This window comes from Salmo salar, chromosome 09, assembly GCF_965601325.2.
Source record: "Salmo salar chromosome 09, fSalSal1, whole genome shotgun sequence".
Taxonomy (NCBI): domain Eukaryota; kingdom Metazoa; phylum Chordata; class Actinopteri; order Salmoniformes; family Salmonidae; genus Salmo; species Salmo salar.
This window is the reverse complement of record NC_138299.1, coordinates 132534855-132679033: the sequence shown is the minus strand read 5'-3', so window position 1 is coordinate 132679033 and position 144179 is coordinate 132534855. Positions and strand designations below refer to the sequence as shown.

The window sequence follows — 144179 nt, the reverse complement described above, 5'->3', positions numbered from 1 at the left end:
TCCAGAGAGCAGCTGACAACCCAGCAAACTAGGAACATTCCCAGAACATTAGCTAAGATTCCCATTAAGTTCTATACTGAACAAAAGTATAAATGCAACATGCAACAATTTTAAACATTTAACTGAGTTACAGTTCATAGAAGGAAATCAGTCAATTGAAATAAATTCATTAGGCCCTAATCTATGGATCTCACATGACTGGGAATACAGATATGCATATGCATCATTCCTGCAGTCAACATGCCAATTGCACGCTCCCTCAAAACTTGAGACATCTGTGGCATTGTGTTGTGACAAAACTGCACATTTTAGAGTGGCCTTTTATTGTCCCCAGCACAAGGTGTACCTTTGTAATGATCATGCTGTTTAATCAGCTTCTTGATATGCCACACCTGTCAGATGGATGGATTATCTTGGCAACGGAGAAATGCTCACTAACCGGGATGTCACTTTTTTGGAGAGAAATAAGCTTTTTGTGTGTATAGAAAAATTCAGGAATCTATTATTTCAGCTCATGAAACATGGGACCAACATTCACTAAAATGTTGTGCTCAACATCTGTGACAACAACAGAACATTCCCCAAAAGTTCTCATTAGGTTTACAGGTAATGTAATCACACAATGTACCAGTAATATTTCTCAGCAAACAAAAATTGGTACTGTGAAAGTTCCCAGAACATTTTCTAGGTTGTGGCAAAAACTGTCCATTCGTGGTTGTTGATTACAAAATGTTTGTATAATATATTCGCCTGATGTTGCAAGAACGTTCCTATAAGACATTTAATCTGTTCTGTAAAGGTTCCCAGAATGTTTCATTAGTGAGAACAATATGGTGACATATAACAAAAGATATGTTCCCAAAGCACAAAAATTGTCCAGGTGTGCGGATGCAAAAAACCAAATCTGTTCTTTAAAGCTTCCCAGAATGTTTCATTAGGTTGTGGTAATATTGTGGGGACTTGACAAAAGATATGTTCCCAAAACACAAAACATTTCCAGTGGTGCTGACATTCAGATAATGTTTGTATCCTGTTGCACAAAACATTAATTTGATGTTGCAAAAATGTTGACAAAACAGCCTTTCGGAGTTCTTTAAAGGTTCCCAGAACATGTAATTAAGTTGTGGGAACAGTGTGGGTACATTACAAGAGATACAGTTGTGATGACATTTATACAATGTTTAAAATAGGTTGCACAGGATATTCTCTTAATATTGTAAGAATGAAATAAGTAAGTTTGTATGATGTTCATAGCATATTTGTTTTAGGTTTAACATGATATTGCATTGATGTTCATGCAATATGCATTGTCTTGGAGTACCTCAGAACATTAAGAATATTTAGAAAATTGTATATTTGGGTTTTACCCCATTCTCAGCATGCAAATTAAAGCAGATTGAAATACACCCCCATTATGTATCTCTCCAGATTTAATAGCAATTCTCATTTGAGGACTATATTGTAGATGATACAGAGCCACGTGGCATTTTAATTTAATTCATAGGACATTTGAACAGCATTTAATCATACAAACACAACCATATTTTTATCACTTCATATTTTGACAACTCTCTTTTTTTTGTAAAAAAAATGTTTACCCGCTTTTTTGATCTTGTCTCATTGCCGCAACTCCCCAATGGGTCCTCCGAAACATGACCCGCCAAACCACGCTTCTTAACACCCGCCCGCTTAACCCGAAAGCCAGCCTGCAGGCGCCCGGCCCGCCACAAGAAGTCGCTAGAGCGCGATGAGCCAAGTAATGCCCCACCCCTGGCCAAACCCTCACGACGCTGGACCAATTGTGCGCCATCCTATGGGACTCCGAATCACGGCCGGTTGTGATATAGCCTGGGATCAAACCCAGGTCTATAGTGACGCCTCTGGCACTGTGATGCAATGCCTTAGAAGGCCTGGAACTCTCTTCCTTATTGGTCTATTAACTAAATTACCGCCTGGTGATGTCACCATGCAGGCCAAAACTCCATCCAACCAAAACAGGCTGAAATTTCAGGCGGTCTTTCAAACAGCTCTTACCCTAAAAGGGCATTATTGTCATCAACAGTATTATTCCAAATTCACAGTACAGAAATATACACGGAGTATACCAAACATTAGGAACACTTTCCTACTATTCAAGCGTTCCTCAGGGATGCTGGCCCATGTTGACTCTAATCCTTCCCACAGTTGTGTCAAGTTGGCTTGATGTCCTTTGGGTGGTGAACCATTCTTGATACACACGGAAACTGTTGAGCGTGAAAAACTCAGCAGCAATGCAGTTTTTGACACAAACCGGTGTGCCTGGCATCTACTACCATGCCCTGTTCAAAGGCACTTCAATCTTTTGTCTTGCCCATTCATCCTCTGAATGGCACACATATGCAATCCATGTCTCAAGGCTTAAAAATCCTTCTTTAACTGATCTCCTCCCCTTCATCTACACTGGTTGAAGTGGATTTAACAAGTGACATCAATAAGGGATCATAGCTTTCACTTGGATTCACCTGGTCACTCTGTCATGGAAAGAGCAGGTATTCATAATGTTTTGTATACTCAGTGACTATAAATCACAGGAAAATCATTGAATGTGTTAATGTTTTTGCAAACCAAAACAAAAACATTTCCAAGAAAGAGTCAACTAATTCCCCTCTCTCAGCTCAGCACCCGTGGGCTACAGTTCGTCTGCAAGACTGTCTGCATTCCAAATGGCACCCTAATTCCTTATAGTGCACTACTTTTGACCAGGGCCCTGTGGTCAAAAGTAGTGCACTATATAGGGAACAAGGTACAATTTTGGAGGAAGCCAGACAGTTGCCCACTGGAGCCACTTTAGCTGCACTAAGCCCAGACCAGGCCAAGTGGTCCAGGCCTCACAAAGCATCTCCGGAGGCAGGGGGAGATCTGGGGATTAGCTCCAGAAAAGCATCTGCAAATCTCCAGCTAAAACTTTTGTCCTCTTTAAAGTCTCTACCTGAACCCTGTGGGCTGACTCCTTAGAGCTTCAGCTTCATCCCGAAGCGCCGCTCCAGATCAAGTGTTTAGTTTGACAAATACGACTTATCAGGGATCGCCAGGCCTGCCGGTGATTGGCAGGTTAGCTAAAGGAGAAGCAAGCCTCCTCAAGGTGATTACGTGCCTAAAGAAAAACCCTGCGAGAAGCACACGGCAACCTTGTTTGTCATTTTGCATGCTTAAATCGGACAAAGCCCGTAACGCCAATTAAGACAAATAAAAATAAAATGTAAGCAGATGGGATAAGCGACTCAGCTGCCACATCCACTTGTGAGTGTTACCAGGTAGCTCAAGTCACATGGGCAACCTAGGTTTGCTACTCATGGAATTACTGCTGCTCTTATTCAAGTTCAGCAGAATCAACAAATATACATTTCCAAGAAGGAATAACTAACATGGTGCCAAATAACAAGAAACAAAAACACTTACAAGAAAGGCATTTCACTGCACGTGACATTAAAACTTCAAACTCCCTGTGGTGTCACAATTGGGTTGCAGGTGTTTCCAGGACAGGTGTGACAGGACCAGGTGGCTTTTCCAGGTATCCTATCCTCTCAGCCCCTGTGCCCTGACAAACAGTCATGTACCCTGCCAAACGGCCACACACTAAGTGCTCTAAACCCAGGTAAACCCAGGTAAGTCCAGGTCAGAAAGCAAACGTAGGGATCTAAAGGCCTCAGCTTAGGCTCCAAAGACTTTTAGCAGGTGGTTTGCAGCTCATCCCCTCTGGATTTAGGCCAGAAGGACCTGAATTGACGTGACATTGTGGTGGCCCCTCAATCAAAGTAGCTGTCTGCTTAACACTGCCCAGCTAGGAAGCCTCAGGTCAGGCCAGGATACACTGGAGGGGTGGGTGTGTCGCAGTCCATGTATGGGTTGAAACACAGTCTTTGTCGTTGTGATGAGAATTCTCATCAGAATCTAATAACATTTTATGTGAGGGAATGCTGATTTATCCAGTGCATTGAGGAACCGTTTATTGACTGAAAAAAGTTATATAGCTGTAGAATCTGATTAGCAGCCTAGTTACAAGTGTATCCTCTGGGGAGAAAAACATGTGGCGTGATCCATAGATATGCTCAAGATGAAGATCAAGATGAGTGTGTTAATCCGGGGGTGGATCACCACCTTAACGTGGCATGGCTGAATGATGAGCCACAGATGAAGCAGAGATAGAGAGTCAGTCAGTCATACCATAGAGAGGAGTGGTGCAGAGGAGGGGCCAAAGGGAACACATACAAACTCACATAGACCCAAGCTCTGATTGGTGCAAAACAGAGGCCAAAGAGAACGCATACAAACTCATCCAGGCCAAAGATCTAAGTGGTAGACTAGAAGCCAAAGGGAAGACCAGAGTCCGAAGAGAATACATACAAAGTCACACAGGCCCAAGCTCTGAGTGGTACAGAGATGAACAAGTCTCTTATCTGTGTGACGTTCTGAAGGAATGACCGCTATGCCAATGAGGTCAAGTAGGGCATGTGAATGCTGGCAGACATATTGCTGGCAAGACAAGGCACCGTTCCCAGTGGTTTTCGCTTCAGGCTGACATGTCGACATGTCTGCATAAGGTGCTTTAAAAGCTCAATGTGGGAGATAGCAGTCACTGACTGGCTGTACATGTGTGTGTGTCTTTGTGTATCTGAGTCTTTGTTGTACCGGTCTGTGTGTGGTCAGTGCATGTGTGTCTTGTAGATGTGTGTCTGTTTGTGTAGACTTCTGTGTTTGTGTCTTTCCTTTTGTGTGTGGTGTGCGCATGTATTGTGAGTGTGTGTGTGTTGGTTCTCAGCCCACAGCCACTATGTGACGGGCCCTTCCAACAGCCTCACTGACCCTCACTTTAGTGTCCCAGTCACCTGCCCTTTATCATGTCAAGTGTTTGTTTAGAGTCTGTCGATTAGCCCTGGACAAATCAGACGATTACCATCGTCAGGCAGGCAGGCCCAGGAAGGGAAGGGTGCGTCAGGGTAACACAGCTCATCATCTCAATCTCACTCCTTCCCCAACCAACTGCCCCCCTCCCATCTACTTCCTCCTTACAGACGATTCACTCCTCACCACAACTCTCCCGCCACACCTCCTCCGCTCCGGTCACAGCCCCCTATCTCTGATGTGAGAGGACGACACCTCCCTTTCCACTGCCTTTTTCCTGTCGACCCCACTCCTCCCCAAACGAGTACAATTACAGCTAATGGGCAGAAAAGCATCTCTGTCCTCTCTCTGGCTTTGGAAAACATCCGCCCGCTGCAATAACATCGCTTCCGCCCAGCTTACACGAGAGACAACAACCTAAGCAACAACTTTACCATGTCTACCACACTAACAGACCCTTATCTGAATTCAGGGCCATAAAAGTTCTGAGGAGGAAAGGTAGTGTGTAACTGTGAAAATAGACGGATCTATTCAAAGGCTTTGGTTCTAAGAGTGTGCAGTGTGAGTTTGTGTTATGTGTGGAGTCTGTGTCTTAGTCTTTTGAGTGGATGTGATTTGGAGGTGAGTATCCTCTTGTGTGTGTGTGTGTGTGTGTGTGTGTGTGTGTGTGTGTGTGTGTGTGTGTGTGTGTGTGTGTGTGTGGGAGAGAGAGAGAGAGAGAGCGTGTATTGAGCAAGGCTCTAATCTCTGATGGTTGAGATAGTGCCATCAGCATGGAGCCAGGGACTGTGTATCAGAGGCACTCATCTCACACAAACACACACAGTCCAGACAATGGCTGCAAATCTACTGATGGCACAAACAACCTGCTTATATAATTATGGAATCAGGAAATTAACAAGACAGCGTTTCTGTTCCACTGAATGGGAGGAGGGGTGTTGGGCTGGATGTGTGTGTGGCGGAGGAGGGGTCAGACGGGGCATGCAGTGCGGGTGACCAGAGATGCCAGCCTCCAGGCTTCTGTACGATCACATTGATAGCTGTCTGCCTGGGCGAGGTGATGATTCAGGGGATAACCAGTCACGGCAGACAGGACACACACGCACATTCACAGCAAACTGCTTTCGTTTAAAAAATGCACTTCCAGAACAATATAATAAGAAACTTCCAATGGCTTTTTCTCTCTCTCTAAATGGTGACCGCAGCAGTGTGTGTTCCAGCTGAACCTCTTTTTGCATATCATGATACATGTACTGTATTCAAAATCAGATATCATTGTAAAATAGTTGTTTGTAATAGCAGTTCAGACCTTTCACCTCTTTCAACCCTAGGCTGGTCACCCTGTGGTGTCCTGGGATGCAGACATAGAGCCGCGGCCAGATCTCAACAGATCGGAAGTAGATAAAGATTGGTGACATTGTGTGCGAGTGATAAAGTGATAATCACACACTGCGACTATACAACAACAACACAATAAGGAAGTGTCCTTCATTTGTGTACCTATAGACTTAAACAGAGCAAACCTTTGGATTCTGCTCTGCTTTAGCAGGTGTACAGTATAAACTAGATGGGAAATCACCTCTCTAACCTCTTAATGACAGTTCCAAGGGTGGATACAAAAGTACAGTAGCACATCATCTGAATTGTACATATGTCTGTGTACTGATACAGTATTGTATTATTTGATCTCTTTCCACTGTACTTAATCTGATGCAACACCCAGAAACACGCCTTCAGTCGTATCTAGCCATCCATCATGGGCAAGCCGAATTTGCCAGGACAGATCCTGGTACCACTTTTCAGGCCGCTAGCCAATGGAGGAGATTATAGCCTAAATTTAAAATGGATTAAATTGAGATTTTGTGCCACTGGCTTATACACATTACCCCATAATGTCAAAGTGGAATTATGTTATTAGACATTTTTTACAAATTAATTAAAAATGAAAAGATGAAATGTCTTGAGTCAATAAGTATTCAACCCCTTTCTTATGGCAACCCTGAATAAATTCAGGAGTAAAAATGTGCTTAACAAGTCACATAATAAGTTGCAATAATAGTGTTTAACATGATTTTTGAATTACCTCATCTCTGTACCCCACACATACAATTATCTGAAAGGTCCCTCAGTTGAGCAGTGCATTTAAAACACAGATGATTCAACCACAAAGACCAGGGCGGTTTTCCAATGCCTCACAAAGAAAAATAACAAAAGCAGACATTGAAAATCCCATGGTGACTTTAAAAGTTACAGAGTTTAATGGCTGTGATATGAGAAAACTGAGGATGGATCAACAACATTTTAGTTACTACACATTCTAACCTAAATGACAGCGAACAAAAGGAAGCCTGTTCAGAACATGCATCCTGTTTGCAATAAGGCACTGAAGTAAAACTGCAAAACAAAGTGTTATGTATGGAGCAAATCCAACACTACACATTACTGAGTACCACTCTTCATATTTTGAAGTGTGCTGGTAGCTGCATCATGTTATGGGTATGTTTGTCATCAGTAAGGACTTGGGAGTTCTTTTTTTATACAAATAAATGGAATAGAGCTTAGCACGGGCAAAAGCGTAGAGGCAAACCTGGTTCAGTCTGCTTTCCAACAGGCACTGGGATACAAATTCACCTTTCAGCAGGACAATAACCTAAAACACAAGGACAAATATACACCGGAGATGCTTACCAAGATGACATTGAATGTTCCTGAGTGGCCTAGTTACCGTTTTGACTTAAATCGGCTTGAAAAACTTGAAAATGGCTGTCTAGTAACCAACTTGACTTGAAGCTTGAAGAATTTTAAAAAATAATAAAATGTAAATATTGTATAATCTAGGTGTGCAAAGCTTTTACAGACGTACCCAGAAAGACTCACAGCTGTAATCGCTGCCAAAGGTGATTCTAACATGTATTGACTTAGGATTGTGAATACTTATGTAATCAACATACAGTACCAGTCAAAAGTTTGGACACACCTACTCATTCAAGGGTTTTTCTTTATTTTTACTATTATCTACATTGTAGAAAAATAGTGAAGACATCAACACTATGAAATAACACATATGGAATCATGTACTAACCAAAAAAAGTGTCAAAATATATTTTAGATTTTTCAAAGTAGCCACCCTCTGCCTTGATGACAGCTTTGCACACTCTTGGCATTCTCTCAACCAGCTTCAGCTGGAATGCTTTTCCAACAGTCTTGAAGGAGTTTCCATATATGCTGAGCACTTGTTGGCTGCTTTTCCTTCGCTTTGTGGTCCAACTCATCCCAAACCATCTCAACTGGGTTGAGGTCGGGTGATTGTGGAGGCCAGGTCATCTGATGCAGCACTCCATCACTCTCATTCTTGGTCAAATAGCCCTTACAAAGCCTGGAGGTGTGTTAGGTCATTGTCCTGTTGAAAAACAAATGATAGTCCCACTAAGCACAAACCAGATGGGATGGCGTATCGCTGCAGAATGCTGTGGTAGCCATGCTGGTTAAGTGTGCCTTGAATTCTAAATAAATCACAGTGTCACCAGCAAAGCACCATCACACCACCTCCTCCATGCTTCACGGTGGAAACCACACATGCGGAGATCATCCGTTCATCTACTCTGCGTCTCACAAAGACACGGCGGTTGGAACCAAAAATCAAACATTTGGACTCATCAGACCAAAGGACAGATTTCCACCGGTCTAATGGTGGAAATTACTTGTGTTTCTTGGCCCAAGCAAGTCTCTTCTTCTTATTGGTGTCCTTTAGTAGTGGTTTCTTTGCAGCAATTCGATCATGAAGGCCTAATTCACGCAGTCTCCTCTGAATAGTTGATGTTGAGATGTGTATGTTACTTGAACTCTGTGAAGCACTGGCCCAACGCCTAGTGGTTAGAGAATTGGGCCAGTAACCGAAAGGTTGCTAGATCGAATCCCCGAGCTGACAAGGAAAAATCTGTTGTTCTGCCCCTGAACACGGAAGTTAACCCACTGTTCCTAGGCCGTCATTGTAAATAAGAATTTGTTCTTAACTGACTTGCCTAGTTAAATAAAGGTTAAATCACAAAAATAAAAATCAGTGACAAGAGTAACCCTCGTTTTTATATGGCAGATAGTTTATTTTTTTAAAGCATTTATTTGGGCTGCAATTTTGGAGGCTGGTAACTAATGAACATAACCTCTGCAGCAGAGGTAACTCTGGGTCTTCCTTTCCTGTGGCGGTCCTCATGAGAGTCAGTTTCATCATAGCGCTTGATGGTTTTTGCGACTGCACTTTAAGAAACTTTCAAAGTTCTTGAAATTTTCCAGATTGACTGACCTTCATGTCTTAAAGTAATGATGGACTGTCGTTTCTCTTTGCTTATTTGAGCTGTTCTTGCCATAATATGAACTTGGTCTTAAACCAAATAGAGATATCTTCTGTATACCATCCCTACCTTGTCCCAACAGAATTGATTGGCTCAAACGCATTAAGAAGGAAAGAATTCCACTATTTAACAAGGCCCACCTGTTTATTGAAATGCATTCCAGGTGACTACCTCATCAAGCTGGTTGACAGAATGCCAAGAGTGTGCAACGCTGTCATCAAGGCAAAGGGTGGCTACTTTGAAGAATCTAAAATATATTTTGATTTGTTCACAATGTAGAAAATAGTATAAATAAAGAAAAACTCTGGAATGAGTAGGTGTGTCCAAACTTTTGACTGGTACTGTATATTTTTCATACATTTTTTCTATGACATTAGAGTATTTTGTGTAGATTGTTTTTAATCGCACCTTGTAACACCACAAAATGTGGAAAAAGGGGTGTGAATACTTTCTGAAGGCAATGTAACTAAAATATTGCATGTTTATTCTGATTGTGCCCTTTTATTAAGTCTTCTTAAGTCAATTGCAAACATGATTATGTTAACAAAATGCCATATAACTGATTGGACAACGAATCCTAATGGTATTGGCCTTTCTATCAATGTCAGCTTACTGTCCAATAGATCAGATAGAGTGGATCAGAGACTAAGAAGGCAACTGGTGTAACTAACAGGTGTACAGGTGGTGCACTTTGAGGTGAAACCAAAAACATTGTGTCGTCTCATATCAGATAGTTCTGTAGCTGAGAACAAAGGATAGTGTCTTCATCCCAAATGGCACCATATTCCCTACATAGTGCACTACTTTTGACTAGGGCCGTGGCAAGGAACTTCTTTAGGAAAACAGCGCTAATGTTGAAAACAAACATAATTATGTTGTCATCAGAGTCACATTTACAAATTTTCTAAGCTATAGCACACAATGTTTTACATACAGCAGGCTTTATTATGTATCAAAGAGCTTCGTGTTTACATTTTTGCGATGGAAAAAATATTGCGATACTGGTATCGTCCCGGCCCAACTTTTGACCGGAGCACAATGGGGTGAAAAGAATGTACTATATAAGGGAGAGGGTGCCATTTGGAACACAGACAGTGGTTTTGTTTCTGAGGACGTCCACTGACACCTGCAATCGATCCATGTAGAGAAACAACATCAACTTCCATATGCTTGTACTCAACAAATGCTGAAGTTGATTATGAAAACATAAGAATCGTTAAGTATTTTTCACAGAGGATCTCCTCAGTCTAAACTTGTTTAGTAGCTTTGTATTGACTAGAGACAAATACACCTGAGGGGAAACTAAACTACTTACACGATTCCGTTACACCACAGTAATTCTGTATGAAGAGTCGATCCTCACGCCAACATCAATATAACAAGTTGGCAAAGTGTTTCATGGAATCAGACCCATGTTACTGAAGTGAAAAACAAATATAGATTGATAAATAGTGGTAGGGTGGACAGAATTCATTAGGACTGTCAATTTGTCATAATCACTGAATATAAAAGCCTGCCGATTATAAATGGGTTTCCATAAAGCCTAAAGCAACCGACCTCACCTTTCCAATGCTTATTTTTCCATTTGTTATATAAGGCCAAGTGGCTGTTAAAAGAGGAACCTGGAATAGAGTTAGTTAAGAGCTGAGACAGCTGTCGAGCAGGCTGGCAGAGCAAATACTACACACACACACACACACACACACACACACACACACACACACACACACACACACACACACACAGACACACACACACACAAACACACACACACACACACACACACACAGACACACACACACCACTCACACACTTACTTAAGGAATGTTCGTCGAAGCTCTCCATGACACTTCACCCACAGTGACTGGTGTTTGTAGAGGCTTTAAGGCCTCTGTGCTACACTCCCTTGTTTGCTCTGCAGGTTCTTCCCATCATCTGCCTCTGTTTGTCTCCAGTGTTTGTGTGAGAGTGTATGAACACTGGGTGAGAGAGTGCATAATCCTTTGTTCAAGTGACAGTGTGTGTATCTTGGAGGAATCCCTGTGCCTTCCCTGCATGCTTCAGGGGTTGACACCCAGCATGCCACCGATAGTTGGGCGTTTACGAATTTCTTATTCTGAATTTGATTGTGAAAGTTCAGGGTCCTAGGTAAGTAGGATAGCACATGGAGGGGGGAGGGTGGTGGGCAGTCAATCTAAGAACCATCACTGACCTGTGAGGCAGTGGGGAACAAAACTGCAAAGGTAAGTACTGTACTACCGTGGGAGAGAGTGAGACCAAACAAAACACACACACACACCAGGCGGAAAGAGCCTTTGCCTACAGAATATGACCCAGCCCTAGCATGACTCAGGATCATTAGCGATTCCTTTTGTCACCTAAACAAACAGGGCAGAGGGCCAGATGATGGAAATCAAAGCCCAACAAACACCACTTAGAGGGGGACGAGAGAGAGGAGCGCTACCCATGTCACCACGCAGCACTTTTCTAAATAAACTCTAAAGGCTGCTTGTAACCCCGATGGCACCCTGAGCAAACCAGACTAGTCTGGCTTCAATCCCTCAATACATGTTTATCCTGACAGGCTAAAGTCGGCACCATAATGGTAAATGTTGCCAGGCTGCCTCTCATAGATCCTTCCATGCTTTGGACAGTGTGAGGGTATCTATCTTTTTTTGTTGCAATATCTATCATAGAAGACATTGAGAGGCGGATGTTGTCTTCTCACTGACCTGTGTTGATGCTACTTTATCCCCAGGGGAAATACTGTTGTTTCAGGGCCTCTGTTAAGGCACGAACACACCAGTAGCGTTTGCTGGCTGCTACTTCTGAACAGAGCGCCGACAGTAATTCGCAAACTAATTCTACCTGTAGAATTGTGCAAAAATGTCAGCAGTCAGATGTTCACCAGCGTCGAACGAACAGCAGACGAACGGCAAATGAATGGGAGATCAACATTCATTGCGGTGTGTGTGGTCCCTTACGACTCCCAACAGCCCTTCCTCTCTGGCCGTGTCTACTTACAGCACCCCCAGATCCCTGGCCAGCTTAACAGGCTGTTTCAACACTCTGTTCAACCACTTCAGGGAGACAAAATCCCCATTCAGATTGGAGGGTGTAGAGTGAACGAGGTGGTAAAACATAACATTTAATAAAGAGAAGAACAGCAGAACCCAGTCCTCTGGTTTGCCTTGTTGAGCCCCTGTACAGAGCTTAGAGTAGCTCCTCAATTTAGACAGCTTTGCATAGGGTACTAGAGACCACATCAGCTTCTGAAACAGATGTCTCCTTACTGTTGTGAAGAGAGGAGGGCATATTAAAGTTAAAACCCAGGCAAACAATTAAGTCGACAGCCATTGTTGACTGTAAGATGCAGTCGATTAATTGTGGCTGAATTGGAGACAGGCGGGCATAAGAAGACGAGGCCAAGAAGAATGTGAGGCAGGAGCGCCCCATACTGTCTGGTGCATAGTGGAGGTGGGCAATTAGACTTCTGCTCAGTAATCAGGGTCTTGTAAAGGGTCCACACACACACACACACACACACACACACACACACACACACACTAATTGGAGAGATAATTGTTAAGGTCACAACAGGGGTGCATGGGGTCTGGCGCCCTAAAACTAGGTCACGGCTGAATGCCAAGATAAAATACAGGGATTATGCAATCTACATGCATGCTAATGAAGGAAGCAGTCTCTACCACTCTGGGTGGGGGTGGGTCATCTAATGAGGAGTGTAGGTGATATGTAAATCTCTTGGCCAAAAAGGACTGATAATAACGAAAGGGCATTCCAGTTGACCAGTGAGTGTGTGTGTGTACACGGTATGTAAAGAAGATGGTGAATTGATGTAGAACTGAGTACACAGGAGGGGGTTAACACTGTGTTATATCTCCCTGTTTGTGCATGTGTATGTCTGTGTGTGTCTGTGTATGTTTGTGTGTGTCTGTGTATGTTTGCAAACGCTTGTTCCATTCACACACATCTGGGCAGAGAGACTCCTCCTAAACCTGCCTTTGTGTTTCTGTCAATAATTATGTTTGCAAACTCATTATCCCCAGGCTTTAGCTTCTGTGAGCTCTCCTCTCCTCTCTCCCCTTCTCCCCCTCCTCCTCTTCTACCCCTCCTCCTCTTCTACCCCTCCCCTCTGCCACGGCCCAGCTCCTGATGTATAGCTCCTCTGGAGCTCATGGATCAACTCCACAGCAGTTACCAACATGTTTTATTTTCTTGTGGCCACCCTTCGTCTCTTCCTTCGTCTTTCCAGTTTTATAGTGCTAAGGCAAACATTGACACTGAGGAGGCAGGGAGGGAGGGTGTGTAAGAGGCCCCAAGTCTGAGCTGACAATCTGGGGTATCCCCCTGACTTGCTCCCCTGTCCTTCTCCTCTTCCAAGATTTGGGAACACTAATTCCTGTCTGTCGACAACATGGTCCACTATTTGGATGCGGGACCATCAAGGCACAGTCTTGGATATTTCCTGTTGTACAATGGTCACTTAAGCCTAGATGCAAAAACACTTTTGATTGTGGATTAACTTCCACCTAAATATAGTTAGAGATTCCATGAGCGCCATCCATGTCAAGTTCAGTTTGTTTTCAGCAGGGTCCGCTTGCCTTGCGCAAAACCAATTCTGACACTTCCTGCATCAAAAAGGCATAACAGCTTAATCTAATATGTGTGCTGAGGTCACATTTAGTGGAGAGAGAAACTACTAACGCAAAGAGAACGGAGGTCTTATTCTCACACATTTGCGTCAAAAGCCAGGCAGGCAGAGAAACAGACGTGAAAGTGAGTGTTGAGAAGAAAAAGGGAGGGTGTTAAACAATAGTGAGGAGGAAGGGATTCTTTCCTCACGTTTTCCCTCTTCTATTCCCTCCTTCTCTACTGGCTCAGACTGTGACCTGATGTTCTCATCCTCTACTCCAGGAGGTGAGATGCTGGGGCAGCCAAGCCGGCCATGACAGACCAGAGGGAAGAGAGTGATGGCGAGACCTAATGGAGGAAAGACCATGACAGCATGGACCCTGACACAGGTCATGAGAGAGGGAGACAGCTGGGAGTGGGGGCTGAGAAATAGCCACTGAAATGTGGCAGTGACAATGAAATACTGTGTGGCTAATATACACTACCATTCAAAAGTTTGGGGTCCCTTAGAAATGTCCTTGTTTTTTAAAGAAAAGCACATTTTTGTTCCATTAAAATAACATCAAATTGATCAGAAATACAGTGTAGACATTGTTAATATTGTAAATGACTATTGTAGCTGGAAATGGCTTATCAGCAACCATCACTCCTGTGTTCCATTGCCACATTGTGTTAGCTAATCCAAGTTTATCATTTTAAAAGGCTAATTGATCAATAGAAAACCCTTTTGCAATTATGTTAGCCTAGGTGAAAACTGTTGTACTGATTAAAGAAACATTGAGACTGGTGTTTTGTGAGTACTATTTAATGAAGCTGCCAGTTGAGGACTTGTGAGGCGTCTGTTTCTCAAACTACATACTCTAATGTACTTGTCCTCTTGCTCAGTTGTGCACCGGGGCCTCCCACTCCTCTTTCTATTCTGGTTAGAGCCAGTTTGCACTGTTCTGTGAAGGGAGTAGTACACAGCGTTGTACGAGAACTTCAGTTTCTTGGCAATTTCTCGCATGGAATAGCCATTTCTCAGAACAAGCATAGACTGACGAGTTTCAGAAGAATGGTCTTTGTTTCGGGCCTTTTTGAGCCTGTAATCAAACCCACAAATGCTGATGCTCCAGATACTCAACTAGTCTAAAGAAGGTCAGTTTTAATGCTTCTTTAATCAGCACAAACGTTTTCAGCTGTGCTAACATAATTGCAAAAGGGTTTTCTAATAATCTATTAGCCTTTTAAAATTATAAACTTGGATTAGCTAACACAACGTGCCATTGGAACACAGGAGTGATGGTTGCTGATAATGGGCCTCTGTACGCCAATGTAGATATTCCATTAAAAATCTGCCGTTTTCAGCTACAATAGTCATTTACAACATTAACAATGTCTACACTGTATTTCTGATCAATTTGATGTTATTTTAATGGACAAAATGTTTTGTTTTTCTTTCAAAAACAAGGACATTTCTAAGTAACCCCAAACTTTTGAACGGTAGTGTATATTATTACACATAAGAATACATTTTTGTGGTAATCAAACAATTTTGGTACAAGATTGTTCCTAAACAAAACTGTATACAATCCATACAATACTGGCTATTAAATAATGTGTCCTTAAAAACCGTTACTACTAAATCCTGCTGGACCTTAAGTTGTGTCTTGTATTTTGAAACTTGTCTATTTGTTTCTGGCTTAAGGTGAAATTCCAGAATTTTACAGTATTGAGATCTTTAACACATTGGGTAGAGAAGGAAGTGGGAGGGTTACAACACATTGTAATCCAGATTTTGCAATGACAAGCAGCAAGTGCCATTAACATGGAGCAGACTGCCCTCTGCTGGCCAAAAGGAAACATCAAATTAAATTGTATTTGTCACATGCGCAGAATACAACAGTGAAATGCTTAAATACAAGCCCTTAACAAACAATACTGCAGTTTAAAGAAAATACAAAAAAAGTAAGAGATAAGAATAACTATAATTAAGGAGCAGGGGTGCAAATATTCTGGGTAGCCATTTGATTAGCTGTTCAGGAGTCTTATGGCTTGGGGGTAGAAGCTGTTTAGAAGCCTCTTGGACCTAGACTTGGCGCTCTGGTACCGCTTGCTGTGCGGTAGCAGAGAGAACAGTCTATGACTAGGGTGGCTGGAGTCTTTGACAATTTTTAGGGCCTTCCTCTGACACCGCCTGGTATGGAGGTCTTGGACGGCAGGAAGCTGGGCCATACGCACTACCCTCTGTAGTGCCTTGCGGTCGGAGGCCGAGCAGTTGCCATACCAGGCAGTGATGCAACCTGCCAGGATGCTCTCGATGGTGCAGCTGTAAAACCATTTGAGGATCTGAGGACCCATGCCAAATCTTTTCAGTCTCCTGAGGGGGAATAGGTTTTGTCGTGTCCTCTTCACGACTGTCTTGGTGTGCTTGGACCATGTTAGTTTGTTGGTGATGTGGACGCCAAGGAACTTGACGCTCTCAACCTGCTCCACTACAGCCCCGTCAATGAGAATGGGGGAGTGCTCGGTCCTCCTTTTCCTGTAGTCCACAATCATCTCCTTTGTCTTGATCACGTTGAGGGAGAGGTTGTTGTTGTTGCACCACATGGTCAGGTCTCTGACCTCCTCCCTATAGGCCGTCTCATGGTTATTGGTGATCAGGCCTACCACTATTGTGTCATCTGCAAACTTAATGATGGTGTTGGAGTCGTGCCTGGCCGTGCAGTCATTATTGAACAGGGAGTACAGGAGGGGACTGAGCACGCACCCCTGAGGGGCCCCTGTGTTGAGGATCAGTGTGGTGGATGTGTTGTTACCTACCCTTACCACCTGGGGGTGGCCCGTCAGGAAGTCCAGGATCCAGTTGCAGAGGGAGGTGTTTAGTCCCAGGGTCCTTAGCTTAGCGATGAGCTTTGAGGCCACTATGGTGTTAAATGCTGAGCAGTAGTCAATGAATAGCATTCTCACATAGGTGTTCCTTTTTTCCAGGTGTGAAAGGGCAGTGTGGAGTGCATTAGAGATTGCATCATCTGTGGATCTGTTGTTGCGGTATGCAAATGAAGTGGGTCTAAGGTTTCTGGGATAATGGTGTTGATGTGAGCCATGACCAGCCGTTCAAAGCATTTCATGGCTACAGACATGAGTGCTACGGGTCATGTAGCATTCTTTAAACATATTATTATTATTACATTTTTATTTAACCTTTATTTAACTAGGCAAGACAGTTAAGAACAAATTCTTATTTTCAATGACAGCCTACCAAAAGGCCTCCTGCGGAGACGGGGGCTGGGATTAAAAATAAAAAATACAAATATAGGGCAAAACACACATCACGACAAAAGAGACACCACAACACTACATAAATAAAACATTTAAAAAATAAAATGTAAAGAGAGACCTAAGAAAACAACAGCATGGCAGAAACACATGACAACTCAGTATGGTAGCAACACAACATGACAACAACATGGTAGCAACACAAAACACGGTACAAACATTATTGGGTACATACAACAGCACAAAGGGCAAGAAGGTAGAGGCAACATTACATCACACAAAGCAGCCTTGATTGAGTCTTTGAATGAAGAGATGGAGATAAAACTGTCCAGTTTGAGTGTTTTTTGTAGCTCGTTCCTTTTGCTAGCTGCAGCAAACTGAAAAGAGGAGCGACCCAGGGATGTGTGCGCTTTGGGGACCTTTAACAGAATGTGACTGGCATAACGAGTGTTGTATGTGTAGGATGAAGGCTGCAGTAGGTATCTCAGATAGGGGGGAGTGAGGCCTAAGAGGGTTTTATAAATAAGCATCAACCAGGGTCTTGCGACAGGTATACAGAGATGACAAGTTTACAGAGCAGTATAGAGTCTAGAGATACCTGCCGATCTATAAATTACGTATCATCTTAATCAGGGTTAGTTTGGCAACTGGGTTGAAAGAGGAGCGATTACGATAGAGGAAACCAAGTCTAGATTTAACCTTAGCCTGCAGCTTTGATATGTGCTGAAAGAAGGACAGTGTGCCGTCTAGCCATACTCCCAAGTACTTGTATGAGGTGACTACCTCAAGCTCTAAACCCTCAGAGGTAGTAATAACACCTGTGGGGGGAGGGGCATTCTTCTTACCAAACCACATGACCTTTGTTTTGGAGGTGTTCAGAACAAGGTTAAGGGCAGAGAAAGCTTGTTGGATACTTAGAAAGCTTTGTTGTAGAGCATTTAACACAAAATCCAGGGAGGGGCCAGCTGAGTATTAGACTGTATCATCTGCATATAAATGGATGAGAGAGCTTCCTACTGCCTGACCTTAAACTTAAAAGGAACACAGCTGCAGTAGTGATTTTAGCATGTAAATCTTGGTGTTGCAAACTCCCCCCCCAATTTTTTTTAGATGCATGCCAGCAAAGCCACAACACAACACTACACTACAGTAGTTACACTATGATGGTGACAAACGGTGCCCATACTGTTAGGGCCTACATAAAGCTATACTAACAGCAGAGCTTTCTTTTCAGCACCATGGAGTGAATCCTTACCACCGCTACACCTGGTTATCAGGGAAGCCTTGTCTGGCAGCGAAACAGTTCATTCAGCCTCATTTACTACCTTTTAAAAAACATACCTGATATGGTTGACTTGCTTAAACAAATGTGGTTTCTGCTGACAATTGAGATGTACAAACTATGGCATAAGGGGATGACGAGCAGATAAAAGGCAATCCATGATTTTGATTAAGACATTAATGAGCGAACTAGGACGGACGTAGTCAATAGAACTATTTGTTCAGCACTTTTGAAATGTACAGCGACAGAATTCAAAATATGGGCCGTTCTTACAGTATTCTCCCTGTACACCAAGTCAAAACTGTAGGATAAATAACGTGGGCATATAAGCAGACAATGAAAGCTCAGTGGAGTGGGCGTGTGGTCCAAGTCTGGGTTTAAGGGTCTCTTTTACAAGCTTAAAGGGATAAACATTCAGCACCATGGGCCAGAAAAGGTTGAATACAATGGCCATGCTGTTAATCCAGCATGACTTTTGCCGCGTTCAAAACAATTGGAAACTCGGAACTGGGAAATCTCAGACTTCAGTGAGTTCAAGACAACTAGGGACTCTGAAAAAAATGAGCTCCGACTGTGAAAATAAGTTTTGAACGGTCTTCCAGCTCGGAATTCCAAGTCAGGAACTCGGGTGTCTTTCTAGAGCTCCAACCTGAAGATCACTGACATCATGATTCTACTTTGTTTTTTTATGAGTTCCCAGAAGTCTTGAAAGCACCATAAATCCAGAGAATGCCAGACTTTGATGACAAAATTTGCCCACAAGGACCACCGCGACACCTTCCTGTTCAAGTGAGCACAATACAAAGTGAGTCCAAAAATGTATTGTATGCTGCTGCATAAATTATGCAATATGCCAGGGAGATATGTATACTGTAGCTAAGAAAGTAATACTAAGTGTATGTTGTGTGGTAAGCTGTTAGTAGCCCATGTGCCTCACACTAATAATTTGGTCCATTTCCCACTCATAACATAACATACTGTTCTGACTTGGTGATGCAGATGTAGCCTATAGCTTGTTTTAGAGAAATGTAATCATTGAATATTGTAACTACCAACTAATCTGCCCCACCTTCCCTGAAAGTCGCCACTGCACAGCTGAAACTGGGAGTCAATGCTGCTCTTTGGAAAGGGACTGGGTCTTCTCTGAATTAAAAACTGCAATGCACTCTTCCTTTATTGAAAGGTATTAAAATGTCTTAATTTAGTATTTTCAGGATACACTTTCAAAACAATTTGTTTTGGGCGTGGGGCACATTAGCGTGTGATAATGGTGTTTTTACCATCAGATAAACACATCAGATATATCCATCACATTAAACAGGGACCCACTGACACACCCATTCAACCCAATACCACATGGAAGGATGGAGCAGAGTAGTGATGGGGGAAGAAAATAGATACAGTTACATATAAAGATATTATTGTTGACGATATATCATATCGTTTTGAACATTTCGTGTATTATTTTTGCCCTAGTTTTCCTTCATATCTTGTTCTACATCTTATTTTTAAATAGGGAGCACATTTGTTATATTTTATTTCCATGACTGTTCAAAACATGGCTCTCTCTTTGTCCCTTTGCAGCAGACATGGTGAGCAATATGTTTGGAACATCGAATCACAATAAAATCACAGTATCAAATCGCAATACATATAAAACCATGAGAATCGCAATACATATAAAACCATGAGAATTGCAATACATATCTTATCGGCACCAAAGTATCGTGATAATATCGTATCGTGAGGTCCCTGCCCTAGAGGAGAGTGGTGTCAGTTTTCACACACACAATAAGAATACTACCTGCGGCCCTTTCAAACACGCTCCCTACAAAAGGCAGACACACACACTTCCTGAAGCTGCCTCTTTCATGGTGCTGGCCACAACAAAATCAAACACAGCCGTTTCTCTAATTCTCAGACTGGGATTGGAACAATCACCCAGCCGCCCGAGCCCAATCTCACCACAAAGGGTTCTGGGAAGGCAAATTCGGAGCGAGACATTGAATGTCGGGGGACACAATGCATCAGCGGTTCGCCTTCATGTGACACCTGTTAACGAGCTCCCAGAAACCTTTGTGTTTGTTCCCCCGGTGCGGGACAAGACAAGGAGTGGAGAGATAGGAGGGGAGGACAAAGGCAAAGCACTTTGCTGCTTTTGTTGAGGAGCGGGTTGCCCTGTTTGCTTTAGAGGTGTTCTCCCGGTTGCCCCAGCGGCTATGCATTGTGAGAATTCGGCTGTGTATTGTGAGGACATATTGGTATATTGGTTGTGTATTTTGGGGACGCCCATGGCCATTGTCTGCTGACACGGAAGGCTTAGTGAGGGGTACACACCACACCGATAGATGCGTGTGGGAGTCTGATTGGACTGATGCCATCGGGCGCGGCTCTCTTTAAGAATGACACCTGCAATGTCATCCCCCACACCTCCCACCAAAATACACATACACACCAGGGACAAATACATACACACCTAACACCAAGGACAAAGACATACACACCTAACTAAGACCCCAAGCTCTTTCAAAATCTCTGACATGGCAAATGGGAGCATTACCCTCTTTCCACCAGGTAAATAACGTACCTTTCATCCCCTCTGCTGTCATTGATCGAGATGAATAAAGACAATGTTCACTTTCATCTGTAACATAACACCCCCATTAGATTAGGGCAAGCTAAATGATTCAGTCTTATTGTACTAGGACAGGGGTGGGAAATAATTTTGACTTGAGGGCCACATCGGGATGTCAAAATTAAGCGGTGGGACGCACAGATTCAAAAACAGGTACGTTTTAGACCCTTTACTCAGTACTTTGTTGAAGCACCTTTGGAAGTGATTACAGCCTCAAGTCGTCTTGAGTATGACGCTACAAGCTTGGCACACCTGTATTTGGGGAGTTTCTCCCATTCTTCTCTGCAGATCCTCTCAAGTTCTGTCAGGTTGGATGGGGAGCATTGCTGCACAGCTATTTTCAGGTTTCTCCAGAGATGTTTGATCGGGTTCATGTCCGGGCTCTGGCTGGGCCACTCAAGGACATTCAGAGACTTGTCCCGAAGCTGTGTGATTAGGGTCATTGTCCTGTTGGAAGGTGAACCATCGCTCCAGTTTGAGGTCCTGAGCGCTCTGGAGCAGGTTTTCATCAAGGATCTCTCTGTACTCTGCTCCATTCATTTTTCCTTCAGTCCTGACTAGTCTCCCAGTCCTTGCCGCTGAAAAACATCCCCACAGCATGATGCTGCCACCACCGTGCTTCACTGTTGGAATGGTGCCAGGTTTCTTACAGACGTGACACTTGGCATTCAGGTCAAAGAGTTCAATCTTGGTTTCATCAGACCAGATAATCATGTTTCTCATGGTCTGAGAGTCCTTTAGGTGACTTTTGGCAAACTCCAAGTGGGCTGTCATGTGCCTTTTACTGAGGAGTGGCTTTCATCTGGTCATTCTACCATGAAGGCCTGATTGGTGGAGTGCTGCAGAGATAGTTGTCCTTCTGGAAGGTTCTTCCATCTCCACAGAGGAACTCTGGAGCTTTGTCAGAGTGATCATTAGGTTCTTGGTCACCTCCCTGACCAAGGCTTTTTCCCCCGATTGCTCAGTTTTGCCAGGTGGCCAGCTCCAGGAAGAGTCTTGGTGGTTCCGAACTTCGTCCATTTAAGAATGATGGCGGCCACTGTGTTCTTGGGGACCTTCAATTCTGCAGAATCTTTTTGGAACTCTTTCCCAGGTCTGTGCCTCTACACAATCCTGTCTCTTCATGGCTTGGTTTTAGATCTGACATACAATGTCAACTGTGGGACCTTACATAGACAGGTGTGTGCCTTCCCAAATCATGTCCAATCAATTGAATTTACCACAGGTGGAGTCCAATCAAGTTTTAGAAACATCTCAAGGTTGAGCAATGGAAACACGATGCACCTGAGCTCAATTTCGAGTCTCATTGCAAAGGGTCTGAATACTTCCGTAAGTAAGGTATTTCTGTTTTTTATTTTTATTACATTGCAAACATTTCTAAAAACCTGTTTTTGCTTTTGTTATTATAGGGTATTGTGTGTAGATTGATGAGGAAAACAATTATTTAATCAATTTTAGAATAAGTCTGTAACGTAACAAAATTTGTATAAAGTCAAGGGGTCTGAATACTTTCCGAATGCACTGTAGGTCCATTATAATTTCAACATACATTCTATGTCGTTTTAGACGTTCAAGAGTGGCCTGGAGAGTTGTTTATTACCCCAAGTAATAATTCTCCCTCCTACCCCCCAAAATGTTTTATTACATTTTTATACTCAAACCTCCCACGGATTTGAATTCAGCCTGCAGGCCGTATTTTGGCCATTCCTGTACCAGGACTAACTGCTAAATTCACACCCAACCAGTCAACGTCATTACAGGGTTGTCATATGAACTAATCCAATTCTATCTGTGTCGACTGTAAATGGTCAAATATAGGCGCTCCGTGGGCGAGAGAGATATGTGGGCCCAGAGTGTGTGTGAGACCCAGTACACGCTGACAGACAGAGACAGTGACAGACAGACTGACAAGGTCCGGGTAAAGTAGCTCTCATCAGTTCTTTCAGGCTAACACCTGTCTTTCCATACCTCCACTGAGTTCAGGTTTCTCAACAGCTACCAACTGCAGGCCCAGGCCACGTCTCACATGTAGGCCTGTTTACTTGTTCCCTCTACCCACACACACACAGACTGAAATGTGTGTGTCTACCATCAGCTTTAGATAAAAGACAAATAACTATCATCAATCATACTCCTGCTTGGTAGCCCTCTTTGAAGTTGGGCTCAGTGTGAAGAAGCCATTCCTGTAGGATGCATCCCAAATTGCACCCTTTTTCCTAGATGGTGCACTACTTTTGCCCAGGACTAATAGGGTTCTGATCAAAATTAGTGCACTAAGTAGGGAATATAGTGCTATTTGGGACTCATACATGATGAAAAGGGAAAGCTGTTGACTGTAGAGAGCAGAGCAATGCAAAGGGAAGAAAGTAAAGGGGGAATCAACTTGTTCAAACAGTCATGGGTGAAGAACTGCCATTCCCATGACCAAGGTGTGTCTACCTGCCAGGGTGCTATTTGACTGTATGTGTGTAGCTGTTTGATTCTCTGAGCTTCCAGTCTTAAATACAGCATACAGCGGTAACACTTTACAATAAGGTTCCATTTGTAAAGGGTTTATAATGACGTTATTAACGGTTATTGAATCATTTGTAAATGCATATAAACCATAAAAAAATGGGTTCAAACATTTGTCAAAATGGTGCGATAGCCAGTCAGTGCTTGCCAAATAGTGTGCCACTATTTACCTCCAGCTATCAACCATTTATAAATGCACTTAGAAATGTGCATAATATTGAACCGTTATGTATCATCATGCAACCTTATTTTCAATGGTTTCACAGTTAAACATTAGATATTGACTCACTTTTGTGTGTGATGCGTCATTGCGCAGTCCCCGGAACAGAAAATTGTTGGTTTTCAGACCAATGGTCAACTCCAATAATGTGTCTCGCCCCACGTTTGAAACCCTGATGATGCATTGGTACACTAATGTACTCCAGGAATGAAGGCCTCATCTGAAGCTCTCGAGCCATATTATTGGTGTGGTTCGCTGGTTTCTGAGAAATTCCCCAGACTTTGTGAGATCTGCCCATCTGTGAAAAACGCTTGAAATAAAGACGACCAGGAACGTGACCAGAATTTGTGTTGACACTGACATCATGGGACAGTGCGTCCTGAAGAATCAGAATGGACGTGTCTATGAGAAGTGTGCAAAAGTGAGTGCGTGGAAGAAATGTTCACAATAAAATACATTTTTACAGAGGAGGGTAAATACTCTATGCAATTTGTTTCACTTTTGGACACAGAAGTTCTGCAGAATTATTTAACACACTGCTCAGCTAGCTAAGTAGCTAGCAAATGTTTGCTAGCATCTTTGTCCAACCTAGCTAGCTAGGAAACGTTAGCTAGCTAGCATTAGGTAAAACCTAAAATGTATTTTTGAAAATAGAAATTCTGCTACATGATTTAAAGTTATGATTTACACAATTTCATGTGTATTGGTATTTTAGGTATTTTATTAGGATCCGGGGGGGAGCTGTTGCAAGAGCAGCAGCTACTCTTCCTGGGGTCCACACGAAACATGAAACATGACATAATACAGAACATTAATAGACAAGAACAGGTCAAGGACAGACATATGTTTTTTTTGTGTATTTTTTTTTAAAGACACACGTAGCCTACATAATAATACATACACAAACTATCTAGGTGAAATAGGGGAGAGGCGTTGTGCCATGAGGTGTTGCTTTATCTGTTTTTTTGAAACCAGGTTTGCTGTTTATTTGAGCAATTTGAGATGGAACAGAGTTCCATGCAATAATGGCTCTATATAATACTGTACGCTTTCTTGAATTTGTTCTGGATTTGGGGACTGTGAAACGATCCCTGGTGGCATGTCTGGTGGGGTAAGTGTGTATGTCAGAGCTGTGTGTAAGTTGACTATGCAAACAATTTGGGATTTTCAACACATTAATGATTCTTATAAAAATAAGTGATGCAGTCAGTCTCTCCTCAACTCTTAGCCAAGAGAAACTGGCATACATAGTATTAATATCAGCCCTCTTATTACAATGAAGAGCAAGATGTGCCGCTCTGTTCTGGGCCAGCTGCAGCTTTACTAGGTCTTTCCCTGCAGCACTCGACCACACGACTGGACACTGATCAAGATAAGACAAAACTAGAGCCTGCAGGACTTGCTTTTTGTAGTGTGGTGTCAAAAAAGTAGAGCATCTCTTTATTATGGCCAGACCTCTCCTCATCTTTACAATCATTGAATCTATATGTTTTGACCATGACAGTTTACAATCTAAGTTAACACCAGGTAATTTTGTCTCCTCAACTTGTTCAACAGCCACACCATTCATTACCAGATTCAGCTGAGGTCTAGAACTTAGGGAATGATTTGTACCAAATATAATGCTCTTAGTTTTAGAGATGTTCAGGACCAGTTTATTACTGGCCACCCATTCCAAAACAGATTGCAACTCTTTGTTAAGGGTTTGAGTGAATTCATTAGCTGTGGTTGCTGATGTGTATATGGTTGAATCATCAGCATACATGGACACACATGCTTTGTTTAATGCCAGTGGCAGGTCATTGGTACAAATAGAAAAGAGTAGAGGGCCTAGAGAGCCCTGCAATACACCACACTGTACATGTTTGACAATAGAGAAGCTTCCATTAAAGAAAACCCTTTGAGTTCCATTTGATAGATAGCGCTGAATCCACAATATGGCAGATGTTGAAAAGCCATAACACATAGTTATTGTCAATAATATCAAAGGCTGCACTGAAATCTAACAGTACAGCTCCCACAATATTATTACTTTCAATTTATTTCAACCAATCATCATTCATTTGTGTCAGTGCAGTACATGTTCAGTTCCCTTCTCTATAAGCATGCTGAAAGTCTGTTGTTAATTTGTTTACAGAGAAATAGCATTGTATTTGGTCGAACACAATTTTTTCCAAAAGTTTGGTAAGAGCTGGCTGCAAGCTTATAGTTCTGCTGTTAGAACCAGTAAAGTGGAATTACTTTGGCTTCCCTCAAGGCCTGAAGACAAATACTTTCCTCTGAGTTCAGATGACCATCCTCAGTAACTTTCCATCTAAGTAGTCGATGGCAGAATCACTACATACTTTATTCTGGTATTGCCCCTATGTAGCTTGTTTCTGGTAATAGGTTCAGGAATGGTTAAAAAAAATCACAACATTCACTTACAAATAGCCTTACAAATAGCAGTGTTGGGTGATTTGGAAAGCCATAGTCAGTCAAATAATCTAATAATACTCATAGGAAAGGTTATCATCTTTAGCTCACACTCTATGGCTACTATACGATTAGAAAGCTTCAAAATGTATGTAAAACATCACAGCACAATTGAAAAATATATGGCACATGGAAACCAAATGAGGGTGGTCTATGGTGATAGGTGGGATGGGCTGAGAGTGGCTGAGGGGTGGGATTAAAGAGTTTATGTTTGGTAATGTATTATTGTTATGTGACTGCTTTATATAAAAATACCATGCATATAAAATGTGTATTACATTACAACGGAACGATTTGATTAGTGTAATGTTAGCTAGCTAGGTACATAGTTGTCTTTGCATCAAGGATAAAGGTGTAGCTAAAGGTGTAGGTGTAGCTTTGAGAAACTAACTTTGAGAAACTAACAAGGTTAGCTAGCCAGCTGTATTCGTTCGTTCGCGCCGTTTTCCAAACGGCGTCAACACCACAGCCACTGCTAGCTAGCCAACTTTACCAACTAGCAGTACTGTAGAAACTAAATACATTACAACGGAACGATTTGATTAGTGTAATGTTAGCTAGCTACATAGTTGTCTCTGTATCAAAGATAAAAGATAAAGGTAAACGCAGCCACCGCTAGCTAGCCAACTCTACAGCTAGCAGTACTGTATAATTTTTAGTCAATAAGATTTTTGCAACGTAAGCTTAACTTTATGAACTTTCGAGTTGTGTAGTCCACTTGTGTAGCTAGCAGGACTGACTTTGTGTTAGCTAGCCAACGTTTAACTACTTCTGTGTTATGAAAGGAACTAGACACGGACACAAACGATCCATTGGTAGTTTGTTGTAACCAAGTATTGGTGCTAACATTGTGTATTGGTGCTAACCGTGTGTTATTGGATGCTAGCATGCTAGTTAGCTACGGCATCATAGGACACGGTGCACTGGGTGGGTTTCACGGAAGAATACTGTACCAAGTTATCTAGCTGAATAAACTAAGTTTGAGCCTATTCCTGGAAACATTGAACCACTGTAGTTTACATCAATTATAATTTCTAAAGTGGAAGTTGGAAAAGTTATATTTGAGTGTTTCAGTGAATGGTTAGTGAGGGAGGCCCTGCTCTCTCGCTTCCCCAGTTGTTTAGTTAATTTTCATTCCAATCTCCTTTGCATTAGCGTAGCCTCTCCTGTAGCCTGTCAACTATGTGTCTGTCTATCCCTGTTCTCTCCTCTCTGCACAGGCCACACAAACGCTTCACACCGCATGGACGCTGCCACTCTAACCTGGTGGTCCCAGCGCGCACGACCCACGTGGAGTTCCAGGTCTCCGGCAGCCTCTGGAACTGCCGGTCTGTGGCCAACAAGGCAGAGTTCATCTCAGCCTATGCTACCCTCCAGTCCCTCGACTTCTTGGCGCTGACGGAAACATGGATTACCACAGAAAACACTGCTACTCCTACTGCTCTCTCCTCGTCTGACCACGTGTTCTCGCATACCCCGAGAGCATCTGGTCAGCGGGGTGGTGGCACTGGAATCCTCATCTCTCCCAAGTGGACATTCTCTCTTTCTCCCCTGACCCATCTGTCTATCTTCTCCTTTGAATTCCATGCTGTCACAGTCACTAGCCCATTCAAGCTTAACATCCTTATCATTTATCGCCCTCCAGGTTCCCTTGGAGAGTTCATCAACGAGCTTGACAAGTTCCTTTCCTGAGGATGGCTCACCCCTCACAATTCTGGGTGACTTTAACCTCCCTACGTCTACCTTTGACTCATTTCTCTCTGCCTCCTTCTTTCCACTCCTCTCCTCTTTTGACCTCACCCTCTCACCGTCCCCCCTACTCACAAGGCAGGCAATACGCTTGACCTCATCTTTACTAGATGCTGTTCTTCTACTAATCTCACTGCAACTCCCCTCCAAGTCTCCGACCACTACCTTGTATCCTTTTCCCTCTCGCTCTCCTCCAACACTACTCACTCTGCCCCTACTCAGATGGTATTGCGCCGTCGCAACCTTCGCTCTCTCTCTCCTGCTACTCTCTCCTCTTCCATCCTATCATCTCTTCCCTCAGCTCAACCCTTCTCCAACCAATTTCCTGATTCTGCCTCCTCAACCCTCCTCTCCTCCCTTTCTGCATCCTTTGACTCTCTATGCCCCCTATCCTCCCGGCCGGCTCGGTCCTCCCCTCCTGCTCCGTAGCTTGATGACTCATTGCGAGCTCACAGAACAGGGCTCCGGGCAGCCGAGCGGAAATGGAGGAAAACTAGCCTCCCTGCGGACCTGGCATCTTTTCATTCCCTCCTCTCCACATTTTCTTCCTCTGTTTCTGCTGCTAAAGCCACTTTCTACCACTCTAAATTCCAAGCATCTGCCTCTAACCCTAGGAAGCTCTTTTCCACCTTCTCCTCCCTCCTGAATCCTCCTCCCCCCCCCCTCCTCCCTCTCTGCGGATGACTTTGTCAACCATTTTGAACGCAGTCCTCGTTTGTTAAGTCAAACGACACCACTGGTCCTGCTCACATTGCCCTACCCTATGCTTTGACCTCTTTCTCCCCTCTCTCTCCAGATGAAATCTTGCGACTTGTGACGGCCGGCCGCCCAACAACCTGCCCGCTTGACCCTATCCCCTCCTCTCTTCTCCAGACCATTTCCGGAGACCTTCTCCCTTACCTCACCTCGCTCATCAACTCATCCTTGACCGCTGGCTACGTCCCTTCCGTCTTCAAGAGAGCGAGAGTTGCACCCCTTCTCAAAAAAACTACACTCGATCCCTCCGATGTCAAGAACTACAGACCAGTATCCCTTCTTTTTTTTCTCTCCAAAACTCTTGAGCGTGCCGTCCTTGGCCAGCTCTCTTGCTATCTCTCTCAGAATGACCTTCTTGATCCAAATCAGTCAGGTTTCAAGACTGGTCATTCAACTGAGACTGCTCTTCTCTGTGTCACAGAGGCTCTCTGCACTGCTAAAGCTAACTCTCTCTCCTCTGCTCTCATCCTTCTAGACCTATCTGCCACCTTTGATACTGTGAACCATCAGATCCTCCTCTCCACCCTCTCCGAGTTGGGCATCTCCGGCGCGGCTCACTCTTGGATTGCGTCCTACCTGACAGGTCGCTCCTACCAGGTGGCGTGGCGAGAATCTGTCTCTGCACCACGTGCTCTCACCACTGGTGCCCCCCGGGGCTCAGTTCTAGGCCCTCGACTATTCTCGCTATACACCAAGTCACTTGGCTCTATCATATCCTCACATGGTCTCTCCTATCATTGCTACACAGACGACACACAATTAATCTTCTCCTTTCCCCCTTCTGATAACCAGGTGGCAAATCGCATCTCTGCATGTCTGGCAGACATATCAGTGTGGATGACGGATCACCACCTCAAGCTGAACCTCTGCAAGACGGAGCTGCTCTTCCTCCCGGGGAAGGACTGCCCGTTCCATGATCTCGCCATCACGGTTGACAACTCCACTGTGTCCTCCTCCCAGAGTGCTAACAGCCTTGGCGTGACCCTGGACAATACCCTGTCGTTCTCCGCTAACATCAAGGCGGTGACCCAATCCTGTAGGTACATGCTCTACAACATTCGCAGAGTACGACCCTGCCTCACACAGGAAGCGGCGCAGGTCCTAATCCAGGCACTTGTCATCTCCCGTCTGGATTACTGCAACTCGCTGTTGGCGGGGCTCCCTGCCTGTGCCATTAAACCCCTACAACTCATCCAGAACGCCGCAGCCCGTCTGGTGTTCAACCTTCCCAAGTTCTCTCACGTCACCCCGCTCCTCCGCACACTCCACTGGCTTCCAGTTGAAGCTCGCATCTGCTACAAGACCATGGTGCTTGCCTACGGAGCTGTGAGGGGAACGGCACCTCCGTACCTTCAGTCCCTACACCCAAAGAAGGGTACTGCGTTCATCCAACTCTGGCCTGTTCGCCTCCCTACCTCTGCGGAAGCACAGTTCCCGCTCAGCCCAGTCAAAACTGTTCGCTGCTCTGGCACCCCAATGGTGGAACAAGCTCCCTCACAACGCCAGGACAGCGGAGTCAATCACCACCTTCCGGAGACACCTGAAACCCCACCTCTTTAAGGAATACCTGGGATAGGATTAAGTAATCCTTCTAACCCTCCCCCCTACCCCCCCCCCAAAAAAGATATAGATGTACTATTGTAAAGTGGTTGTTCCACTGGATATCATATGGTGAATGCACCAATTTGTAAGTCGCTCTGGATAAGAGCGTCTGCTAAATGACGTAAATGTAAATGTATGCAAAACGTGTATGTAAAACTCACAAAATATGTGTCCTCCGAAGAGGGGGGTGGTGGATAAAAAAAAAAAAAAAAAAAATCAATGACAGTTTTGCCATTAATGATCAATAACAATCATTTTTCCTGTGGTCCATCTTCAATTTCTCAGAGATCGTTTCCCTCACTTTGTCCTCAGACTGCAATTCGGTCCACAACCATGTTGTTCCGCCTTGATTGTCCCTTGAGTCTGATTTATCCATCATTGTTATCATGGATTCACACACATAATTGATGTCCTCTCTCAATGACATACAGATTGCTGTCATCTTGCCGTTTTCCTGTTTCAACTCATCGAGCTGACCCTCGGAGAACTGCAAACTGTTCTTCAGGTCCTGGACCTGCCTTGTCAGATCGTCCATTCGTTGAATCCACCAGTATTTGGACAAAACACTTGAAGCTATTTTCTTGTTGTTGTAACAACTGCTTGTAAAACTATTTTTGTTCATTTAAAAGATCCTTCAAGTGTGATAGAGAGACACCACTGTCTTCAACGGTACTCCCACCGGCTTTGGTCTTTGTTATGGTAGCTAGCAACGTAGGTTACGCTGTTACTCCTCGCAGTTCCAGACAGGGCAGGTCACAGGAAAGATTGAAAACAACAAACAGCAGGGATCTAGACAGCCACAAACCTGGGACAATCTGCTGTCTCAGCAACAATGGCTAATCGCGTCGAGGGCTGCATTCAAGCCCTCCAGAAAACTACGCTAGCGTGATAGACAGTTAGGCTGCTGCTACGCCAAATAGCTCCTCAGACGCGTCCTTGATCGGCAGGATCACTAGACAGAGACTAGAAGTCCAAGAAAATGATTCCAACTGCGTCGTGGGATCCAACCTAAATAGTCAGCTAGTTACTAGAACTTTCCAATACACTTTCAAAACAACAAACTTTTCAAAATAACAAAACCTAGCTCTCCTTCGTTTTACAGGAAGTGACGTGTGTTTTAAACAGTGTACAACATTTAAAGACCTGCATCACTATACAGAGAGCTTTGCCGTTTCTAAATGAACTTATTTGGGTGATTTTGGAGCCCTTGTCCATGTTAGTTCGGGGCTCCCATACTACACAACAAGGATGCAAAGTGATTTGCTATTTGGGGTAAGTTTCTCAAAAACATGTGAAATCACAAAAAAGGTGTCTGGACCCCAACATCAAAAATAGAGATTTGGTTGTAAAAAACAACATAAAAAAATCCTGTTGGGTACTTCACATGCTGACTCCATTCATTAACGTCCCTCTTGAAGCTTGACCGTGGTTTGACACAACGCGCTTCACCACTTCTAATATTTACATTAGCCTGGACCACCCAACAGAACAGAATCTGTGTATGTTTAAATTAAGCTTGAATTAAGCCAATTGTCATTGGGTTCAATAGAAGAGAAGGGAGCGGGGTTAGCAATGCTCTTGACACTTGCACCGGTCAACTTTTACACGTCAGCTTTAGCCCATTCCTTCTACAAACAGTGAGACATCATCACCCATCATTCTGAATGAAGGGAAGAGGTGAGTGAGAAGTTACATGTCTGTTCTGTTGAACCAATCAGCACATGATTTATTTATGTCTCCTGGCTAGCATGGGTCATCAGAAAACCCCAAGAGTATTAAATTGAATCTGACAAAAAGGTATCAATTTATTTCTGTGGATGGCAAATCTAAGGTAAGTTTTGGTGCTCCTCAAGGCTCTTTTCTTGGACCACTACTGCTTTTTGAGCATATGGAACATTTCTGGGATCTTTTATTTCACCTCATGAAACATGGGAGCAAAATGTTGCATGACAATTGAGAAACAAGCAAAGAGAGTATAAAAAGCCTCCCGAGTGGTGCAGTGGTCTAAGGCACTGCATCGCAGTGCTAGCTGTGCCACTAGAGATTCTGGGTTCGAGCCCAGGGTCTGTCGCAGCCGGCCACGACCGGGAGGCCCATGGGGCGGCGCACAATTGGCCCAGCGTCGTCCGGGTTAGGCCGGCAGGGATATCCTTGTCTCATCGCGCACTAGCGACTCCTGTGGCGGGCCGGGCGCAGTGTACGCTGAGACGGTCGCCAGGTGTAAGGTGTTTCCTCCGACACATTGGTGCGGCTGGCTTCCGGGTTGGATGGGCATTGTGTCAAGAAGCAGTGTGGCTTGGTTGGGTTGTGTTTCGGAGGACGCATGGCTCTCGACCTTTGCCTCTCCCGAGTCCGTACAGGAGTTGCAGCGATGAGACAAGACGGTAACTACTACCAATTGGGGAGAAAAAAGGGGGCGAAAAAAAAGAGAGTATAAAAAACCCCACCTATTCTATAGCAGGTGAAGAACTGACAAATAAATCAAACTAGAAAAATACAAGAAAGAATGCACAATCAATCAAATGTATTTTATAAAGCCCTTTTGTACATCAGCAGTTATCACTGTGTATAGCCGTATATAAGACAACTGCTGGGACTGCCCCAGCAGAGCTCCTGATTGACATGTGTACTATGGTGCATTGAGTTGGTTGGAACCTCTCCAGTGCGCTGATAAAGGATGATTCATTTAAGATTGACTTTGAGTGCCCTGGGTGGTAATTTCCACGACATGGTGGTGAATTTCCACAGCAACCCGAACAAGCAAGCAATGCAGATGTAGAAACACAGTGGCTAGGAAAAACTCCCTAGAAAGAAAGGAACCAAGGAAGAAACTTAGAGATGAACCATTCAGGCCAGACTGTTCTTCAAGACATTCAAACGTTCATAGATTACTTTGGAGGTTCAACAGTTCAACAGCTCAGGAGTAAATGTCAGTGGGCTTTTCATAGCCAGGAAGGGATTTACCATGGGTGTCAGCCCACAATACTGCATGCACACAAAAAAAGACGATGGTCCAAGGGCAGTGAGTTGTCAGCAAATCACGCCAACTCCACCATTCTCCCAGACAGACAGGTACATAGAAGTAGTACACTATATGGGGAATAGGGCGCCATTTGGGACGCAACGATACTCTAATGGTTCTGATTTACAGACAGGCTCAGGTCTAAGATCCTCTGAAGCAGAGACGTAAATTCACTTGTGATCAGTGCTGGGACTCCTGCCATCTTCACCACCAAGCCAGACCTTTTGGCACCTGGTAATTTACCACCTTACAGGGAGCAGGGAAGGATGTGTGTGTGTTTGCCATCAAAATGCCTTCACTGCTCTCCCTCCTAAAACACAGGAGTCAGAGCCCAGGCTTATAGGGGGACTAGCAGAGAGCTTTCTGGGTACTTATATTTCAATGCATCCTAGCAACAGTGGTAACATACTCTACCCCTGGATGAAATCGAAGTACATAGGGTCTTACGCCCAAAAACCAAACCTCAAATCGAACCCAAAACCCTTTGTTTTCTAATGAAAAGCAAATGTTTTGGAGAGATGGGTTTAGAAAGACTGGTTTACGAGAACCCATCCTTTTGGATAATGGGAAATATCCAGCTAAGAAGAAATAATGAAGAAGAGGAGAGGCATTTTGGCGCTTTGGTCTAGCATGGCCCAAGAAGAATATAGGCCTAGCTGTCTCATTACGAATGAGTTCGAGTTCTAATCTAGAATGAGTTCTGGAATGAGTTCTATCAATTCAAGCAGTCAAGTTAATACCCATTAAGTTAATGCAGCCTTTCTCCCAAGGGAGTCATAGGTGTTGTTCAACTGATCGATTACACAAATAAACTGTTTATTAACAGCTAATAACAATTACATAATTTATGTAATCTAGATTCTAGAAAATGCCAGAGATTAAATGTTGAGGTTCATGGTATGAATTCCTCATTAAAGAGCAGATTCATAAAGCATAATAAACTGAATGTAAACTTAAAGCACACTTTGGTGGTGAAATACCTTTTACAAAGACAAATATGATTATTCATGTTCTAAATTGTTCAGTGGGGACTTTCTCCAACATATCATTAACATTATAGCAAAAAAAGTCACATTTCATAACTTAATACATCTGATAATAAGCACTGTTCTCATAGCGGTGCAGGTTTCCCCTAACAATTTTTTAGGATTTTACATTTTGTGGCTGTTGTCTTCAAATTTCTTTACGAGGGACTTAAAAATAAAAATTTGCATGACACGAGGTGAATGTAAAAGGCTTTGAAAATAAAAAGCTTGGTATACGCTCAGTGCTCCATTGACATTTCACAAAGATACACTTGTATTTTTGAAAAATCTTAGAAAAATAACAGATATTTCGAATTAATATGAACATTGTATAGTAAAATATGAAAATACATGTCATGTCTCAAAATCGATATCCATCTTACCTCTATTGTTTTATGTCCTGCGGTTTTGAGAAGATGACAATTTCAACAGAAAAGTTAGCCAGTAGCCTTAATTCTTGCACAGAATCCAGCCAAGCTGATGCGATGCAATTTTACAGCTTTTTACCGCTTTCTTTCTCTGGCCTCCATTGATTTAGTCACCCTAATTCTGGTCATCCTATAAGGGTAAAAACTCCAATAACTTTTGAACAGATTATGATAGAGACATGAGGTTCGGACCATTTTTATTTTTTGAGGATTATGGTAAAAAAAAAATATATATATTTGACACCCTACTGCATAGCTGGCATCATGTATTCAAAGCTTCCTGCTATTTGTTTGAACCTGATTCTATTCACCAAGATCAAATTCCCCCTCACATACACATCCATACACTCAGTGGCGTCATGCCCATAGGGGGCCAAAAGGCACATGCCCTCTCAGATCTGCCTTGTTTTAAACATTTTCAAAATGTTAAAGTAACTACTAAACTTCATTTTTAAGCCCACGTTTTAGCATTATTCTTCATAAAAAGATCTGTCAGCAGTATTTTGCAGAGGGGGCATAGTAACTGGACCAGGCAAAGTGTACCCCCCTATAGATGCCTAGGCAGGACGCTAAATACTCTAGTGCGTGCCGCATCGTCAGTGGAGGAGGAGAGAGTTTAGAGTGACACACACAGCGCTTGATTTGATTTTAGCTGCCAGTGATGGGATTGAGGTATGTTTGGAAATTAATTTGATAAAGTTATGTAGCCTATTGATTCCTTCTTGATGAATAAATTTAACCAAAATGTTTTGTTGTTTCTCTATAATACTAGCCACTAGGGGTGTGCATCTCTCCTTACATGCACGATTCGATACGCATCTAGATACATGGGCTCCGATACGATACAGGAAGGATACTTTTAGTTTGAAATGATTCAGTTTGATTAGATTTGATTAGTGAAACAAATCGATGCAATGCAATTCTGTTCAATTCGATACACTAACAATTGTTGCATGAACACAATAATTTTCCATTCTAAATTAATATCTGATACTGAGGAATCAAATACATTTTTATTTGTCACATGCTTCGTAAACAACAGGTATGGACTAACAGTGAAATGCTTACCTACAGGCCCTTCTCAACAACGCAGAGAGAAAATAATTTACATAAGTATTCACACCGCTGATTTAATACTTTGTAGAATCACCTTTGGCAGCGATTACAGCTTTGAGTCTTTCTGGGTATGTCTCTAAGAGCTTTCCACACCTGGATTGTATAATATTTGCCTATTACTCTTTTCAAAATGTATCAAGCTCTGTCAAATTGGTTGTTGATCATTGCTAGACAACCATTTTCAAGTCTTGCCATACATTTTCAAGCAGATTGTCACGCCCTGACCACTTTTTATTTCTCTATTTGGTTAGGTCAGGGTGTGATTTGGGTGGGCATTCTAGATTATGTATATCTATGTTTGTTTATTTCTATGTTGGCCTGATATGGTACCCAATCAGAGGCAGCTGTCTTTCGTTGTCTCTGATTGGGTATCATATTTAGGCAGCCTTTTCCCACTGGGTTTTTCTGGGATCTTGTTTTTGTATAGCTGCTTTGAAGCCTGCAGAACTTTACGTTCGTTTTTGTATGTTCTTGGTTTGTCGGTGTTCATCTAAATTAAAGAAAGATGTACGCTTACCACGCTGCACCTTGGTCTCATTCTTATGACGAACGTAACACAGATTTAAGTCAAAACTGTAACTTGGCCAACATTCACTGTCTTCTTGGTAAGCAACTCCAGTGCAGATTTGGCCTTGTGTTTAGATTACTGTCCTGCTGAAGGTGAATACATGTCCCAGTGTCTGGTGGAAAGAAGATGTTGTGGAAATTCTTACACAGGGACACACAAAGTCAATCTGAAATGAATCATTGTTTATTGTCAGCGCGCTGGAGAGGTTCCAACCAACTCAATGCACCATAGTACACGTCATTCAGGAGCTCCAGTGGGCAGACCCAGCAGTTGTCTTACATACACAGACACATTTTTACATTTTAGACATTTAGCAGACGCTCTTATCCAGAGCGACTTACAAATTGGTGCATTCACCTATAATATCCAGTGGAACAACCACTTTACAATAGTGCATCTAAATCTTTTAAGGGGGGGGTTAGAAGGATTACTTTATCCTATCCCAGGTATTCCTTGAAGAGGTGGGGTTTCAGGTGTCTCCGGAAGGTGGTGATCGACTCCGCTGTCCTGGCGTCGTGAGGGAGCTTGTTCCACCATTGGGGTGCCAGAGCAGCGAACAGTTTTGACTGGGCTGAGCGGGAACTGTGCTTCCTCAGAGGTAGGGAGGCGAGCAGGCCAGAGGTGGATGAACGGAGTGCCCTTGTTTGGGTGTAGGGCCTGATCAGAGCCTGAAGGTACGGAGGTGCCGTTCCCCTCACAGCTCCGTAGGCAAGCACCATGGTCTTGTAGCGGATGCGAGCTTCGACTGGAAGCCAGTGGAGAGAGCGGAGGAGCGGGGTGACGTGAGAGAACTTGGGAAGGTTGAACACCAGACGGTGTTGGGACACATTATACTTGCATGATTTAGCATAATTAATTAATCATTACCGTTTTGTGTAATTCATGTGACCGACCAATACGGTTTCATAACATGTGACAGACCAACACTTCACGAGGCTTCTCCTCTCTAAGCTGAGACCTTGAAACTGAGATATCTTTAGTTTGTTCTCAAAACAACTTCTGAGCATACTGCCAAATAGCAGCTACTGATAAGTGAGGATTTGTGCAGTCAGCTACTTGCATGAACACAGAAATTGGTTATTACAACAGCACATGAATAGAAGACAGAAATTCGTTTTAAGAAAACATAACATTAAAATTCCTATTACAAACACAACCAGGTTTTCCTCTAGGATTTTGCATGTGCTTAGCGCCATTGTAATGTGTCTGTGTGTAGCTGGTGTAGATGAGTCAGGCGCAGGACAGCAGATATGAGTAATGTACGCAATTACTCAACAATAATCACAATACACGTCAATAAATCCAAGGCCACAATAATGGACCGCAATACAATAAACAATCACTCACAAACAAACATGGGGGAACAGAGGGTTAAATAATGAACAAGTAATTGGGGATTGAAACCAGGTGTGTAAGACAAGGACAAAACAAATGGAAAATGAAAAATGGATCAGCGATGGCTAGAAGGCCGGTGACGTCGATTGCCGAATGCCGCCCGAACAAGGAGAGGGACCGACTTCGGCGGAAGTCGTGACAGTACACCCCCTTTACGCGCGGCTCCAGCAGCGCGCCGACACCGACCTTGGGGACGAGGCGCAGGGCGATCCGGATGGAGACGGTGGAACGTCCAAGACGTCCTCCACCGGGCACCCAGCATCTCTCCTCCGGAACGTACCCCTCCCACTCCACGAGGTACTGAAGGCCCCTCGCCCGACACCTCGAGTCCAGGATGGCTCGAACAGCATATGCTGGGGCCCCCTCAATGTCCAGAGGGGGTGGAGGAACCTCCCGCACCTCAGACTCCTGGAGTGGACCAGCCACCACCGGCCTGAGGAGACACACATGGAACGCGGGATTAATACGGTAATCTGGGGGAAGCTGTAACCTGTAGCATACCACGTTCAGTCTCCTCAGGACTTTGAATGGCCCCACAAACCGCGGGCCCAGCTTCTGGCAGGGCAGGTTTCGGGTCGAGAGCCAGACCCGGTCCCCCGGTGCGAACACCGGGGCCTCATTGCGGTAGCGGTTGGCGCTCGCCATTCTGTCGCCTCACGGCCCGTTGCAGGTGCACATGGGCGGCATCCCAGGTCTCCTCCCAGCGCTTAAACCATTCGTCCACCGCAGGAGCCTCGATCTGGTTCTGATGCCAAGGTGCCAGAACCGGCTGATACCCCAGTACGCACTGGAAGGGAGAGAGGTTAGTGGAGGAGTGGCGGAGTGAGTTCTGGGCCATCTCTGCCCAGGGGATGAATGCCGCCCACTCCCCTGGCCGGTCCTGGCAATATGACCGCAGAAATCTACCCACATCCTGGTTTACTCTCTCCACCTGCCCGTTACTCTCGGGGTGAAAACCCGAGGTGAGGCTGACTGAGACCCCCAGACGTTCCATGAACGCCCTCCAGACCCTGGACGTGAACTGGGGACCCCGATCAGAGACTATGTCCTCAGGCACCCCGTAGTGCCAGAAGACGTGAGTGAACAGGGCCTCCGCAGTCTGTAGGGCCGTAGGGAGACCGGGCAAAGGGAGGAGACGGCAGGACTTAGAAAACCGATCCAGGATTGTGGTGTTGCCCTGTGAGGGAGGAAGATCCGTCAGGAAGTCCACCGACAGGTGCGACTACGGACGTTGTGGAACGGGTAGGGGTTGTAACTTCCCTCTGGGAAGGTGCCTGGGAGCCTTGCACTGGGCGCACACCGAAGCAGGAGGAAACATAAACCCTCACGTCCTTGGCCAAGGTGGACCACCAGTACTTCCCACTAAGAGAGCGCACTGTCCAATCGATGCCAGGATGACCAGAGGAGGGTTACGTGTGGGCCCAATAGATCAACCGGTCACGGACAGCAGACGGAATGTACAGACGCCCAGCTGGACACTGGAGAGGAGTGGGCTCTGTACGTAACGCCCGCTCGATGTCCGTGTCCAGCTCCCACACTACCGGTGCCACCAGGCAAGAGGCCGGGAGTATGGGAGTGTGATCCATGCACCGCTCCTCTGTGTCATACATCCGGGACAGTGCGTCTGCCTTAGCGTTCTGGGAACCTGGTCAGTAGGACAGGGTGAACACCAAACGGGTAAAAAAACATGGCCCACCTTGCCTGGCGAGGGTTCAGTCTCCTCGCCGCCCGGATGTACTCCAGATTGCGGTGGTCAGTCCAGATGAGAAAAGGGTGTCTCGCCCCCTCAAGCCAATGTCTCCACGCCTTCAGAGCCTTGACGACAGCCAACAGCTCCCGGTCCCCCACATCATAGTTTTGCTCCGCCGGGCTGAGCCTCTTCGAAAAGAAGGCACAGGGGTGGAGCTTCGGTGGCGTACCCGAGCGCTGAGAGAGCACGACTCCTATCCCAGCCTCGGACGCGTCCACCTCCACTATGAACGCCAAAGAGGGATCCGGATGAGCCAGCACGGGAGCCGAGGTAAACAGAGCCCTCAGGTGACCAAAAGCCCTGTCCGCCTCAGCCGACCACTGCAGTCACACCGGTCCCCCGTTCAGCAGTGAGGTAATGGGAGCCGCTACCTGACCAAAGCCCCCGGATAAACCTCCGGTAGTAGTTGGCAAACCCTAGAAACCGCTGCACTTCCTTTACCGTGGTGGGAGTCGGCCAATTACGCACGGCTGAAATGCGGTCACTCTCCATCTCCACCCCTGAGGTGGAAATGCGGTACCCTAGGAAGGAGACGGACTGTTGGAAGAACAGACATTTCTCAGTCTTGACGTACAGGTCATGCTCCAACAGTCGACCAAGCACCCTGCGCACCAGGGACACATGCTCGGCGCATGTAGCGGAGTATATCACAATATACACTACTACACCCTGCCCGTGCAGGTCCCGGAAAATCTCGTCAACAAAGGCCTGGAAGACTGATGGAGCATTCATCAACCCGTACGGCATGACGAGGTACTCATAGTGCCCTGAGGTGGTACTAAATGCCGTGTTCCACTCGTCCCCCTCCTGGATACGCACCAGGTTGTAAGCGCTCCTGAGATCCAATTTTGTGAAGAAACGTGCCCTGTGCATTGACTCGATCGCACTGGCGATGAGAAGCAGTGGGTAACTGTACCTCACCGTGATCTGATTGATACCCCGATAGTCAATACACGGGCGCAGACCTCCATCCTTCTTCTTCACAAAAAAGAAACTCGAGGAGGCAGGTGAAGTGGAGGGCCGAATGTATCCCTGCCCCAGGGACTTGGAGACATATGTTTCCATAGCCGCCGTCTTCTCCTGTGACAAAGGATACACATGACTCCTGGGAAGTGCTGCGTCTACCAGGAGATTTATCGCACAATCCCCCCGTCAATGGGGTGGTCATTGAGTCGCCTTCTTCTTACAGGAGAGCCAAATCGGCATATTCTGAGGGGATGCGCACGGTGGAGACCTGGTCTGGACTTTCCACCGTAGTCGCACCGATGGAAACCCCTACACACCTCCCTGAGCACTTTCGTGACCACCCCTTGAGAGCCCTCTGTTGCCACGAAATAGTGGGGTCATGACAGGCCAACCAGGGTAGGCCCAGCACCATGGGAAACACAGGAGAATCAATAAGGAAGAGACTGATTCTCTCCTTGTGACCCTCTTGCGTAACCATGTCTAGTGGAGCGATGGCCTCCCTAATCAGCCCTGACCCTAATGGTCGACTATCTAGGGCGTGCACAAGGAAGGGCATTTCCACAGGAACAAGGGGGATCCCTATGGGCAAATGAACGTTCAATAAAATTCCCAGCTGCGCCTGAATCTACGAGCGCCTTATGCTGGGTATGCGAGGAAAACTCAGGAAATTTAATAAACACATACATGTGAGCAACAGGGGGCTCTGGGTGAGCCTGGTGCCAACTCACCTGGGGTGACATGATAGTGCCCTGCCTGCTGCCTCGACTCCCTGAGGAACCCCCCCAGCACCGACTAGCAGTGTGCCCTCTGCGGCCACAGATGGTGCAGGGAATGGCCCCTCCTCCGGTCGCCCTAATCACACCACCTCCCAGCTCCATGGGCATTGGAGCGGAGTTGCTGGGGGATGGAACTGACAGGCCCCGATCCGGACGTCCGCGGGTAGCCAGCAGGTTGTCCAGTCGGATGGACAGGTCCACCAGCTGGTCCAACGTGAGGGTGGTGTCTCGGCAGGCCAACTCCTGACAGATGTCCTCGCGCTGACTGCACCGGTAGTGTTCGATCAGGGCCATGTCGTTCCATCCCGCGCTGGCAGCCAGGGTCCGGAAGTCCAAAGCGAAATCCTGCGCGCTCCTCGTCCCCTGCCTCAGGTGGAACAGACATTCACCCACCGCTCGACCCTCAGGCAGGTGGTCGAAAACTGACCGAAAGCGGCGGGTGAACTCTACGTAATGGTCCAACGCCACGTCTCCCTCATTCCATACGACGTTGGCCCTCTCCAGGGCTTTGCCTGAGAAGCAGGAGACGAGGGCGGACACGCTCTCACGTCCCGAAGGAGCCAGGTGGACGGTCGCCAGGTAGAGTTCCAGCTGGAGAAGGAACCCCTGGCATCCAGCAGCCGTCCCATCATACTCCCTCGGGAGCACGAGCCGAATCCCGCTGGAACCAGGTGAAGGAGGGGTGGACAGTGGGGCCTGATGGAACGGGGCTGGTGGAGGCGTTGGAAGACCTCCTTCTCTCTCCCATCTATCCATCGTCTGCAGCACGCGATCCATGGCGGTGCCCAGACGTTGCAACATGGTTGCATGCTGTTGGACGCACTCCTCGACCGCCAAAGGGGAGCCGTCTGCTCCTGCTGACTCCATTTCTGGTGAGTGATTCTGTATTGCGTCTGTGTGTAGCTGGTGTAGATGAGTCAGGTGCAGCACAGCAGATATGAGTAATGTACGCAATTTTACTCAACAATAATCACAATACACATCAATAAATCCAAGGCCACAATAACGGACCGCAATACAATAAACAATCACTCACAAACAAACATGGGGGAACAGAGGGTTAAATAATAAACAAGTAATTGGGGATTGAAACCAGGTGTGTAAGACAAGGACAAAACAAATGGAAAATAAAAAATGGATCGGTGATGGCTAGAAGGCCGGTGACGTCGACCGCCGCCCGAACAAGGAGAGGGACCGACTTCAGTGGAAGTCGTGACATCCATTCTGTTTATTTTTTATCCTGAAAAACTCCCATCCTTAATGATTACAAGCATACCTATAACATGACACAGCCTCCACTATCCTTGAAAATATGGAGTGGTAACTCAGTACTTTGCCCCAACGATACGTCTTTGTATTCAGGTCAAAAAGTTAATTGCAAACAGGATGCATATTTTGGAATATTTCTTATTCTGTACAGGTTTCCTTCTTTTCCCTCTTTCAATTAGGTTAGTATTGTTGATTAACTACAACATTGTTGAGCCATCCTCAGTTTTCTCCTATTACAGCCTTTAAACTCTGTTACTGTTTTAAAGTCACCATTGGCCTCATAGTGAAATCCCTGAGTGTTTTTTTTTCCTCTCCGGCAACTGAGTTAGGAAGGATGACAGGATTTTTGTAGTGACTGGGTGTATTGATACACCATCCAAAGTGTAATGAATAACTTTACCATGCTCAAATGGATATTCAATGTCTGCTTAAAAAAAATGTTATCTACCAATAGGTGCCCTTCTTTTTGAGGCATTGGAAAACCTCCCTGGTCTTTGTGGTTGAATCTGTGTTTGAAATTCACTGCTCAGGGACTGAGGGACTTTACATATTGTATGTGTGGGGTACAGAGATGAGGTAGTCATTCAAAAATCATGTTAAACACTATTATTGCACACAGAGTGAGTCCATGCAATTTATTATGTGTCTTGTTAAGCACATTTATATTCCTGAACTTATTTAGGCTTGCCTTAACAAAGGGGTTGAATACTTATTGACTCATGACATTTCAGCATTTCATTTTTAATTAATTTGTAAAAATGTCAAAAAACATAATTTCTCTTCGACACTATGGGGTATTATGTGTAGGCCAGTGACACAAGATCTCTATTTAATACATTTTAAATTCAGGCTGTAACACAACAAAATGTGGAAAAAGTTAATGGGTGTGAATACTTTCTTCAGGCACTGTATACATCATATTTAGCGGAAATTTTATCCACACATTTATATGAATGAATCGTAATGAATTTGCCTTTTTGATGCTGTCATTCCAAATAGATACAGTATGTACAGCGTCTACAGAAGAGTGAGAAAGTGTACACAGAACCAACAAACTAAGCCACTTCAACAGGTCAATTGTATTGATTTATTAACATTGATTAAGGGTAGAGTAAATTGACTTAAAGCAGGTCTCTATTCTCTCCAAAGAGCCGAATAATAGTACTGATTGACTGGTAGGGGATGATAGCTCACTGTTCAGCTCATAATAAAGACCAATCAATTACCAGCCAAATGGACATGCTAGTAGAGTAGAGTTATTCAGCAGACTTCTGTCTCAGGGACCTCTGTATCTGGGTAGCAATGAATGGTAGAGAAAAGCAGGCTGCTGATACCTAAAATTGCTGTGTCAGACTAAAACGATTGCATTTTGACAAAGGTGTTATTGGAGGGTTTTTGGCTTCAAATTTGGATTAAAAGAAGATCTGGATTTTTTTGTGAAAACATAGTTGTTTCACGTTGTCAAATATGTCTAATTATAGGTGGCTGTAATATGTCTGTAATACTGGTTGTCTGTAATCTTTCTGTTATACTGACATATTGACATGGTGTGGATCCAGGTTTTTACTCCCCATAGATCAGAATAAAAACGCTTATTGGCTGAAGAAGATTTAGACTGGAATTAGAAGGAATTAGACTGATAATCTTCAATCAATCGTCAAATCCGCAACTATGCTATAGTTCATCACTAAATTCTGTTTTCTACTGTTAGAGAAAATGTTGAGTAAACTTTTGTTTTAGCCTAACTTTGTATCAAACAAATCTAACTTTGAATTGTAACTACTGGTCCTTAATGTGGAAAACTCATACATTTGCTTTCCCTAACTAATTGGGAAAATTCTCAAAACATGTCTGGTGTTTCACATTGTTCTGGTCTGCCAATGAAAATGGTCTAATTTATAATAAGTGGCTGATCTGGATAGCTGGGTCTGTGGGGGCGGATCATCAGCATCTCTAAGTTGTTAAGGGCCTTTTGCAATCTGTCTGCATGCACAGCTGCCAGAGCCGCCAGATCTTGGCTTGGGTCATAGGTTTGAAGCCCACGGGCCAATAAACCCTAATAATCCCCAGATTTCTATTAGAGATTCCATGGAATTAGACACCTAATCTGCCTATGCCATTTCGTAAGTAGCCTGATCTTGGTATAGACATCCTCTGTTTGGGCTCCTCTTAGGGTGTTTACTCCGTAAGCTCACTAATAAGATAAGTGTGATTGCGACTACCATTTGTCAGCTAAGGAGGATCCTTAATCTAAAAAACTTGATGCATTTGATGCATAGTTTATGTTTCCTGAGACAGCAGGAGAGCAATATGAACTGGCATTAATCCATCCACAGCCACCTCACTGCTGTATGGTAAGGTTATCCAGGGGCATTCACACAGACAAGGTCCACAATAGTCCAATAAACAACTTAACTATTGCTGTATTTAATTGAAATAAAACAGGAAAGCTCTGAATTTTCTCTGACACGGGAAAAACTATCTGTGGTTAGTTCTACAATACCGTAGTTTTTTTTGTTTTTACCAAGCAAACAAATAAAAAATGGAGCATTGAATCCAACCAACCATATTCTTTATCCTATCCTATCTTTTGTCTTTGGTCACAAGACCATTGATAGAAGATTACCAGTCTAAATCCCCAATCTTATTTTCTACAGCCGATAAGCTTTTTTATTGTTTTCTGGCTGTAAAAACCTGGATGTAGGCCACGCCATGTCAAGTAGCTATAAACAGACAGATTACATGGATTAGCCACCTTTAATAACAGATTATTCCACACCTGGGGCCTCATTTATCAAAGGTGTGTACACACAAAAAAGTAAACCTTGTGTGCTCCAGTTTTCCTCCAAAGGTTGGTATTTATCAAATTTGAACTTGATGGGAACGTGTGTGTATTTCCACACACACCTCAAACCATTAGTACACACAACTTCTAGTGGTTGAAGAATTGTATTGCAAGTAAATACTGTTATTTTGGGGAAATATAGGTCGTTGTTGACACTATATGGAAGTAATTAATGGTAATAAAGAAATTCATTTTTTAAAATTTTTATTACAAAAAAAATGCATTTGACGTTGGCAAGGAGATCCCGTAACTGGGCTTGTAGGCCTAAGATGATATGTTTATTTCATTATATAAATCATAATCATATTGCAGGATAAGTCTCTCCTTTTCTAACATTATTGTTTTATTCCCGCTACTATACAACAAATATTACCATTTATCCATCCCTCATTCAAGCCTGATTAAAAGTAAATAGATCAGTATCCTATTTAAAATATTTGACATTAGGTAGGCTACAGTACTGCTGTGCGATAGGAACGTGACATCAGCCTATTTAATCTCAGAGCCTGTACCAAACCAGGAGACAGAAAAACAATCATATATTGAAAAATGTAATATTGAACAATAGTTTATCTTTGCATAGACGTGTGGGCTGTAGCATTTAATTGCAGAATGCATGACCAGTGTTTGGCACATGCATGTTTAGTTTGAAAAAGTCACTGTACAATATCAAAACATTCTCCCTACACCTCTACACAGAAATGAGATCAAATTTACCATTGTGCTTTCTTTTAGAAACTGTCATCATGGCCAAGTTCCAACATTTCCAAATCATACAGCAAATGAAGGCATTTTTGTTACCATAAAAAGTGAATACAAGTTAGGGTTGCAATGCTCTTTTACGTGCGCAAAAATATAGTAACATTCAGATTGATCAATGAAAACGTGTGTATATGATTACATCGAATATCGTGATAGTTCACATTGACAATATATCGTGAAGACGATTTATCGTGATTTGCAAGACTATACTCTATTTGAACTTTACAAATCAAAATGGAGCAGTTTCATCAGTTAGGCTGTATGAATATGTTGAAAATAAAGTCTAAATTAATTGACTAAGCCTTATTTTTTTGCCATACTAAGATTATTTAATAAGAATGCGACTATAATATCATCATAAATAAGCACAAGAATTGCACAGTCTGTATTTATCAAGTCAATAATGGCCCAAAACGATAATATCGGATATTGCGATATTTGGAGTAGCATATCGTAGAAGAGGTCTCTGAAAATATCAGCCAACCCTATGTGGGATAGTTTGATAAATCCCAATCATTTGTTGCGTACGCAAATCCTAGAATATCCACGTGCGACACAATTGAGTGAGATTGATAAATGAGGCCCCAGATCTCCCCCCAAAACACAAACCCTGCCCTCTTAAACCAACCCCCAATACAGTAGGATTTCTTGGAAACACTTTTTCTTATACCACCCCATGGCCATATATAGTGTGCACAACACCTGTCCCTACAGTTCCAGCCACAAGTCTCTCCCCACAGCTGCTAAATATGACACTTTGTCATTCTCAAAAGCAAACAATCCATAGACACAAGCTTTGTCACCTCATGGCATGGTGGTGAGAGCCCGTGGGGTCGATAGCCTACTGGCCGTTTTCTATTGTTTAATCCAACGCTCGCGTTGGATTAATACCTAGTGGAGCATGAAGGTGGTCTGTGTCCCAAATGGTACTGTATCCCCTATATAGTGCACTACTTTTGACCTAGGGCCCACAGGGTCCCGACAGTGTACTATATAGGGCAGGGTCCCCAATTTAATTTAGCCATGGGCCTATTTTTCCTTGAGCGGATGGTCGGGAGGCCGGAACAGAGTTATAAATAATTTGCACACTGCACATTGACTGCAAGAATCCTAAACAGATATAGTATCTGACAAAAACAGAATAATTTCCAACCTTGATTACATTGGGATACGATCATGAACTCAGCAAAAAAAGAAATGTCCCTTTTTCAGGACACTGTCTTACAAAGATAATTCGTAAAAAAAAATCCAAATAACTTCACAGATCTTCATTGTAAAGGGTTTAAACACTGTTTCCCATGCTTGTTCAATGAACCATAAACAATTAATGAACATGCACCTGTGGAACAGTCGTTAAGACACTAACAGCTTACAGACGGTAGGCAATTAAGGGCAGTTTTGAAAACTTAAGACACTAAAGAGGCCTTTCTACTGACTCTGAAAAACCCCAAAAGAAAGATACCCAGGGTCCCTGCTCATCTGCGTGAATGTGCCTTAGGCATGCTACAAGGAGGCATGAGGACTGCAGAAGTGGCCAGGGCAATAAATTGAAATGTCCGTACTGTGAGATGCCTAAGACAGCGCTACAGGGAGACAGGACGGACAGCTGATCGTCCTCGCAGTGGCAGACCACATGTAACAACACCTGCACAGGATTGGTACATCTGAACATCACACTTGCGGGACAGGTACAGGATGGCGGCAACAACAACTGCCCGAGTTACACCAGGAAGGCACAATCCCTCCATCAGTACTCAGACTGTCTGCAATAGGCTGAGGGAGGCTGAACTGAGGACTTATAGGCCTGTTGTAAGGCAGGTCCTCACCAGACATCACCGGCAACAACGTCGCCTATGGGCACAAACCCACAGTCGCTGGACCAGACAGGACTGGCAAAAAGTGCTCTTCACTGACAAGTCGCGGTTTTGTCTCACCAGGATGATAGTCAGATTCGTGTTTATCGTCGAAGGAATGAGCGTTACACCGAGGCCTGTACTCTGGAGTGGGAACGATTTGGAGGTGGAGGGTCCGTCATGGTCTGGGGCGGTGTGTCACAGCATCATCGGACAGAGCTTGTTGTCATTGCAGGCAATCTCAATGCTGTGCGTGACAGGGAAGACATCCTCCTCCCTCATGTGGTACCCTTCCTGTAGGCTCATCCTGACATGACCCTCCAAGCATGACAATTCCTCCAGCCATACTGCTCGTTCTATGCGTGATTTCCTGCAAGACAGGAATGTCAGTGTTCTGCCATGGCCAGCGAAGAGCCCGGATCTCAATCCCATTGAGCACGTCTAGGACCTGCTGGATCGGAGGGTGAGGGCTAGGGCCATTCCCCCCAGAAATGTCCGGGAACTTGCAGGTGCCTTGGTGGAAGAGTGGGGTAACATCTCACAGCTAGAACTGGCAAATCTGGTGCAGTCCATGAGGAGGAGATGCACTGCAGTACTTAATGCAGCTGGTGGCCACACCAGATACTGACTGTTACTTTTGATTTCAACCCCGTTTTTGTTCAGGGACGCATTATTCCATTTTTGTTAGTCACATGTCTGTGGAACTTGTTCAGTTTATGTCTCAGTTGTTGAATCTTATGTTCATACATGTTACGTTTGCTGAAAATAAACGCAGTTGACAGTGTGGATGTTTCTTTTTTTTCTGAGTTTATATGCCATTCTATTTATGAGTAGGAATACTAGGGAACAGATTTCCTTAATTAAAATCACTTTGAGCACATTTCCTGGTGATTTTACAGTCTATGTCCAAGAGTGAAAATGATATATAAATAAAGCCTATTGGGTTTCCCCTGACAGCAAATAGAGTGCCATTTAGGACCCAGCAATGGTCTTTTATTAGGACTGAGACATGATCCTGCCTGGTCGTTGTAACTGAATCATCACCAGCGGCAAGCTGCCAGTCTCTCATCTCTGCTGTAACAAAGCACATTAAGAAAACACACTTGGTGTGTTCGAGCCCTGTTCATTATGTGGATGTAATGAGTAATTATTTAATGTGTGTGTCACACAGCAGCTACGCCAGTTATATGGGGTGGGGCAGCTACTGGGATGCGTCATTGGTGTGAAGATGAAAACAAAGCAACAGACCGGACAAAAAGATGCCAATCAGCATCACACCAATGACAGGAATAAAACACACAGACGCACTCAGTCGCCATATGGAGTAACTCCTCCTTAACAACTTGCTAAAACTGATTAACATGTCAAAATGACAAGAGGTTGCTGATGCCAAGCAAACATGAACATGCTGGCTGGAGTGTGTTGAGGTCATATGAATAGAAGATTTTATTACTCTGCCATTTTCAGTCATGTCCCCCGTCTTTGACTTTCCCTAAATACAGTACATTCGGGAAAGTATTAAGACCCTTTGACTTTTTCCTCATTTTGTTACGTGACAGCCGTATTCTAAAATGGATTTAAAAATATATATAATTCTCAATCTATACACAATACCTCATAATGACAATGCAAAAACAGGTTTTTAGAAAGGTCTGCAAATGTATTACAAATAAAAAACGGAAATATCACATTTACAAAAGCATTCAGAGCCTTTACTTAGTACTTTGTTGAAGTACCTTTGGCAGCGATTACAGAGTCTTCTTGGGTATGACGCTACAAGCTTGGCACACCTGTATTTGGGGTGTTTCTCCCATTCTTCTCTGCAGAACCTCTCAAGCTCAGTCAGGTTGGATGGGGAGCGTCGCTGCACAGCTATTTTCAGGTCTCTCAAGATATGTTTGATTGGGTTCAAGACCGGGCTCTGGCTGGGCCACTCAAGGACATTCATATAGACTTGTCCCGAAGCCACTCCTGCATCACCTTGGTTGAGTGCTTAGGGTCGTTGTCCTGTTGGAAAGTGAACCTTCTCCCTAGTCTAAGGTCCTGAGTGCTCTGGAGCAGGTTTTCATAAAGGATCTCTGTACTTTGCTCCGTTCATCTTTCTCTCGATCCTGACTAGTCTCCCCATCCCTGCCGCTGAAAAACATCCCCACAGCATGATGCTGCCACCATCATGCTTCACTGTAGGGATGGTGCCAGGTTTCCTCCAGACGTGACTCTTGGCTTTCAGGCAAAATAGTTCAATCTTGGTTTCATCAGGCAAGTGAATCTTGTTTCTCATGGTCAGAGTCCTTTAGGTGCCTTTTGGCAAACTCCAAAATATTTTTATCTGGACACGTTCTGTCTTTGATATTGCTACTATGCAAGTACTATCACTGTACTATTTACACCTTCTGTATCCTGTTCATGTGACAAATAAACTTCGATTTTATTTGATATAGCATGTGTTTACCACATGGCCTCACATTTGAATCCTTAAAGGGATGTGTGGGACTATGTCTTAAGACGGTTTGAACTACACTGAAAGGGTGTAGATAAAGAAGAGCTCTCCAGTAGGTGTACCAAAACATTCAAGGTTAACCCTAACCCTTTCAAAGCAGAATTACTTTCCCATTGTTCCTCAACTGCAGTGGACGATATACCATTTTATAACTCTGGGTCTCTACTTTTATCCAATGTAAAAAACACAATTTCAAATTTTGCTACCCAAGACCAAAGCGAGGCAGTTGGTCACATACGTAGCTTAAGAAACAAGGTTCATTAAATCAATAATTTGCTAGTAACAGATGACATTCATATTCTGACAGTCTCTGAAACGCACTTAGATAATATCTTTGATGATACAGTGGTAGCAATACTTGGTTATAAGATCTACAGAAAAGACAAATGCCAAAGGTGGAGGGTGTGGCTGTTTATATTCAGAACCACATTCATGTAAAGATTAGAGAGGATCTCATGTTAAATACTGTTGAAGTAATATGGCTACATGTTCATCTGCCTCACCTAAAGCTCATTCTGGTGGGAAGATGCTATAGACCACCAAGTGCTAACAGTCAGTACCTGGATAACGTGTGAAATGCTTGATAATGTATGTGATATCAATAGAGAAGTATATTTTCTGGGTCATTTAAATATTGACTGGCATTCATCAGGCTGCCCACTCAAGAGAAAGCTTTAAACTGCAACTAGTGCCTGCAACCTGGTTCAGGTTATCAAGCAACCTACCAGGGTAGTTACAAACAACACAGGAATTAAATAATTAACATGTATTGATCACATCTTTACTAATGCTGCAGAAATGAGTTTGAAAGCAGTATCAAAATCCATCGGATGTAGCAATCACAATATAGTAGCCATATCTAGGAAAACCAAAGTTCCAAAGGCTGGGCCTAATATAGTGTATAAGAGGTCATAGAAGAAGTTTTGTAGTGATTCCTATGTTGCTGATGTAAAGAATATTTGTTGGTCTGTGGTGTGTAATGAGGAGCAACCAGACGCTGCACTTGACACATTTATGAAATTGCTTAACCCAGTTACTAATAAGCATGCATCCATTAATAAAATGACTATAAAAACTGTTAAATCCCTGTGGATTGATGAGGAATTGAAAAATTGATTGGTTGAGAGGGATGAGGCAAAATAAATGGTAAATAGATCTGACTGTACAAGCGATTGGCAAACGTACTGCAAATTGAGAAATCATGTGACTAAAATGAATAAAAAGAAGAAACTACACTATAAAACAAAGAATGATATTGCCAACTTCTTTCATGATTTTTTTCTTAGGTATGACATGCCAGCAACAAATGCTGACACTGTACATTCAAGTATATCTGACCAAATTCTGAAAGACAAGCATTGTAATTTAGAATTCCATGAAGTAAGTGTGGAAGAAGAGAAAACAATTGTCTATCAATGAGAAGCCACCGGGGTCGGACAACTTGGAAGGAAAATTACTGAAGATAATAGCGGACGATATTGCCACATCTTCAATTTAAGCCTACTAGAAAGTGTGTTCCCTCAGGCCTGGAGGGAAGTAAAAGTCATTCCCCTACCTAAGGATAGTAAAGTCCCCTTTACTGGCTCAAATAGCCTACCAATCGGCCTGTGGTGCTCCCGAGTGGCGCAGCGATCTAAAGCACTGTAGCTCAGTGCAAGAGGCGTCACTACAGTCCCAGGCGGCATCACATCCGGCCGTGGTAGGCAGTCATTGTAAATAAGAATTTGTTCTTAACTGACTTGTCTAGTTAAATAACAGTTCAATTTAAAAAAATTCTAGTTATCAACCCTTTGTAAACTTCTGGAAAAATGTGTGTTTGACCAGATACAATGCTATTTTACAGTAAACAAACTGTCAACTAACTTTCAGCACGCTTATAGGGAAGGACATTCAACAAGCACAGGACTTACACAAATGACTGATGATAGGCTGAGAGAAATTTATGATAAAAAGATTGTGGGGGCTGTTTTGTTAGACTTCAGTGCGGCTTTGACATTATCAATCATAGTCTGTTGCTGTAAAATTGTATGTGTTATTGCTTTACACCCCGTTATATTGGGGATAAAGAGTTACATGTCTAACAGAACACAGTTCTTTAAATGGAAGCCTCTCCAAATAAAATCCAGGTAGAATCAGGATTTCCCCGGGCCCCTCATTTATCAATGTTGCGTAGAAAAGCTTCTAAATGAACTCATACAAAGAAAGTGTAGAATGTTCGCAAGTACAAAAAAGTTGGTATTTATCAATTGCTCGTACGCTTGATTTACACACAACTGTAAGTATTTTGCCTTTATAAATCAGACACATTCTAAAACACTGCTAGTGCATGTGAAGTCTCATTTACATAAAGAACCTCCCTAAATTACCATTTATGCTCACAAACTTTCCCTTTGAAGCTGCAAGAAATGTCACACATTTCTGTCAGCCAACATGGAGAAAAAAACTTCTCCGACACAGAAATATAACTTTTGATCACTGAAGTGGAAGCAAAACAAGCCATACTTTTTGGAGCCCTCAGCAATGCTTGGGAGCAGGTTAAAGCTGTGGTAAAATCTGCCTCATCTGAGTGCAGAACAGTTCATGAAATTAAAAAGAAATGGTTTGATTTAAAATCATATGCAACAACAAAAGCATGATGATCCACAAAAGGGATATAAGTGCAACAGGACGAGGGCAGAATGACTCTTCACTGTCTGCTATGGACCAGCACATTGGCAGCATAATTGGAGAGACCTCAGTGTCTGGCATCATTTGTGATGGTGGTACTGAGGACCCTCTCCCAGACCCTGAAGGAATACCAGACACACCAACCGATGGTGGTACTGAGGACCCTCTCCCAGACCCTGAAGGAATACCAGACACACCAACTGATGGTGATACTGAGGACCCTCTCCCAGACCCTGAAGGAATACCAGACACACCATCTGATGGTGGTACTGAGGACCCTCTCCCAGACCCTGAAGGAATACCAGACACACCAACTGATGGTGGTAGTGAGGACCCTCTCCCAGACCCTGAAGGAATACCAGACACACCAACTGATGGTGGTCTGAGGACCCTCTCCCAGACCCTGAAGGAATACCAGACACACCAACTGATGGTGGTACTGAGGACCCTCTCCCAGACCCTGAAGGAATACCAGACACACCAACTGATGGTGATACTGAGGACCCTCTCTCAGACCCTGAAGGAAAACCAGACACACCAACTGATGATAAGTCAAGCTTTAATTTCGCAACCATATTCAGACATGGACCACATCTAAATATTTTTTCTTGACAATAAATATAACAAATATATATAGAACAAAATAAATATAACGGGGCGGCAGGTAGCCTCGTGGTTAGAGCGTTGGACTTGTAACCAAAAAGTTGCAAGATCGAATCCCGAGGCCTCTCCTCTGTAAAAATCTGTTGTTCTGCCCCTGAACAAGGCAGTTAACCCACTGTTCCTAGGCCATCATTGAAAATAAGAATTTGTTCTTAACTGATTTGCCTAGTTAAATAAAGGTAAAAAATAAAATAAATAAATAACAAAACATGAAATCTTGACAGACGTGGGTCATTTGCCTGACCCCTCATTCCCAGGCCGACCAGAAGGGTATACTCTTTGGTGAGCGCTTCAGCTGCACCGCATGTTTTGACTGACGCAGTCCTGAAAGAACAAGAGAGCAACACATCAATTCTTGGACTCAAACAGCAGCGGAGGATGTATGCAACAGCCTGAGAGAGATAAATCAATAATTGAAAGAACTTGTTGATTGTGTCAAACATATGAGACAAATTCTGGTGCAATGTAAATGTGTTTTCTTTGTTGATTTGATTACAATATTTGGAAGAACAGATACGTAAAACCGTTGTATGATATTGACTCTTGTCCTCAGTGCCCGGGCTATGGGTGGTGGGAAACACTCCCTGTCAGGCATGGGCTCATCAGGTCTGGGTGGATCATTCAGTGGAATGCCATTTTTGATTGCAATGTTGTTGAGCACACTGCACGCCTTGACAATGTAACAAACCTCAAAAGGAATTTGCACATTGTATTACATTCACGTAATGGCATTTGAAAGAATGTCATTTCAGAAGCAAACCTTGCTAGGCTGGTTTTTGAAGTGTGCTTCCTGTCCCAGACAAGCACAGCCAATGCCCTTTCAGCAGGCCTATGGTGCGTTCCACTGTTGTTCTGGTGCGTGGGCTTGGTTGTACCTTGCCTTTTGTTGGTTTGAGGGGTTTGTGAGGGGAGTCATCAGCCATGTTCTTAACGGGTAGCCCTGGTCTCCTGCAGATATGAACACAACATTCAGATATTGTTTCCCAGTAGAGGTCTAACATGGCAAATAAAGCCATCCATCCTCAACAGCTCCTTCCTGGAGATTAAGGCCGACTGAACTGTTCTGCACAATGAAGGGTAAAACAGTCAGAGGTCACCAAGCGCAACATAGCTTCAGCGTGTAAATCAGCTAGAAAGATGTGTCGGCATCAAGTAATTGTCTCTGGCCCCCTCCCAGTTAGGGGGAGTGATGAGCTCTACAGCAGTCTCACAACTCAATCGCTGATTGAAAACTGTTTTCTGCCCCTCCCAAAAGATAGAATTTGTAGGAAATTGGCCCTCTTTCTGGGACTCACCCACAAACACGACCAAGCCTGGCCTGTTGAGGAGTGACGGACTCCATCCTCGCTGGAGGGGTGCTCTCATCTTATCTACGAACATAGACAAGGCTCCAACTCCCTTACCTCCACAATGAAATAGGGTGCAGGCCAGGCAGCAGGCTGTTAGCCAGCCTGCCAGCTTCATGGAGTCTGCCACTAGCACAGTCAGTGTAGTCAGCTCAGCTATCCCCATTGAGACTGTCTGTGCCCTTGACCTAGGTTGGGCAAAACTAAACATGGCGGTGTTCGCCTTAGCAATCTCACTAGTATAAAGACCTCCTCCATTCCTGCCATTATTGAAAGAGATCGTGATACCTCACATCTCAAAATAGGGCTACTTAATGTTAGATCCCTCACTTCCAAGGGAGTTATAGTCAATGAACTAATCACTGATCATAATCCTGATGTGATTGGCCTGACTGAAACATGGCTTAAGCCTGATGAATTTACTGTGTTAAATGAGGCCTCTCCCCCTGGTTACACTAGTGACCATATCCCCCGCGCACCCCGCAAAGGCAGAGGTGTTGCTAACATTTACAATAGCAAATTTCAAATGTACAAAAAAAATATATATGTTTTCGTCTTTTGAGCTTCTAGTTATGAAATCTATGCAGCCTACTCAATCACTTTTTATAGCTATTGTTTACAGGCCTCCTGGGCCATATACAGCGTTCCTCACTGAGTTCCTATCGGACCTTGTAGTCATAGCAGATAATATTCAGATTTTTGGTGACTTTAATATTGACATGGAAAATTCCACAGACTCACTCCAAAAGGCTTTCAGAGCCATCATCGACTCAGTGGGTTTTGTCCAACATGTCTCCGGACCTACTCACCGCCACAGTCATACTCTGGACCTAGTTTTGTCCCATGGAATAAATGTTGTGGATCTTAATATTTTTCCTCATAATACTGGACTATCGGACCCCCATTTTATTACGTTTGCAATCGCAACAAATAATCTGCTCAGACCCGAACCAAGGAGCATCAAAAGTCGTGCTATAAATTATCAGACAACCCAAAGATTCCTTGATGCCCTTCCAGACTCCCTCTGCCTACCCAAGGACGTCAGAGGACAAAAATCAGTTAACCACCTAACTGAGGAACTCAATTTAACCTTGCGCAATACCCTAGATGCAGTTGCACCCCTAAAAACATTTGTCATAAGAAACTAGCTCCCTGGTATACAGAAAATACCCGTGCTCTGAAGCAAGCTTCCAGAAAATTGGAACGGAAATGGCGCCACACCAAACTGGAAGTCTCCGACTAGCTTGGAAAGACAGTACCGTGCAGTATCGAAGAGCCCTCACTGCTGCTCGATCATCCTATTTTTTCCAACCTAATTGAGGAAAATAAGAACAATCCGAAATTTATTTTTGATACTGTCGCAAAGCTAACTAAAAAGCAGCATTCACCAAGAGAGGATGGCTTTCACTTCAGCTGTAATATATTCATGAACTTCTTTGAGGAAAAGATCATGATCATTAGAAAGCAAATTATGGACTCCTCTTTAAATCTACGTATTCCTCCAAAGCTCAGTTGTCCTGAGTCTGCACAACTCTGCCAGGACCTAGGATCAAGGGAGACACTCAAGTGTTTTAGTACTATATATCTCTTGACACAATGATGAAAATAATCATGACCTCTAAACCCTCAAGCTGCATACTGGACCCTATTCCAACTAAACTACTGAAAGAGCTGCTTCCTGTGCTTGGCCCTCCTATGTTGAACATAATAAATGGCTCTCTATCCACCGGATGTGTACCAAACTCACTAAAAGTGGCAGTAATAAAGCCTCTCTTGAAAAAGCCAAACCTTGACCCAGAAAATATAAAAAACTATCAACCTATATCGAATCTCCCATTCCTCTCAAAAAATGTTTTAAAAGTTGTTGTGCAGCAACTCACTGCCTTCCTGAAGACAAACAATGTATACGAAATGCTTCAGTCTGGTTTTAGACCCCATCACAGCACTGAGACTGCACTTGTGAAGGTGGTAAATTACCTTTTAATGGCGTCAGACATAGGCTCTGCATCTGTCCTCGTGCTCCTAGACCTTAGTGCTGCTTTTGATACCATCGATCACCACATTCTTTTGGAGAGATTGGAAACCCAAATTGGTCTACACAGACAAGTTCTGGCCTGGTTTAGATCTTATCTGTCGGAAAGATATCAGTTTGTCTCTGTGAATGGTTTGTCCTCTGACAAATCAACTGTAAATGTCGGTGTTCCTCAAGGTTCCGTTTTAGGACCACTATTGTTTTCACTATATATTTCACTTCTTGGGGATGTCATTCGAAAACATAATGTTTCACTGCTATGAGGAAGACACACAGCTGTACATTTCAATGAAACATGGTGGAGCCCCAAAAATTGCCAACACCATGCTCTACCAACTGAGCTACAGGGAAGGCTAACATCTGCGTAACATTGCAAAGATCAGACATTTTCTGTCCAAAATTGATGCAGAAAAATTAATCCATCCTTTTGTTACTTCTAGGTTAGACTACTGCAATGCTCTACTTTCCGGCTACCCGGATAAAGCACTAAATAAACTTCAGTTAGTGCTAAATATGGCTGCTAGAATCCTGACTAGAACCAACAAATTTGATAATATTACTCCAGTGATAGCCTCCCTACACTGGCTTCCTGTTAAGGGCTGATTTCAAGGTTTTACTGCTAACCTACAAAGCATTACATGGGCTTGCTCCTATCTATCTTTCCGATTTGGTCCTGCCGTACATACCTACACGTACGCTATGGTGACTAAGACGCAGGCCTCCTAATTGTCCCTAGAATTTCTAAGCAAACAGCTGGAGGCAGGGCTTCCTCCTATAGTGCTCCATTTTTATGGAATGGTCTGCCTACCCATGTGAGAGACGCAGACTCGGTCTCAACCTTCAAGTCTTTATTGAAGACTCATCTCTTCAGTAGGTCCTATGATTGAGTGTAGTCTGAAGGTAAACGGAAAGACACTGGAGCAACGAACCGCCCTTGCTGTCTCTGCCTAGCCGGTTCCCCTCTCTCCACTGGGATTCTCTGCCTCTATCCCTATTACAGGGGCCGAGTCAATGGCTTACTGGTGCTCTTCCATGCCGTCCCTAGGAGGGGTGCGTCACTGACGTGGTCTTCCTGTCTGGGTTGGCGCCCCCCCTTGGGTTGTGCCGTGGCGGAGATCTTTGTGGGCTACATGGTGCTTGCCTACGGAGCTGTGAGGGGAACGGTACCTCTGTACCTTCAGGCTCTGATCAGGCCCTACACCCAAAGAAGGGCACTGCGTTCATCCACCTCTGGCCTGCTCGCCTCCCTACCTCTGCGGAAGCACAGTTCCCGCTCAGCCCAGAAAACTGTTCGCTGCTCTGGCACCCCAATGGTGGAACAAGTTCCCTCATGACAGCGGAGTCAATCACCACCTTCCGGAGACACCTGAAACCCCACCTCTTTAAGGAATACCTGGGATAGGATAAAGTAATACTTCTAACCCTCCCCCCCAAAAAGATATAGATGTACTATTGTAAAGTGGTTGTTCCACTGGATATCATAAGGTGAATGCACCAATTTGTAAGTCGCTCTGGATCTCTCTCTCTCTCTCGTTGGTTGCAGATATACAATAAAATATGCCTTGGAAAACAAAATCTACTACTAAGCCAAGTGTCGCTCTCAGCAAAAAAAATCTGCAGCTCATTGAAAACACGCTCCCTGCGTAATGCAGCATTGTGACTTGCCATTTTGGACGAGTCACAATGCCTCAGTGTTGCCTTTTATATTATTTAACCGGTTTAACTAAACTGCCTCAAACCTTACATTCCACTCTCTTTCTAATTGACTTTATTATTCAATTAGGCTTAAATGGTTTCATGTTTATGAATTCGATAGCATCCTGAGAAAACTACTAGTAGCTTAAGTGTCTATAAAATAAATACATGAATAAACTATTCATGTATGATCTTTTTTCTTCATGGTTTATGATTTGATCCAGTATGTCAATCTTTTCTCCATTTGGTGAATGGTCATTAGCAGTTTGCATACGCATGGTGTGCTTAAGTTTACACACATTCTCAAGTACAAATTCATAAATCCCACACTTTGCTTAGAAATGATCGCACACATGGTTTACCAACATTTCTGTTCGTTCACAACATTGATAAATGAGGGCTCAGGGCAGCTGTCTAGGCCCCTTACTTTTTCAATCTTTACTAACGACAATGCCTTTTCAGTGTGTCTATCTATGAGGATGATTCAATACTATACATGTCTGCTACAACAGTGACTGAAATGACTGCAACACTTAAAGAGCTGCAGTTAGTTTTAGAATGGGTGGCAAGGAATAAGTTAGTCCTAAATATTTCAAAAACTAAAAAAGCATTGTATCTGGGACAAATAATTCAGTAAACCCTAAACCTCAACTATATCTTATATTGAATAATGTGGTATTGAGCAAATTGAGACTAAACTGCTTGGAGTAACCCTGGATTATAAACTGTCATGGTCAAAACATATTGATACAACAGTAGCTAAAATGTGGAGAAGTCTGTCCATAAAAAAGCGCTACTCTACCTTCTTAACACTATCAACAAGGCAGGTCCTACAGGCCCTAGTTTTGTCGCACCTGGACTACTGTTCAGTAGTGTGGTCAGGTGCCACAAAGAGGGACTTAGGAAAATTGCAATTGGCTTAGAACAGGGCAGCACGGCTGGCCCTTTGATGTACACAGAGAGCTAACATTAATAATATCCATGTCAATCTCTCCTGGCTCAAAGTGGAGGAGAGGTTGACTTCATCACTACTTGTATTTATGAGAGGTATTGACATGTTGAATGCACAGAGCTATCTGTTTGAACTACTGGCACACAACTCGGACACCCATGCATACCCCACAAGACATACCAGAGGTCTCTTCACAGTCCCCAAGTTCAGAACAGACTATGGGAGAGGCACAGTACAACAGACATGACTACATGGAACTCTATTTCACATCAAGTAACACATCAAGCAGTAAAATGTGATTTTAAAAACAGATAAAAATACACCTTATGGAACAGTGGGGACTTTGAAGCAACAAACATAGGCATAGACACACGCATACAAACACTATACACACACACGTACACATGGATTTTGTGCAATCGATATGTGGTAGTAGAGTAGGGGCCTGAGGGCACACACTAATATGTTGTGAAATTTGTTGTGAATGTATTGTAATGTATAACTGATCAAGGATGATCAATGGAAACAGGATGCACCTGAGCTCAATTTTGAGTCTCATAGCAAAGGGTCTGAATACTTATGTAAATAAGGTGTCTGTTTTTTATTTTTAATATATTAGCATAAATGTCTAAAAACCTGTTATCGCTTTGTCATTATGCGGTATTGTGTGTAGATTGATGAGTAAAAAAGATTTAATACATTTTAGAATAAGGCTGTAATGTAACAAAATGTGGAAAAGTCAAGGGTTCTGAATATGTTTCGAATTCACTGTAAGTCTATTCACCACACTGTCGTTCTTAGAATTAAGATTTCACAAATTGAGTTTGTGTTATAAGAAATTTTAGGAGGACATGTCATTTGGCTGTAACGTAACAAAATGTGGGAAAAGTCAAGGGGTCTGAATACTTTCCAAAGGCACTGTATATGTGATCATATCCAAATGTAAGCTAGGTTTGAAATGATGTTTTAGTCAAATATTATATATCTGTTTGAGTTTCTTGCGGTCAATTTGCAGTCTACAAATTATTTGGAATTATGTTACGTCCCCTGACCATCCACTCCAGAATTTCTTTGGGCCCACGGTTGAATCTGATAATTCCTGACCTAAAGACAATTTCAATGGGGGAACCGGAGTTCTGACATTTTGACCTTGCTATTTTGACGCACCATTTTTGACCAGGGTGCTAAAAGTAGAAAATACAGTGCAACGGAGGGAGATGAGGACGTAGGATAGGCTAAGTGAGCACATTTAATGTTGACAATGTTTGCTATGTTGCAGTTTTCACAATAGTTTGTTTGCTAAAGTTAAAACCAGTTTGCTTATTTGTTACATTGTGGTTAAAATTATGAATGTAAATCATACTCGTAATGAATTAATCAGATGCATTTTGTGAGCTTGTCATTTTTCCAACGCACCTATAACATTCGTAATTCATCAAAACTGTCAAGTATAAGCATATTGAGACTATAATATCGTTCAGATTAATGATTGGATTTGATTATAAGGACATAGGGTAAAGAAAACAGTTTTCACATATCACCCACTTGAACTGACCCATATTTTCCTGCATTCTAGAACACTTAGTGGACTTGTATTTATTGTCTGTTTAATTAGAATGTAGGTGAAATTTATTAAAATGCAGATTTGTTTTTAAAAATGCTGACCCTTTAAAGCTAATGGGAAAGGTCTGTAACACGGAACCCAAACCGGCTGCGCGTGTGCGCCATCGTGCATACATTTATTTTGTCCCCCCACACCAAACGCAATCACGACACGCAGGTTAAAATATCAAAACTAACTCTGAACCAATTACATTAATTTGGTGACAGGTCGAAAAGCATTAAACCTTTATGGCAATTTAGCTAGCTAGCTTGCAACTTGCTAGCTAATTTGTCCTATTTAGTTAGCTTGCTGTTGCTAGCTAATTTGTCCTGGGATATAAACATTGAGTTGTTATTTATTTTACCTGATATGCACAAGGTCATCTACTCCGACAATTAATCCACACATCAAACGGTCAACCGAATCGTTTCTAGTTCTTTCCTCCTTCTACGCTTTTTCTTCTCTTAACTTCATATTGCGATTGGCAACTTTCATAAATGAGGTGCATTACCGCCACCGACCTCGTACATCTTTCAGTCACCCACGTGGGTATAACCAATGAGGAGATGGCACGTGGGTACCTGCTTCTATAAACCAATGACGAGATGGGAGAGGCAGGACTTGCAGTGCGATCTGCGTCAGAAATAGAACTGACTTCTATTTTAGCCCTTGGCAACACAGACGCTCGTAGGCGCACGCGAGCAGTGTGGGTGCAAATTGAATAATATAAATTACAACATTTATTTTGCGACGCGAGCGTAGTCAGCCTGTAAGAAATGTGCCTTACGTGTCGACACATTGAACAAACCGAGCTGAAACACAGATGTGTATCGATTGACAGGGATGTATCGATCGCCTAAATATCGATGTAACATAGACAACAAAAAAAAAATCCTGGTCGTAGCGTTTTGCCGGTATTCACACTAGCGATTAGTATTTTGTATCTATGCGCTCTCTTACAAACCTTTCGGTACGGTGTTGAACAACTACATTTTCTTTAAATCAATTAGTAATCATGTTAGAGAAGAATTGTGGGCATAGTGGGAAATGTTTATACATTGTTCACATGAGAAGATCAAACTTTCATTTCTAATTTTCTACAACTAGCCTACCATCCCAGTTATAAATCAGAGTTATTGTTTGGTCAGCTCAGGACAGAACTTTCCTAGACACTGCAGCGAATTTGTTCTGACCTGAGTTGACCAGTCAATCAAGGCCAAGGCTTACAATCAGAAAGAGGAAAGCTGGAGAGTACAGCCTGGTCTTGTTACCTCTAGCCCAGGGGTGTCAAACTCATTTTCCCCATGGGCTGCATTCACTCTTCACCAAGGTCAGGAGGGCCATACTTAAAATGGATTATTTCCTTTGGTTCAAAATGTGCAAATCATAGTCCTCTATCTAACACTTTTGGAATTTTCGATGCTCCCTGAGTATCTAGATGGACAGAGTGAAGAGACTAAATGTAGGTCCAGTAGGCCTATCATTTCTACACAGTTTTGATTTTGTTTTAGTAATTTCAATGTCAATGTAAAAAAATAAATTAAAAAATATTTTATTTTTTCAAACCACCCGTGGGCCGATTTGAATCGGCTAGCGGGCCTTGAGTTTGACACATGTGCACTAGCCTATATAATCAGCATAACAGGTAATAAACCACAAATAATATAAGCTATAACCTCTGTTTACGCCGAAACAAGTCATTAAAATCCTGTTCTAAAAACAGTATTGTTAATGACAAATGTGCTCACCGTCACCCCAAAGCTTTTGCAGAGGGGCATCTCTGTAATCTCTCATCTCTCAAATGAACCATTAAAAAAGCAGTTTAGGAGTGATTAAGCCATTGCAATCGATTAAGACTTGGCAGCAGCCGCATCTACCGACGGGTCAATAACGGCTTGTTAACTCAGTCACAGGTGACAACTTGGAATAAGTTTTCAGTCCGTCATCAATATCAGACAGATTATGGGAGATATAATTAAATAATTATCCTGCCACTGTTGTGTCGTTGGTATTGATTTATTCGACCAAATGTCTCGCCACTCTATCCCATGCATAGCGTAGCATAGCATATGGACGCTAGGAAGCAGACAGAGTTTGAGTCCCAAATTGCACCCTATATACCTAATGGGCCCTGGTCTAAAGCAGTGCACTAAAATATATTCAGGTAGGCTAGTTGAGAACAAGTTCTCAGTTACAACTGCGACCTGGCCAAGATAAAGCAAAGCAGGGCGACAGAAACAACAACACAGAGTTACATGGAATAAACAAGCGTACAGTCAATAACACAATAGAAAAAAGAAAGTCTATATACAGTGTGTGCAAATGGCATGAGGAGGTATTGCAATAAATAGGCCATAGTAGCAAAGTAATTACAATTTAGCAGATTAACACTGGAGTGATAGATGAGCAGATGATGATGAGCAGATGGTGTGTAAGTAGTGATACTGGTGTGCAAAAGAGCAGCAAAGTAAATAAAAACAATATGGGGATGAGGTAGGTAGATTGGTTGGGCTATTTACAGATGGACTATGTACAGCTGCAGCGATCGGTTAGCTGTATAGGGAGCCATTTGGGATGTGTACACAGAGGCACAAGTGACAAACACCAACGGAAACGGACTGCCCTAAGAACATATAAAATACATTTAAAAAACAGTACAGTAGCCCTTTGTCTAGCACATGTACTGCAGTGTGAGGACGTCAAAAATATGGCCTGTTATTAAACCTCTTAAATGTAACTGCATGTAATCAAAATGTAATCCCCCAAAGTTATTATTTATCATGACAGGGTCATAAACAATAACTAGTAATGCTGCATAATCTAAGAAAGGTTAAAATCTCACCTTTCTGGTAAAATGTTACTTTTGAGGACACAAGCTCAAGTACATGAAAATATTACTTCTTTTATATGATGTATTTTTTAACAAAACTGCATGAATAAGGCTTGAAATCAGTAATATGTTTTCTAAATATAGTATAATCCATTAAAAAAATTACTAACTATAAGATTTCACCTTCCTTATAACTGTAGAAAACATTTGTATATTTAGAGTTTGAGAAAATGCATATTTTCTAAAGTTCTCTCTTGATCAAAACGTCCATCTCATTGCTGTGAACTTCTCAGAGCTCTAGCTTGGCTTCCTGAACTCGTTAGGAACTCATCATTAAATCTTGTCCATCTATGACAAACTAAGTGTTTTTTGTTTAAAATCTATACTGAACAAAAATATAAACAACATGTAAAGTGTTGGTCCCATGTTTCATGAGGTGAAATAACAGATCCCAGAATTTTTCCACATGCACAAAAAGCGTATTTCTCAAATATGTTGTTCGCAAATTGCTTACATCCCTGTTAGTGAACATTTCTTATTTGCCAATATAATCCACCCATCTGACAGGTATGGCATATCAAGAAGCTTATTAAACAGAATGACACAGGTGCACCTTGTGCTGGGGACAAACTGAAGAGTATTTCTGTCTGTAATAAAGGGGCTGGTTCGAATCCCCGAGCTGACAAGGTAAAATTCTGTCGTTCTGCCCCTGAACAAGGCAGTTAATCCACTGTTCTCCGGTAGGCCAACATTGTAAATAAGAATTTGTTCTTAACTGACTTGCCTAGTTAAATAAAGCCCTTCTGTGTTGAAAAACTCCTGATTGAAGGGCATGGCTCCCGAATGGGGGGGCCTATGCCCTCATAGGCCCACCCATGGCTGCGCCCCTGCCCAGTCATGTGAAATCTGTAGATTAGGACCTAATAAATGTACTTCAATTGACTGATTTCCTTATATGAACTGTTACTCAGTAAAATCAATGAAATTGTTGAATGTTGCGTTCATATTTTTGTTCAGTATATTAATCATATTAAATCACTGGATATAAATCAACATCGATAAAACGACACTCTCCTGATGCGTTACAAGTGACGTAAGGTTCAGCCAGTAGTTGGACATCCCAGCTTTAAGTGGTGTCAGATTTCACATCCTGCAGTAGAGACATACGCCTGTGTCCATGAGAATCAGGGCAACCACTCAATGCAAGACATTTCGATCTATGGTGTCCACATATTGATTTATAAGCAAACCGGTACCATAACGGTAATTTTATATCATTATTAAGTTCAATATTTACAGCATATTTCTGAACACAAAAGAGAGGGCCAGATATTGGTTACAATGCCACCTCCAACTGTCACATTGGTTACTGAACCCACACTTCAAACCCACAGTAACATATGAAGATAGTACACTGTTATTTTCTAAGTGCAGAACAAAAGAGATGTCATTACATATGTTATACAGTCAATTATACCTCTCATTCCTAGAACTGATTAGAACCGTTATGGTCAGGTTTACGTTACTGTCCTGATCATGATGCAAACATTTGGGGCACATTGACTTCAGTTGGTTTCTGGTTAGAAAATGCTGATATTAATGGTTAGTGCAAACTTTGGGAACAGAATAATGGCACACACAAACTTGGCATCTGCACTGTTCAAGAAAATGTGTTTTTGTAGAATTTTCTGTGGAAATTGTTAAAAGTACTCCTTGTGCATATAATTGTATGATTTGATTAACTTTGCAGTCATTGGTTTTTGTTTGACATACATTTTAAAGTGAAAACTCAGAGTCTCAGCATCATTCTGTTACCATGGAATTGCCCCAATCAAACCCAAATAGTGGATATTAGTCTCTCCTTATGCATAAACTGCTTTCAAGGAATCAACAATTGTTTGTATGCGCGTGTGTGTGTGTGTGTGTGTAGGGGAGCACCAGCTAGAGGACAACCAGACCTAGTACAAGGTGCTATGTCCCTCCCTGTAAGGTTGAGACTTACCTGGTCCAGGGTGGGGTCCCGTGGGTGCTGGATCTCAGCTTCCACCACAGCAGCAGACGAGGAAGAGGGATTCTGGAAGGCACAGCCTCTACACTGTAGTAGCCTTGTTACAGAGCACGCCACTGGGTCCCAGATAGCACTGTAGGCTGTATGTGTTTTAGAAAGAGAGAAAGAGAAAATGAAAATAAAGTACAAAACAACTAAATGCTCCATTTCACCCACGTAAAGTAACCCACAGAAAATCCTGTAGGGAGAAAGCATCAAAGGCCTGAGGCGCTAGCCACTCATTAACCCACTCCTCAGCACAGGAAGGCATACATCATAATCCCGGGGGAAAGTGAATTTGTATAAACTCTCTTTGGCTAGTGACACTGATTGCTGTTTTATAATGACAGATAGTTTAAATGGATCTTTACTTTGAAGGGACTGTAAATACATATACCAATGGAACTATAGAATGCTGTTGGGGAAGTGTACTGCATGTATGGATCAAAGGTGCTTGGATCATAGAAATAGAATGATTCATTCTTATTCTTCGGCTTGGATAGCAACACTGTCAAAGGGAAAAGTGACTAGGGGATTCTAGCAGGCACCATGGCTTCTTTTGTCCTGACTAATCTACTGAGTCAGTGATTTGGATGGATCCAGGTTAGAGCCTTTCAGAGTAGGGACATTGTTCAGACAGGTTGTTCAGACAGGTTGGTTTCGCTCACCCCCACTTCAAAGAGAGGGAAGCTCCCCAGCATAGACTTATGGCATCAATGAAGCAGGGGTTTTGAAACTATGGAAACATCTTGCAGTGTTTAGCTCCTATGACAGCTTCCCTCTCTTTTTCGACATCCCCAAAGAGGTACTAAAACACGCCTGAACAAGTCTGTAATAGCAGGTTCTTCGTATGTGGCTGTATTATTCCAAACCCCTACAGTGAAATAACAAATTAGCTAATTCCTGTAGGTTAGGCAACAATGTAAAGATTAAAGATAAAGTCAGATGTATGATTTATTTCAGGTCTACCTGTAGTTTTTTTGTCCCTGTAAGGCTGAAGACTGCTTCGGAGGGCCTGTATGGCCACGATTCCCCGGACCACCAGTAGGGTAGGGGGGACATGGGGGCCTGGGTGGGAGATGGACACTGGAGTGGGCCTGTGGCCCAACATCCTCTGGTGCATTTAAGCCTGGCTATCTTCTCCAGATCACACACAGTGCTCTGCAGCTCACCTAAGATACACGGTCCAGTCCTCTGGAACAGGGTCTCTGGTCATTAGTCATGTGGAAGTCAAGACTTGAGTTGGCATGATGTGCATCGTATCACCTGCTATACACAAACAATGTGCATCACTACCTCAGATACCTAGGCTCCAACCATGGTCAATGCAGTGGCCTCTAACTCGCCGTCCTCCTCCGAGAGGCCCCGTTGGCCCCTCTATCCTGCTTACAGCTCCTCTGCACCTTGATGCCTAGAGGGAGCAAGCAACGGATGGATGCTTTTGTTTTAATTTCCAAATGAGCACTGATAAATTCACTGACAAAAAACCCGGAAGCCAGCCATACCAATGTGTCGGAGGAAACACTGTACAACTGGCAACCATGTCATCAGGCATGCGCCCGGCCCACCGCAGGAGTCGCTAGAGTGCGATGGGACAAGGACATCCCGGAAGGCCAAACCCTTCCCTAACCCGGACGACGCTGGGCCAATTGTGCGCCGTCTCCCGGTCGCGGCCGGCTGCAACACAGCCCGGGATCGAACCCAGGTCTGTAGTGACGCCTGCAGTGCCTTAGACCGCTGTGCCACTCGGGAAGTCTGTAACCTTTCTGACTACCAGGCCCTTCCTTTGTTAGACCAGTGGGGCTACGCTCAGTCTCAGGTTCACCTCCAGGACTTCCTGGGGGATACACTCTGCCCTCACATTTAGGGCACTGGCCCTAATACTAGTCCCAGGCTTGGTAGAGGCCTGGTCCTTCCATCCTGTGATGGCTTGCTCTCCCTCAGTCTCCTCAGCCTTAGGACTTGAACCAGCCACACTAGCAGACCTGACCCTGGCTGTCCTGCCATGGACCTATAGGCCCTGATCTTTGGTCTCGGTCACTGGAGGTGGGTGCAAAGGGCACCCCTGCCTTGGTCCTGCCTCTGCCCCTCTGACTGCACCCGACTTGGGTCTGGGCCTGGTTCTTAGCTTGGGTCTAGGAAAGAACAACTCTCCCTTTCCATGGCTGGGACTGTCTTGACACAGCACCTTCATTTGCTTTAATTGGCAGGTTATGTCAATATGCCAGTCGCCCTATACTGCTTAGTGTTGTCTTTTAAGTGGAAAAATCTCAAACAAGCCGAAACAATGGAAACAAACGTACTTTCCAATTATCATCAACCTGGGACCAAAACAAATGCAATTAGCCTACTGCATGAATAAACACACTCATTGATTAAATTTGTTCAAACTCATAAGAATATATAAAGCCTGACTTAGGCTAATCAATGAGGAGATATTAAAGGGACTTAGGGAAGCCACAGTAAATACTCCAATAACCTTACAGTGCTACAGAACAACAGACTAACCGCCTATTAGGATGCTTTTAGGACATCTGCTTACCCTCTCCCATGGCACGCTTGTTGATACTGATGTTAACGAGGTGCCCAGTCACATTCAGCCATGCAAATACATTAACTAATGATGCTAAGGCACTGTCATACAGTGAGGCTGATGAGCAGAGAGGAGAGCTTTAATTGAATGGTTCGGTCAACCACTTTGGGCTCCTCCGTCAACCAATCACAGGTTAGGGATCGTTAGGGAGGTTTGTGTTCTAACGAGACAACATCCTGTCAAGCTAATGGGGCTTAATTTGCCAGACTTCACTGTTCCCACTTCCCTCCATCTAAATTTTAGCTTCTTTAACCAATGGTATGATTGCTCATTGTCGGTAAAACCCAATAATCCAAACAAGGCCCTTAAAACCATGATCACAACTAATCCTCCTAACACTGTAAATGACCTTTTACTCTTCACAACATCATTAAACCATTTTCCCCATTAAGGGGAACGGTTAGCATGTACGTGACAATATATGCCATTTGCTTTAACTGTTCGTAAACAAAGATTACATTAGGAGTATATGTGAGGCAATAAATAAATATACTGCTCAAAAAAATAAAGTGAACACTTAAACAACACATCCTAGATTTGAATGAAAGAAATAATCTTATTAAATACTTTTTTCTTTACATAGTTGAATGTGCTGACAACAAAATCACACAAAAATAATCAATGGAAATCCAATTTATCAACCCATGGAGGTCTGGATTTGGAGTCACACTCAAAATTAAAGTGAAAAACCACACTTCAGGCTGATCCAACTTTAATGTAATGTCCTTAAAACAAGTCAAAATGAGGCTCAGTAGTGTGTGAGGCCTCCACGTGCCTGTATGACCTCCCTACAATGCCTGGGCATGCTCCTGATGAGGTGGCGGATGGTCTCCTGAGGGATCTCCTCCCAGACCTGGACTAAAGCATCCGCCAACTCCTGGACAGTCTGTGGTGCAACGTGGCGTTGGTGGATGGAGCGAGACATAATGTCCCAGATGTGCTCAATTGGATTCAGATCTGGGGAACGGGCGGGCCAGTCCATAGCATCAATGCCTTCCTCTTGCAGGAACTGCTGACACACTCCAGCCACATGAGGTCTAGCATTGTCTTGCATTAGGAGGAACCCAGGGCCAACCGCACCAGCATATGGTCTCACAAGGGATCTGAGGATCTCATCTCGGTACCTAATGGCAGTCAGGCTACCTCTGGCGAGCACATGGAGGGCTGTGCGGCCCCCCAAAGAAATGCCACCCCACACCATGACTGACCCACCGCCAAACCGGTCATGCTGGAGGATGTTGCAGGCAGCAGAAGGTTCTCCACGGCATCTCCAGACTCTGTCACGTCTGTCACGTGCTCAGTGTGAACCTGCTTTCATCTGTGAAGAGCACAGGGCAACAGTGGCAAATTTGCCAATCTTGGTGTTCTCTGGCAAATGCCAAACGTCCTGCACGGTGTTGGGCTGTAAGCACAACCCCCACCTGTGGACGTCGGGCCCTCATAGAGTCTGTGTCTGACCGTTTGAGCAGACACATGCACATTTGTGGCCTGCTGGAGGTCATTTTGCAGGGCTCTGGCAGTGCTTCTCCTGCTCCTCCTTGCACAAAGGCGGAGGTAGCGGTCCTGCTGCTGGGTTGTTGCCCTCCTACGGCCTCCTCCACGTCTCCTGATGTACTGGCCTGTCTGCTGGTAGCGCCTCCATGCTCTGGACACCGCTGACAGACACAGCAAACCTTGCCACAGCTCGCATTGATGTGCCACCCTGGACGAGCTGCACTAACTGAGCCACTTGTGTGGGTTGTAGACTCCGTCTCATGCTACCACTAGAGTGAAAGCACCGCCAGCATTCAAAAGTGACCAAAACATCAGCCAGGAAGCATAGGAACTGAGAAGTGGTCTGTGGTCCCCACCTGCAGAACCACTCCTTTATTGGGGGTGTCTTGCTAATTGCCTATAATTTCCACCTGTTGTCTATTCCATTTGCACAACAGCATGTGAAATGTATTGTCAATCAGTGTTGCTTCCTAAGTGGACAGTTTGATTTCACAGAAGTGTGATTGACTTGGAGTTACATTGTGTTTAAGTGTTCCCTTTATTTTTTTGAGCAGTGTATTTACCAAGGTTTAATGGAAGCCATAATATCACATCAAATACAATAGTATCTCGCTTTGGCAAAGAGGGCTGCAAGCCAGAAGAAATTGAGAAAATGACCGCCACCATAGCAAAGACAGGTAGAACAACTAATAAAATATTAACATAAAAACAGGTAAGCGGGCCTCCTGAGTGGCACAGCGGTCTAAGGCATTGCATCGCAGTGCTAGAGGCATCACTACAGACCCGGGTTTGATCCCGGGCTGTATCACAACCGGCCATTATAGGGAGTCCCATAGGGCGTCACACAATTGGCCCAGCATCGTCCGGGATAGGGGAGGGTTTGGCCCGGGGGGGGGGGCTTTACTTGGCTCATCGAGCTCTAGCGACTCCTTGTGGCGGTCCGAGCGTCTCGCAGGCTGACCTCGGTCGTCAGTTGAATGGGGTTTCCTCCGACACATTGGTGCGGCTGGCTTCCGGGTTAAGCGGGTGGGTGTTGAGAAGTGCGGTTTGGCGGGTCATGTTTCAGAGGACGCATTACTCGAACTTTGCCTCCTGAGCCTGTGAGGGAGTTGCAGCGATGAGTGAAGATCGAAATTGCAGAGAAAAAGGGGGTAAAATACACACAAAAAAAAACAATACAAATTATAAACAAAATAAATTACAAGTATATTTAAACTAGGCAGTCAATTATAGTTTCATAACAGACTAAAAAAATAAAGCATTTAGAATTTAGAATTCAGTTTTTGAATGTCCTTGAGTGGCCCAGCTAAAGTCCATACTTGAACCCGATCAAACATCTCTGGAGGAGACTTGAAAATAGCTGTGCAGCGACGCTACGCATACAACCTGAAAAAGCATGAGAGGATCTACAGAGAATGGGAGAAACTCCCCAAACACAGGTGTGCCAAGCTTGTTGCGTCATACCCAAAAAGACTCGATGCTGTAATCACTGCCAAAGGTGCTTCAATAAAGTACTGAGTAAATGGTCTTAATACTTATGTAAATGTTATATTTCCGTTTTTTTATTTGTAATACTTTTGCAAACATTTCTAAAAAAACTGTTTTTGCTTTGTCATTATTGGGTATTGTGTGTAGATAGATGAGGGGGGAAACAAAGCACTGTACACCTTGCCAATACAAGGTGCTTTATTGACGGTTCAATCTACCCATCTGCACTCTTCCACATCAACTTGACAACACAAACCAAAACCATCAAACATGGAAAATTGATTAATAAAATCATATCACAATGATTTATATTTACTGATATATAGTGACCCTGGAGCTGTTCTCAAGATGGATGATGGGGTTTCTGAGGTTTATTGTGTTGCTGGAAAGGCCTTTGTGTGTTTCCCCAAGTCATTAAACACACGATACACATCCCACACCACACCTCCCCCATCTAGTTCACATCAGACAATTACTTTATGAAAGGATTGTACAGTAATTTTGGGGTAAAAATGGAAGAGTTCTATATGTGTGAAGTCAGACATGCTGCATCACCCCCCATTCCTCTCCTCAATCCAAATAACACATCTCATTAAAACACATAACGGGACAATGCTTCCATCGCGTTTACAGGAAAATAAAGACGCATTTCTTCTTGCATTTGAATGATGTGTACAAAAATATAAGACTGCACGTTAACATCGCAATTTGTGCAACGTTCGTTAGCTCCAGACTTTTAAACAGATAATGTCAGTCAGACGAGACGACCCAGCCATGCTGTCACGCTAGATAATGAGACATGATGATCTGAGAACTAACTGGCTTTACTGAGCGTTTTGGTGTCTGCCTAGTTGTCTATAGTCTATGGTTATAACCTGGAACCTGGGCCCGTGTTCACAAAGAGTTTCAGTTGGAATGCTGATCTAGGATCATGTCTCCCCTGTCCATATCATTTTAATGATTTAAAACGAAGCACTGATTCTAGATCAGCACTCCTACTGAGCCTCTGAATACAGGCCCTGGTGCCTAGTCATCTACAGTTATAAGCTGGTGTCTAGTCATCTATGGATATAACCTGAGGGACAACAGAGAATTAGCTGGTTATTTTACGATGCTTTCTGTCTGGACCTGGACATCCTGCGTGTCCTGCTGCCTGTTCTGGCCCTGGGTCCCCCCTGGGTCTGACCCTGCGTCTGGGTCTGGTTCACCTCCTGTCCTTCTCCCTGACCTTGGTGCTCCTGTCTCTGGGTCTCTTGCTGTTGGGCCTTGTCACCACTCTCGCTGCCTGTCCTGTTCCCATCTCACACTGACACAGTCTCTACTAGCTGAGGGAGCAAGAGCGCCGCCCCTCTGGGTATCAGTGGTAGTGACTGTTCCTGTGCCGTCCCTAGGACCCTGCTCTGGGCCAAACAGGTCCTCAGACAGAGCCTGGGCTGTTCCGGTAGATAGCACAAGGCTGGCCGCAAGCACAGTTCCCTCCCCTGTCATCGTCCCCTGCACTGTCCTGGGGAGAGGCTTGGTCCACATCCTCTTCATCATCAAACATCTCAGGTGTGAAGATGCTCTGGTCTTCCTCTAGCAGGGTGGGATCGTCTGGGCTCAGAACTGGCAGGGACCTCCACAGGGGAGAGGTCTAGAACCGGACCCTGGTCCTGGCTGGGAGGGGTAGCTGCCGGTCCATCCGGCCCCTCACGGGCCTTCCTTCCTGGGCAGGAGATCCAGACTTACATTCTCGAGGCGGGTCGACCAGAGGACCACAACGCCGGCCTGGGTCCCGGGCCTGGAAGATGGGGGGGTCTTGAAGCGGGTGGAGCTCACAGGGGTGGAGGTGGTGCAGGGGCCGTGGGGTGGTGGAGACGGGGCCTTAGGATCACTCTTCAGATGAGCGGAGGGGTGTTGATGTGTCTGCTTCTGGTCTCGTGCCCAGAGAATACACACGTTATGGGAAACCATAGAAAGGAAAGACAACACAGTTGTATGAAGACTTATAATACATTTAGAAATTCAGATGAGCTGAGGAGCTGATTGGAGCAGTCATCTGGTGTTGACAGTAAAGGTGAGAAAATAACGGGGAAAGTACATGGACGATGCCAACATTGGCCTCAAGGATCCTATATGCTGGGCCCGTAACAGCTAGGTTAGTGTACACTACACATGTTTAGTGGTTTAGGGGTGTGGGCAAAGGATGTCTTTCTGACTCTTATCCAGAACAGTGCAGAGGAGAAGAAATCACCACCACCGTCTCACGCTCAATATAACACAAACAATGGTCAATGTGATTTAATTAAAAGCAACAGTCTAACATCTGCTCACCAAGCTGCTTGCCTCAGCCCAACCCAGCACCACTCAGCCATATAGAAGGACTCGTAGTAATGAGACAGATTGGTGTACACCCCCCCCCCCCCCCGATCCAGCTCCTGCCACCCCCACCCACCCCTCAAAACACAATTGAGCAAACAGCTCAGCCTTACAGCGACCCGAGTAACGCGAAAGACTATAGACTAGAGCTCTAGAACGGAGTGTATCCACCTCATTTATAAACCCAGTGACCTCATAGTACTATCATTCCGCTAGGTTCAGACCCATGTTTTTCTATGGATCCATCCTCAGTGAGGTCCAAGGTACCATATGAAACCAGATATCTCGCTGCATTTACGCTCGCTTAGCTTGACACCCATAAAAAAAGGTTCTGCTGTAACAAACAGTGGAGGGTAGGATCAGAAGCAAAACGGACCTAAAACATATATACACAACGTTTTGTACATCAACATGTCTTAACATTCCTAAAGAGGAAGAAATGTACAATTATTTGACTAAAACAGAAGCTAAGAATCCTGAATGTTGGTCAAATGAAACCCTGGAGGGCGGAAACGGCAACAGCATTGCTCCTCTACACCCCTAACATCTTTGTTCCATTACATTTATTTATCTTCAGAGAAGTAGATCCAAAAAGCCTCACACATTGTTCCCCTGTTCTCATCCACTTTACTGGGACAGGACTGTTCAAATAATATCATCCCATCATGAATAACAAGATAGATGAACACAACAGATGTTGGTCTGCAGTGAGATCATGTAGTCGAGGTAGTGGGAGACCTTTGTGGAAGACTGACTGATGCATTGGACTCATTAGGAACCACTTATACAAGGAGTTAACGGAAAGAGCTCTGGATTAAGCTTTCATATTATGTTTTTATGCACCAATCAAACCTCTGACTGATAATCTACCAACTTCCCTGACATAACTTATTTATCTAAAGTAATACATCTCACCTGTGTTTCCATGGCTGATGGTAGACAGAGGCCACAGAGCAGGTGGGAGAGAGACCATAGGGGGAACCCAGGACCTGACCCCCTGTAGCTGGGTGTGGTGCTCTGGGACCTGAGAGGTGGTAGTATGGTAGTGTGGTGCATCGTGGCCCAGAGAAGGCTGTCTGAGCTGGGGCGACAGATCTTCCACAGTCACTAGAGATTGACTGGCTGGAGACATGATGGTGGTGCTGTTGAACGTTTGGCTCCCTGCTCCATGGGTCTCTCCTGCCCCCTGTTGGCACCCGGAGAAGGCCATCAGCGACTGCATAGCACAGATGAAGGAGTTGTGGTGCCTGAAAAAGTTATGCACCCACTTGTGCAGACCTGGTGTAAACAGAGACCAATGTTGTTAGTGGAATATAAAATATAAAAACAAAATTATACCCACTTTTCTAATAACACTTATTTTATCATTCCTCTAGGTTAAAACCAGAACACACCTCTATCTTGTGGACAAGCATCACCACCAAGTGCCCAAGATAAGAAACTACACATTGTGTCATGCAACAGAGACATTAGAGGGTATGTTTGAGTAATTCAAGCTCTTGAGTGGCTGCAACCTGCGATCATTCATTTCAGTACCTGAAATGTATTTGTTGGGGTTGTTCCCAAACCGGTCATCTACCAGAATGAGGGCTCCCCAGTCATTCTTGTGTCTAATACACCTGTGGTAGTAAAAACATGTGTAAGTTCAGGTAGTAACCTCCTGGTTTTCAAAATGATCAAACATTTTTATGCTTACTGATCATGAGCCTGATTTGTGAGCTAGGAAGAAGCCTCCTGTGATAGGCTGAGTCAAGGACAGAGAATCAAACAAGAACACATACAAAGAAACCTGTACCTGACCAGGGCCTGGTTGAGGGCTCTGTAGGCCTGGATCTCATACCAGCAGGAGCCTGACAGCAGACCCCTGGCTTTACAGTGCTGGTCATTATACTTCATCTTCAGCTCCACCTGAAAACACAGCAGGAATGTTAGATGGAGACACGTCACAGGACGGGTCATCAGGACACTGCCATACTGCCACCACAGACCAAATCAAAGCTGAAAAAGAGCAGAACAGACAACGGGAGACTGACTGGTATGCTTACAAAGACATTGAAAGATTAATAATAGAAAACATTTGTCCCGTTTTAAAATCTGGTTAGCTGAAGTCACTAGTCTGTTACATATGGCAAGGATTTAGCATGATATCTCTGGCAGATCCATCACATATGATAAGATATGGCAACCCTTTCTGTCTTATCTATCATGTGATGGGCAACAAGACACCGAGTCTGGATCCACCCTGATCCATAGTAGCATACTTATTTATTACTTTTGTGTCAAATTTCAATAAAAGAAATGGTGCCGATTATTTTCTACTCTGTCAAGGCACTGTTTTAGTTTTTCCTGTCTTCTTTCAGGGGGTGGGGGTGTTATTGTTGTATTGTTTGCTGTTATCAGTCAGCTTGTAAAAATGAACATTTAAAAATAATGTACTTTTGTTATGTTACAGCCTTATTCTAAAATTACATGTTTTCCTCATCAATCAATCAATCAATCAATATATATATATATGTTCAGACCCTTTGCTATGAGACTGGAAATTGAGCTCAGGTGCATCCTGTTTGAATTGATGATCCTTGGGATGTTTCTACAACTTCATTGGAGTCCACCTGTGGTAAATTCAATTGAATGTGAACAATGTATAAACATATCTATCCCCACAATTCTTCTCAAACATGATTACTAATTGATTTAAAGAAAATGTAGTTGTTCAACACCGTACCGAAAGTTTCGTAAGAGAGCGCATAGATACAAAACACTAATCGCTAGTGTGAATACCGGCAAAACATTTATTTGTGTATTTTACATCGATATTTAGTCGATCGATACACCCCAGACTTTTGGCCATCTGTTTCAGCTCGGTTTGTTTTCCAGTTGTAGTTCACTGTCTACACGTAAGGCACATTTCTTACAGACCTTTCCCGTTAGCTTTAAAATGTCAGCATTTAAAAATAGATTTAATAGGGTTCACCTACATTCTAATTAAACAAACAGACAAATACAAGTCCACTAAGTGTTCTAGAATGCAGGAAAAATATGGGTCAGTTCAAGAGGGTGATATGTGAAAACTGTTTTCTTTACCCTATGTCCTTATAATCAAATCCAATCATTCATCTGAACGATATTATAGTCTCAATATGCTTATACTTGACAGTTTTGATGAACTACGAACGTTATAGGTGCGTTGGGAAAATGACAAGCTCACGAAATGCATCTGATTAATTCATTACGAGTATGATTTACATTCATAATTTAAACCACAATGCAACAAATAAGCAAACTGGTTTTAACTTTAGCAAACATTGTCAACATTAAATGTGCTCACTTCGCCCATCTTCATCTCCCTCCGTTGCACTGTATTTTCTACTTTTAGCACGCCGGTCAAAAATGGTGCGTGCACTAGCAAGGTCAAAATGTCGGGACTCCGGTTCCCCCATTGAAATTGTCATTAGGTCAGGAATCAGATTTAACCGCGGGCAAAAACATTTTCTGGAGAGGATGGTCAGTGGGCAAAACATAACTCAAAATAATTTGTAGACTGCAAATTGACCGCAAGCAACCCAAACAGATAAAATATTTGACTAAAACATTTCAAACCTAGCTTACATTTGGATATGATCACATATACAGTGTCTTTGGAAAGTATTCAGACCTCTTGACTTTTCACCCATTTTGTTACGTTACAGCCAAATGACATGTCCTCCTAAAATTTCTTATAACACAAACTCAATTTGTAAAATCTTAATTCTAAGAACGATAGTGTGGTGAATAGACTTACAGTGGATTCAGAAAGTATTCAGGCCCCTTGACGTTTCACTTTTTGTTACATTACAGCCTTATTCTAAAATGAATGTAAAATGTTTTACTCATCAATCTACACACAATACCGCATAATGACAAAGCAAAAAACAGGTTTAGACATTTTGGATAATTTATTAAAAACAGATACCTTATTTACATAAGTATTCAGACCCTTTGCTATGAGACTCAAAATTGAGTTCAGGTGCATCCTGTTTCCATTGATCATCCTTGATGTTTCTAGAACTTGGAGACACCTGTGGTAAATTCTAATGATTGGACATGATTTGGAAAGGCACACACCTGTCCATATATTGAGCAAAAACCAAGCCATGGGGTCGAAGGAATTGTCTGTAGAGCTTCGAGACCGGATTGTGTAGAGGCACAGATCTGGGGAAGGGTACCAAAACATTTCTGCAGCATTAAAGGTCCCCAAGAACACAGTGGCCTCCATCATTCTTAAACGGAAGAAGTTTGGAACCACCAAGACTCTTCCTAGAGCTGGCCGCCCGGCCAAACTGAGCAATCAGGGGAGAAGGGCCTTGGTCAGGGAGGTGACCAAGAACCTGATGATCACGCTAACAGAGCTCCAGAGTTCCTCTGTGGAGATGGGAGAAACTTCCAGAAGAACAACCATCTCTGCAGCACTCCACCAATCAGGCCTTCGTGGGAGAGTGGCCAGACGGAAGCCACTCCTCAGTAAAAGACACATGACAGCCCGCTTGGAGTTTGTCAAAAGGCACCTAAAGCACTCTCAGAACATGAGAAACAAGATTTTATGGTCTCATGAAACCAAGATTGAACTCTTTGGCCTTAATGCCAAGCGTCAAGTCTGGAGGAAACCTGGCACCATCCCTATGGTGAAGCATGGTGGTCATCATGGGGTATTGTGTGTAGATTGCAGAGGATTTTTTGTAATTTAATCAATTTTAAAATAAGGCTGTAAAGTAACAAAATGTGGAAAAAGTGCCTTCGGAAAGTATTTAGACCTCTTGACTTTATCCACATTTTTTACGTTACAACCTTCATCTATAATGGATTAAATAAAAAAAATCCTCAGCAATCTACACAAAATCATAACATTTGACTGAATCTTGTGTAGCCCAGAGCATTATTTTTTATTTTTTTTATTTTAGTCATTTAGCAGACGCTCTTATCCAGAGCGACTTACAGTAGTGAATGCATACATTTCATACATTTTTTTTTCTGTGCTGGCCCCCCGTGGGAATCGAACCCACAACACCATGCTCTACCAACTGAGCACTTTGACATCAAGTGAGAAAGAAAAATCGCTACTTGTCAGACACCCCAAAACCACCGAATGTGCTCTAGTGGCTGATAGGCTAGCCATAGCTGTGTGCCATCACCTGTGCTCTGACCTGCCATCCAGCACCTTTCAGGCATCAGGCAGGGCACATCCATTGAGAACTAATGTGATTCATGTGGGCTGTGGAGTGGGAAGGTGAGGGGGAGACGCCAACCCCCTGTTAAAAACAGAGCCGGAAGAGATTTGTTATTGCCTGCCCAGAATGCCCCCTCAGACAGATCTGTTGTGAAAGGGGGAATAAAGGAGGCATACAGCAGAGATGAAGAGCAGAGACGGGAGGTAGGAGGGGTCTAGACAACACAAGTGATGAAGTTGATCTGGAAGACAGATCTGCTGTGAAAGATGGGAGGATAGAGCAAAAGGCAAAGAGATGGTGAGACAGGAGGTAGGGGGGCAGAAAAGGTGGTCCAGTCAACACAAGACGAGCAACGAGCCATGCCACAAAAAGGCCATGAAAGCATCCATCTCCATCAATTTGCATCCATCCATCAATTAACCTCTCCTGGATTTTCAGTGCTAACCTTTTGGGATTGACAAGTGAAAAGTTCATGTGGCATCTGACGGGCGGGACATATGGGACATGACAGCGAACAACAGGGACTGACAGGCAGGTGCCGTGTGTTCACAGCCCAGAGCACCATGACCCCTAACAACACGGGCATGCACACACTGTTCCCCTCTCTGCTTTCTGTCCTGGGCAGAGAGGTGTGTCATTACTGGACGTCATCATGGTCTGGATGAGTCTGAGCCAAATAAACAACAGGAATTAGATTCATTTAAAAAGAAGAAACGCCTCACTAGACCATGTCAAAATGGACCTGCAGAAGCCACGCCATTTTCTTCCCGGCCAGATGTTTACTACTCATGTCATGGGGGCTCAAGAGGCGCAGGCTAGCGGCTGTATGGTGAGATGAGATGTCTCCTCCTGTCTGTTAAACACCAGAGGGCTTGACGCATCTGCTTCTGAGACCACGAACGGAAATGGCCAGTATCCCCGAGCCGCCAATGTCATCGAAATCCAATGGGAGTCCATTTCAGCGTCCCACCCCAAGTGAAAACCATATCTGACATGACAGGATGCATATGTGAAAAAGCCAATTCTAGCTTCTAGCGAATCGCCTCCTAAATGTGAAAGAAACCGCCAGATAGAAGAGATTAGTTAAAATGTCAGGAGATCGTTAGTCGCTCGCTCACTTTGGCCCAGTCCTCCCACCGCTACCTGTTCATGCTTAAAAACATACATTTGACCAGCAAGCATGGTTTGCAGCTGAGCGGACCGGTTTGCATGTGCCCCCCTGGCAGTCCTAACCATCTTGTGCCTGTCAGTGAGATTGTGGAGTGCTCCATCTGCCTAATGTGACAGAGCTGACAGCTGGGTGCCTCGTCCTCAGTGTGTCCCTGTAAGACGTGAACACACACTCACAGGCACCTAACCAGCACGCACACGCATTCTTACACCCCCCCCCCCCCCCCACACACTGTCTGGTCCTCCTCCTCCATAAAGTATCAAAGCAGAGACACTAGGTCTCTATAAAACTATGTTTGTGTCTTAAAATGTCTGCTGTGCTCCTCATTAAGCAAACAGAGATGCCGTATCAGTGGCCTTTCATTGCCTGTTGAAACAGAGGATTGTTTCTCTCCCTCACACACGACTGTGTATTGTAAGACATGCCTGTTGTGGAAAAAACAACTCTACATGTGTATAATGTAACATTGTGTTCGTCCCAAATGGCACCCTATTCCTAATATAGTGCAGGGCTCTGGTCAAAAGTAGTGCACTAAATAGGGAATAGGGTAATATTTGGGATGCAATTTAAAATGTAATAGTAGCTTAGCAGAGCTTTCGGTGTGGAGGACTGTTTACAGTTCACCTTTGATCTCAGGCAATATAACAGGCTAGTAAACGCAGGGCTGCTCTGTGCTTCAGTTAAAACCTTAAAGTTTTGCTGAGAATTGGGTCTGGGAAAAGCAGACTAGGCACGAAGGTAGGCGTCCACACTACATGAGGGGTGTACATAAGCTATAGGGGGTGCATGTTTGAAATGTGGGACAGGGTCAGTGAGTCCAAGTTAACGTGTGCTGAGAAGGGAATGTCTATATGTGCTTCCATAAAAGGCATAAATGTTAAACAGCTGGGAGAGTAAGAATATATGTACTTTTGTGGCTGTGGGCATGTGAACGAGACCATTTGAGCGTAGTATAAGTGTAGTTGTGAGAGAAAGTGTGCACTACATGTGTGATATGAGCATGCGTGCATGTGAGTGTGTATCTGACCCCTCTAAGATCCCCGTCATAGCCGAGGCAGCGTTGTGTTGCTGTGTACCTGTGGCTTCCTGCCTGCCCGGCGCCTGCTGGGTTGTTTTAGCGTAGCTGTCAGAGGGGCCGTTGGGACAAACAGTCACAGTGACCTGGACCTGACAGTCATTAGTGTCATGTCCTGTCCCCTCTTCTGGTAATGGGGGTCAGCTAGCAGACCTTACCACCCCCCCCCCCCAGGGCTCCTCTGGGGCTAGGGCAGGCAGCTGACACACCAGGAGAAGAAAAAAATAAAAAGGAGAGAGCAAGAGAGTGGACATGCGGACTGCCATTTACACCATAGATGAGAGGAAAGAGAACTTTTCAGAAAATATCTGCAGTGCTGTTGGGTGAACCTGTTTCTCAGCATGAGTATCCCCAGGGGCCCATAGCTCGCGCTCTCTCTCTCCCCCTCCTTCCTTCGGCCACATCTAACCTACTCATCTCCCATCCCTCCAAGGCTAAACAAAATGTAGCCTGCAAAAAGGGAGCCTGCCATCAGGCTACACAATAAGGCTAAATACTGATGCTGGGCCTCGCGACCCTGACCATAATTTGAACTTACTCTACCTATTGTCTTCTGATTTCGTCCTTATTTGGGTGTAAATATGAGACAAAATATCCACAGAAAAGTGTTATTAACCAACCTGCCTCTGTGTGTGACTATCAAGATTTGCTCATCATCACCTAAGGCACACTCACAATAAAGAAAGTATGAGCGATGCATGCCCAACCCTAACCCTAACCAGTCTTACAGGGGTTTACATGGTTTTGTGCATGTACAAGGTGATAGAAATCTCCACGGCAGTACCAGTGTTTTGTCGGTTTAATAATACATTCCTGTGGATATTTTTTAGACCCGAAGGACCAACCGCACAGACAACCGGTAGAGCAAGTTCAAACGTTACATTATTCAACATTCTGGCTTGTAAGGAAACTTTCCAAGTGTTTGCAGTGCTTTAATTCAGACTGTGTACACAGAAAGCTGGCATCACAGTCAGATTTATTAGGCAACACTGGGCCATGGCAAAAATGTAAGGAAGACAGGGAGGGAGGAGGGATAGATGGAGGGAGGATGAGAGGAAAACAAAGGTAGAAACTATCTGCTCAGGACAGACAGAACAATCACTTTGGGATTATATTACAGAGCACCAGAAAAAGAAGAGGATGGAGGATGCACTTTGTGTGTGTGTCCCAGTGTCCCAGTGTGTGTGTGTCCCAGTGTGTGTGTGTGTGTGTCCCAGTGTGTATGTGTGTCCCAGTGTGTATGTGTCCCACTGTATGTGTGTGTGTCCCAGTGTGTGTGTGTGTGTCCCAGTGTGTGTGTGTGTGTGTGTCCGTCCCAGTGTGTGTGTGTCCGTCCCAGTGTGTGTGTGTCCGTCCCAGTGTGTGTGTGTGTCCCAGTGTGTGTCCCAGTGTCCCAGTGTGTGTGTGTGTGTGTCCCAGTGTGTGTGTGTGTCCCAGTGTGTGTGTGTGTGTCCCAGTGTGTATGTGTGTGTGTGTCCCAGTGTGTGTCTCCCAGTGTGTGTGTGTCTCCCAGTGTGTGTGTGTGTGTGTCTCCCAGTGTGTGTGTGTGTGTGTGTGTCTCCCAGTGTGTGTGTGTGTGTCAGTGTGTGTCCCAGTGTGTGTGTGTGTGTGTGTGTGTGCGTCCCAGTGTGTGTGTGTGTGTGTCCCAGTGTGTGTGTGTCCCAGTGTGTGTGTGTGTGTGTGTGTGTGTGTGTGTCCCAGTGTGTGTGTGTGTCCCACAGTGTGTGTCCCAGTGTGTGTCCCCCCCAGTGTGTGTGTGTGTCCCAGTGTGTGTGTCTGTATGTGTGTGTCCCAGTGTGTGTGTGTGTGTGTATGTGTGTCCCCCTGTGTGTGTGTGTGTATGTGTGTGTCCCAGTGTGTGTGTGTGTATGTGTGTGTCCCAGTGTGTTTCCCAGTGTGTCCCAGTGTGTGTATGTGTCCCAGTGTGTGTATGTGTCCCAGTGTGTGTATGTGTCCCAGTGTGTGTATGTATGTGTGTGTCCAGAACTTTTTCAGTGTTGCTCTGGAGGTCTGTAGGAAAACACATTGGTAGCCAGCAGATTCTGTGAAGCGCTTCCACCTGTATGTGACTGACTGGACACAACGGTAAACAGGGGTCTTTCTCTTTGGGTCCTCTGCTGTGAAACAAACCTGATGGGCTCACCACCAAGAACTTGTCTCTGGTTCTTACCTGCAGGTCCTTGATGTTGGGGAAGGAGATGCCGAGGGTGACCACTGCTCTGGCGTTGTCGTCTGTTAAGTCCAGTCCTTCACTCACCTTCCCTCTACACACAGCCATCAGCAGAGCTCCATTTGGGGGGACGGGGGGGGGGGACGGACACAGAAACAACCCCAAAATCAACCCAGTCATCTGTCCTAAACAGATATAACTAGAATTCTTCCACAATTAAAAGGGTACCCAACACCAAACCAATTGTTGCTCAATCCCTTGCACAAGAGAGATACAGACAGAGAGACAGACTAACAAAGATAGAGACACAGAGAGAGAAGAAAGAGAGAGTGAGAGACAGAGACAGCCCAGTCCCACCTCTGTCCCATGCAAACTCTCCACTGATTCTGATGGCATCATAGTACATCTGCAGCAGCTCATCAAAGTCTCTCTTCCCTCCTCCTCTAGGCTCTGTGATCACCGTCTTCCTCTCCTCCAGCTTCTCCCACAGCCCTGCGTTGGTCAAGCATCTAAGAAAACAGAACACCAGCAAACAGAGCAGGGCTTCATGGATGCATCAACAAAAATAATAAACAGTGTGATTTGTTCATATCTTTTTCAATTCATCTTTTTCTTAACATTTCTTCATTTGTTTGCTCTTTGGCTGGTAGAAATTCCATCATTTTCAAAACTCAGCTATCAGCAGATTCCTGAAGACTACATGACATAGTTATTTATTGGAAGGCTATCAATTGGTCCTAACATGAATCAGGTTTGGCACCACTATGGGATGGAAGCTATTCTTCACATGGGTCTTAACGACCTAATGAAGCAACAGAGCAGGAGTTGAGACTACAGTAAACAGGAGAAAAACTATGGCCATATTATACCAAGAAATGTGGTCCACATTAGAGCCCCCTGAGAAAACCTTTCACATAGCAGCATAAATACTGAGGTTTGTCTGCCTGCCAAAAGCAGCAACCTCTCCTCTCACAAGACATACAGAGAAACAGGTTTCCAGGTTTCCTTTCTAGAACTCTAAACTGTTTTCAGAGTTAGTGGGGGCACCTTGAATCCTTTCAAGGCTAAACAGTCCAGTACATTGTCCTAACAGCTTGGCATCCAGACACTGCAGGTGTGTGTGTGTCTTAAAGTCTGAAACAAAGTTCACATCATGATGGCACTGGAAGCTCCTCTGCACCCCAGCCTGTCGTTCTCCATCCTGTGGCTCAGTTTCCCCCTCCCCTTCCTCCACAAAGTTGATGCGTTTAAACCCCCCCCCCCCCTTCCATAATAAAATCACTGTTGTTGTTAGTGCAAAAAGTCACAGTCTCTCCAGGGAGGAACATTGATCTAAAAGCCCTCTCCTCGTCAGCTCCTAGCAGAGATCTAGTCATGTCTCCACCATAGCGGATTATTTGCATGGCTTCACAATCAAAGAGCATCTTCACTGGTTTGGAAATGTGTTCGAAGGGTCAAGTAGAAGTTCTTCTTGTCTTGTAGTCAGCAGAAAAACTTCTCACAACAGAGCAACGGGGCTGGGTTTGGGAGTAGTAGGCTCAGCCAGGAGCAGTGAAGCTGTGGGAAGGTTAAAATAGAGGAAGGGGTTTTCATACAGGCCTCGTTGGCCCATGTGATTAAGTGAGATACAGAGAGCGAGACCAGGACAAATAGAGATTGACCGAAAGAGAGGGAGAGAAATTCAAAGAGAGATAGCTCAACAGAGCTGAAAGGGAAGAGGGGGTGTTTGTACAGGCCGTTATCCAACTGTCCTGTTAAGTGTAAACGTGCCATTTATTGTCAGAGAACAGCGGCGTACCCAGAGACGACACCCAAAAAGCATCCAGGCAGTACATAGTTTAGGACAAAGAAGTAGTAGTATTTAAAAAAAAATTGCAGTTAGTCGGTTACTCTAACACAGTGAAAGATCGGGAAATGAAACATTACGAGCGCGTGGTGGATAGTTCCTCTAGTTCCTGGCACACCAAGATGACTGACTAGCTACAGCCTGCCTGTAATTGTGAAATGAAGCAGAGGCGTATTTCATCAGGTAGCCTCGCTCAGCGCCACAAAACAACCGGGAGGGCCGGGAAACAGGAAAGTTTGCATCAATAAAACACGACACTTTCACAAAAGCCGCAGCGTTACATTGACAAGGCCCCCCCGCTTCATTCGTCAACCCCTACCACGACTCCTCCACAAAACTGGTTGTCCCAACAATTGCTTTCCGATCCAATCCTGACTGACAATGGGTGAATTATTCATGTTATGTACTTTAGGATGGGAAACAAAAACAGCCATTATCTGCCACACTGCACTTGAGGAAGACCAGAGGAGAGGCCGATTCAAGAAGGAAGGGAAGAGGAAGCTCACTCTCTCACTGATCTAATTGATGGTCTGGGTCACTGTAGTCAGCATCTTAGATTGTCGAGATTGTCCTTTATGCAGCCGACGTAAAACTTCTGCCAGGGAACAGCGAGTAACCTGATAACAAGGGAAGAGTAACCCGATAATAAAACGCCAGCCAGGGCTCTTAAAACACAGAGGGTAAGTCACAAATAACACCCCATTCCCTATATAGTGCACTACTTTTGACCAGAGCTCTTTAGGCCCCCCTATGGGACATGGTCAAAAGTAGTGGACTAAAGGGAGTAGGGTGCCATTTGAGACACAGGAAGAGACACATGCACTTGAGCAGCACAAACAGTCTTTGTGCAGAGCTTGTCGTTTATATTCCCCGAGTTGTAATTTGTAAAGCCCTTATAAAAATGGGGGGCGAAATACAATCCAGTCAGTGCCACTCCAGCAGGAGCCACTTGGCTTGCAGCAGTGCCCAGGGTAATGGTCCCTAATGCTTTTATCTTTGAGACACTAAGAGTAAACATTACTCTGGCTGCATCCCAGTGCTTTTGACCATGGCCAAAAAAGTAGTGTACTTTAAAAGGGAATAGGGTGCCATTTAGGATGAACCTTCTGTCTCGTTGCTCCAACTGATGCTGCCATTTAATTACGAGCACATTTTCCTTAATCTTGACTGAGTAGAGCTGGGTTCAAAGTAGAGGTCGACCGATTAATCGGAATGGCCGATTAATTAGGGCCGATTTCAAGTTCATAACAATCGGTATTTTTGACAACTGATTTGCCGATTTAACCTGTTGGGGCTAGGGGGCAGTATTTACACGTCCGGATAAAAAACATACCCGATTTAATCTGGTTATTACTACTGCCCAGAAACTAGAATATGCATATAATTATTGGCTTTGGATAGAAAACACCCTAAAGTTTCTAAAACTGTTTGAATGGTGTCTGTGAGTATAACAGAACTCATATGGCAGGCAAAAACCTGAGAAGATTCTGTACAGGAAGTGCCCTCTCTGACCATTCCTTGAGCTTCTTGACTCTTTTTATTGAAAACTTTGCTGTAACGTGACACTTCCTACGGCTCCCATAGGCTCTCAGAACCCGGGAAAAAGCTGAATGATGTCGAGGCAGCCCCTGGCTGAAAAACATTAGCGCGTTTGGCTAGTGGTCGGTCAGAGTACTATGAGACTGAGGCGCGTGCACGAGGCGACCCCATGTTTTTATTTTCTCTCTCTTTGTACTAAAACACAGATTCCCGGTCAGAATATTATAGCTTTTTTACGAGAAAAATGGCATAAAAATTGATTTTAAACAGCGGTTGACATGCTTCGAAGTACGGTAATGGAATATTTAGAATTTTTTTTTGTCACGAAACACGTCGTGCGCGTCACCCTTCTTTACACTTCGGATAGTGTCTTGAACGCACAAACAAAACGCCGCTATTTGGATATAACTATGGATTATTTTGAACCAAACCAACATTTGTTATTGAAGTAGTAGTCCTGGGAGTGCATTCTGACGAAGAACAGCAAAGGTAATAACATTTTTCTTATAGTAAATCTGACTTTGGTGAGGGCTAAACTTGGTGGGTGTCTAAATAGCTAGCCCTGTGATGCCGGGCTATCTACTTAGAATATTGCAAAATGTGCTTTCACCGAAAAGCTATTTTAAAATCGGACATAGCGAGTGCATAGAAGAGTTCTGTATCTATAATTCTTAAAATAATTGTTATGTTTTTTGTGAACGTTTATCGTGAGTAATTTAGTAAATTCACCGGAAGTTTGCGGGGGGTATGCTAGTTCTGAACGTCACATGCTAATGTAAAAAGCTGTTTTTTGATATAAATATGAACTTGATTGAACAAAACATGCATGTATTGTATAACATAATGTCTTAGGTGTGTCATCTGATGAAGATCATCAAAGGTTAGTGCTGCATTTAGCTGTGGTTTGGGTTTATGTGACATTATATGCTAGCTTGAAAAATGGGTGTCTGATTATTTCTGGCTGGGTACTCTGCTGACAATCTAATGTTTTGCTTTCGTTGTAAAGCCTTTTTGAAATCGGACAGTGTGGTTAGATTAACGAGAGTCTTGTCTTTAAAATGGTGTAAAATAGTCATATGTTTGAGAAATTGAAGTAATAGCATTTCTAAGGTATTTGAATAACGCGCCACAGGATTCCACTGGCTGTTACGTAGGTGGGACGATTTCGTGCCACCGACCCTAGAGAAGTTACCTAGGCAAGTCAGATTAAGAACACATTCTTATTTTCAATGACGGCCTAGGAACGGGGGTTAACTGCCTTGTTCAGGTGGGATTCGAGGATTCGTTTTGCAACCTTCCGGTTACTAGTCCAACGCTCTAACCACCTGCCTTTCATTGCACTCCACGAGGAGCCTGCATGGCAGGCTGACTACCTGTTACGCGAGGGCAGCAAGAAGCCAAGGTAAGTTGCTAGCTAGCATTAAACTTATCTTATAAAAAACTATCAATCTTAACATAATCACTAGTTAACTACACATGGTTGATGATATTACTAGTTTATCTAACATGTCCTGCGTTGCATATAATCGATGATGTGCCTGTTCATTTCTCATCGAATCACAGCCTACTTCGACAAACGGGTGATGATTTAACAAGCGCATTTGTGAAAAAAGCACTGTCGTTGCACCAATGTACCTAACCATAAACATCAATGCCTTTCTTTAAAATCAATACACAAGTATATATTTTTAAACCTGCATATTTTGTTAATATTGCCTGCTAACATGAATTTGTGTCACTTCTCTTGCGTTCCGTGCAAGCAGTCAGGGTATATACAGCAGTTTGGGCTGCCTGGCTCATTGCGAACTGTGTGAAGTCCATTTATTCCTAACAACGGCCGTAATTAATTTGCCAGAATTGTACATAATTATGACATAACATTGAAGGTTGTGCAATGTAACAGGAATATTTAGACTTAGGGATGCCACCCGTTAGATAAAATACGGAGCGGTTCCGTATTTCACTGAAATAATAAACGTTTTGTTTTCAAAGTGATAGTTTCCGGATTCGACCATATTAATGACCAAAGGCTCGTATTTCTGTGTGTTATTATGTTATAATTAAGTCTATGATTTGATATTTGATAGAGCAGTCTGACTGAGCGATGGTAGGTAGCAGCAGGCTCATAAGCATTCATTCAAACAGCACCTTTGTGCGTTTTGCCAGCAGCTCTTCGCAATTCTTCAAGTATTGCACTGTTTATGACTTCAAGCCTATCAACCCCCGAGATTAGGCTGGTGTAACCGATGGGAAATGGCTAGCTAGTTAGCGGGTGCGCGCTAATAGCGTTTCAAACGTCACTCGCTCTGAGACTTGGGAGTGGTTGTTCCCCTTGCTCTACATGGGTAACGCTGCTTCGAGGGTGGCTGTTGTCGATGTGTTCCTGGTTCGAGCCCAGGTTGGAGCGAGGAGAGAGACGGAAGCTATACTGTTACACTGGGAATACTAAAGTGCCTATAAGAACATCCAATAGTCAAAGGTATATGAAATACAAATCGTATAGACAGAAATAGTCCTATAATTCCTACAACCTAAAACTTCTTACCTGGGAATATTGAAGGCTCATGTTAAAAGGAACCACCAGCTTTCATATGTTCTCATGTTCTGAGCAAGGAACTTAAACATGAGCTTTTTTACATGGCACATATTGCACTTTTACTTTCTTCTCCAACACTTTGTTTTTGCATTATTTAAACCAAATTGAACATGTTTCATTATTTATTTGAGGCTAAATTGATAGTATTTATGTATTATATTAAGTTAAAATAAGTGTTCATTCAGTATTGTTGTAATTGTCATTATTACAAATAAATAAATGTAAAAAATAATAATAATAAAAATCAGCCGATTAATCGGTAGCGGATTTTTGGTCCTCCAATTATCGGTATCGAAAAATCATAATCGGTCGACCTCTAGTTCAAAGGCGACGAGGCAAGGCAGAGCAGAGAATAGGCAGGGAGCATAAACAAAATCAGTAGATGGTGATAGTGCTGACGTCATCCAAGTATTCCTATGCAAACTCCCGATTGCTCATGAAGAATTTGAATTTGAAATGTGCCGTATTGCTGAATCTTATACCTCAGTGGGTTGAATGGCACCAAACAATTGTTAAGGATCATGGTGAAAGTGGCCACAACTAGCAAAGGATCATAGTCGATCAGGTTGTTTTCATCCTGCCTGAGAGTCTACCGGGAGCCTCCTCGTAGCCAGCACGTGGTCCTGTGTGACAACAAATCTAGTAGTCACTATTTCATTAAAGCTTTTGGGGCATTCTGACAAAATTCACATAGAAATGTGAGTTATAGATCCGTCACTCTCATTGAAAGCAAGTCTAAGAAGCGACAGATTTGTTCTATCTGCGTTATTTCTAAGCTTCCCGTTATTAAGTTTTGTATCTTTTACTTTAAGTTTTGTACACCAGGTTCAAACAGCTGAAAATACTATATTTTGGGTTGTTGAAAACATATTTCACATCGGTTTAAATGGTAGAATGATTCTCTACACTATACTTGCTAGTTTTATCACAAACTGAAATTAGGCGAACTATTCCAATTTTAGCAGTCAGGAAATGGGAGTAGCGATTTCTGCCTAATACAATTTTTATTAAATATCTCGATTTGTGGTGAAATTTAAAGAATTCACCGTGGGGTTCGAACTTGATCATAATAAACTAATTTTAAAGCCTAAAACGACCGCAATAAAAAAAAAACATTTTGGCCGTTCTGGTGAAAATAACTTACATAGGGTTTCTAGGGCAGACCAGGGCTTTTGGCGCCGCTAGGTTGCTATGCAGTAGCCGACCAGCAGCGCTTGTGACTTCACGCTCCAGACTGGACACTTGGGGCCTGGCAGGGAGACGAGGAGACAAGGAGGACGGCTGGCTAGGTCTAGGAGACGGTGCTACACTACTCTATGGAGAGGCAGGCAGACAAATGACAGTCACCTAGCTATTCATCAAGGCTTGTCTCCTCTGCCAGACAGCTCACCTTGACCTCTAACTGATCTGACCAAACTAATGACAGCTAATATCATTTTCCAAGAACTATGCACAAGCAATCGGTGAACACCAAAGTGAGGACCTGTGTAGAGTTTATGTGGCCGAGTCCACACGTAGTACACAGAGTATGACTGGAAGGATGCCGTTGTGTGCCATGGTGTGTGTGTGTGTGTGTGTAACTTGGCCTTCATGACTAATTTAAGGGCATTATCTGACGGGTAGGTGGCGTATCCACAGGGTCTGCTGAAGCGCTACAGTAAATGTCAATCTGCACACTCGGCTGGCACCCAGGTGCACAAACACAACAGGAACGACCCACAGAGGGGCAAACCACCACACGCACAAACAGACATTTTAAAGTAAAATGGCTCCTTTTGAATTTACCGGTTGTGTACTTCATTTAAACAAATATGAAGGAAATAGGTGAAGAGGAAACAAACTGAAGGTGGCAAACGTGTGAATCAAACCCCTGCCCCTAGTGGCAATGTGTAGTCCACAACCACTGGATCTGCAGCAGGCCAGTGCTAGCATGGCCCCTCATTCTACAAGGCACACAATAAGGGTCCAGGCAACATGGCATGAGGCGGACTACAGCATTTAGCCAGTCTCAGAGTAACCAACAGGCACACCTAACAGTGAATAATTCATGGTGATTTCTGGGTATGGTGTGCGTGCGTGTGTGCAACGCTCAGGTTCTGGCAGCAAACAACTTGGTAGAGTGGGCCAGATCTTTGCTTTGTCTAGTCTGCAGGGACGAATGCCACTCTTAGGCACTGAACTCTACACCTCTCTCTTTTGCACATCTTCCCTCCCTCCATGGACCCACAATCTCCATATTTCACCTCTTTCCTCTCCACTCCCTCTTTCTGCCCTTCCCCCCGTCCCTGGTGTCGGTAGGCTGTGTTGCGACACGTCACTGTTCTGGTAGCGCCCGTTAAATTATGGAAGGGATCTTGGGCGACTGTAGCATTAATGAAACATGCAGGCCTGCCTGCTCCTACGCTGCTTGGTGGGTGAGAGAGCGGGAGATGTGTTGCAGCCAGCAATCATCACGCCAAGAGCGGTGCCAACCAAGTGGCTTCCGCACCACCTGCCATCCCAACCCCTCCCCTGGTGTCCACACCTCGAGAGTGAAGCTTGGGCTGTCAAAGTTAAGCATTGAAGATCTTCTTGGTATCTACTTGGAGTCTCTCTCTCCAGAAGGGTTAGCTGTTAGTGAGCACAGACTGGGGTCATCATGATGATGTGGTCGGTGACACTTTGCTTCTTGAAAGTCCAATATCTTAAAAACCTGACTGCTGACATTTAAAACATTTTGGGATTGTATCAATAATGAAAAAAACCCTACCAAAATATAGTTTGAGTGGAATTCCCCTTTAAAGCTTTGCCTCCTCAAAGCTGTAGCTTAGCGAAATATTTAGCCTACAACAGCAGCGCACCTCAGGTTTCCACTGTAAAAGGCCATATAAAACATCTCAGCTGGAACAGTAAAGATGGATACAACCCCGTCTGAGCAAGGTGACCCATGAACCCAGAGATAGAGGAGAGACACACCCTGTAGAGATGACAGCACACCTTACACTGAGTAATAATGTTGGAGTGTGGCTGGAAGACAGCAGGGCAGACGTGTGTCCCCAGCCTCCTTCAGGCGCCAGCGCGGATGCCTTTTCACACATACAGCTAGGTGACATCACCCCTAATGGCCCTTATCTCAATATGCTTTAAAAGCATCTTGCGTTTCCTTTTGATCTTTTCACCTCTGGAAAACACTTTTTAATAAGCCCACCTCTCCTCTCCAACCCCCCACGCTGTGTTTTGTCCCTTTCCTCTTGCGGTGCGGCCAGACTGCGAGGCGCGGGCAGAGGGGTACCGTGGTTTTAATGGGCATTAACTGGGGGGCTGTTGAGGCTCAAGTGCTACAAAACCACAGCTCCAGGAGGGCTCTGGGAGATGTCTGAGTGTGTAATGTCTGCAACCCGTGTGTGTGCATGGCCACACACACACACACACCTGTGTGCGTACATGCGTGAGAGAGTACCTTTAACTGTGTGTTCTTGAGTTGTACTGTATGTTCAGTGTGCGTATGCACCCTCACTGTGTCTGCCAGAAGTGTGTGTGTGTGTGTGTGTGTGTGTGTGTGTATCTGTCAGAGGGCGACTGACAGAGCAGAGAGGGAAGCAGGACGCCTCTGTGGCCCTGCTGTGTGATCTTAGGCCTGTGTGACTGTGGCCTCTGTCTTTCATACCGCTGCCTCTCTGATAGGCATCACCCAGACACACTGAAGAGGGGTGCCTGGAGACGAACCATCCTCTGTCTCACTCACACACACGGCTCACCGGCTCCAGAGGACCTCAACAGACTCTACAATTAATACCCCTCATCTCTTCATCTTTAAGAGCCGTCTGTCTGCACATTAAATATTAATGCACAGAGGGCATAGAGCTCCTACACTAGTCATCAATAATACACAATACCCACCTAGAGTTGTTCTGTGGCTGTCTCTGCCTGCCTGGCGTCATGGCTGGGGGGAAAGAGACAAAAGTGGATCCTAATAGGAGACTTTAAACATTCATATTCTGATAGCACTGATGTAGTCTCAACTGGATAGTCAACTAGAGGGAAAACCTTGAGCTTTGACAACATCAAAGGGTCAAATACAAACCATAGGCATATTGTAAATAAGCATAAAGAATGTGTGCATTGTAAGACACTTAACAGGCACACAAGAAGATACACAAAAAAGGTATGCAGCACTATGCAAAAACACAAACAAATCTTCACATGTAACACTCACGTATCTGTGCACGTGCGAGCACCAACACACAGCCACAGTGACATGAGAGAGCCAGCTGGTCCCTAAGTGGACTGGTCGTGGTGATGTGACAGAGACACAGACCCTGAATGGAAATCTATTATTCATGGAGGAAAGCATAACAAACAAAGGAGGACAAAGTATTTATCAATGGGCCCTTAGAAGTGTCTGGTTAACTGAAAGAGAATACCGGGTTTTATGTAAGGCATTTGTCAGCCTACAGCTGTTTAAGAGACACCTATTAGGTCTACATAGGCCTACACTACCGTTCAAAAGTTTGGGGTCACTTAGAAATGTCCTCGTTTTTGAAAGAAAAGCACATTTTATGTCCATTAAAATAACAAATTGATGAGAAATACAGTGTAGACATTGTTAATGTTTTAAATGACTATTGTAGCTGGAAACAGATTTTTTTAATGGAATATCTACATAGTGCGTCTGTACGCCTATGTAGATATTCCATTAAAAATCTGCCGTTTCCAGCTACAATAGTCATTTACAACATTAACAATGTATTTCTGATCAATTTGATATTTTAATGGACAAAAAAAATTGTGCTTTTCTTTCAAAAACAAGGACTAAGTGACCCCAAACTTTTGAACGGTAGTTTACATTACAGCTGCTATGGACTCTTAAGACCTCTTCCTTTGGCATTGTGTTGAAATCAAACAAAACGTCTTTACTCTCTAATTATTATCTCAACCTCATACCAGTTGCGCCAAACTTGCTTACACACAGCAAGGATATCACGAGTACATTAAAACACTTGACCTCAATATGTGGTCTCTAGCCCCTCCTGGTGGTAAATCGTAGGAACTGAAGATTTAGGAGAAAGTGGAGAAAGTGGTGAGAGAACTTGACCCCCAGCTCTGAGGAGAAGGATCCCATAGGAGACAATGTGCCTGAGGTCAGCACGATGCTGTGACACTGTCCGAGATGTCTGAGAACGCCTGCCACGGCACACATACCACCACACCCCTTAGGACAGGCAGCGCTCCACGTAATGTAATAATACGCTATGAGTAACATGTACATGTAAACATGTAAAGTTGTATACACAGCATTTACTCTCCAGTACATCCTCCCCTGCTACTCACCACGGCTGGGTTGAGGCACCAGAAGCTGAGTGTGTGTACGAGGGTCTTGGCACTGTGGCTTCAGCAGTTGGGCCTGGCGAAGAAGCCCTGTGCATCTGGAGCAGTGGTCCAGGTGTAGGACTGCTGCAGCACCATGCGGTAGTCCTCTGCAAACCTGACCACGGGAACATGAACAGGACAGAAGTCTTCGTCAGTAATCAAAAGTGTTAGTATAATGTATTTTGTAGTATGTCGTTATGTTGATCTTGTTTTTCACCCTGACTACAATGCACATTTCCCAATTAGGACAATACAAATACTGATTGATTGTTAAAGACTGGTTCACAGACTGCTTCCGACCTGCTCTTCTCCCTGTAGAGGAAGTCCAGCACAATGAAGAGACTCGAGGACAGAGGAGCTGGCTGAGCTGATGGTGGGGACTGCCAATGTGTCCTCTCTCCCATTCACCAGCCCAACCCCTCCTCCTCCAATACCGCTGCTAGGTGCTTCTATACAGGGGGAGAGAAGAGGCAGGAGAGATTTGGAGAGAAAAGAGAGATGCTGTAGGCCTCCTTTCTAAACACACAAGTCTTGCAACAAAAAAAAAGTGAGAGATCAAAGTGAGAGATCAAAAGACAGGGATTGAGACACAGGTGAGAGGAGACCTAGGTGGTCAACAACATTATCTGACCTGCAGCATGACAAAGGTGTCAGTGGTGATGCCCTTGGTATGGAAGAATCCCAGAACCTCCTTGCCATTCCACACCTTACAGGACATCTCATACTCCCTCTCAGCCAGAACACTGCAGCTCTCCTGCATCCAACTACACCACAGGAGGGACAGACAGACAGACAGACAGACAGAGACAGAAAGAGCGCGAGAGGCGGCCATCTTAGAACTACTGTTTGATATTGAGGAAAGCAAGTCTAGTGAAGACATTCTTTACAAGTATTGATTAAATTTAATTACATTTTTAACCAAGATGGGTTGATTTGTAGACCAGTTGTCCTAGTGATGGCCTAGAAAGAATGCACCAGGAATAGACAGGTAGAGAAACACTACTGTTTCAGTAGGGGAGGAGGTGATGATGAGAGGGAGCTCTTACTTGAGCAGGCTGCAGCAGAAGGCCCGGAGGGGTTAGGGTCTACCTAGATGGGTTAAGGTCTAACTCACTCCAGGAGTTTAGGGTCTATTTAGTTGAGCAGGGAGCAGCAGAAGGCCCGCAGCAGTTCGTGGTTGGAGCGTCTGATGTTATGGGTCACCATCCCATCCAGCTTCTTCCTGGCAGACAGCAGCTGGGGTTTGTTCAGGGTGTAGCTGGCACAGTCCTCTATGTTGTGGGCCTCATCCAGAACCCCAATCTGACCCTTCAGGTTGATGTGAATCTGCAGGGGAGGAGAGGGGTAAGAGAGGAGGGTGAAGGAGATAGCCTCTCCTCACTCCTCTCCACCCTAGTAAACATGCAGTGGGTTTGACCAGGTGGTGGTCAAGGAATATGTTCAGCTAAAAGTAAAAGGACACATCTATTCTTTAATGTGTGAAACCACCTTTTCTTCAGGCCTACATCCTCATCACTCACTCCTCTAACTCCAACAACAATTGCTTGCGTCCCTCGTTCCACCAGACTCACGCTTTCCCTGATGATGGGGTCCAGTAGGTCGTTTTAGGGATAGAAGACTACACCCATCTCTCACTCCTCCTTATCCCAGTCTCTCTGCTCCCCTCACCATGCCTGCCCCTCCCACCAGACCCAAGCTCTCCCTGATGATGGGGTCCAGTAGATAGTTGTAAGGACAGAATACGATACAGGCACGAGGTCCCTGGCAGCATAGTAGGAGCAGGCCCTGAGCCTCCCCCCAGCCGAACCAGGTCCTCTATGTCCCAGGACTGGTGGAGACCATGGACCCAGTGCAGTGTTCTGGTCTTGCATCTTGTGCACGCCGTTTTTGAAGTGGCACGACACGCCTTGCGTGTGGTACATAAGAGAGAGAGGAGGTGTTGTTTTCATCCTTGACAATACACACATGAAAACTAATTAAGTTCAGCTCACTGGTGACCTTGAGGACCTCTCAGAACCAACACTGATCAATACCTTCATCATGGTTTATACACATAGGACATGTACAGACACACACTCAATATAGGCCGGTACCAACAACTCTTCTGGCATTGCAAATAGCTCGGGGTAATTCCCAAGCGGCAATCTCCAGTCCCATGTACTAAGGCCCATTACCCGGTCATCAGAGGCGCCTCATCTACCACCATGTCACAACCAGCCGGCTCCCCGGTGACACACACACACACACGTGACGACTATACTCCGTTACCGCCAAAGGCATGGAAAGAAAGGCAGCTATCAAAGGGTTGGATGGGTGCTCACTTTCTGCAACACATCATGGATAAACTTCTGCACTTAAAACGGTTTTGTTTCAAACGGTTCAGTGTGTGTGGGCAAGCGCGCGTGTGGCGAAGGTTAAAGGATTAGCGTCCACTCAAGTAATTCTTATATTGGGTCAATGGCAGCTTAGGGGTGTGATTTGACTTCATGACTCCACAAAAAGAGAAAACACAACAGGGGAGTCTTAACCCAACTAAGCTCAGTCAGAGCCAGGTGTATGTAACAAGAGACTGGCTTTAGACAGGGCCTAGAGGACTGGAGAGTAGAGGGATAAACAGGGCTGATAGAAGGATGAGTGTGATGGAGCTGTGGACATTCTATCCTCTGGGGTTATCGCGGGGACATCTATTCTCTGTAACGGATCAGGATGTAACACTGTCACCGTGGCGACTGTAGGCTGAGGTGGACAGGACAGATAGACACCTCTGGTGACAGCGAAATAGGGGCTTATTATACGATCAGGCTGACCCATGTGTGTGTGTGTGTGTGTGTGTGTGTGTGTGTGTGTGTGTGTGTGTGTGTGTGTGTGTATGCTCATTACACTAGCCCCCTCACCTTGAGGAGAACAGAAGTTAGGACTGTAACAGTAACACTGGCTATAGTCTTCCATTCGACACAAAACCTGTCTGAAGTCTCGTGACACATCATCGTGCTAGAGAGACTGACCAATTGGGGATATTATGGGGTGTGATTGCCACCTGGGGCGACAGTGATGGGGGTTGTCTGCCTGTCCTTTAACTGTGGGGTTGGGTTACAAAGCCTTTCTTTCTAGAGCTCAGAGGCAGCTCATATTCACTCCCTTTAAGTGTCTGTCACTGGGATTAGAAACACTACTCAAACTCATGATCGGAGGTGTGTGTGTTTCCATGACTGAATAGGTCATGGTTTTCACAGCTGGATGGGGGTGAATCTCAGTTCAAAATAATTAAATTCAGGCCCAGTAATAGTCAACGACCTCCATTGAGAGGTAAGAGGGCAACACTAATGTAGCCTAGCTAGGAGCTGAGCTGATCTAACTAAGCCCTGGAGTGGAGCAGGCCCGAGAGGCCTTGACCTCGGCTCTACACAACAAGACCCTTATATTGGTGAAACTAGAGGTTAAAGAACCGGGCAAGCAACTGGAGAGTCGTCAGTTAAAATCCCAGGTTTGTGTGTATAGGGTTGCAAAGCTAGCGGTAGTTTACCAAAATAATTTAGGTAGTTAAGAGAAAAACTATGGCAATCTATCGTAATTCTGAATCACTTTAAAAAAATGATTCATATATAGAATTCATTTTTTATATCTGTGTCTATATTGTCCGTGAGTTTCTAGTAGATATGGTTCAAGAGAAAATAGCCTAATTAATGAAAAAAAGCATCTAATCAACAATGGCATTATTTTTCTATTAACTCTGCAACTCCTCAAACTATTCACTTTTTTCACAACTGCCATCAGTTTGACCCCGAAACATCGACAACAAATACATACTGACAGAGTAAAATATATATGTGTGTAAAAAAGTATTTCATGCTGAAACCCAGTTGGAGTGAGGCACCACCTCTGAGTGGACACAGGTGTGGTCCCTACTGGAGACGATGGTGATGGGGGTGGAAGAGTAGAGAGCGTACGCTTCATCTCGTGGGCCATCTGAGTGATCTGTTTGTGGGAGCGAGTGCCGAAGATTATCTTGGGAACTTGTTTCTTCTTGCTCTCTTTGTCCTTCTCCTTAGAAGACTTTCCCTCGGCTACTTTCTGGCCACCTTTGGACGAGGCACAGGGACAGAGAGAGCAGGACACCACGGAGAACTGGTGGACACATGGAGGGAGAAGGAAGATAAAATAACAAGATATCAAGAGTGCTATCTCTTCAGAAAATTGTGAAAAACATTTTTCTGTTTTACTTTGCTCACTATAAAAATATTGAGACCAAACAAAAATCACCAATACCAGACAACTGGTGAACTTTATATGCTCCATTAGTGAACATATATTAAAGTATAGCAAGAATGTGTATATGCACACAATACTGCCTGTCAGTCATGGTTAGATTACATTACCTGACTGCTGAAAGCTGATAGGTTGCCATTGTTGGGGATGTGAAAGTGTAGCTGCTTTTTAATTGGCTGTTAGTGACCACAGGGGATGTGTGGCGTCACCTTCTCTTGACACACAGGTGAAGCGTAGCCAACAGCGCTGCTGAAACCAATACCAGTCAGGTGGTGAGCTCTTTTAAGTAGGACACTTTCCACCCCTTTCACTAACGCAAATAATTGGCATTAGTGTTAGTGAAAGGGGTACCAAACCATGAAGACTAAACAAGCCAACCTCAAATAGTTCTGTTCACCGCAAACTTCTAAGCTAACCACATAGTGTCCTTCAGCTGTTTCCATCAGAGGAAGTCAAATGTTGTCTTATGACACTGTTGAAGTAACCCTGAATCTAAACCTTGAGCTTAGTGACTGCACAAGTCTTAAATGATCAGAAATCCCTCACTCTTCACCTCTTCCATCTTTTGCAATCTGGCACCAACCGGTTGATATGCCTCACCATATAAAGGAAAGCTCATGGTGTGGGTTACACCTCAAGCAAGCTGAGCCTGTGGTGCTTCAGTGGAGACTAGAAGGGCCAGGCGTTTCAGGTTACCCTCCTTTCCGCTCTTTTTCCAAAAGTGTTTGCCATTAAATATTACAATGTGTGTTAGGGGGCCCTAAAGGAGCTCAGCCACTTTTCCCTTGATTGAACAGGTATTCACTCTGGGTGGTAGACCGATTTCCTAGCTCTCAGCGGCAGTGGGTGGAATTGTCCAGTGTTGAATGAGCCGGTATGTGTCTGTTGCAGAGGGCAGCCAACACCATCAGGCCCCCTGTTAGTTATCTACATTCCATTCCAGGGGGGTGTCTGCTCGCTGCTATGAGCCCAGCAGAGCCACAAACCGTGTCGGTCTGCATCTCAGACGGGGACGGGCACGTAAAGGGATACTCTTGTCAGCGGTTTCCTGCTCCTGCCTCTTGACAAGGGCCTCTATTCAGCAGTGACTCCACCCCCCACCTGTCTATGAATAAGTAATTATTTGACATGATTTCGCAGTAGGAGGGATATGTGGAGGGGTCTATTTAACGTGGTAGCAGCAGTTAAAGTGATCGGGCTCTGTTGCACAGGCGAGGAGCGGATCCACAGAGCTGAGCAGTATAACAGGTCTGTTCCAACGATGTGGCCCTTCTGTAACCTGATCCTACTAGATGCCCCTCTGTTTATTCATCATGTCAGCTCAGGGCTCTTTATACCCTTAACTCACAGGAGCTGCCTCCTAAATGGTACCCTATTACGTTGCTTCTGCCTAAAGTGTTCATAAGAAAACCCCTCTTTAAAGATATCACCCGGTGTGTTCCAAACAGTACTAGTCTCATCCTTATGTCAGGGCAGAGTGACAGTCAGAACCATGCCCTGGATGTGGTGGTGGTGTGGTTCTCAGTCACTCAGTACACGCTTGGCCACGTAGACCTAGCTGATTCCACCCCTGTGTGCCTTGAGTTTCAGTATTGCAGAGCTGACACTTGAGAGGAGTCTTACACTCCGGGGGGGCCAGGTGATGGTGGTGGGGGGTTGGCGGGGACAGGCTGGCTCGCTGGATGCCAATTCGCTCCTCAGTCCTCAGCCTTCAAGGTTCAGAATGCACATGAAAATGTGCGCACACACACAAGGGGTGGGCTGGCTGAGTCACAAATAGATGACTGCAGTGCCGTCCTGATCAAATACCTTAGGAGACATGACACAAACTAGGCATCACCCCTCTGCTCTGGTATGTCCCCCAAATGGCACCCTATTCCCTATATAACGCATTACTTTTTGAACAGGGCCCATAGGGCTGTAGTCAAAAGTAGTGGACTATGTTGGAAATAGGGCGCCATTTGGGATGCACACTGCTCTGCAACTGGCACAGGTGTGAGGCTGGGCCTCCCCCTCCCCCTGAATGGCCACCCAGCCCTCCCTCAGAAAGCACCGGTTTATCCCTCTAGGTCCCGGGGCTCAGTAACCAGCGGGTGAACCCCATTCAATATTTATGCCTGGCTTTCACAGATCAGCGGCGAGGCAAACCCTCTTAATTAAAAAGTGGAGCTCTGTCCGTTCAAAGAGCCCCATTCAGGACGTCAGTCAGCAGCTCACAGCAGAGTGCAGCCGGTCAGGTATCAGACAGGGAAACACAAGACAAACAGCGGGAGGGGACTTTCTCCTCCTAACTATTCCTTTTTCCCCTCCTCTTCCTGCCGTATGCAGCATAAACACAACCTATATCACATGACACATTCACTTGGCACACAAGAAATGTGAGAACAATGCCAAAGGTATGTGGATAAGAGCGTCTGCTAAATGACTCAAATGTATGGAGCAGAGCCACAGATTAAGTGGGCTATACTGCCACCAAGTGGACACAAAGTGGTATTTGGTTGGCTGTACAACACACAAATATTTATCTTCATGGATTCTAATGATTGGCATTAAGGTGGTAGTCAGTTGAGCTGTTCCTAGATCAGCATTAAAAAGCAACATATCCTTAGTTTAGAATAGATGTACTCACACAGTACTGTGCCTCAGAGGGCAGGTTCATCGGTCAGGGCTGGCCGATATTGCCAAAAAATCATATCAGAATATTTTTCAAATGTTTGACTATATAACAGTATTTGACTGTATTTTGTTTCTGAATAACACAAGTTCTAAATATGTTTTATGAGTAGTGCATGACCCTAGGATGGCAGCAAATTAATTATAAGTGATATGAATGGGCTTTCTACATTCTGATGGTTTTATGCTCAACCAAACTAAATCAAATCAAAGTTTAGCAGATGTTGTAGCGGGTGCAGCGAAATGCTTATGTTACTAGCTCCTAACAATGCAGCAAAATGTCAAAGAGTACACAATAATACACAAATAAAAAAATACTAAACAAAATTCAAGAATGTCAGAACGAGGATACAACTGCCTTTGAAAGTAGTCCAATTTGTAGAACGTTTCATTAAATTTAGCACTGTATCAAAATATCTTTGTAGATGGTAAAATCCCCTACCGGTATGAGTATCCGTACCGGTATACTGTACACAAAATATTTCCCCGCCCTACCATCAGTTGAGCTGATCCTAGATCAGCACTAAAAAGAAACATATCCTAAGTTTAGACTAGAAATTCTCACACAGTAGTGAGCCTCAGGGGGGGGAAGGTCCACCCTCTGATCCTAGATCAGCACTTCCCGGCAAGTGGCAACATATCCTTAGTTTAGATAGATGTACTCACACAGCAGTGTGTCTCAGGGGGCAGGTCTATAGTCTGTGCCTGGGTATTCAGCACCACGGTCCAGGTCTATGCTCCAGGCACTGGCCTCTCCTTCTGGCTCATCTATAAACACCACTCCCTGCTCCAAGCACCTCCTCTTACAACCCCGAGGGGAACAGAGAGTAAGGATTTTGTTATTGAGTGAATTTTGTACATTGTCCTACAAAAAAAATGAATACAAAATTTTTATAAAAAAATAAGGGTCTCAAAGGACTGCGTAGATCATAATATCTTGTTTATGCAGTTCCTTAGATGTCAAATACTTCTTTAGACAGTGAAGGCAGTAAAGAGCTGATAATCTGCACAGACAAGCATATTTTGTATACACTGGAACAAGGCTACGCAACTTGAAACAGGGACAAATCAGAATGGTTAGACTTATTGGTCCGTCTGTGAAAGCATTGTTAATACGGCTACCCATAAAAATACATGAAATTCTATTGAATTCTATAAGGCTACCTAACTTCTGTTCCATGGTTGGGGTGTGGATGCATTTCCTATCAGGCTGGAAGTCATCATCCTTCTCCTGGTCGGAGGTGAGGGAGGTCTGGAACTGGTCAGACAGACGAGAGGCTAGAGACTTGGGCTTGTACTCCTCTGGTGGAGGGAGCACTGAATAGACAGAGACATGTATCAACATTTGTATGGAATTGAAAAATGTCAAACCTGAGCTGAGCTAGGGGATTGGGAGTGTGACTTAAACTGCAGTAAGTGCAGCTACAGTACAGATAGTTTTTCTCAATCCATTCCTCAGAGGATCCTGACGGGGTGGACATCTTTGTTCTAGCCCAAGGGAACTGCATCTTCACCCCTGCTATGGTGTACTCCACAGGGTGAGCAGCCACTGCGACTGCCTTGACCAACTGGTATACACACTGGAAAGAAATGTTGCCGCAAATGACAATGTAATTCACATCGGTTGGTCACATCCCCCTCACATGTGGCTCTGAGTAGGGGTGGGTATAATTTGTGGAACGTTCCAACAGGAATCTGTTCCAAAAACGTCATAGATAACTAGGTTGCCAACAAACAACGCATACAAAGTTGTAGTGGCAAAATAAGATACAGGGTGAGGGAGGTCTGGAACTGGTCAGACAGACGAGAGGCTAGAGACTTGGGCTTGTACTCCTCTGTGGTTGACTATTTCATTCAGTTTTACACTCATCACGTTCATTCCAAAAAATATCTGTCCTCACTCTGGTAGCCTATGGACAAACATTAAGAATAAGCTACGTGTTGAGTTGATGCCTATTCGTCAACTAGTTGAATTGATCATGCTACTTTGTATACGTTGTTTGTTGGCAACCTTGTACTTTACGCAGTTTTTGGAACAGATTCCCGTTGGAACGTTCCACAAATTATATCCACCCTCTGAGTAGAGCTAACTACATCAAAACTAACATCAAGCGCTAAAATGTGACGTTTGCAACAGGAACGAGACTTCGCTAAAGAAGCAAACACTTAGCTAACTAACCCATTCCACTTTTATCTGTTTGAGTTGCCAAGTACCAGGTATCCTTGCTACTAGCTAACTATGTAGCTAGCTTGTATATTCTCCAACTAACACACCTTTTAGCAAGCATAAACGAACTAGCTATTTACAATATCAATACACTTCCTGTTTGAATGGGGTTAATTTACGTTTCTAGCTAAAAAGGAGGAGATGTACACGGCTCGTTAGCTGACTGGAAACATACCTGACTAACGAGCTAGAAGTTCCCGCCGTGGAAGAGAAGTCCCACAAACCAATCAGATGGGATAAAATTTTTGCGTCACGCAAAATGACACGTGACAGTAGCCAATCACCACAGAGCATTTGCTGGGGTCTCCCATGTGCTAGCAAAATATGCACAACCAATGGATAGTTGTGTACATTACAAAAGGGTTATTATTACCATATAAATGATCATGCTAAACCCAGGTTTTTTTCACGGAGGACCAAACCTGCCATAATTATAAATAAATAAATTAACATATAATTGTGTGAATGAATGCATACGTATAGATAAATCATTATTCCCACTTTCATTCATTTTATTAATTTATATTATTAATGTATTTTTTCCTCCAATCGATAATAAGGGGGTGTCAACAAACGTATGTAGGTGGTATCTAACACACCAGCCCAATGCATCACCGGGGGCATACTGCCTGCCCTCCAGGACATCTACAGCACCCAATGTCACAGGAAGGCCAAGAAGATCACCAAGGACCTCATACAACTACTGCTGTACATACAACTACTGCTGTACAAACCTTTCACATTCATATACTGTCTAGGCTGCATCACATCCGGCGGTGATTGGGAGTCCCATAGGGCGGCACACAACTGGCCCAGCATCGTACGGGTTTGGCTGGCGTAGGCCGTCATTGTAAATAATAATTTGTTCTTAACTGACTTGCCTAGTTAAAAAAGGTTAAATAAAAAAATAAAAATCAACAACAACAAAAAGATCCTGTACATACTGTCTATACACACCATTATATACATACTGTATATTTATATCCCGGACACTGACATTGCTCGTTCTGATATTTCTTTAATTTCTAAATTGTTATTTATTTATTTATGTGTATTGTTTTGTATTGCAAGGGTACAGTATACTGCCTGTACTGCATATATCACCCACTTTCACATTTCTGAGATAGATAGCTGACTCACCACAGAACCATATTTGTTCATAACCGTGGCCCATATTTTTCCTTTAGTGACTAAAATACAGATTAGTACCAGAAGTCCTTATTTCTAGAGACAGGATACAAAGCCACAAAACCACACACAAGATATTTTGGAAGCTCCTATGTGTGTTGCAAATGGCACCTTATTCCCCATAAAGTGCACTACAATGACACCCTAAAGTAGTGCACTATATTAGTAAAACGGTGCCATTTGGGAAACATCCTTTGTCTTTTGAAGCATTATGTTTTGCTGCTGAGGTCAATTGAACATATCTGTGGTTTGACGTTATATTTAAAGCAGCAGTCTAAAAAACAGCAGTCTAAGACGAGTTTGCTTGGCTCAGTTATTCTTTCAAGCAAGTTGCTACTACTGCAGACACCAGGCTTGCCAACGAAATGGACATTCAACCTACCATTTCTCTATTTGCATTCTGAAGTGTGCTGATTTGAAAAACAGAAAGTACAGATGTGGATAAAGTCAGCTGTTTTTTTAGTTACAGTCCACTTTTAATCCTGATCAGTTAAAATTCAAGCTAATGGCCAGCAGATGTCAGTGTTGTCTATAATAAACACCACTGACAGGACATCGTGACCTCACTCAGCTTGGTGGTTGCAATATACAGTATTGTGAGTGCACATGCATAGTGTTAGTGTATGGTTTGTCCAGCAAGGATTGTTCCTCTTTCTGGGATGTCTGTGAGAGGGGGAAGTTTGAGTGAAAGAGGAGAAGGAAGAAACAGACTGAAGTTAGAGGTGGAGAAGAGAGGAGAGGGAGAAACAGAGAAGGAAAAGAAAAGGGAAAAGATGAACAGGGAATGTGGAGGAGGATAGAAGACAGAGCAACATAGTGAACGTGCAAGAAGAGGAGAGAGGGGAAACATAGGAAACTCGAGGTTAGGCGACAGAACCAGAGGCTGGACTCCAGATATCACCTTATCCTCCCGGCAACCCCCCAGCAACGTCCCGGCAACCCCGACACACTGAAATAATTAGTATTGTCGCCCAGCGCCATGGCTCTCCATCTCCCCTGCTTCCCCCAGCCTGCCAGACCCCTCCACTCTGATTTATATTAGGTTTCTTATCTAATAACTCCGACTGCAGGAACCGTGGACCAAATGCTGTTTAACAGCAGCTGTAAAACACAAGTTGTAAAAACACACAGCACACTACAGCCCCCAACCAGCCCCAACTCCTTATTCCATCACACAGGTCTCAACCAACCACAACTCCCTTCATCACACAGGCCTCAACCAACCCCAACTCCTTCCATCACACAGGCCTCAACCAACCCCGACTCCTTATTCCATCACACTAACCAACACCAACTCCTTCCATCTTGAGATAGAAAAATAAAATAAAGGATGAATAAAGTAAGTAAATGTAATGTCATTGTCTGGCTCTGTGCTCAGTGTTAAAGTAGGGGTGATGGGCTTGCTGTGAGTGCAACAGAGAAGCGCAGTTCCAGAGGGAGGTAGTCAGAGAGGAGAGAGCATGGTTTGTATAAAACTGATAATGTGGACAGACAGACAGACTGCAGCAGTATGGTCCATGAGGGCATACTGTTTTGAAATAAACTTTGATTTGATTTGATACAGTAGAAGACAGACAGCAGCTCTGGTCCAGAGAATAGTGAACCCTTACAGCCTCTTAGCACTGTATGTTTTAGTGTGGTGCTACACCCCCACCCATCTTTATTTCATTAACAATCGCTCCCCACTCAGCTTTCTGTCACACCTGCGTTCTGCCTCCTGTTCCAGAACACAAGTCAGCAGAGGAAATGGTCTGCGGCACAAACAGCACTCTATTCCTTATTTAGTGCACTACTTTTAACCAGGGCCCATTGACCTCTTCATCACAGCTCTCGTCCAGGAGGGCTGCTGGGGCCAGGGTCACCTAAGGGCTGACCTACTATAAATCTCTCTCTCTCTCTCTCTCTCTCTCTCTCTCTCTCTCTCTCTCTCTCTCTCTCTCTCTCTCTCTCTCTCTCTCTCTCTCTCTCCTCTCTCTCTCTCTCTCTCTCTCTCTCTCTCTCTCTCTCTCTCTCTCTCTCTCTCTCTCTCTCTCTCTCTCTCTCTCTCTCTCTCTCTCTCTCTCTCTCTCTCTCTCTCTCTCTCTCTCTCTCCCTCCCTCCCTCCTCTCCCTCTCTCCCTCTGCCATTCTTAATCTCATCACGAAGGGAAACAGGGTTCTCACTGGGCACACACCGGTTGAATCAACATTGTTTCCACGTCATTTCAAAATGACGTGGAACCAACGTGGAGTAGATGTTGAATTGACGTCTGTGCACAATGGATTGTGTATTAGAAGCATGGGCGTTGGTGGCTGCTTCAGTTTAACTGTCTAGATGTATTTCCTGGCTTGGACAACCACACTGTCTTACTGAGGACTTGGGATGTGTTCTAAATCACTCCCGTTTCCCTGTATAGTGCACTACTTCTGACCACAGCTATATGGGAATAGGATGCCATTTGGGACACACCCTTGGTTTGCAGTTTTCAAACAGGCCCTGCACAAATGTTGCACTAATAGGTTGTGTCTTGGTGCAGCTACAGTGAATTCTCATAAATGCTGTCATCAGCTATAAGTGCAGTAGGCTAGGCTGTACTGTAAAGAGAAAAGACCGTGATTGCTCTGTAGTTAGCCAGTCTTACCTCTTCTCACTAAAACCTGGCTGGCTGCAGTAGACATACACTACCATTCAAAAGTTGGGGGTCACTTAGAAATGTCCTTGTTTTTGAAGGAAAAGCACATTTTTTGTCCATTAAAATAACATCAAATTGATCAGAAATACAGTGTAGACACTGTTAATGTTGTAAATGACTATTGTAGCTGGGAACGGCAGATTCTTTATGGAATATCTACATATGCGTACCGAGGCCCATTATCAGCAACCATCACTCCTGTGTTCCAATGGCACGTTGTGTTAGCTAATCCAAGTTTATCATTTTAAAAGGCTAATTGATCCTTAGAAAACCCTTTTGCAATTATGTTAGCACAGCTGAAACTGTTGTTCTGAATAAAGAAGAAATAAAACTGGCCTTATTTAGCCTAGTTGAGTATCTGGCGCATCAGCATTTGTGGGTTCGATTACAGGCTCAAAATGGCAAGAAACAAAGCACTTTCTTCTGAAACTCGTCAGTCTATTCTTGTTCTGAGAAAGGAAGGCTATTCCATGTGAGAAATTGCCAAGAAACTGAAGATCTCGTACAACGCTGTGTACTACTCCCTTCACAGAACAGCGCACACTGTCTCTAACCAGAATAGAACGAGGAGTGGGAGGCCCTGGTGCACAACTGAGCAAGAGGACAAGTACATTAGAGTGTCTAGTTTGAGAAACAGACGCCTCACAAGTCCTCCGCAAAACATCAGTCTCAACGTCAACAGTGAAGAGGTGACTCCAATTTACAGCTGTGCTAACATAATTGCAAAAGGGTTTTCTAAGGATCAATTAGCCTTTTAAAATTATAAACTTGGATTAGCTAACACAATGTGCCATTGGAACACAGAAGTGATGGTTGCTGATAATGGGCCTCTGTAAGCCTATGTAGATATTCCATAAAAAATCCAGCTACAAAAGTCATTTACAACATTAACAATGTCTACACTGTATTTCTGATCAATTTGATGTTATTTTAATGGACAAAAAATGTGCTTTTCCTTCAAAAACAAGGACATTTCTAAGTGACCCCAAACTTTTGAACGGTAGTGTAGCTAGCTTCACAATGAAAACATTGTGCTCTCCCCACAGAGGCTCAGGGTGATACATCAATGTCAGGAGGTCTTGTTATAACCACAGTCCGGGGTTGATAAATCCAATTTTGGACAATATATATTCATGACGTATAGCCATTGATTCTCAAGGAATACTAGCTTGTTTTATTTATTTTATTGTTTGTAAACAAACACTCTACAGCTTCAAAACATAGTTAAAACTATAATTTTTATTATGAACTGTCAGTGCCATCCCTCACAAGTTGCGAATGCTGTTTTTCGAATCGCAGAATGTAGATTTAAATCACCTCTGTTGAGTGGATGTAACGCCCTGGCCATAGAGAGGGGTTTTTGTTCTTTATTTTGGTTAGGCCAGGGTGTTACATTGGGTGGGCGTTCTATGGGCATTTTTCTATGTTGGTTTGTTTCATTGATTTTGGCCGTGTGGCTTCCAATCAGGCACAGCTGTAGAGTGTTGTTGCTGATTGGGAGTCACACATAAGTGCCTGTTTTTCCGTTGGGGTTTTGTGGGTAATTGTTTCTGTTGAGTGTTTTGCACCTGACAGGACTGTTTGGCTGTCAGTTTTCTCGTTTTGTGTAGTGTTCTTTAGTAAATTAAAATCATGATGAACACTAACTCCGCTGCGCCTTGGTCTACTCTCTCTCCCGACAGCCGTTACAGTGGATCCCCTTTCGAAAAGCTCTATTCATTAATGTGCCATCTCCCTGCCTGCTCCCACAGCCCCCCCGGTGCTGCCTGGGTGACACACACACACAGAAGACACAGTGCTGTCCACACGTCTCAGTGATAAGTGGTTCCTTTGTGCTTAAAATGATTTCCTTCTCAGGGGACAATAAATCTATTAGATGTTATTGTAAAGCTTCCTGGATTCAGGGTACACCACATAGGGAATAGGGTGCCATTTGGGACAAAGCCAATATCTACATGTAAGACTGAAAACAAATGCCATAATTATCTAACTACTGCTGTTAACAGAACCCCACTACAGTAGGAGGTGTCTACAACTCTTCACCCAACCCTGCTTTAGCAGCAGGGTAAAACAGAACATGGCTTTTTGATCTAAATAATAAAGACATTTATTTCCTTGGGAGGAAGGGGTGGAGGGAGGGGTCACAGTGAGGGTACTTTGCTTCCGATGTACCATTCAGTGAACCTGGCTCTGTTTTAATGGTGCACAGAGAGAGAGAGAAAGAGTGAGAGAGAGAGAGAAACAGACAGAGAGAGAAGAGAGAGAGAGAGAGACAACAGAGAGAAAGAATAACAGTGTGTAATATCCACCAACGTGTTTTTCTAGTCACCACAGGGAGGCTGGGGAAGCGGAAGGCTCTCTCTCCCTCGCTTTCTCGCTTTCTCTCTCTCTTTCTCTCTTTCTCTCTCTCTCCCTCTCTCTCTCTGTCTCTCTCTCTCTCTCTCTCTCATATTCACTGCATTAAAATGTCAGGCCCTTAATGACTCCCTATGCATCCTCCCATATGCCTCCTCTCCTCTTTTCTCCTCTCCTCCTGCTGAGTTAAGCTCTCTATTGCCAGTTTTTAGGCTCCACACCACACCTCTCCTCTCCTCCTTTCCTCCTCCTCTCATTTCCTCCCCCTCTACTCCCCTGAGCTCTGGACCCAGCAGCAATGGAACAGAACCTGACAGAGTCTTTCTCCTAAAGATAAATTGTGCGTGATGATGTTTGTGCTTGGCCATAAATTGAAATAGCCACGTTGACCTCTAAATACAACAGAGTCTCTCTTTAGATCAAAATGTTACAGTATCCTGCCCTAACAAGGAACAACGGTACTTAATTGTATCCTTCAGTGGAAGGGTTTGATGAAAGTGCAAAATAGACACTCTTAAATATTGGTTGACAGAAGCCAGCTGAGTCAGCTAGAACATGCAGGTTTTGAAGGAGGAACATTCAAACCTATTTCCTGCACCAGACCTTCATCACCATCACATTAGTCTCAACAAACTTCTGATCCACAGGGGAGTAGATAATGGAGAAATTATGGTTTGAGATCTTTAATACAGTATGCTCCCGCTGGTGTAAGGGGTGCGTGCGTGCTGGTGGCAGAGAAGTGAGGCACAGGAGAGCAAAAACTGTGTTACAACGGAGCAGTTTAATAATAAAAAACCACCGGAATCAGAACAAACAATCAATGGGTACAAAACCCGTAGCACACCTGTCAGTGTCCGTGTATATGAGATGAGAAATAGAGTCAATCGCAGGACACCGAACTGAGTAAAACATACGTCTTTACTCTAGGAAAAGTTCATCATACAAAATCCACGCAGGGATAAAACAATAACGATACATACAACGAACACGACCAACAGTAAAACAATAACGCACAAAACATCATGAATATCAGAGGGTTTAAATAGGGAAGTAATCATAACGAAATGGGAACCAGGTGTGAACAATCAAGACATAACAAATGGACAAAGAAACATGGATCGGTGGCAGCTAGAAAGCCGGTGACAATGACCGCCGAACGAACAAGGAGAGGCACCAACTTGGGCGGAAGTCGTGACAACACCAGAATAAACGTGCACATACACTTACAATAAACAATTCTGGACAAGGACATGGGGGTAACAGAGGGTTAAGTACACAACATGTACTGATGGAATTGAAACCAGGTGTGTGGGAAGACAAGACAAAACAAATTGAAAATGAAAAGTGGATCGATGATGGCTAGAAGACCGACGACGCCGACCGCTGAACGCCGCCTGAACAAGGAGAGGAACCAACTTCGGCGGAAGTTGTGACAGTTGGGCACATACTGGTTGATTCAATGTTGTTTTTGGAATCAAAGTAGAAAATACTTTGGATATAAAAAAAGTCATCAACCAGTACTGTTTTAATCTTATTTCAACCAGGGCAAAACTTCAACTTAAATAAATTGACTTAACCTGACTAACAATCTAATTTCAAGATAATCATCAGAACTATGTATACATTGAAATTGCATTGAAAATTCCACATAGTAACGTAAAAAATATTTGGCAGGTAGACAACCTAAATAGCATTGAATAGTTGAAAGTAATTCCTTTAACTTTTCTAATACAACTGTCTGTTAAAGTAAATTCGGAGTGAGTTTGGGTTTATGTAGGCAACACTGACATCTAATTTGCCCAACAAAGGACACCGTCATTTCATCATGTAGCTAGGATATTATCATTCATTCATGGTTGATTGGATCTTCGGAAGTTTAGAAGTAGTTATCATTAGCCCTACAAATAGGATGCCAAATTCATGATATTAATAACACATGTCTACCTTTGGATATTGTTTTGTATATGAAGGATGTTTGTTTGATTTCCAATTTAATCTACAAGTTAGTAATATGTTGGACTCAAGTCTCCATCTAAAGTAAAAATCAAAGTTGAAAAATTGGACTAAATCAAATCTAACTTTATTCGAAGTGCATTTAAAGTTTGATTTGATTTAGTGCTATTCTTTAACATACACTTTTGGTTGAGATGGAGATGTGAACATACCAACATATTAATCATTAATTTGTAGACATACTGGATATTGAATTGTGAACACAACCAAATATCAACATTTGAAGGAGATGTATCTTCTGCTTGGATAGTATATATACTGTATATTATGAATTACATATATAAAACACAATATCCAAAGGTAAAAGTTTATTGTTCACATCAAAAATTTGGCATCCTATTTATAGGGCTATTGGAAACTTTTTCTAAACTTCAAAAGATCCAGTCAACCATGGACAAATTATAGTACGTCTACAGGTAACTGCCAAAATAAAGGAAACACCAACATAAACTTTCAGAACAGCTTCAATGCACCTTGTCATAGATTCTACAAGTGTCTGGAACTCTATTGGATGGATGCGACAACATTCTTCCACGAGAAATTCCATAATTTGGTGTTTTGTTGACGGTGGTGGAAAATGCTGTATAAGACACCGCTCCAGAATTTCCCGTAAGTGTTCAATTTGGGTTGAGATCTGGTGACTGAGACACCCATGGCATATGGTTTACATAGTTTTCATGCTCATTAAACCATGCAGTGGCCACTCGTGCCCTATGGATGGGGGCATTGTCATCATATGGGGATTGTAACACATGGGAATAGCCATGGTAGCCAAAATAATGGCCTGCCCAGCATTTTAATCACACTTGGTATGTTAATGCTTAATTGATTCAGGAATCCCACCTGTGTTGTTCCTGAGCCTACAGCCTATAGGGAGGAGGTCAGAGACCTGGGTATGTGGTGCCAGGATAACAACCTCTCCCTCAATGTGATCAAGACAAAAGAGATGACTGTGGACTACAGGAAAAGGAGAACCGAGCACGCCCCCATTCTCATTGACGGGGCTGTAGTGGAGCAGGTTGAGAGCTTCAAGTTCCTTGGTGTCCACATCACCAACAAACTATCATGGTCCAAACACACCAAGACAGTCGAGAAGAGGGCACGACAAAGCCTATTCCCCCCCTGGAGACTGAAAAGATTTGACATGGGTCCTCAGATCCTCAAAAAGTTCTACAGCTGCACCATTGAGAGCATCCTGACTGATTGCATCACTGCCTGGTATGGCAACTGCTCGGCCTCCGACCGCAAGGCACTACAGAGGGTAGTGCGTATGGCCCAGTACATCACTAGGGCCACACTTCCTGCCATCCAGGACCTCTATACCAGGCAGTGTCAGAGGAAGGCCCTAAAAATTGTCAAAGTCTCCAGCCACCCTAGTCATAGATTGTTCTCTCTGCTACCGCAAGGCAAGTGGTACTGGAGCGCCAAGTCTAGGTCCAAAGGGCTTCTTAACAGCTTCTACCCCCAAGCCATAAGACTCCCGAACAGCTAATCAAATGGCTACCCCCCACCCCTCTTTTACGCTGTTGCTACTCTGTTTATTATAAATGCATAGTCACTTTACCTCTACCTACATGTGCATATTGACTCTGTACCAGTACCCCCTGTATATAGTCTTGAAACTGTTATTTTACTGCTGCTCTTTAATTACTTGTTATTTTTATTTCTATTTTATTTTTTACTTATCTATTTTCACTTAACACTTATCTTTCTATAAACTGCATTGTTGGTTAAGTAAGCATTTCACTGTAAGGTGAAACACCTGTTGTATTTGGCGCATGTGACAAATAATATTTGATTTGATTTGATTTGTTTGACTGAATCTGCTTTCAATATACTTTGCATCCCTCATTTACTCAAGTGTTTCCTTTATTTTGGCAGTTACCCGTAGCTATTGAAATGATGGTGTCCATTGTGCAAATCAGATGTAGCCTACATAAACCCAACCTCACTGCGAATTTACTTTCACATTCAGCTTGTGTAAGAAAAGTTAGAGTTACTTTCAACTATTCAATGCTATTTAGTTAGTCTATTCAAATGAGTATGGAAGCTGCTCATTATCTAAATGTGTTGACATAATAGCTCAGTGGAATCAAGCACAGCTTGTTTCCAAAGCTAAGCACGGTACGTAGACATCTGTGGCATTCTGCATTAGCATCGAAAAGCCACCGTGATGTGCAACTTTTCAGGGAAGTTAGGAACCAATATACACAGGCAGTTAGGAAAGCTAAGGCTAGCTTTTTCAAACAGAAATTTGCATCCTGTATCACAAACTCCAAAAAGTTCTGGGACACTGTAAAGTCCATGGAGAATAAGAGCACCTCCTCCCAGCTGCCCACTGCACTGAGGCTAGGAAACACTGTCACCACTGATAAATCCACTATAATTGAGAATTTCAATAAGCATTTTTCTACATGTAACGGTATTCGTCGGTAGAAATGGACCAAGGCGCAGCGAGACTGTGAATACTCATACTTTAATAGACTCAAGTAAGGCATCCACAGGAAAACAATAACACGACAGCAACAGTTTGCAGGCTAACAAACGCAGTGCAAAACAACCACCCACAAACCCCAGTGACAAACAACTCCTACATATATGACTCCCAATCAGGAACAACGATTCCCAGCTGTTCCTGATCAGGAGTCACAAGACACACACAAGACTGCCACGTCCTGACCCCCAAACTACTACACCAGCTCCATCTGCTGGTCAGGACATGACAGTACCCCCCCCCCCCTCAAGGTGCAGACCCCGGAATGCACCTAACCACAACAAAAAAAACACCAACAAACAAAATCCCCAACAAAACCCATAAACAGTAACCCTAAACAATAAGGGAGGGAAGGGAGGGTGGCTGCCGTCAACGACGGCACTGTGCTACACCCTCCCTCCCCAACCCACCTATCCTGGAGGCGGCTCAGGCTCTGGCCGTTCCAGGCAGTCAGGCCAGTCCGGCAGCTCGGGACAGTCCGGCAGCTCGGGGCAGTGGGGCAGTCGGGGCAGTCCGGCAGCTCGGGGCAGTCGGGCCACTCCGGCAGCTCGGGGCAGTCGGGCCACTCCGGCAGCTCGGGGCAGTCGGGCCACTCCGGCAGCTCGGGGCAGTCGGGCCACTCCGGCAGCTCGGGGCAGTCGGGCCACTCCGGCAGCTCGGGGCAGTCTGGCCACTCCGGCAGCTCGGGGCAGTCGGGCCACTCCGGCAGCTCGGGGCAGTCTGGCCACTCCGGCAGCTCGGGGCAGTCTGGCCACTCCGGCAGCTCGGGGCAGTCTGGCCACTCCGGCAGCTCGGGGCAGTCTGGCCACTCCGGCAGCTCGGGGCAGTCTGGCCACTCCGGCAGCTCGGGGCAGTCTGGCCACTCCGGCAGCTCGGGGCAGTCTGGCCACTCCGGCAGCTCGGGGCAGTCTGGCCACTCCGGCAGTTCGGGGCAGTCTGGCCACTCCGGCAGTTCGGCGCAGTCTGGCCGTCCGGCAGTTCGGCGCAGTCTGGCCACTCCGGCAGTTCAGCGCAGTCTGACCTCTCTGGCGACTGTTGACTGGCGGGCAGCTCTGACGACTGTTGACTGGCGGGCAGCTCTGACGACTGTTGACTGGCGGGCAGCTCTGGTGATGGTTGACTGGCGGGCAGCACTGACGACTGTTGACTGGCGGGCAGCTCTGACGACTGTTGACTGGCGGGCAGATCTGACGACTGTTGACTGGCGGGCAGCTCTGACGACTGTTGACTGGCGGGCAGCTCTGACGACTGTTGACTGGCGGGCACCACTGACGACTGTTGACTGGCGGGCAGCTCTGGCGACTGTTGACTGGCGAGGCTGGGTTCACGCACTTGAAGCCTGGTGCGTGGTGCTGGTACTGGGCGTACCAGATTGTGAACACGCACTTCCATGCTAGTGCGGGGAGCTGGCCTGGGGCTCCATTCTTGCCCCGCAAAACTCCCCTTGTGCCCCCCCCTAAAAGATTATTGGGGGTGCCTCTCGGTCTCCCTTACCTCGCCAGCCTTCTTCCGCTGCTTGGTCCTGTGTTGGTGGGTGGTTCTGTAACGGTATTCGTCGGTAGAAATGGACCAAGGCGCAGCGAGACTGTGAATACTCATACTTTAATAGACTCAAGTAAGGCATCCACAGGAAACCAATAACACGACAGCAACAGTTTGCAGGCTAACAAACGCAGTGCAAAACAACCACCCACAAACCCCAGTGACAAACAACTCCTACATATATGACTCCCAATCAGGAACAACGATTCCCAGCTGTTCCTGATCAGGAGTCACAAGACACACACAAGACTGCCATGTCCTGACCCCCAAACTACTACACCAGCTCCATCTGCTGGTCAGGACGTGACACTACAGCTGGCCATGCTTTCCACCTGGCTACCCCTACCCCGGTCAACAGCCCTGCACCCCCCACAGCAACTCGCCCAAGCCTCCCCCATTTCTCCTTCACCCAAATCCAGATAGCTGATGTTCTTAAAGAGCTGCAAAATCTGGACCCCTACAAATCAGCCGGGCTAGACAATCTCTCTTTCTAAAATTATCTGCCGAAATTGTTGCAACCCCTATTACTAGCCTGTTCAACCTCTCTTTCATATCGTCTGAGATTCCCAAAGATTGGAAAGCTGCCATGGTCATCCCCCTCTTCAAAGGGGGAGACACTCTTGACCCAAACTGCTACAGACCTATATCTATCCTACCCTGCCTTTCTAATGTCTTTGAAAGCCAAGTTAACAAACAGATTAGCGACCAATTTCGAATCCCACCTTACCTTCTCCGCTATGCAATCTGGTTTCAGAGCTGGTCATGGGTGCACCTCAGCCACGCTCAAGGTCCTAAACGATATCATAACCACCATTGATAAGAGACATTACTGTGCAGCCGTATTCATTGACCTGGCCAAGGCTTTCGACTCTGTCAATCACCACATTCTTATCGGGAGACTCAACAGCCTTGGTTTCTCAAATGATTGCCTCGCCTGGTTCACCAACTACTTCTCAGACAGAGCTCAGTGTGTCAAATCGGAGGGCCTGTTGTCCGGACCTCTGGCAGTCTCTATGGGGGTGCCACAGCGTTCAATTCTCGGGCCGACTCTCTTCTCTGTATACATCAATGATGTCGCTCTTGCTGCTGGTGACTCTCAGACCACATCATTCTGTATACCTCTTGCCCTTCTTTGGACACTGTGTTAACTACCCTCCAGACAAGCTTCAATGCCATACAACTCTCCTTCCATGGCCTCCAACTGTTCTTAAATGCAAGTAAAACTAAATGCATGCTCTTCAACCGATCGCTGCCTGCACCTGCTCGCCCTTCCAGCATCACTGCTCTGGATGGTTCTGACTTAGAATATGTGGACAATTACAAATACCTAGGTATCTGGTTAGACTGTAAACTCTCCTTCCAGACTCACATTAAGCATCACCAATTCAAAATTAAATCTAGAATCGGCTTCCTATATCGCAACAAAGCATCCTTCACTCATGCTGCCAAACATGCCCTCGTAAAACTGACCATCCTACTGATCCTCGACCTAGGCAATGTCATTTACAAAATAGCTTCCAACACTCTACTCAACAAACTGGATGCAGTCTATCACAGTGCCATCCGTTTTGTCACCAAAGCCCCATATACCCACCATTGCGACCTGTTCGCTCTCGTTGGTTGGCCCTCGCTTCATACTCGTAGCCAAACCCACTGGCTACAGGTTATGTACAAGTCTCTGCTAGGTAAAGCCCCGCCTTATCTCAGCTCACTGGTCACCATAGCAGCTCCCACCCGTAGCACGCACTCCAGCAGGTATATCTCACTGGTCACCCCAAAGCCAATTCTTCCTTTGGCTGCCTTTCCTTCCAGTTCTCTGCTGCCAATGACTGGAACGAACTGCAAAAATCACTGAAGCTGGAGACTCATATCTCCTTCACTAGCTTTAAGCACCAGCTGTCAGAGCAGCTCACAGATCACTGCACCTGTACATAGCCCATCTGTAAATAGCCCATCCAACTACTTCATCCCCATACTGTATTTATTTATTTATCTTGCTCCTTTGCACCCCAGTATCTCTACTTGCACATTCATCTTCTGAACATCTACTATTCCAGTGTTTAATTGCTATATTGTAATTACTTCGCCACCATGGCCTATTTATTGCCTTACCTCCCTTATCCTACCTCATTTGCACACACTGTATATAGACTTTTTCTACTGTATTATTGACTGTATGCTTGTTTATTCCATGTGTAACTCTGTGTTGTTGTATGTGTCGAACTGCTTTGCTTTATCTTGGCCAGGTCGCAGCTAGCCTACCTGGTTAAATAAAGGTGAAATAAAAATAAATAAAAAATAAACATCTGGATGGTAGACTTGTTTTTACTGAAGTGCATTAACCCTCATATACCAGTAGGAGTCAATGTTCAGGCAGGAATCATTGGACTGTTGCTTTATTTCAATATAACTCTTTATTTAGGTTCATAGCTGTCACGTCCTGGCCAGAATAAGGGTTAATTGTCATTTTAGTTTGGTCAGGACGTGGCAGAGGGTATTTGTTTTATGTGGTTCAGGGTGGTGTGTTAGTTAGGAGGGCGTTTGATTTATTATTTCAGGGTTTTGAGTTATGGTCTATGTTGATGTATTTCTATGTGTAGTCTGGTTGATCTGTTTCTATGTTGAGTTAATTGGGGTGGACTTCCAATTGAAGGCAGCTGTGTGGTGTTGCCTTTGATTGGAAGTCCTATATTAGTTGGGTGTGTTTGTCTGTGTATTTGTGGGAGATTGTTCTGAGTTTAGCCTTGTGCCTTGCCAGACTGTGTGTTGATCGTTCGTTCTCTTTTGTTATTTTGGTGGTCATTTTGGAGTTAATAAACCTCAAGATGAGCTTACATATACCTGCTGCGTTTTGGTCCTCCTTAACCAACGACAACCTTGACAGAATCTCCCACCAAACCAGGACCAAGCAGCAGAGGAAGGAGCAGAGGAATTTTGATTTGGACAAACGGGAGAGATGGACTTGGGAGCAGGTTATGACCGGAGAAGGCCCATGGAGTAAGGCTGGTATGGACCGGGAACGTTTCCGAGGGACACGACTGGCGTTGAAGCACGAGAGGCACCCCCAAGAAATTATTTTGGGGGGGCACACGGGTAGTTTGGCTAGGCCTAGGAAGAGCCGGAAGCCAGCTACCCGTGGTTATATGGAGGAGCGTATGAGGTGGAGAGCGCCATGTTTCGCTGAGGAGCGCACTATCTCACCCATACGCACGCACAGTCCGGTGCGCGTTATTCCAGCCCCTCGCAGGTGCCGTGCTAGAGCGGGCATCCAGCCTGGTAGGAGGATGCCTGCGCAGCGCATCTGGTCGCCGGTACGCCTCCGAGGACCAGGCTACCCAACTCCCGCTCTACGCATGGCTACCATCAGGCCCCTGCACAGCCCAGTCCGCCCTGTACAAGCACCCCGCTCGTACAGGGCTACTAGTTCCATCCAGCCAGGATGGGTTGTGCAGGAGGTAAGATCAAGACCGACTGTGCGCCTCCATAGCCCTAGGTTTCCAGCTCCTGTCTCTCGTGCGGACCCGGAAGTACGTCAGCCCAGTCTGACTCGTCCTGTTCCCGCTCCCCGCACTAGCCTGGAGGTGCGTGTTCCCAGTCTGGTACGCCCAGTACCAGCACCACGCACAAGGCATCTAGTGCGTAAACCCAGCCTCGCCAGTCTAAAGTCGCCAGAACTGCCCGTCAGTCAAGAGTCGCCAGAACTGCCCGTCAGTCAAGAGTCGCCAGAACTGCCCGTCAGTCAAGAGTCGCCAGAACTGCCCGTCAGTCAAGAGTCGCCAGAACTGCCCGTCAGTCAAGAGTCGCCAGAGCTGCCCGTCAGTCAAGAGTCGCCAGAGCTGCCCGTCAGTCAAGAGTCGCCAGAGCTGCCCGTCAGTCAAGAGTCGCCAGAGCTGCCCGTCAGTCAAGAGTCGCCAGAGCTGCCCGTCAGTCAAGAGTCGCCAGAGCTGCCCGTCAGTCAAGAGTCGCCAGAGCTGCCCGTCAGTCAAGAGTCGCCAGAGCTGCCCGTCAGTCAAGAGTCGCCAGAGCCGCCCGTCAGTCAAGAGTCGCCAGAGCCGCCCGTCAGTGAAGAGTCGCCAGAGCCACCCACTAGTCAGGAGCTGCCAGAGTGGCCAGACTGCCCGGAGCTGCCAGAGTGGCCAGACTGCCCGGAGCTGCCAGAGTGGCCAGACTGCCCGGAGCTGCCAGAGTGGCCAGACTGCCCCGAGCTGCCAGAGTGGCCAGACTGCCCCGAGCTGCCAGAGTGGCCAGACTGCCCCCCGGCGATGCCAGAGTGGCCCGACTGCCCCCCGGCGATGCCAGACTGGCCCGACTGCCTGGAACGGCCAGAACCGGAGCCACCTCCAGATATAGGTGGGTTGGGGAGGGGGGGTGTAGCACAGTGCCGTCGTTGACGGCAGCCACCCTCCCTTCCCTCCCTTTAGTAGGGGGGAATTTTTGTTTTGTTGTTGTTTGGGGTTGTTTTTTTTAAGGTGCTTCCGGGGTTAGCACCTTTAAGGGGGGGTACTGTCACGTCCTGGCCAGTATAAGGGTTCATTGTCATTTTAGTTTGGTCAGGACGTGGCAGAGGGTATTTGTTTTATGTGGTTCAGGGTGGTGTGTTAGTTAGGAGGGCGTTTGATTTATTATTTCCGGGTTTTGAGTTATGGTCTATGTTGATGTATTTCTATGTGTAGTCTGGTTGATCTGTTTCTATGTTGAGTTAATTGGGGTGGACTTCCAATTGAAGGCAGCTGTGTGGTGTTGCCTTTGATTGGAAGTCCTATATTAGTTGGGTGTGTTTGTCTGTGTATTTGTGGGAGATTGTTCCGTGTTTAGTGTGTGTAAACCTAACAGGCCTGTCAGTGTATCGTGCGTTCGTTTTTGTTATTTTGTATGTTCGTTTTGGAATTTATTAAAAGTTCAAAATGAACCATCTCAACTCTGCTGCATATTGGTCCTCATTTTCCGATGATGATTTCGCCATATCGTCCTCCGACGAAGAAATCCCTGACAATAGCACGACGTTGAAACAATGACGTTGATTCAAACATACCATTTTACTATCAACATTGTTTGTGCAATCATGCCAACTCCTTGTCACTCATTGTCATGCCTAAGATGTATGGCTTGAGAATGAGTAATGCAGTTAGCAAGCAAAGAAACAAATCTGGGACCAGGCTAATAATACAATAAAGATGCATACTAAGAAACATCACTGTTGTTCGACATGTCAAATAAACAGGAGAGGTAGTCAGTTATGTCAGTTAGCTTTAGGATTCTATGTGACTAGCAGGCACTTAAAGAACAGCCCATTTTGAATGAATAAAAATCCTGGTCAGTTTAGTAAGGGAAATGCCTCTGGAGTCTAACACTGTAATTATACTATGAGACCAGAATAAGACAGAGGACTTCTGGTAAAGAAGCATTAGCAGCATATAGCACAACAGCCATACTAGAAATTACATACAGAAAACGCCAAACACCAACTTGTGGAATTTCAACTTCGACAAAAAGGTAAAATATATAACAAGTATATACAGTACCAGTCAAAAGTTTGGACACACCTACTCATTCCAGGGTTTTTCTATATTTGACTATTTTCTACATTTTCTACATTCTCTCAACCAGCTTCATGAGGTAGTCACCTGGAATGCATTTCAATAAACAGGTGGGCCTTGTTAAAAGTTAATTTGTGGAATTTCTTTCCTTCTTAATACGTTTGAGCCAATCAATTGTGTTGTGACAAGGTAGGTCTATTTGGTAAAATACCAAGTCCATATTATGGCAAGAATGGCTCAAATAAGCAAGGAGAAACGACAGTCCATCATTACTTTAAGACATGAAGGTCAGTCAATACAGAGCATTTCAAGAACTTTGAAAGTTTCTTCAAGTGCAGTCGCAAAAACCATCAAGTACTATGATGAAACTGGCTCTCATGAGAACCGCCACAGGAAAGGAACACCCTGAGTTACCTCTGCTGCAGAGAATTCAGTTAACTGCACAGAATGCAGCCCAGAATGCAGCCCAAATAAATGGCTTCACGGAGTTCAAGTAACAGACACATCTCAACATTAACTGTTCAGAGGAGACTGCATGAATCAGGCCTTCATGATCGAATTGCTGCAAAGAAACCAATACTCAAGGACACCAATAAGAAGAAGAGACTTGCTTGGGCCAAGAATCACGAGCAATAGACATTAGACCACTGGAAATCTGTCCTTTGGTCTGATGAGTCCAAATTTGAGGTTTTGGGTTCCAATCCACCGTGTCTTTGTGAGACGCAGAGTAGGTGAACGGATGATCTCCACATGTGAGGTGTAATGGTGTGGGGGTGCTTTGCAGATGACACTGTCAGTGATTTATTTAGAATTCAAGGCACACTTAACCAGCATGGCTACCACAGCATTCTGCAGCGATATGCAATCCAATCTGCGCTTAGTGGGACTATCATTTATTTTTCAACAGGACAATGACCAACACACCTCCAGGCTGTGTAAGGGCTATTTGACCAAGAAGGAGAGTGATGGATTGCTGCATCAGATGACCTGGCCTCCACAATCACCTGACCTCAACCCAATTGAGATGGTTTGGGATGAGTTGTATCGCAGAGTGAGGAAAAGCAGCCAACAAGTGCTCAGCATATGTGGGAACTCCTTCAAGAGTGTTGGAAAATCATTCCAGGTGAAGTTGGTTGAGAGAATGCCAAGAGTGTGCAAAGCTGTCATCAAGGCAAAGGGTGGCTCCTTCGTTTAACACTTTTTTGGTTAAATTTGAATGAGTAGGTGTGTCCAAACATTTTGACTGGTACTGTATTTTTCCACCAAATATAGCATTGGTGGTTTGAAAGGGCGAGAGTAAGTGACTGCATCCCAAATGGCACCCTATTCCCCATTTAGTTCACTACTTTAGAGCAGGGCCCATACGTCTTTTGTCAAAAGTAGGGCACCATATAATTAATAGGTTGCCATTTTGGAACACAGCAATGGAACCCAGGGTCTACTGTCAGTCCTTACCATCCTCCCAATCTGAGGGACATTCCGAGGTCCTCTGTGGCAAAAAAAATGATTCAGTCAACACCTAAATTACATATTTTTAGAGACACAACGGGATAGCTGCTGTCAGTCAAAACTGTCATATTAAATGTCACATACAGAATAGTGTCAGATGGCTACTATATAAATGGTATTATCAGCAGAGCTTAGAGTGTAGGGGGTGGTTAGTGGTGCACACTCACTACTTTGTCTAGAAGGGGAAACATGTTTTTCTCAAATTCCCTGCTTTCACTCAGCTTGCTGTGTCGTGACAGGCATCCCTCCCTCCCTTCCTCCACCCCTCCATCCTGCATGGTGGCAACCCTCAGCCCAGCGGTTTGTCCTGTTTGTCCTCCAGTACTGAATCAGATCTGGGTGGAGCACCAACATCCACAATTTTCTAGCACCACTTCATAGTCACACAGCAGCACAATTTTCCTTGTGGTGGTGATTCTGAGGCAGGAATGAGAGGGAGAAGAAACATCTGCACCTTACGTGAGATGGTCCTCGTCCTCTCTCTCCCTCTTTCTCTCTAGCCTCCCTCTCTTTCCCCTCTCTCTCTCCACATGTGGCCCGGAATTGTCAGCCGGTCGGTTGGAGCGGTGTGGGCATTGATTATAGCGGCAGACAGCTGCACCCCATCCGCTCCCAACATGTTTCTGATTAGGCCAGATGTGTCTGTTTGTTAGGCGTGGAGTCGTGTTTGATGTGCAGGCTCGGCTGCGTTGGCGGCAGTGTTATCGTGACAGGCTCTGAGGGTGTAGAGCTCAGCGGAAGTGGATTAACCTCATAAAGAGGCCTGTGGTGCAGCGGGGTGAAAACAGACAGGGTAGAGCAACTTCAGCTGTGAGAAGGAACTTTCTGGAAATCACCCAGCAGTCACACCCAGACCCAGGCCCAGACCTGCAGGCCCAGGCCCGAAACTCAAATCCAGACAGAGTCAAACCCAAACCCAGACCCATTCCACCAGCGCCCGCCGCAAACCCATACCTAAAACCAAACTCAGACAAAGGCCCAGAACCAGCCTCATTTCTCACTGGAGCTACTGGGGTTGTAAAAGAATAGATAAAACATCTTGGAAATAAGTTGTAAATATAAAGTTGTTCATAACAAATGTCAAATGAATAAAATATAGCTGAAATACCAATTCTACACCCTCATCATCACAGAGGCACTAAAATCTGTCTGAATATCCAGTCTGAATAACATACAGTAAAACATACAAGGATTTTAAGTCACGTGAAGGTGATATTTAAGAGTCAACTTGGCATGGTCTTTGCAAGCTCCGCAAAAACCTTAACTTGAAATATATGGCAGTGGTAATGTATTTAGCAACATGTTGCTTTGCTCTATTTCATCTTTGAAATATTATTCAAGTCCTACATCAGAGCTGAGTATTGTAGCATATTGTGAGATGGAAAAGACCCACACCATAAATAATAATTCTCTCTTCCATTCATTCCCCTGCAGGTAGGAGCGCGACGCTTCGCCATTCCACTGCAATGACACACAAATACAAGCAATGACACACGTAAACACACACGCACACACACAAATACAAGCACGCACACACCTAGGCACACACTCACTGACACACACAGACACAAACAGAGTTCCACCCATTGACCACATGATGATTCTGCATAGGCCACTTGTGGCTGGGTATTTGGCCCAGTTGACCACCCCTTTCTCTCTCCACAATGCCCAGAAACCAAGGCCTGCTGCCTGCCTGACCAACCAACCAGCCAGCCAGCCAACAGACCAATCAACCCAGTCCTCCAACAGGCAGACAGGCAGAGAGAACGGGCTCTGGCAGGCCCTGCACACCCAGCATTTTGTTTAGCATGAAAGGTATTTTAGGAAGCGGGGCACATTGGGGCAGAACTTTAAAAATAAACCTGCCGTTTATGGTCCGGAAAGGGCTTTGCATGGCCCAGCCACTCCTGCTTCCTCTGTAGTCTGGAGGGTAACACTCCCAGCCCCTCGGGGAGAGGAGAGGAGAAATTGCACTTGTCTTTTCCTGCTACCACTAACTTTGCTGATAACTATTTTATTGAGGGAAAATGTACTTGCTACGATTGTGATATGTTGTTGTCTCACTGAGTTATATTAAGACAAATCATTTTAAGTCGCTGTGGCTAAGAGTGTCTGCTAAATTACTCAAATGTAAATGTAAAATGAGAGGAGAGGGGGAGGAGGATAGGAGGAAGGAGAGAGTGAAGAGGAGGGAGGAGAGGGCCGAGCACTCCACTACCAGTCTGTAATGAGGCAATACAGCTGATGGTTCCCCATGCGTGAAACAACAACGCCTTCCAGGCCCGGTTACGGCCCGCTGGCCCAGGCTCTTACCATCAGGAAGACACGAGGTTACCACACTAACAAGGAACTTCACTACATGTCTGGCCTGTTTGTTTCTTGATGATTCAGATAAGATGCAAAATAGAATGCAGGAATATGTGGCTGGCTTCTTAGAGATGGTCTCCTCGAGAAGCTAGTTTCTTAGAGATGGTCTCCTCCAGAAGCTAGTTTCTTAGAGATGATCTCCTCCAGAAGCTTGTTTCTTAGAGATGGTCTCCTCGAGAAGCTAGTTTCTTAGAGATGGTCTCCTCCAGAAGCTTGTTTCTTAGAGATGGTCTCCTCGAGAAGCTAGTTTCTTCGAGATGGTCTCCTCCAGAAGCTAGTTTCTTAGAGGTGGTCTCCTCCAGAAGCTAGTTTCTTCGAGATGGTCTCCTCCAGAAGCTAGTTTCTTAGAGATGGTCTCCTCCAGAAGCTAGTTTCTTAGAGATGGTCTCCTCCAGAAGCTAGTTTCTTCGAGATGGTCTCCTCCAGAAGCTAGTTTCTTAGAGACGGTCTCCTCCAGAAGCTAGTTTCTTAGAGATGGTCTCCTCCAGAAGCTAGTTTCTTCGAGATGGTCTCCTCCAGAAGCTAGTTTCTTCGAGATGGTCTCCTCCAGAAGCTAGTTTCTTAGCGATGGTCTCCTCCAGAAGCTAGTTTCTTAGAGATGGTCTCTTTGCTAGAGCCATGCTAGCTATGTTTCTAATCTTTCCACCTGTAGTTTGTTATTTGTTACCCTGCTCTCCTCTCCTGTATATCTGCTGTTGGTCTGTGGTTAGTGTGGGGTTTCCCAGTCACACACACAGCGTTTGATGCTCCACAGCACCAGACAGAGAGAGAGAGAGAGAGAGAGAGAGGGAGGAAGGAAGGAAGGGAAAAATATACATCCTCTTCCCTTCCTATTCTCCATGAAACTCTCTCTCTGTCGCTCTGAGCCCTGGAGTTGTGGAGGCTTGCTGGGCTTCAACACAGCCTTTTCCCATGATGTACTGGGAATACCTCCAGTAATCAGATTAGAGTGGAGGATGCTGAGAAAAGGCTTCAGAGTCAACCAGTTGACACAGGAACAGAGAGAATGAGAGGGAAGTTAGACGTGGAGCCTCAGTTCGGAGTAAATAAGAGAAGTCCAGAGAGGAGGGCTATAATATCCACTTCCTCCGACAGGAAATCCAAAGCCAATTTAATCCTATACCTCCTCCTACCAGGAGACTCTCAGCTGTGGAACTAGACATATCAAACAGCCAGATAGACTTAGAGTGAACCTGAGATACACACCTGGGAGGGGAGAGGGAAGGGTTGGAAGGCGTCTGTCTCTCTCTCTCTCTCTCTCTCTCTCTCTCTCTCTCTCTCTCTCTCTCTCTCTCTCTCTCTGTCTGTCTGTTTAGGTTTTAAGGTGGGTCCAGCCCTGGGAGAATGGTGGTTTATGATGACGAGGTCTATTGTTGAGTGAAGCACTGTGACTCAGTCTCTCCTTTATATAAGACAATGCCTGGACTGGCAGCTTTATTAAATACTACATGCAAACACCAGTCTCAACGTCAACAGTGAAGAGGTGACTCCGGGATGCTGGCCTTCTATGCAGAGTTGCAAAGAAAAAGCCATGTCTCAGACTGGCCAATAAAAAGAAAAGATTAAGCTGGGCAAAGGAACACAGACACCGGACAAAGGAACTCTGCCTAGAAGGCCAGCATCCCGGAGTCGCCTCTTCACTGTTGACGTTGAGACTGATGTTTTGCGGGTACTATTTAATGAAGCTGCCAGTTGAGGACCTGTGAGGTGTCTGTTTCTCAAACTAGATACTCTAATGTACTTGTCTTCTTGCTCAGTTGTGCACCAGGGCCTCCCACTCCTCGTTCTATTCTGGTTAGAGCCACTTTGCGCTGTTCTGTGAAGGGAGTAGTACACAGCGCTGTACGAGATCTTCAGTTTCTTGGCAATTTCTCGCATGGAATAGCCTTCATTTCTCAGAACAAGAATAGACTGACGAGTTTCAGAAGAAAGTTTGAACCTGTAATCAAACCCACAAATGCTGATGCTCTAGATGCTCAACTAGGCTAACGAAGGCCAGTTTTATTGCTTCTTTAATCAGAACAACGTGGAGTGATGGTTGCTGATAATGGGCATCTGTAGACCTATGTAGATATTCCATAAAAAAAATCAGCTGTTTCCAGCTACAATAGTCATTTACAACATTAACAATGTCTACACTGTATTTCTGATCAAGTAAATATTTTTTTAATGGACAAAAAATGTGCTTTTCTTTCATAAACAAGGACATTTCTAAGTGACCCCAAACTTTTGAACGGTATTTATCTAATGTTAACGTAGAGTAAGGAAGGGAAATGTTATGGAATGACAAATAAACTTTTTTTTCATTTTTGTTGTTATGATGATGAACCCTCTGGTGTGAATGTTAGTCTGCTCTCAAAGACGGAGATTGCTGTCTTCAAGAATGGTCATATATTAACTTCTCTAACTTTTAGAAGCGTGCTTCTACTCCAGTCTTGCAAAGCTCTACCGTGGCTTTTTTTTGTGTGCGCTAGAAGTGCAGATTAAGTCAAAATAAATAACAGGCCACCTTCCAACTATCACCATTATTTCAAAGGTATTTCTGCATACTGTAGTTTCCATCTCCAGAATGATGGTCATTGATAACTCCTCTGTGACCTTGTTGACATGCAGAAGCACTAGGTTGTCCCTCATCTCCAGCTCCGCTCCTCTCTCACCGCTCTGTTAATGAATTGGCTGGAACTCTTCTCTATATTTCCAGAATGGTGAGTCACACCGTAAGATGACTCCCTACCCGAAGGATGAGGACTCTCATCCAAACCCTGTCGACCGCCTGGCTGGGCGGGATGGGCGGAGAAAAGGTCTACCCATCAAAGCACCAAGGAGGGATGCCCTGATTTACTGTTTCCACGGTTGCAAAGCCATTAATCTTCATGAACATTAAAATAATTATATATTTATCTGTAATTTGCTGATTTATAAACCCATCAGTGTATTTTTAGTCCTAGGTTGCATCCCAAATTGCACCCTATTGCCTATTTAGTGCACTACTTTTGATCAGCCCTATAGGCTATATGCACTACAGTACATAGGGAATAGGGTGGCTTTTGGGACACAGACCTGGCCTGATAACAGTGTTTGTTCATGTGGCCCTGACTGTATCATAACAGATCTGTCTGTCTATATACACCCTCTGGGTATGACTAATACTGAAACATGACATGCTGACGTTAGGCCTTCCCCTGGGCCCAGTCTCTCTTTATTAGAGATAGGCTACGTCCCAAATGACACTATATGTAGTGCACTACTTTTGCACTACCTTTGACCAGGGCTCTGCTCAAAAGTAATGCACTATATACAGTAGGGGATAGGCTGCCATTTGGGACAGGACTTTACTATACCTCCTACTCCAACCTAGTACCTCTCTTCCTGGCTGCTCCCTGCTTTACCGACACTTTACTGTTGTCGTGTTCGGTTCCTAAACTCCTCAACGATTGTTTATCTTACGTTCGAAGAATGGGATTTTCTTACTCAGTACACTGTTGCATTGTCACGTCCTGACCAGGATAGAGTATATTTGGTTATTGTAGTTTGGTCAGGACGTGGCAGAGGGGAGTTGATGTATGTTTATGGGGTTTGTCACTGGTCTATGTCTGTGTTTCTATGTCTAGTTAATTGGGGTTGGACTCTCAATTGAAGGCAGGTGTGTTGAGTTGCCTTTGATTGGGAGTCCTATATAGTAGGGTGTGTTTGTCTTTGTGTTTCGTGGGTAGTTGTTTTTTGCACTGCTAGTTATAGCCTGCAAAACTGTCTCCTGTCGTGTTGTCTGCATTTGTTGTTTTTTCTTGATCAACGTGTTTAATAAACATGATGTTGAGCACACAACCTGCTGCGTATTGGTCCACGTTCTCCGACAGTGATTTCGCGATATCGTCAGAAGATGAGGAACGTGACATGCATGCAATGTCAAAAGCATGAATTTTCACAATATCAAATCAATCAATCAAATTTATTTTTATATAGCCCTTCGTACATCAGCTGATATCTCAAAGTGCTGTACAGAAACCCAGCCTAAAACCCCAAACAGCAAGCAAAGCATGTAAAAGAAGCACGGTGGCTAGGAAAAACTCCCTAGGAAAAACTCCCTAGAAAGGCCAAAAACCTATGAAGAAACCTAGAGAGGAACCAGGCTATGAGGGGTGGCCAGTCCTCTTTTGGCTGTGCAGGGTGGATATTATAACAGAACATGGTCAAGATGTTAAAATGTTAAAATGTGTCACAAGTTTCTTCGTCTTCTGACGATAATGCGAAATCGTCATCGGAAAAGGTAGACCAATACGCAGCAGGTGTGCAGTTGTTCATTTTGAACATTTAATTAAATCAACACGAATACAAAAACAACAAACAAGAAAACGAACGATAAACTGACAGTCTGCAAGGCACAAGGCTATACACAGAATAATCACCCACAAATCACACACACAAACACACCCTAATATATGGGACTCTCAATCAAAGGCAGATAGACAACACCTGCCTTCAACTGAGAGTCCCAACCCCAATTAACCAAACATAGAAACACACACACCAGACTAACCATAGAATACAAACACATAGACCATCAACCAAAAACCCGGAAATAATAAATCAAACACCCTTTACACAAACACACCACCCCGAACCACATAAAACAAATACCCTCTGCCACGTCCTGACCAAACTACAAAAACAATTAACCTTATACTGGCCAGGACGTGACAGTACCCCCCCCTTAAAGGTGCTACCCCAGAAGCACCTTAACAAAAAATAACCCCAAGCAACACCAAAAAAATTCCCCTTTTCTAAAGGGAGGGAAGGGAGGGTGGCTGCCGTCAACGACGGCACTGAGCTACACCCCCCCTCCCCAACCCACCTATTTCTGGAGGTGGCTCCGGCTCAGGCCGTTCCAGGCTGTCGGGGCAGTCTGGCAGCTCGGGACAGTCTGGGCAGTCTGGCAGCTCGGGACAGTCTGGCAACTCGGGGCAGTCTGGGCAGTCTGGCAACTCGGGGCAGTCTGGGCAGTCTGGCAACTCGGGACAGTCTGGGCAGTCTGGCAACTCGGGACAGTCTGGGCAGTCTGGCAACTCGGGACAGTCTGGCAACTCGGGACAGTCTGGGCTGTCTGGCAACTCGGGACAGTCTGGGCCGTCTGGCAACTCGGGACAGTCTGGGCAGTCTGGCAACTCGGGACAGTCTGGGCAGTCTGGGCAGTCTGGCCACTCCGGCAGTTCAGGGCAGTCTGGCCACTCCGGCAGTTCAGGGCAGTCTGGCCACTCCGGCAGTTCAGGGCAGTCTGGCCACTCCGGCAGTTCAGCGCAGTCTGGCCACTCCGGCAGTTCAGCGCAGTCTGGCCACTCCGGCAGTTCAGCGCAGTCTGGCCACTCCGGCAGTTCAGCGCAGTCTGGCCAATCCGGCAGTTCAGCGCAGTCTGGCCACTCCGGCAGTTCAGCGCAGTCTGACCTCTCTGGCGACTGTTGACTGGCGGGCAGCTCTGACGACTGTTGACTGGCGGGCAGCTCTGACGACTGTTGACTGGCGGGCAGCTCTGACGACTGTTGACTGGCGGGCAGCTCTGACGACTGTTGACTGGCGGGCAGCTCTGGTGACGACTGTTGACTGGCGGGCAGCTCTGGTGACGACTGTTGACTGGCGGGCAGCTCTGGTGACGACTGTTGACTGGCGGGCAGCTCTGGTGACGACTGTTGACTGGCGGGCAGCTCTGGTGACGACTGTTGACTGGCGGGCAGCTCTGGTGACGACTGTTGACTGGCGGGCAGCTCTGGTGACGACTGTTGACTGGCGGGCAGCTCTGGTGACTGTTGACTGGCGTGGCTGGGTTGACGCACTTGTAGCCTGGTGCGTGGTGCTGGTACTGGGCTTACCAGATTATGTACACGCACCTCCAGGCTAGTGCGGGGAGCGGGAACAGGACGAGTCGGACTGGGTTGACGCACTTCCGGGTCCGCACGAGAGACAGGAGCTGGAAACCCAGGGCTATGGAGGCGCACAGTCGGTCTCGATCTTACCTCCTGCACAACCCGTCTTGGCTGGATGGAACTAGTAGCCCTGTACGAGCGGGGTGCTCGTACAGGGCAGACTGGGCTGTGCAGGGGCCTGATGGTAGCCGTGTGTAGAGCGGGAGTTGGGTAGCCTGGTCCTCGGAGGCGTACCGGCGACCAGATGCGTTGCGCAGGCATCCTCCTACCAGGCTGGATGCCCGCTCTAGCACGGCACCTGCGAGGGGCTGGAATAACGCGCAACGGACTGTGCGTGCGTATGGGTGAAATAGTGCGCTCCTCAGCGAAACATAGCGCTCTCCACCCCATACGCTCCTCCATATAACCACGGGTAGCTGGCTTCCGGCTCTTCTTATGCCTAGCCAAACTACCCGTGTGCCCCCCCCCAAAAAATTATTGGGGGTGCCTCTCGTGCTTCTCCCTCAGCGCATACTTGGCCTCGTACCTCCGCCTCTCTGCCTTCGCTGCCTCAATTTCCCACTGCGGGCGGCGATAATCCTCAGCCTGGTGCCAAGGTCCGGCCCCGTCCAGAACTTCCTCCCAGGTCCACTTCTCCCGCCAGTCCAACTCGAATTCCCTCTGCTCCTTCCTCTGCTGCTTGGTCCTTGAGTGGTGGGTGATTCTGTCACAAGTTTCTTCGTCTTCTGACGATAATGCGAAATCGTCATCGGAAAAGGTAGACCAATACGCAGCAGGTGTGCAGTTGTTCATTTTGAACATTTAATTAAATCAACACGAATACAAAAACAACAAACAACAAAACGAACGATAAACTGACAGTCTGCAAGGCACAAGGCTAACACAGAACAATCACCCACAAATCACACACACAAACACACCCTAATATATGGGACTCTCAATCAAAGGCAGATAGACAACATCTGCCTTCAACTGAGAGTCCCAACCCCAATTAACCAAACATAGAAACACACACACCAGACTAACCATAGAATACAAACACATAGACCATCAACCAAAAACCCGGAAATACTAAATCAAACACCCTTTACACAAACACACCACCCCGAACCACATAAAACAAATACCCTCTGCCACGTCCTGACCAAACTACAAAAACAATTAACCTTATACTGGCCAGGACGTGACAAAATGTTCATAAATGACCAGCATGGTCAAATAATAATAATCATAGTAGTTGTCGAGCGTGCAACAAGCATGTCCGGTGAACAGGTCAGGGTTCCATAGCCGCAGGCAGAACAGTTGAAACTGGAGCAGCAGCACGGCCAGGTGGACTGGGGACAGCAAGGAGTCATCATACCAGGTAGTCCTGAGGCATGGTCCTAGGGCTCAGGTCCTCCGAGAGAAAGACAGAAAGAGAGAAAGAGAGAATTAGAGAGAGCATATTTAAATTCACACAGGACACCGGATAAGACAAGAGAAATACTCCAGATGTAACAGACTGACCCTAGCCCCCCGACACATAAACTACTGCAGCATAAATACTGGAGGCTGAGACAGGAGGGATCAGAAGACACTGTGGCCCCATCCGATGATACCCCCGGACAGGGCCAAACAGGCAGGATATAACCCCACCCACTTTGCCAAAGCACAGCCCCCACACCACTAGAGGGATGTCTCCAACCACCAACTTACCGTCCTAAGACAAGGCCGAGTATAGCCCACAACGATCTCCGCCATGGCACAACCCAAGGGGGGGCGCCAACCCAGACAGGAAGACCACGTCAGTGACTCAACCCACTCAAGTGACGCACCCCTCCCATGGACGGCATGGAAGAACACCAGTAAGCCAGTGACTCAGCCCCTGTAAAAGGGTTAGAGGCAGAGAATCCCAGTGGAAAGAGGGGAACCGGCAAGGCAGAGACAGCAAGGGCGGTTCGTTGCTCCAGCCTTTCCGTTCACCTTCACACTCCTGGGCCAGACTATACTTAATCATAGGACCTACTGAAGAGATAAGTCTTCAGTAAAGACTTAATGGTTGAGACTGAGTCTGTGTCTCTCACATTGGTAGGCAGACCATTCCATAAAAATTGAGCTCTATAGGAGAAAGCCCTACCTCCAGCCGTTTGCTTAGAAATTCTAGGGACAATTAGGAGGCCTGCGTCTTGTGACCGTAGCGTACGTGTAGGTATGTACGGCAGGACCAAATCGGAAAGATAGGTAGGAGCAAGCCCATGTAATGCTTTGTAGGTTAGCAGTAAAACCTTGAAATCAGCCCTTGCCTTAACAGGAAGCCAGTGTAGGGAGGCTAGCACTGGAGTAATATGATCAAATTTTTGGGTTCTAGTCAGGATTCTAGCAGCCGTATTTAGCACTAACTGAAGTTTGTTTACTGCTTTATCCGGGTAGCCGGAAAGTAGAGCATTGCAGTAGTCCAGCCTAGAAGTAACAAAAGCATGGATTAATTTTTCTGCGTCATTTTTGGACAGAAAGTTTCTGATTTTTGCAATGTTACGTAGATGGAAAAAAGCTGTCCTTGAAACAGTCTTGATATGTTCTTCAAAAGAGAGATCAGGGTCCAGAGTAACGCCGAGGTCCTTCACAGTTTTATTTGAGACGACTGTACAACCATCCAGATTAATTGTCAGATTCAACAGAAGATCTCTTTGTTTCTTGGGACCTAGAACAAGCATCTCTGTTTTGTCCGAGTTTAAAAGTAGAAAGTTTTCAGCCATCCACTTCTTTATGTCTGAAACACAGGCTTCTAGCGAGGGCAATTTTGGGGCTTCACCATGTTTCATTGAAATGTACAGCTGTGTGTCGTCCGCATAGCAGTGAAATTTAACATTATGTTTTCGAATGACATCCCCAAGAGGTAAAATATATAGTGAAAACAATAGTGATCCTAAAACGGAACCTTGAGGAACATCGAAATTTACAATTGATTTGTCAGAGGACAAACCATTCACAGAGACAAACTGATATCTTTCCGACAGATAAGATCTAAACCAGGCCAGAACTTGTCCATGTAGACCAATTTGGGTTTCCAATCTTTCCAAAAGAATGTGGTGATCGATGGTATCAAAAGCGGCACTAAGATCTAGGAGCACGAGGACAGATGCAGAGCCTCGGTCTGACGTCATTAAAAGGTCATTTACCACCTTCACAAGTGCAGTCTCAGTGCTATGATGGGGTCTAAAACCAGACTGAAGCGTTTCGTATACATTGTTTGTCTTCAGGAAGGCAGTGAGTTGCTGTGCAACAGCTTTTTCTAAAATTTCTGAGAAGAATGGAAGATTCGATATATAGGCCGATAGTTTTTTATAATTTCTGGATCAAGATTCGGCTTTTTCAAGAGAGGCTTTATTACTGCCACTTTTAGTGAGCTTGGTACACATCCGGTGGATAGTGAGCCGTTTATTATGTTCAACATAGGAGGGCCAAGCACAGGAAGCAGCTCTTTCAGTAGTTTAGTTGGAATAGGGTCCAGTATGCAGCTTGAGGGTTTGGAGGCCATGATTATTTTCATCATTGTGTCAAGAGATATAGTACTAAAACACTTTAGTATCTCCCTTGATCCTAGGTCCTGGCAGAGTTGTGTAGACTCAGGACAATGGAGCTTTGGAAGGATACCCAGATTTAAAGAGGAGTCTGTAATTTGCTTTCTAATGATCATGATCTTTTCCTCAAAGAAGTTCATAAATGTATTACTGCTGAAGTGAAAGCCATCCTCCATTTGCGAAGGCTGCTTTTTAGTTAGCTTTGCGACAGTATCAAAAAGAAATTTCGGATTGTTCTTATTTTCCTCAATTAAGTTGGAAAAATAGGATGATCGAGCAGCAGTGAGGGCTCTTCGATACTGCACGGTACTGTCTTTCCAAGCTAGTCGGAAGACTTCCAGTTTGGTGTGGCGCCATTTCCGTTCCAATTTTCTGGAAGCTTGCTTCAGAGCTCGTGTATTTTCTGTATACCAGGGAGCTAGTTTCTTATGACAGATGTTTTTAGTTTTTAGGGGTGCAACTGCATCTAGGGTATTGCGCAAGGTTAAATTGAGTTCCTCGGTTAGGTGGTTAACTGATTTTTGTCCTCTGACGTCCTTGGGTAGGCAGAGGGAGTCTGGAAGGGCATCAAGGAATCTTTGGGTTGTCTGAGAATTTATAGCACGACTTTTAATGCTCCTTGGTTGGGGTCTGAGCAGATTATTTGTTGCGATTGCAAACGTAATAAAATGGTGGTCCGATAGTCCAGGATTATGAGGAAAAACATTAAGATCCACAACATTTATTCCATGGGACAAAACTAGGTCCAGAGTATGACTGTGGCAGTGAGTAGTTCCAGAGACATGTTGGACAAAACCCACTGAGTCGATGATGGCTCCGAAAGCCTTTTGGAGTGGGTCTGTGGACTTTTCCATGTGAATGTTAAAGTCACCAAAAATTAGAATATTATCTGCTATGACTACAAGATCCGATAGGAATTCAGGGAACTCAGTGAGGAACACTGCATATGGCCCAGGAGGCCTGTAAACAGTAGCTATAAAAAGTGAGTGAGTAGGCTGCATAGATTTCATGACTAGAAGCTCAAAAGACGAAAACGTCATTGTTATTTTTTTTGTAAATTGAAATTTGCTATCGTAAATGTTAGCAACACCTCCGCCTTTGCCGGATGCACGGGGGGTATGGTCACTAGTGTAACCAGGGGGTGAGGCCTCATTTAACACAGTAAATTCATCAGGCTTAAGCCATGTTTCAGTCAGGCCAATCACATCAAGATTATTATCAGTGATTAGTTCATTGACTATAACTGCCTTGGAAGTGAGGGATCTAACATTAAGTAACCCAATTTTGAGATGTGAGGTATCACAATCTCTTTCAATAATGGCAGGAATGGAGGAGGTCTTTATACTAATGAGATTGCTAAAGCGAACACCGCCATTTTTAATTTTGCCCAACCTAGATCGAGGCACAGACACGGTCTCAATGGGGAAAGCTGAGCTGACTACGCTGACTGTGCTAGTGGCAGACTCCACTAAGCTGGCAGGCTGGCTAACAGCCTGCTGCCTGGCCTGCACCCTATTTCATTGTGGAGCTAGAGGAGTTAGAGCCCTGTCTATGTTCGTAGATAAGATGAGAGCACCCCTCCAGCTAGGATGGAGTCCGTCACTCCTCAACAGGCCAGGCTTGGTCCTGTTTGTGGGTGAGTCCCAGAAAGAGGTCCAATTATCTACAAATTCTATCTTTTGGGAGGGGCAGAAAACAGTTTTCAACCAGCGATTGAGTTGTGAGACTCTGCTGTAGAGCTCATCACTCCCCCTAACTGGGAGGGGGCCAGAGACAATTAATCGACGCCGACACATCTTTCTAGCTGATTTACACGCTGAAGCTATGTTGCGCTTGGTGACCTCTGACTGTTTCATCCTAACATCGTTGGTGCCGACGTGGATAACAATATCTCTATACTCTCTACACTCGCCAGTTTTAGCTTTAGCCAGCACCGTCTTTAGATTAGCCTTAACGTCGGTAGCCCTGCCCCCTGGTAAACAGTGTATGATCGCTGGATGATTCGTTTTAAGTCTAATACTGCGGGTAATGGAGTCGCCAATGACTAGGGTTTTCAATTTGTCAGAGCTAATGGTGGGAGCCGTCGGCGTCTCAGACCCCACAACGGGAGGAGTAGAGACCAGAGAAGTCTCGGCCTCCGACTCCGACTCGCTTAATGGGGAGAACCGGTTGAAAGTTTCTGTCGGCTGAATAAGCGACACCGGTTGAGCATTCCTACAGCGTTTCCCTCCAGAAGCCATGAGAAAGTTGTCCGGCTGCGGGGACCGTGCGAGGGGGTTTATACTAACGTTACTATCTGTACTTACTGGTGGCACAGACACTGTTTCATCCTTTCCTACACTGAAATTACCCTTGCCTAACGATTGCGTCTGAAGCTGGGCTTGCAGCACAGCTATCCTTGCCGTAAGGCGATCGTTCTCCTGTATATTATAAGTACAACGACTGCAATTAGAAGGCATCATGTTAATGTTACTTAGCTTTGGCTGTTTGAAGTCCTGACGAACCATGTCCAGATAAAACCTCCGGGGTGAAAAAGTTGAATGAAAAAAGTTGAGTGAGGGAAAAAGTAAAAATATACGGTAATGAAAAAATAAAAAACCGTCAGGTAGCAAAGTAAGATCGGCAACAAAACGCACAGCAGCGTAAACAAGTCTGCAAGTTGTGACCGGAAACAGGAAACAAGACCTGAACTATAGAAGGTCAGGAAGGGCTCATACGGCTTTGGTCAAAAGTAGTAGGGAATAGGGTGCCATTTGGGATGCAGATGTTGATTTGAAGGATAAATAAAAATATAGACAACAGAGATGTTCTGTTCTGTTGCATTGTACAACTCATGGCAGACCCTGGTCTCATAGTATATTCCTGAGAGTCACACAGTATATAGGATCACATTTTCGTAGTGCAATAGAGCCCAAATCTGTGCAAAAGTACTGTAAACCATGCTATAATCTGGCAGCGAGATTCCATTTGAAACTTTTCTTTGGAAATGTGCAATAATAGAAGGTCTATGCATTGTTCAGTTTACAAAACTAGTTAAGCAATCGCACACTTGTTGAAGGAAAGTGTTAAATTAAATCACACTGCCAGTTTACTTTGAGTTTTACGGAAGTTTTTGCACAGATTTGAACTATTTAGCAGCATGAAAATGTTACCCATAATAATTTCTGTCTGGCAGTAGAGGTCTGATGCATTGAGACCATGCAGCTGTAAGGCCACAGAGAGGCTACGTCGTGCAGCGGAAGACTATGGCCCACTAACATTAAACAAGAGAGACATTGAGGCCCCAATAAGAATAATTTATTTTCATAGGATTTTTAGAATATAAATGTCGTCCATTCAGATCGTGTAGCTATGTGCCACAGAGGAAGCACGTTAATAGAACTTAGACAACATTTTCATTTTCCTGGATGTTGTCTTTGGCTACAGTCCCAAATGGCACCCTATTGCCTATATAGTGCACTACTTTTGACCAACCTATGGGCCCTGGTCAAAAGTAGTGCATTACATAGTGAATAGGGTGCCATTTTGGGACACATATTTTGTCCTTGCCCTCAGTTGGGGTCAAACCAGAGGCTAGTGGGGTGATTTATTTTTCAAGGTAACATGAGCAGTATTTTGGTTAGGCTCCATCAGGGATAGGAGCAATAACAACTATATTACCCAACGACAGCTTTAAGGAGTGATTTCTTTGCCATGTTTAAAGCAAGGAAAATTGATTACTGCTTATTGTTGTGGAAATGGGGAAATTGTTATTTATATTTGTAGTGTCAATTGCTCATGAGGTGCTGTCACCTGGAGAGACAGAGAGCGGGAGAAAGAGAGCAGGAGAGAGAGGACAGAAAGAGATTAAGAGAATTATGGAGAAGATTACCTTTACCTGCCAATTAGTCTGTATAAGGCCTCCAGTCTCTCTGCTATCTCTACATAACCTCCAGACAACTTTACCATCTGTAGCTTCCTTCACCTTACCCTGCTGGAGTCTGAGATTTAGACTTACAATCCCACAGATTACTGTAGAATACTATAGTACTTACTATATAATTATGTAGTAAACTGTAGTATACTGTAGTATACTCTAGAATAATATACTCCACACGGTAGTATTCCTCGATCATGTTTGGAACTTACTATATAATTTTGTAATATACTGCAGAATACTATACTACACATTGTAGTATGTATCCCTTGATCATGTTTCGTACTTACTATAAAATGCTGTAGTATACTGTAGAATACTATTGTAATGTCCGCAAAAACACTACAGTTTTTTAACTATATTAATACTACAGTATTAATTTGCATATACCCCACCCATTCTCCTCCCCATATCTAAATTTGTGACACCCATGAGTGAGAAACCTGCATGCCAATATAGACCATATGCTGTGTTCCCTACAGGTTATAGAAAAGAGCAGAAATTCTAAACTATCCAGTCAGATTCCAGTCCTACCAACCAACACTCTTAGAAAAAAGGGTTCTGAAAGGGTTCTTTGGCTGTTCTGATAGGATAACCTTTTTTGGTTCTAGATAGCAACTTCTTTTCTAAGAGTGTACTGGTTATAGAACATTTGCTCTTTTAGTATTTGTCCAGTAGGTTTCCTCAAGGAGAAACAAAAACACTATAGTAAATACTTCAGTATACTATGGTCATGTCTGCAAAAACACTACATTGAATGCTATAGTATATAAATATATACCATATTATAGTAGAACATTTGTTCATGTGGGGTATGCTAGTGTGCACGTTCATATCCCTGTTGGAGGACGTCAGTAAAGGGAACAAACATAGAAAGAAATGGGTTTTTCATGTATTTGATGACACATTTAGATGAACTGTAACCACGGACAGAGCTCTTCCTTCCCAGAAGCCTTTGGAGTGGTTTGTTTTGATCCTGTTGAGTGGGAGGGACACCATCTGTCTATGCTCAAGGATTGGACCACAGCAGAGGGAGGAAATGGGTACTGGTACGTAGGGTGTGTGCCCGTGCATGCGTGTGTGTATGCATGTGGTTTCACACACACTCACACCACTGAGAATGAATGGTGACAAGCTTCTAAAGGTTTTGGGGAGAGAAGTTTACCCCTTGTGCTTTCAAAGGCAGGATGGTGGGGACCAGGCATCCATCCTCCCAACACATACATGAAGGATGGCTGATTTACTGTCTATACTGCTTACACATTGCAGGCCTACATTGTAGCTCAGGAACATTGAACACATATTTTTTTTTTTTTTTATGAACTGGAATTAAATGCAAGTGTAATTTCTTCTTGGTATTTGACTCTGGAATTAAATCAGTCAGCCAGGCAGATATTGGTTCAAAAATGAGCTGGGTTAATTGAGCTTGCCTGGCATAATGGAACCAATACAATAGTCATAATCAATAGAGAAGTGCAAACTCTGCCCACCTGGTACCCCATGCAGGCTAAAGCAACCGCTAAAAGTAGCTGAAAGAATGCAAATAGTATTTCAACCCACCTGAACACCCATGCAGGTCTGAATCAGGGCCGTTGTCCCCAGCTGCTCAGTAAAGAACTATTTATCATTTCTGACCATTCACTCCTTTCACCTCCTCTGTTTCTCATTATGTTAATGTATGGCCATGACCATGTGTGTCTCCTAAATGGCACCCTATTGCCTAAATAGTGCACTATATTGTGGACCCCGTTGGCCCTGGTCAAAGAGGCCTGATATGTGTGTCTTCTCCCCCTTCCTGATATGTGTGTCTTCTCCCCCTTCCGGCCAGGACGCAGAAATCTGCATGGGCATTTCTGACACACCGGACCATTTCTTTACTTGCAGCTCCCATTATTAGCCAAATAATGATCAATCTGTTTAAAAAAATACATTTAAACTTGCCCACTGGGCTAAAGATGGACCATCCCATCTGGCATTTACCATATGAAATATAGTTGTTGTTCTGCACAATCATATGGGCCAAGTCATGAGGTTAACCACGACCATATTTACATCTGACTTCTTCCCATTGTTTGGAAAGTAGGGAATCAAACCAGGCCTCTCGTAAAATGCTCAGAGCAACACGGTCCTGTAGGGTGAGATCAGTTCAGAGCAATCTCTATTGTCTTTAACCATTGGCCTACAGATGTAGGATCTTAATTTGAGCCAGTTTGCTACAGCAGGAAAATAATCCTGCAGCAACAGGAAATGTGATTTATTATGTGGATTATAAATAATGGAAATGTTTGTGGGGTTGATAAAAAAAAATTGTTAGGGCAAATCAAGAAATTACAAACTTTAAAAGCCTTTTTAAAACTCAAATGCACTATAAGTTTGCATTTCCTGCTTTGCAGGAAAATTCTCAGAAACAAAAGAGTGATCAAATTAAGATCCTACATATGTATCCTGATTGCCACTAGACTACATTTAACCTCTGGACTGTGTAGTATGAGGCACATTGATGCATTCAACTATATAGTCAAATAATTAGCACTATTGTCACGTCCTGACCAGTATTAGGGATTATTTGTAATTGTAGTTTGGTCAGGACATGGCAGAGGGTATTTGTTTTATGTGGTTCGGGGTGGTTGGTTGTGTATTAGGGTGTTTGATTTGTTAGTTCTGGGTTTTGGGTATGTTCTAGGTTTGTATTTCTACGTTCTGTCTAGTTTAGTTTTCTATGTTTAGGTTTGGGTGTTGGACTCTCAATTGGAGGCAGGTGTTTCTAGTTGCCTCTGATTGAGAGTCCTATATAGAGGTAGGTGTTTGGGTTTGTGAGTTGTGGGAGATTAATTTCTGTGTATAGCTTTGTGCCGTACAAGCCTATTCGTCGTCGTCGTCGTCGTCGTCGTCGTCGTCGTCGTCGTCGTGTTTTTCCTGTGTACGTGTTTTGTTTTCGGTTTACCTTCTTATCCATAATAAAAAGAAGATGAGTACACACAACCCCGCTGCGTATTGGTCCACTTTCTCCGACGATGATTTCTCTATATCTTCAGACGAAGAAGAGTGTGACAACTATTCTGGGGTGTTATGGTTAGTAGTGATGGGAAGTTCTGCTCTTTTTACTGACTCTGATCTTTTCGACTTGTTCAGTCCAAATAAATCTTTATACTAATTTTGTTCATTTGAGTCAGTAATGCTCAGAGCACGCAGGACCCCCTACCGGCTAACGATTTACCGAAAACTGGAAAGAGTCATGATTCTACAAGCCTCTTGTTCACGTCGTTCACCAGGGGCTTATTGGAGCTTTCATTTGTGACTAAGACTTGTAAAAGTGAGCTTTAAACAATATACATTTGTTGATTGCTAGGCATGGAAATAAGATTATTTCTTGATGCATTTGAAACGAGGTCTAGTTGTGGCTGCAACCGGACTAGATTGTAAACAACTCTTGGCTGAGTGCGTCGATTGACTGCCGTTGGCTGACTAAACTCCACTCCATGGTGAAGGAAGTTTCTGATGAACTCCACCAACGGAGTGGAGCAGAGACCAGGCTTTGTGGAATTCTAGACTAGCTAGACTGCTGTGAGGGTGATAAGCACAATATTGTTTGCAAACTGTAGCCCCCCAAATGGTTAATTCTCAAGTTTGTTGAGCAGAGGCAGTGTATGTGGTCAAACTTTAGATAGTTCGGATAGTCAATCTGTAGATGCTCTAATGACGGTCATACTATCAACAAACTATCTGTTGATGAGCAACTGCTTGCTAAGGTTGCAGTTGAGCTTAGGGTTAGGTTTAGAATAAGGGTAAGGTTTAGGTTTAGAGCTAGGGTTAGGGTAAGTAAGGGTTAAGTCTAGAGTTTGGATAAGGGTTAAGGTTAGGGTAAGGGTTAGGGCTAGGGTTAGGGTTAGTTTATAGTTGCAATGTTATTGATCGTCTGTAGCTAGTCTGTAGAGCATCTACAGATGGACTATCCAAATCAAGTGTAAGCTTGTATGTTTTGGTTCTACCACACTGTGTCCATTATAACATTTATTAATAATTCATTGCATTAATTCTTGCACCATGCGATCAGTTATCAGTTCTCAACATGTCTTCTTATCTGCGCTGCCTGCAGCATGATATGTTTTCCTGCACGCACATGATAGACAGCTGTTGGTCGGAGCACATCTCTGGAGCCACTGAGCCGAAGGAGCGTGTATCTAACAAACTACTAAAATGAATGAGTCAGCAGGTCAAACTACCGACTAATGAGTCATTCGAAAAAACAAATCAACAAATCATGACTCTCGAGTCAGTCAAAAGAGTCGTTCAAAAAGAACAAATCATTCGTGAACTGCACATTACTAATGGTTAGGGCCCAGTGTTTCCCCTGACTAAGAATATCCTGGGCAGGAAAGACTCTGGGCCCTAGTCCAGCAGATGATCCTGAATGTTTTAGATAGGATGATCTGTCCAGTAGCGTGCCCATAATAACTAAAATGATATCATATTCAGTGTTGGTACAGGGAGAAAAGGGAGTGGGGGACTTTGGCTGGGGCCTTATGTCTCTGGGAACACACACCAAAACTACTCTAGCCTCCTCTGTCTGCGAACACAC

General features: G+C 44.4%; 1 long non-coding RNA gene and 1 pseudogene across 2 annotated transcripts; both read right to left on the bottom strand.

Annotated features, from left to right (window-relative positions):
• Nucleotides 1-53975: 53975 nt before the first annotated feature.
• On the bottom strand, nt 53976-96127 carry LOC106612756 (Fanconi anemia group J protein homolog; annotated as a pseudogene). Its single transcript, XR_014378666.1, has 12 exons — nt 95999-96127; nt 95668-95816; nt 95329-95482; nt 91163-91332; nt 84408-84546; nt 84038-84244; nt 76213-76325; nt 75954-76036; nt 75333-75695; nt 66440-66585; nt 54740-54927; nt 53976-54303 (listed from the first exon to the last, which is right to left on the bottom strand). The product of XR_014378666.1 is annotated as a Fanconi anemia group J protein homolog (transcript).
• Nucleotides 96128-96367: 240 nt separating this feature from the next.
• Nucleotides 96368-104698, bottom strand: LOC145850364 (uncharacterized). Its single transcript, XR_014378890.1, has 5 exons — nt 103678-104698; nt 102973-103564; nt 99744-99879; nt 99245-99492; nt 96368-96693 (listed from the first exon to the last, which is right to left on the bottom strand). It is a non-coding gene; the product is annotated as an uncharacterized LOC145850364 (long non-coding RNA).
• Between the last annotated feature and the right edge of the window lie 39481 nt (nt 104699-144179).